Source organism: Mugil cephalus, chromosome 6, assembly GCF_022458985.1.
Source record: "Mugil cephalus isolate CIBA_MC_2020 chromosome 6, CIBA_Mcephalus_1.1, whole genome shotgun sequence".
NCBI classification, from domain to species: Eukaryota; Metazoa; Chordata; class Actinopteri; order Mugiliformes; family Mugilidae; genus Mugil; species Mugil cephalus.
Window position 1 is genome coordinate 23,285,207 of NC_061775.1, and position 142,065 is coordinate 23,427,271.

Genomic DNA, 142,065 nt, shown 5'->3' on the forward strand with positions numbered 1-142,065 from the left:
AATCATTTGCAAATCAAGAAACCCTTTTATGTTTTCAGTGAGGCGGGTCTGAGGGACTGCAAGTAGACACCTGCTGCACCTGTTGTCAATAAGGTGCATTCACACGAACCAGTGCTGAAACAAAAGCCTATGAGTGCATGTGACGTAGCCTCACATCCAATGTGCACTTTCCTTTTTTCCCATTTTTTTTTTTTTTTTTTTAGTCTCCACAGGCTGCAAATATCTGAGATCCATCATCAGTGATGACTTATCTTGTGGAGGCTCACAGGGATCTGGAGCCCAGGTGGTGTTGGGGGCACGTCAGCCTGTCACAAGGCTAAGACAGAGAAACAAATGACTGCTCCCAACTACGACCACTTTAAAGTGACCAATTAACTTAGCAGGCATGTCCATATGAGGAAGCGCTCAGAGAAACTCTTGGCATTAAGACGACATGCAGAACCTTCCTGCAGCACCCAAAATTTCAGCAGCAGTGAAGCATGAAGTCTTAATATACAATCAACTTTCTCCCTCCCTGCAAATACGTTACACAATTACACTTAATCCTGTTTTTACCAAGAATTAACCTGTTGTCAAACATGCACGTAATCCAATAACAGGCATGAAAATCACCTTACGTGGACTTTTAATAACGCATCCAGACTTAAATCTTTATATGGGTGGCCTGTTGGTCTGAGCTGTCATTATCTCAGTGGGTGAGAGCACAAAGCGGATGTGATAGGCCGTTTGATCGAGGTCAAATCTCTTTCGCGCTTCTCCGCGCCAAAGGCATCTCCACGTCCCTCCCGACCTCTCCGCGGGCCGGCCCGGTGTCAGGAGGCTCAGGAGAGAGGTGTGAGGTCAGCGGGGCGGCATCCCTCGGCACAGGGGGAGATAAAGACAGGGGGAGGAGATGAGACGGGATATGGAGTGGTTGTGACAGGTGAGCTAATGACTTCGTGAGAGAAAAGGGTGAAGGGCTCTGATCTCTTTACGCAGCTTACAGAGGGACGACTTATTAAAATGAGGGAACGGATGCGTGGAGTAAGCGAGTTGACCTCAAGCTCCCGGGTCACACACACACACACACTCTCGCATGTGTCGTGGGTGATTGCGTCCTCCCCCACGCTGATTGACAGCCGCTGTCGTGGTCCAATAATGGTTTGGGGATTTTTCCCAGGCACTAAAAAAGGCCCCCTCTCTCCACGGGCCCGAGCGGAGGCTGTTACACGTGGGGGTAGAAGTGTGTCCAGAAATATGGAGCGTTGAACGTTAGCAGATGGGATCGTTGCCGCCTGTTTGACTTCCTTATCTCAACGTTGTCATTAGTGCATAAAAACTGTTTGCAAAACTGCGTTTCGGGCGCAGTATTCCAGTGCGCACACTACGGCTTTATCGCGGGCGAGATTAGATTCAGACTCACGCGGGATCGAGGTTAAACCAAGGTTTTATTTATTTATTAGTTTATTTAAAAGAAACGGAAACAGTTCATTGAGTTCAAGTGTTATAAAGCTACATAATTACATGTCTTATTCATTTCAATACTTCGTGCTTAGACTCCACTTCGGAGACAGCGTGTAATTAAATAATAGCAAGTACAAACAAATATTACACTGAAGGCAGCTGATCTTTATCACTGCTGGTGCATTTTATATTTTGCAAGACTGTCTGATTTTCAGTTTTAATACTTTATTCTTTTATTCTGGGTTGTTTTATGCATTTTATGTTGCTGTGTAAACAATGAGAAACTAAATGGCATAATTTATCTCCTTTACTTACATCAAGTACAGTTTTCTAGTAATACCTGCATCTTCTCTTCTGCATATTTCAGGTTTTTTTCCGGATACAGTGCAGTACTGGTACTGGGTCCTAAACCTTTTTCATTCTGACACAGTCCCATTATTTTATTCATCACCAAACTCAGAAGAAAAATAATACTGTACTTTCACGCTGTCTTACATTTTAAAGACGGTTTGTGTCCTTTTTTTACTCCAGTTTATTGGACAGAAATGTTCTTTTACATGATTTTTTTTACATAAATAATCACAAACTGATCATGGCTACAGATTAAACTGCGCTAGTAGAATACACAGAAGTTAAAATAAGTAAAATGCTGTTTTTATTTAGATACCTGAAGTAAATTTTACTGGTGATAAAAAGGAAATTTAACGCTGGGTTTGTGTGAGAGTTCATCATCCCTTAGATAAAACGTGCAGATATCCACCCGCACCTCTATAGATGCACATTTACTGAGCCATTCATGATAAAAGTCCTCGAGTCACTTCTTTCCACAAGACGTTTCGTCATCACTGTGTCTCCTTGGACTTAAGAGTCAACCAGAGGTTACAACAATCATGTCATCTAAAAAAAAAAATCCTTTGATGAACTCAGAAGCTTAACATAGATCTTAGGGAGAGGCAACACAAAATGGAATGATAATTGTATCATCTGCTCTAATGGCAGCTATTACAACAATAGCGATGGTGACCTGGAGGTATGGAGATATAGGGAAGGGAGGGGGGGCGGCGGCGGAGTTTAGACCTTCTGCGGTGACCTCTGCTCGGAAAAAGGGCAAGCTCAGGCAAGAGTCAGGGCGTTAGGGCTTCGTCACCTCGTCTGACACTCTGACCCCCCCCCCATTCAGAGGCTAACACAACAGCCAGGCATCGCTGTGACCCGGTGGGTGTGACGCTCAACCTTTGCCTTAACCTCCTGACCGCCGGTCACAGCTGCATCTGACCGGCCCGGGGAGGTCAGGGCACAGGGTCAACTGGACGGTGGAGAGGGGGCCGAGATGCCTGAGAGATGGGAATACGGAGGAGGGGGAGGATAATGAAGAGGCCGAGGAAATTGATGAGTGAGGCAGCGATGAAGAGCGAAGGATGGACGGGTGGTGAGGAGGTTTAGAAATCTGGGTCACGTTACGGAAGAAAACATATTTTATCAATCACGCTGCTTGGATCTGTCTCTGTCCATAAAATAATGATACTGGGATATTATTTCCGCTACAATTCTTATTTTATTTTCTTAACATCACATTTATATTCTCGTGTGTGAAACTGTTGTTTAAATCCCCGAAATCTGATAAAAGTCCCCAAGTGATGACTCACGTTTGAGAGATTTAAGGGAGAAGTTAAAATTACATGAAATAAAATACATAATATCCTGGTGACTGTCTATTTGTGCAGTGTTCAACTGGGTGAGGAGCCAGTTTCTTGTCAAGTCTTGTTTGGTGGCTACAAGCCAAGACTTTTCCCGTCTCCTCCTTGCATCACTGCCTTGCTAGGTCAATTTGAATAACATATCCCAACGCTGTTTTCTGTGGTTGTGGTTGCATTTTTTTTTCTTTTGTTGTAGTTTCTTCCAAGTCGCTCCAGCTCTAGATCTTAAATCTCACAAGCATTTTCTGCCGTGTTTGCAGCGCTAAGCCCCAACGCCACCGTCTCCCACTGAGACACGTTAGGTGCTAATAACCGGTCACATGTATTGAATTTCCTCTGTGATGAAGGAGCATGTGTTAGGGATGAAAGCATAAGTCTAAAAGAGCTCCAAAAACTATCTGCACGTTCACTTGAGATAAGTGAGAAAATGTGTTTTGTTTTTAAATTTGGGTGGACTGACCCTTGAACAGAACTCTACAAAGGTGCAAAAGAAGACAAATGAGCTCTCGGTACATTTTGAGAGCACATTGTTCCAGCCCCAACCCCCCCTCTTTTTTTTTTTCTCACAAGAGCACAGCCGGCCAAGAGTGACTTTATGGAGTTGGCTTTTACGGGAAAATGGACATGTGCGCTGTCGAGGTCAGTCCCGAGGTCCTCAGTGGGTTCAGTCCTTGAGTCGGCCTTAGAAATTCATGACTGCGTGACAGCTGTTTCTCCAAAATAAGGAATGTGTCTCGTGACGCGTGAGTCCTGTTAGGTAAGTTAAGAGCTGGATCTTATTCAGGATATTGGTTGAAAGGCAGGCAAGGCAGAATTCAAATAGTTTTTTTCAGAGTTGTACTTCCTTTGTAAGTCAAAGACTGCTGCTGTGGATGAATGAGCTTGTAGATAAATAGACATTTCTCCACAAGGCCAGAAAAATTAACTATATTTAATAGAAAAAAAGCAGATTTTTTTTTTTTTTTTTTTTAAAGAGTTGTCAAAAGTTTAGTCCCTTTCAACGACAGGTAAGTATCTACTTGTTAAGAGTTACTAGTCATGTGACTTTCTGATCGGCAACTCTCACAGATGTGTCTATTTAAACCGTAAGTCTTCAACAAGGGGTCTGCGACCCCTAGGGGTTCTGCATAGATACTGCAGAGGGGTCGCATAATCTTTGGTTGATTAGACATTTTTATATACATATATATATATATATATATATATTTTTCATTTTCACCCACAATTTTCTCCCCAAAATTAAATTTCTTTAAACACACCACGCCACAGTAGTTGAGACCTGTCAACCTAAACCTCCCGTACACAGTAGGCCCCGCCCCTGTCACTGCTCAGCCAATCACAAGGCCGCATATTACACACTGACTCTGTCAGGTTCCCTGCAATTGGCCGAGAGCCTTTCCAAACCCCAGGGGAAATCCCAGATGCATGTTGCAATATTAGCAGAAGAGAAGCTAACAGTGTAGCTTATTCCCATCAGCTACAACTACTGAGGACAAAACGTTGTGGTTACTCACTGTCCCTAATATTTTTCGTTATGTTTAAAGTTAAAACTTTAATCTGCCAATTATCTGTCACTCTACTGTTGTACATTTGAAAAAAAATGAATATTTGAACCTGTGTATTATTTAAATAGCCTGAATGCTAAATGATTATAATGGTGTATATTTTATAAATAGCACTAGGCCAAGTTTAAATAGAACACATATAGTAGATAAGGGGGTCCCTACTTAACCACTCCATCAGTTTGAGGTCCTTGGCCTGAAAAACGTTGAAGACCCCTGATTTAAACCCCAACTCCTCCACCAGTCCTTATATATACAGTATACTATGCCCTGGATGACTGAGAACTTTCACAGATATGTTTGAAAGAGCCACTCATGTCTTATAAAACAGTCTCCTCCCTCCTCCACTCCGTGCCCTCCCCAGCAGCTTTTGTGGCTGCGCTCTGGTTGTGTTGACTCTCCATCATGGCCGCCACTTTCTGCTCCAGCCTCCACACCTGCTCCCGATACTTCCTGCGAATCTGCCGGTACGAACTCAAGGCTTTGCTGAAATGAAAAAGATCCAACTTAGCACGAGGACGTTCGCTCTTTTCACCCCTGATGTAAACCATAAATCTCTGACGCCCTTCACCTGTGGGCTTGCGTGAGCCGAGCTATCTGCTCTCCGTTGTCCCTCCTGTGGGAGCCGCCGTCTGAGAGGGCGGTGTTCAGAGAGTCCTGGACCAAGGCCAGCCTCTTCTTCAGGGCTTGCTCCCTGGAATAAAACAGCGAATGACAATTTTGTCAGACTGGAGCACTGCAGATGTTTATCCACACTGATTATGAAAGATTTATGTAAAGAATTCCTTTTTCATTCCTCGGTCTTAAGAGCGGACGCCACATATTGCGTCAACAGCAGAACTCTGTTTAAAAAGAATCCACAGCTCAAGGTCAGAACAAGGAAAGGATGCACTCTGAAGCACCTTGAGAGGAGAAAGAACTAGAAGTTGCTTTTATCCAAAGTCTTCATTTCTACAGAGAGCGTCTCTAAGCAACAGAGACAAGAGATGCTCGATGCACCTTCAACGTTGAAGACTCAAGTGTGTTCTTTTCTGACGATGATGTACCTTGTTCCCTTTTAGGGTTTAAAATGAAAACACAGCGTACATAAGCAATTAAATAAGCACTTATATAAGGGGCGTTTTTTTCAGGTCAAGGACCCCCAAACTGATGAGAGATTAAGTAGGAACCGCCTACCTACTATATGTGTTGTTATATATTAAACGTGAACTAGTGCCATTTAGAAATATACATTATTATCATTTTACATTCAATATTAAGCTATTCAAATAATACACAATAGTTCAAACAGTAGGGTAGCCATGCAACATAATCATAAACATACCTATAGGCCTATGTATCATGCACTGTTAGCTTCTGCTAACATTGCAACATGTGTCTGTGATGACCCTTTACTAAAATATGTTGGATTCATGTTAATGTTAATGTTAAAGACATTTGAACAGGTAAAAAAAAATCCATTTTAGATGCAATTCCTTCATACAAACAAAAAAACATGAAATGTTTGTTGACCTTGACCTTTCATGACTACACAATGGGTAGGACAATCAAACTGCTGTATGATCTGAATTTCTCCAGTTGGGATCAATATAGTGTTATCGTATCGTATCGTGTCGTGTCGTGTCGTATCGTATCGTATCGTATCGTGTCTTATCGTATCGTATCGTATCGTGTCTTATCGTATCGTATCGTATCGTATCGTATCGTATCGTATCGTATCGTATCTTAACTTACATAAAAAGGAAATCAACCTTTGGACTACAGCACTCAGAGATAGCGTCTCACCTCTGTAGGACAGCCTGCAGCTCTTTCAGAATGGGCCTGGCTCGAGGATCCGTGATTTCCCCATCACAACTGAGCCGTGCCGTAACCTCACAGAGCCTCTGAAACACAACATCGAAAAAGGATTAAAAACCCATCCAAATCAATTCATTTTTATTTATTTATTTAAGATCTGTGGTTCCCAGTGTCTGGTCTCCCCCAGTAATCAGCATTTCAACTTCAACATGTTACAGATCATTTTATTTGAAGCATGGCTGGGATCTCAAACATGTGGCCCACAGGCAAAAATTTGCCCACCAGAGGCTCCAATCTGGGCCGCGGCACGAACATGCAAAGTGTGAAAATTATAAAGACGACATTAACTAGACATTTCGCAATCAAAACAACTGCTACTCCTAATTTGTCCACTGTTTAAGTCAGTTGTAGTGCACTTATTTTTCTTTAGAAATTTCAGGTTATTCATAAAATGATTTGTAGTAGGATATCTCATTAAACGTAAACCTTTTAATCTTTGCACCAACAGAAATGCAAACATTTGTTATTCATAGATTATAATGCTGTTATGTGGCAGGTCTGGACTGTATGTATGTGGCCTTTCAACTAAAATGAGTTTGACACTTCTCCCTGGGTTAAAGTCTCCAATATTTTATGATAAAATAGCAAATATTAACCCTCATACTGACCATCCCCGATCTAAAGGTTTACATTTACATGAGCATAACCCACTTTTGAATTTGGTTTTTATTCCATATAACAACCCGAGACGCCCATGACCTTATGACGTCATGGTCACGGTTCAGTATCAAAATTTCAGAGCTGTGTCCTTCTCTTCTCGGCCTTAAACTTCTTAAAAGGATCCGAGATCTGATCATGACCAGGATGCAAGTGCACATGTAAGCAGAGTCGTAATGCGACTTTAAATTCACAAAACATCTGTAGAAATTAAAGCACGAAAGGAGTCGAGCGGCGACTGCTGAGGAAAACCATGGCAGCTTTAAATCACGAGGTCTGAGGTTCAGTTCTTTGTCATTTGACACTGACAGAGGTGCGTTGCGTGGTGTGAATCTGTGCTGCCGTGACAGTAGAGCCTTGAAGACCTTGTGGAACTAAAATATCCTCCTCGGCCTGGAGGGATTCTGCTTTGGTAGATGTGTGATTTCCCACGAGGGACAGCCAGATTTGAATCGGGCCTGTCGCAGTAGACCAGCGTCCTGCTCCCTCTTGCTCGTTTCACCTTGACTTTGTGTTATTTGCAAATTAAAAAAAAAAAAAAAAAAAAAGGAAGAAGAAGAAGCGAGCAGGAGTCAGGAGCCCTACCTGTTGTTCAGATCTACCGCGACCCTCCGCCTCCTCTCTGAGGTTTTCCGGGACGAAAACTCCCGCTGCTTCCTGAGCCTTCTGGCCCATTAAACTCCACTCCAAACTCCTCAGCTCTTTCTCCTTGAGGCGGATTAGAGCTCGCAGATCTGACATCTCCTCCTAAACAAAAACGATGAAACCATTAACCAGCGTATATACAGACTTAGAGGCAGACACGGCACAAACAGGGGTGTGGTGAATAGTTTCCATCTAAGGAAAAGAATCACAACCACACGGCTTTACCTCCAGAATTTATACATGATTTAATCTGATATTGATACAAAGGCCTTTTTTTAATCTGCTAAAGTTTTTATTAATATACTTCTGTCTAGTTTTGTTGGTGCTGTATAGTATGGTTACTCATTCACTTCTCTGTAATAGAAACTAATCAATACTGAGCATTATATTTATTATGTCATTTCTATTCTTACATCTAATTTTGGACTATTAGCAAAAAGAAGTGGACTGTATGTTTTTCTCTCTACTAGTTTACATTTTCTAAAATAATTCTAAAATATAAATAGTGCACCATGTACGGAATAAACTGAAATGTCACATACAATGTAATAAAATTCAGAACAGTGTAAAATCCTGAAAGGGGAGTGGGTGGTGAAGGGTTCATTCATGGTAATATACACCGATCAGCCACAACATTACGACCGCTGACAGGAAAAGTGAATAACATTGAGCATTTTGTGACAATTCAGTGTTCTGCTGGGCAACTTTTGGACCTGGCATTCATTCATGTGGATGTTACTTAGACATGTAGCACCCACCTAGATCAGACCAGACCAGACCCCCCCACCCCATAGCAATGACACAACAGGCACACACACAAAAAAACAGTTTAGGAACAGCACAAGGTGTCCCGAACTCATCAAGGATCTGTGGGAGGCCCCTCCCCTCAACCCATAGGGACCCAAAGACCCCCCGCTAAGACATCGTGTTACCACAGGACACACATTGAAGGCCCATGTCCACTCTCTGGTGAGTCACAAGAATTTTGGAGGCACAAGGGAGACCTGCACGATATTAGTAAGGTGGTCCTAATGTTATGCCTGATCCTTAGATCTATCACTGACTTCAGAGACGTGTCACCAGTGTGTTGTACACAAACTGTATATACACTCAAAACAATGTGGTTGAAAGGTTTGAGCTGCAAACTCACCCTGACTGAGATGAGTTCATGAAACAGGGAGGCCTTCTCCTTCTTCGTCTCAGGAGGTTTGATGTTATCTTTGGTCACATGTCCCCATCTCGATCCACCCAGATGACCAGCGTCTGGACTCGGTTTAGGGAGGCAAATGGCCGCCCGCTCCCTTTTCAGACGCTCAATTTGCTGCCGGAGAGCTGCCTCCCGGTCCACCGGCTCAGGTGTCCTGCGTGTTCACAGGTGGGGACGACCGGGCAGGTGTAATTTTTGTCATTAACCTTTACGTTGTGAGATTACGCGGCAGCACTTTAAAATGTCACCTCTGCCCCGTGCGACTCGGTGCCTCCGCCTCCCCCGTGTCCCCTGCCGTGGAGAAGGAGGTGGACAGCTCTTCGGTTCCCATTTTCCAGGGCTGAGCCGACGGGCTGTCGGCCTGCTGACTGTCACCGAGTGGCTCTGATGAGAGGAAAAATGTGTGACCCCTGCTGTGCTTGATGTGTGTGCAGATGACATACAGTACATTCCAGCAGTACATGTGAGTGTCTGGGTGTCCTGAGGTGTGAGCTCTATTAAAACTTGGTATTCAAACACCTGCTGGGTCTGTCTGCAGAGGAATGCTTTGCTGTTTCTTGGCTTCGTAAAGCGACAGCAGCTCGCCGTAGGCCTCCTCACACTCCTCGCTGTCAATCACAAAAGACAAGACATTTGACCTCGCTAGAAGAACCCAGATTAATGCTGGAGGACTGCTGACCTGTGCACGTCCGCTGCTCATGTCAAAGCGCTTGGCAACAGTGACGCAGGATGTTCATATGTGTGCAGACAGGCCTGTGTACCGGCGTGTCAGGTGTGTTTAATGTGTACCAGTATCTCAGAGCCTTCTGTAGGGCCGCGCAGTCGCTCTCAAGCCTGTTCACCGTGATACTGATCTGCTCCGACTCTCCCTTCCTTCGCTCCAGAGCTGCAGTCAGACGTTCATTTCTGGCCTTCAGCCTCTCGATGCATCTGGGATAAAGAGGGTGGAGGAAAAAGGGGGAATTAAAAAGTAGAAGAATTTTAAAGAGTTGGAGCGTAATTATAGCAGCATTTCCTGTTTGCTTTTCTTGTTCGGTCAGGACCATTTTTAGCCAAAGAGACTTTATTTTTCATTAATTGTTCTGGGTTGCAGAGCGACAAAGCCAAAGCAGCTTAAATAAGGCACCCGGAATGAGATTTGCCAATGGATGCCTTGGCTGAGCTGTCAGCTGATGTGGGCTGGCTTATAGATTAACTATCTGTAGAAAGGGCTGTGAGCTGAGCTTGACTTCATGGCCTGCCCAACAAGACACTGATTTTCTAGGTATCTTTAGGTTTTTCTACACTTAGAGCAAAGCAAAACAATTTTTTCTATCACTTCCAACAACACTGGAAGGTCACTAGCCATAAATCCTAAATAAGTTGCTGCTTTGTTTTATGTGTTTTCTCACAGGCCCGTCACATTCACCTGTTCAGTCGATCGGTCTCAGACTCCAGGTTGATGGGGCTCGGACAGGGACTGCCTGAGTGAACAGAGCCCAGTGGGGAGCCATCCACTCCCACAGACAGAGGCGTCAAAGCTCTGGCTGTTCTTCTGTGGAGTAAAGGTGAACCGGGGTAGGGAGGGGAGGCCCAGTCCGGACTAAGGGCCCCAGAAGTCGGCCGGTACGAAGGAGAGTGACTGCCGGACCTCCAGGCCTTATGTAGCCCGGCCAGCTAAGACACATATCGGATTGGATTTGTCTCATTCATAAATATATTTACTCTTTTTTCCCTGCGATCTTAAACACAATAGGACATCTCCCACCTTCTTCTCCTCCTCCGCCGGGCTCACGTGGCTTTGCGCTCTCTGCAGCTCCTCCTGGTGACTCTGTAAGGCGTTTCTCAGAGCAGCTGACTCCCGTTTTTCAACATCCACCATGTCGTCCTGGTACTGTTCCTTTGGCAGGCCTAATGGGCACGAAATCCCAAACTCTCTTTCCATCTCATCCAGTATCTGCGACCAGTGAGTCAGAATTACTGAGGGGATTTATGAAGACAGCCCGAACAATGGCAGTGGACAGAAATATAGCAATATTTGAACTCTTAGGGACTTTTTTTGGCATTTTATCAGACAATACTGACTGTAATTTTGACCTTATCTTGGTTTGTTTTGAGAACGATGAGCACATACTTTAATTATCATACTTTTATACCTGAGTGGCTTTAACCCAGTTCTCCTGAGCTGCTCTCAGGTGCTCTTTCTGCCTGTCCTGGTCTGAGGCTGTGATGGGGGCGGCCCAGGTCCTCCGACAGCTGATGGAGTCCTCCACCGAAGACAGCACCTCCTGCAGCTTTGACCAGACGACGCCACCGCCCCCTAGAGGATGAAAAGGAGAGGCACGGGGGAGCGTGTTCATGGGAGAAGCTGTAAGATTCAATTTTCAATTCAGTTTTATGTATATAGCGTCAATAACAGCCTGAAGCAAGAAATCTTCTATGGCCAGACGGGCAGAATCAGAGAAGAAAGAGAAAGAAGAACAGGAGAAACAAGATAAACAAACCTCTGTCATAGATCCATCGTCTGACTAAAGCAAACAGAATCTAATAATAACCTGATAAAGTCATTTAGGAGAAGAAGTTGCAGGTTGGGAGGAAGAACATCACCTACATACAATACAGCATCTGTGCAAATCATCACCACATGGCCTCCAAAAGTTGTTTCATTTAAGGGAAAATAAACCACAGTCTCAGGGGAATATGTGTGTTCAAATCAGCAGGTACGCACTAACTCAAAAATGCAATATATATCAGTGAAAGGAGTAAATCTGTGGAACAGCTGTAGTGAAAACATGGATGTCACCAAGCAAGTTCAAACAAATCTTTACGAACAATATTCTGAACAGACAGAAATGGACACTTTTCTTCTGTTTTGTCACATAATTCACTATAAAACAAACAAAAACAGGGTGGGACTAGATATGTTTTTATTAACTTCATCCTGTAACCCCTACTGAACCAACCTCGGTCCGGCGTTGGAGGTTTAGATATGGCAGTGAAGGCAGCATTGCTCTCAGAGCTGCTTCTGACCACACGGTGAGACAGGAGGTCTGGAACCAGAGGCCTGGACGGACCTGATAGTCTCCTCTCGCCTGGGTCACTGCAACAGCAAAGGGTTTATGTTGAGGTAAGATATAACCTGAATATGTATTATATGTATTAGTGTCCACATTTAACCCTTTAACTTTCAGCTGGGTCGTATGTGGGACAGAAGTAGCTCTTTGAACCAATCAGAGCTCTGCACACGAGTTGTGTTTGAGTAAATGCTGCATGCAATCTGTCATTTCCTTCTGGTTTCATTGATAAAAGTCATTCGACCAACACAAAACAAAACAAAATAAAGCAAACCAATTAACTTCTTATTATTTTAACTCTGATTCTGACTTTTGTTGTAGAAACGGAGCAGAGTCTTGGCTTTCAAACAAGATTAAGACCGTGCACGAGCTCCAAAATGTTCACAAACAGCATTCATTTTACTATTTCCTGAATATCATCATCCACTCTTCTTGCCTCGGTGCCTTTAGTGAACCCATCTTCTTGTTCAGTTCAGCGATGATGCTGAGCAGGGTTCCCACTTCAGCCTCACACTGAGCCAGTTCTGCGGGGGAAGGCTCGAGGTTGACCGCCGGGTCGGAGCCCTCGGCGTCAAAGGTCACATGATCGCTCGGGTTCATCACCTCCCTGTCACAGACTGACAGTGCGTCCAGGCTGTTACATCTGCCCCGCCTGGGATCCTGCAGAGACAATATACTCAGACTCCTTTGTCTAAGTCTTTGTCCATTGACGCTACACATGTGTTCCTGTGGCTTACAATACAATGTTCCTGAAGCAGTCTTCAGCCTGTTTAGCGGCTATTGTTTTGAGCTACGGAAAAGGAGGAAACTAAAACATCCTGAGATCCAACTTCCTGCCCAGCAAATATTTGTGGATCATACCATCTATTGTTTTGCACGGAGAACGCTCAGTAAATGCCTCAAAATCACAACAAAATGTCATATCTTGTATTATCTTGTCAACTAATGTAAGGTCATTTTAACCTACAAGTATTTAAAAATTATTTAATCTTTCAATGACATGGATTTTTGATAAAATATTGTGCAAACCAGAGTCGGCAGCATGCTTTAAATGCCATATAACATCCAACTATTCTTAGTCAGTATCACAGAGAGGCTGTCTCAGCACGGTCTCGGGACTAGGCAGATAAATACCTTAGATAATTTGCCAAAACAAGGCTCACATTTACAATTCTGGGCAGTTTAGTGTCTCAAATTCACTTGAGTGTGTGTGTGCAAACCCAGAAATACCACAGACAAAGTGTCACTTGTCAGAAGTCCTGCTCCTCATTCACACGCTGGTATTTGAATTTTACTACAAAGTGCAACTATCCTTTAAGTTGTAGCTCTTCTCTTGTACATAATTTGAAGCGACACCCGGCATTCAAGATCTAAGTTTTTTTTTTTTTTTAATTCATGTATTTTTTATTTTTTTCTGGAGTGCTGCCTATCTGGTTTCCGCATAGTAAGTAAAACATTTCAGCATAACTTACCATTATTCTTGAGCTTTCTGGCAGCAGCCGCGTCTCAGTTTGTGGCGTGTTTTCCCATATGACAAAAACGAGGAGATGTTTTCTTCAGTCCTGCAAGTTTGTGTAATTATGTTTTCCAGTAGTCAGTCAGTCAGTCGCTGGAACACTCTGCTCTTTGCATGTCTGTCTAACAGTGTTTAGTGTGATGAATAAAGTAGTGGAAAACAGTCAGAAAGTCATCCCCACCCATTCCCCTTCATTGCGTGTCCTTTCCTGTTTTGTCAGCCACTAGCGTCCATGCCTGTTTAAGAGCAGCCTGAGTCGAGTGGTGTGATTTTATGTGATGCAAATTTTCAGTTCTCACCACTTAAAGAACTTTCTTATTTATTTCACAGATGTATTAGATCAAATCAGGTCTGCAAAAATGGTTTAATCTAAAAAAAGATGATGATAATTTAATAATGCATGTAATTTATCTTTATTTTTCATTCTGGAGAAACACTGTAGTTGTGGTGGTTGAAAGAAAAAAACATGGAAGATTTAGTACATTGCTGTAACCTTTTTCAATCCTGTATCACACGTTCTTTTTTATTTATTTATTTTTTTTGTGTAATATATATAATTGTTTTTTATATTACCATTACGATTACCATTTCACATTACTAAGATTAGAAAAAGTGTAAGAGGAGGAGTAAGAAGAAAGTTTACTGCTTTTTTCAACTTCATTACCCACAGTGCCATGCGGCGCGGTAGTTCCGGGTTGTATCATTTCCGGTAAGGAAGTTGTCTGTTCAAAACAGATGATAGCTCGCCTTTAAAAACATTTTTGCAATTATTAATGAGTGTTTACGTTTTGTAAATCGTCGGCGTGTCGTTGTTACAAGTCACGTAAGTTTATTCTTTATTCAAACGTAATACTTTTACACTTCACGAGGGATTTGACGTAAGTTTAGTTAAAGCTAACTAATGCTAACAGCTAAAGTTGCTGCTGCGCTGTCACCAAACATCACCTTCCTCCAGCCTTTACAGCTTAAACTGTTTGTTTGGCACCTGCCAGGCTTTCTGGACGAATTGATCGAAACATTTACTAATGAATAATCTATTAAAACACAGGTGTTATTATTCTAGTCATCTAGAAACTGAAATCTAGGCTTACACGGGTATGATTTTATCTGTCTTTTGCAGCTTTAACTATATCCTTGTGTGCATCGTCTACTGGGATGTGTCTGTAAAATCTCTGAAATAATATAATTCAGCTAATAAAGATAGTTGGGAAGGGGGCTGTCGTAAATCTGAGAGTCATGCACCTTCCTTGTGCATTATACTGTCAGAACAATCCATAAAAAGTATAAACAAACACCTTGTTTAGGATTTTCTTATCATCATTTTCAATTCAAGTTGTTGGCTCAGTTTGAATTTAATCATATTCGCATTTAAATATTAAGGAAATCAAGCTTCCAAACTAATTCCACTTTATTAGCATCCCGTGTATCCATGGAGACGCCAGAGCCTGGTCCAGCAGATGGAGAGGAGCGTCTGGTGGAGCTCCGACCTCGGACCCGATCCAACCCCGAAGGCGCCGAGGACCGTCGGAGCAGCACGGGCAGCCTCGGGGGCAACAGTAACTCCAGCATATCCCAGCCTGCTGTGGGAAGTCGCGTGGAGGGCGAGGGCGAGGCCTCGACCAGCGACAGTCCTCCGAGCTCCACCACCACGACAGTCTCGGCAGCAGCAGCAGCTCAGGTCGTGGCCCCTGTTGCTCCTACGGTTGTGGCGGCCGCAGCCGGGGCCACGGTTCCACTGTCCACTGCTGCTGTGACGGCTAAAGAGAGGCCGAAGCCCACGCAGCAGCAACCCACACTCACAGCCTCCGTCCCTCCACCAGCAGAGTACCAGCTCAAAGTTCCTCGCGTCAACTGCCCAGAGAAAGTGGTAGGTCCACTGACACATGGACATATAATATACGGACTATGCGGATTATATTAATAGTTTTGTATTCATTTTGACAGATTATCTGCTTAGATCTTTCTGAAGAGATGTCTTTGCCAAAGTTGGAGTCTTTTAATGGGTAAGGAAGCTGCACAGTAAACTTTCATTCTCCAGTGATAATGTTTTTTCATCACTGCCCAATTGAACTCCCTTTTCTCACGTTAGATCTAAAACGAATGCTCTGAACATATCCCAGAAGATGATTGAGATGTTTGTCAGAACAAAACACAAGATTGACAAACGGCACGAGTTTGCTCTGGTTGTCGTCAACGACGACGCCCTGTGGGTGAGTACAAGAAGCATTTAAAAAAAGTAAAGTCATACAAGAAACGTGATTGTAATGAAGCTGAAGTTGTGACTTTTTTTTTTTTGTATGAGTTGAATTGACTAAACCAATATAATCTGTGTCTCAGCTGTCAGGCTTCACCTCTGATCCCAGAGAGCTGTGCAGCTGCTTGTACGACCTGGAGACCAACGTGTGCGAGTCTTTCAGTATCTTTTCACTATAAAATGAACCATTGAGCACTTTTTTTTGTGAAAATGGTAAATTCTAGATGTTTTAGACTTTTAACCTTAACTTCCCTTTATTAGACCTGGAAGATCTCCTCAACGTCATGTGAGTACAGATTGACTTTTAACATATTTGTGTTTTGTGAAGTATGTTAAAGGGTCCAAAAATGTTCAGACTGAGGTATTTTCTTTTGTGTCTTCAGTCGTCAGAAGATCGAGCTGCCGTTGATGGAGAACGTTCAGACCATCCCTCCTCCGTATGTGGTTCGGACCGTGCTCATTTACAGCCGACATGCAGGGCAGCTACAGTTCAACCCCTCTGAAGCTGTTAGCGTAAGTACTTCTATAAGTTCCAGTTTAAGGAAAAGCAACTAAAATATAAATTTGATTTGATTGTTATCTGTCTCAAACAAACGCAACCATCAAAACAAACAGTAATGAAGTGACAAAGTGCAGGTTTGAGAAGAGGATGAAGGAAGCCACCGCTTACATTGTCATATAACCTCAAGATCCATGAGATCTAATTAGAACATTCAACTTGAGTATGAAACAGAGCTCTGTTCTGACAAAATAAAATCCTTTCAGAAAAAGTATTTAATTAGCTGTCCAGATCATTTTAACTGACCAAGATTTGTATTTACTTTTTGTAAATATAAAATTGTTTTAATGTAATGCACATAAATTCCCTCAATGTCTTTTCTGTTACAGTGTTTCTAGTCCTCCAGCTTAGAGCTGATTATACATTTAAGTCATTGTCTTGTTTCTTCTCATGTTTTTCCACAGAAAATGTTGCAGTCTCCGTATTTTTTCTTTGACGTGGTCTATTTGCACAACGGAGTGGACGAGCAAGGAGATGAGACCAGCTGGAGGGTGAGTAGCTGATGATGAAGACTGATTCTCCATGACGTATGCATTATTTTGGCTCACTACTACACTTTTTTAGATAACTAAAACAAAAAAAAGTGTTAGTCTTTCCGTCCTACCAAGCATTAGTTCAAATTCCGCTTCAACGTGATGAGATAATAGATTTAGTTTTCCATTCCTACTGTTTGACATGTACCTTTTCTCCAGGACAACTACACGTCGTTCTGTAACCTGGACTCGAAGGGCATGTGCTATCGCTTTGAGGTTTCCCTGAGCGGACCCGCCATCGAGCTGCACAACTGCATGGCCAAACTTCTGGCTCATCCTTTGCAAAGACCTTTCCAGAGTCACGCATCGTACAGCTTATTGGAGGGCGACGACCCCCAGGACATTGAAGCGACTGTCTAGAGCTGGGACAAACTTAAAAGGCCCTGCTTCTCTCACACAAACACACACACACACTCACTAGTTTATCAGGAAATGGAGCCTTTTCACATTATCATTGTTTGTTTTTTTTATTATTTTTCATTAACTACTGTAGAGTAATGATTCAGTGGAATATTTAGCCAGTTTAGTAAAAGAAGAAAAAAAAATGGTTACAGTAAATAATTTAATACCCTTTGTGTCCAAAGAAGAATGAATGACTCGTGAATTGTTCAGGGCTGGGGAAGTAATAAAATGATCCAGTGGATCATTTAGCAGTAAAATTGTTGGACGTCTCTCAGAAAGGGTGACATAATCGTCTCGAGAGTCCAGGAGCAGGACACTAATAGAACAACTGGATAAGGAAAGAATAAAAAAAAAAAAAAAAAAAAGAAGCACCAAACTTTACTGAACTTATCGTACATCTCCTTTTCTTCTTAGTTGGAAACTTCCACCTTGGATGCCTGTGTTGTTATTTTTAATGTGTTTTTTTTTATTATTATTTTATAATCGATTTTAATCCATGTGTCGTGAGGTTTCACAGAGGATTGATGAATGTAGAACTGGACGGTAGATCTGAGCTGGTTTATGGTTTTCTTTTCCTTGACTGTGAGGCCATTTGATTGTAGAAGAGGCTCCTCGTACTCATCATCAGTATCAGTGTAGCTGCACTTGAAACACATTGTACAGATTAGCTTTTTGGGTATTAAAAAAAAAAATAAGAGGCATGTTTTTATTATTATTTTTTTTATTGGTGCCTTTTGCGTTTTTGTCAGGAGATGGCAGCAAACTCCTTCTTAGGAGGCATCGTCTAGGAGCTGATGTCTAAATGGACCAGACCAAGTCCGAATATTGTTGGACAGATGTGTGGTCTGAACGAAGCTTGAGAGAGTTTCCTAATTATAAGTACTGCACCTAATATTCTAGGTGACTTAATTGATGCTTAAGGGTAATTTGCTAATCTTTTCTGCGTAATTTATCAACGTCAGTGTCTATAATCGCCCTGTGACAGCATGATTAAGCAGACGTTGTAAATAACGTCCCTTATCTATCTTTGGCAGAAATATTGCCGAAGCGGTCGAGATATACATTTTCCTGCCGCCCTGAAGATGTGTCGTGTGTTATCTTGAGAGGGTTTTCTACCGCCGCCTTTAAACCGTTCGGTTTCCTGTTTTTGTGCAGAAGTTATCTAACGCCTCTGTCCGGACTCCTCACATTCTGTCACTCTTAGCGTTCATAAATTAGTCGTGTTTTCAGTGAAGAGGGGTTGTCAGGGGAGACAATGGGGAGCAGGAAAACCTCAGGCACAGAGGACCTTTCCCCTTTCACACCCTTCCCCAGCAGACCTGACTGTTCCTCACGTCATCGACGCAGATAGCAGCGGAGGTGGGTGGAGGTGGGTGGGGGTGGAGGGGGGGTCCAGAGCGTCTGTACCACAGGGAGAATTTGTTATTCCCTCATCCCTGAAGAATGACAGGTCCCTATTGTTTTCCATCTTTCACTCCTCCACTGCCATGACTCTTTTCCGTGCTCACTTTGAACAGGATATGCTGGAATTTTTTTTTTGTTTGTTTGGCATTTTCTGCTTTTACTCCCTACATGGTTTGCATTGTGCACCCACCTCCAGAGAAATATGAGTCTTGTGACGGTCTGTAGTGGCTCCACACAAACGAGGCGCTGATGGATTGAACGCTTCCTTCATTTTTTAGTGTCTCACGTAGGCATCGGTGGAAAATAACTAAGACCTTCAGTATTTTTACTCACGAGTCTGTTCACTACATACACTTAAAAGGTCAACGATTTATATTAGGAATATGGTAACTTAAATAGATTATGCATTATTAAAGGATTTGTGCAAAATGTATTTGTTCAGTAGCCTACTTATTATCCCTCTAGTTTCTTTGAGTCACAAACCTGATCCAGTGTGGGCACTCAAACTGAACTGAAAGTATTTCTGATCGCTAAAACCTTTCACTAGAATAATCAGCAGTAAAAAGACACAAAACCCAGTTGATTTTGTTGTAAACATTTGTTCTACCTTGACCAAGTACAACGTTAAAATCTTAATTAATCAGGAACTGAATGCAAAATCAGCGCATTTAGCAATTAGGTGCTTCTACTTAATACTTCTGGTGCAGAACATACTGTGAAAATGGACGCTACAGTGAAGTAGGAGTTTATTTTATTTTCTTGTGTCTGGAAACATGTCTGGCAGAATTTTTAAACTTCAACTACTATCCCGGCTACGTCCTTCAGTTTCATCAATGGAAAAATTGGGATAACTTTGGCAGCGGTGCGACAGGAGGCTGCACTGTGACAGAGGTCGCCCAGGGAGGGGAGGGGAGGGTTAGGGGAGGAGGGGAGGGCCTGGTCAGGATGGAAGTGTGTGCCTCCAGCACCATTTATAAACATGGCCCCTCTCCACACCTAAGGGTCACTGTTTACATCCATCTCTGCCTGTATGTTCCTTCAGTGTGGGCACGGAGACTGAGAAGTAAACGCCTCGCACCGGGTTGGACTTCTCCCACTTCACCTCGACAGGGATCTGCCTGAACGTCTCGGCGCATCTGTTCTGCGGAGAAGATCAGATCAGACAAGGAATCCTTGTGGATTTTTATTTTTTTTTTTTTTTCAATTTTTTTGATCCCAACTCCATTCCTGTGTAGATCTTCCCGAAACCAGCTGCAAACATTTCACCCCCACCAGTCATGTACAACTCCAGCTACTCCCGGGCCAAGCTTGGCCTGGCCTCCAGGGATCCCATGCACAGATCCAAGGGGAAGAGCTGCGGCTACTACATGAGGATCATCTTCTTCTTTTCCTCTCTCATCCAGTCTCTCATCATCGTCAGCCTGGTGCTCTTCCTCATCTATGGTCAGCCAGAGAAGTCTGCGGAGGAGAAGAGGGTCAAGGTCGGTGACTTATTCTAGCCCCACAACTTAAATGAAGAATTAAAAAGAAAAGAAAATGGAAAATCAAACACAAAATATGTAATGAAAATCAACGTGTTTGTGAAAAATATTTCGTGGCTAGGTTTATTTGCGCATTCGGTTGTGTCTGGTGCTGTAAAATGTAGCGATGACGACTGATTGTGATTCTGAAGGATCTGGAGCTGAGCTTCAACAAGCTGAGTGCGAACAACATCCAGCTGAGGAAGGAGAAGGGCGACCTGACAGCACAGCTGGGGGCTCGCACGGCCGAGAAAACGGCTCTGGAGAAAGAGATGGAAAAGCTGAAGAACGAGACCAACGCCACGGAGCAGGCGCTGAAAGTGAAGCTGGTGAGTAGAGGTGGTGAAGGTGTGCAGCGTTGTGTTTGAAGACTGGAACCATGCAGGTTGCATTTTCCCCATTGTAACAAAACGTTAATGGTGTAAATCTTTTCATTTGCAGACTACCTGTGAGAGAATGAGCGTCCTCCGTCGTACCGTTCCAAACATACCATCTCCTGTGGGGTCCAGCACTTGTTGTAGTACGTACCACACTTTTAGAAAGACTGACTCTTACGCTTATGTGTAAAAAATGCATGCTTTATATATAAATCATAAATTATATATAAATGAACTGACAGATTACACACCTTTATAATTTATGATTTATATATGCACACTAGCGGTTGATTGGAGATCGGGTATTTGATTACAAGTCACCAGGAGCTGGACAGATGATTACAAACCAAGATTTATTCGTATGTGTGTCTAAAAGTCAAGTTTTAATAATAGCTGTAATTTTTATTTTCCTCCCATCTCTCCAGATGATTTGAAATCTTTGACGTTCGTCAACTCTCAGCAGGATGCTATGATAAAACTCCTCCACTCAAACTTCACCCAGAAGGTTCAGTACATGAGCCAGGAGCGAGACAGCGCCATTAAAGACAGAGACAAGTTCAACCAGGAGGCCATCGCCCTGCGCCGGGAGAACACCATGGTGAGGGAGCAGCTCGCCGCCAACACCAGGTACCGTCCGTCCGCCTGGTCGCCACGCGTTTACCGCTACTGGAAATATCAAACATACACCCGTTAAAGTCGATTTTCTCTCAATCAGGAAGTGCAAAGAGGACTTTACGCATTCTTTGGACGGGATCCAGGAGGTCACCAAGAGCTTCCTGAACCGGATCAACACCCTGTTTCAACAACAGCCGACGTTTCACCTCACCTGCCAGAGGCAGCAGGAGCAAATGGACAAGATAAGGAACAGCTGTACCAACCTGTCCACAGAGGTGGAGAATAAGTTCCAGCTGTATCTGGACAACGTGGGCAACAAGGTGTGTGCATGCCGAATATTTTGAGTGGCAAAAAAAAAAATACCGCAGTGATGGTAATATAAGCAAAATGTACATAAAGTATTACAAGTAAAAGCTTCCAGAGGTGGTACTGGATAAAGTGGGTAAAGTTTAACTAGTAAAGTAAGTCATTTACTATTTACGGTTATGGGTTTCACCCCAGCCTAAACGAGCCTAATTCAAAAAATTCCTTCAAGACCTTTGGAATATTCCAAAGCTGAGTGGGAAACCAGTTTCTCAAGGGAGGAAGTCCATCCACTGCATCACTCCTGATAAATGAGACTAAAGAAACAGACGTCCTGTGAGGCGAACTCAGGGTCAAAGCAGAGGTGAAGTCTGTGTCTGTGCTGATACAGCAGCACCGCGCAGGGCAACGAAAACACACGACCTCAGCAAATATGTGGCGCTACTCCTAAAAGCAATATTTCATCTCGATAAAGCGCCTCCCCGAGAGGTCAAAAACCATCGTTTGTTTTGCCGCTGGTTCTTATCGTCACTCTGGGCCGTCCGTTATTTTCCTGCAGGCACAAGTCCAACCACAACAGTTCCAGAGAGAAATGAATCAAACTTACCTTTCTGGTCTTAATTGTTTTTTTTTTTTTTTTTTTTTGTTTGTTTTTTTAACACAGATGCAGAAATATCTACTTTGCAATTCTCTCAAGTAGAGGCGTAAACATTGTCACAAATCCAACCCTGAGATTAATCACCAGGTCAATAAGCATGTTAGCATCCTGGTTATTTAAGAATTTAATATTATCGTGAACCGATCCGAGCTCAAAATATTTAGCTCCTTAAGAATACGAGGAAATCTTGACAGGTTTTTATATATAAAAAAGAACTTAAAGAACTCAAAAAGTAACTTATATGGATTTATATTTGAATAGACTTTATTGATCCATAAGGGAAATTGCTTGGTGGCTCAGTTGCAGATTAAAAAAAAAAAAACACAATTAAAAACCATGCTCTTAAAAGAATGCCAAGATTTTCAGGTGAACAAATCTACAAGAAATAGTAATAGAAGTAAATATACACTATATACATAGGAAGGATAAATTATAAGGTGCAGTAATATGGATGGAGGAGCATATGTTAAAAGAAAGACCCTTAGTAGTATAGTGGGTTCTAGTGAGTCTTTTGCAACCTGTAATTCCAAATTCCAAAAGTTAATTTATTACGTGTTATAAGCTTAAAAAAATGGCCAGGGCATATTCCTGATTCAGCCTCAGATCATAGCCCTCAACAGCTGATTGTGCACAAGGAAACTTTTATTCTTCAGTTGAATTCAACCCCCAAAAAGACTTGACAAACGCTGCAGTGAAGCGGTTCACGATAGTCGTCTTGAATTGTAAAGAGCTCCGTCGCTGAGAACGTCGCTGATGGTGTTTGGTGCGCAGCCACGTTCAGAGTAAACCTATGGGAGCGGGTTCGGTAGAGTCCGGTCGTCCACCAGCGGCACAGCACGTTCCCCGGGGTGACGCAGAGGAAAACCAACTCTGACAAACATTGCCATCATTCAGACGGAAATAGACACAGGATAAACAGAAAACAGGTACAGTTACGTAAGGGCACCACATGGGAACACGTTTGGTGCAGTTAAACTTAACCTGGTTCTTCCTGTATCGCTCCGTACTGCTCCAGCGTCTGAGAGGACAAATACATCATGTAGAAGGAAACCCACGGCACAACATTTACACAATTTCACGGAAATATTTTGTCTTTCTTCCAGGTGGCCGAGATCCAATCCCTGTCCAGTCGACTGGAGGTGGAAAAGGCGCATCTGACCTCCGACCTGCAGGAGTGTACGCGCAAAAGCCGCGAGGCGGCCGCCGAGGCTGCCAGAGAGCTACAGGAGAAGCAAAAGACTCACGACGACCAGGTAGATGAGATCTGTGTGGGTGGAAAGCGGGTTTCTCCTCCTGTCTTCTCGATCACACGGTGAAAGGGAATATAACAGCATTCACTTTTATTTATTGATTCGTTTTTTTAGGTGGAGAAATTAATCTTGGAGCAGAACCGACTGAGAGACGAGAAGAAACTACAGGAAGACAGTCTGACCCTGAAAGACGACATTATCGAGGGCCTCAAGCGAACGATCGACGGTGCTAAGGTGAAATAAATAACACACGTTGTGTGAAGAAGTGAATGGTTTCAAAGCTTCTTCCACATCATTGAGACAATGTTGATTATTATATGAAGGATTCGATCTAGTCACCAAATAATGCCAAAAGCCATCTGAGCATAAGAGATCCATCCTCCTCTGATCTTTTAAACCCGTCATCTTGCTGAGGTGAGGTAGACTGGGGACACTGGTAGGAATTTGGGGGCTGCAGTAGCAGGAAGGATGGAAAAGCGAGATAGCGAATGAAAACAACATTTGAGGATGAGTCATTAGTTCACAAATCAACCCGTCCGATCCCGACTCCACAGATACACGGCGTAGGTGTTTCGTGCACAGCCAGAAAAGAAAAAAAAAAGCTCAACGTGCTGTTATGAGTCTGATATAGAATGAATCTGTGTTGCAGGTGCCCCCTGGTCCTCCCAAAGTTCCTGCCGTACAGGGAACGGTGCAGCAGGACAGACAGACGCCACCTAAATGGAGCATCCCCGTGGGAGGAGCTGGCGTCGCCAGAACTCCAACGGTAAACTTTCTCTTAGAGCGTTTGTTTATCTGATTAGTGTTTATAGAAAGGCTGCATATAATCTGTAGAGGGAAAGAGAAAAAAAAAGGAGTTTGAAACTTTGTCTTGACGCTTTTTTTAATGGTTCATGCGTAATAAGCATGCTGATCTCTCTGAGAGGCTTTACCATTGACTGTATATATACCAAACCCACTGGATTCTGAACCTCAAAAATGAAGCGCTGAAGTGGACATAGACCGTGGTCGCCATGTGGGATGAGCTTTACTCTGCCTACTTTCGGATACCACCTGTCACTCAAAGTGGGAATTCCCTTAATTATGCAGAATTTTAAACCTTAATAAAAAAAAAAATAAACTAAAGAGTTAGAGAATAAACTATTGGGACCAAAAATCGTTGTTTGTACCAGGCTGTAAACACGTTTAATAAGGCTGTAAAGTTGGGCTTTTTAACATGGGGGTCTATGGGGATTTGCTCACTTTTGCAGTACAGCCTCAAGTGGCCACTCGATGAACTGCAGTTTGTTGCACTTTAACATGGGCTTCATCGCTCAGACCTGGAGGATGATACCGGGGCTTTACTTTAATGCTAACATCAGCAATGCTAACTCCACTTACTAAACAGTATATGTGTATAAATGTATATAAAAGTCTAATAATATAAAAAAACTATGATATAAACATTGATGCTGGTGTTAAGATGGTACAGTGTTTACAATATTCCTCATCTTAATTGGGATTTGAGTCAAGATTTGCTCAGGCTGATTGTAGCACCACTGTCAAATATACTGCACACAAGAAATGGTGGAAAATTAGTGATAACAAAAGTTACCACGGATTCTTCTGAGAGGTGGCACACTCTCAAATCAGATATTTGCAGAAAAATGCATGCATGTACTTATAATTGTTATTGTTTTGTCTTCCAGGTGAGATGAAATAAACCGTCCACCCGTCAGATTTATCTGTTCATCCTTTGAGAGGAGAGAGTCGACTCCATCTGACACCGTGGTCAACGTGTTGTCATAGATTCTTTGTACATATTCCCAAAGCACGTGAACAAACCCTGTAAATACTCTGTTTCCATGTCACTGACATAAATGTACCTTTGTTTGGCTCCGCTTGTAGCTGAGGATCGATTTGTGTTTCGACTGTGTATGAACGCTTGCTGTGTAAAGTGTCAGTATCTTTATACTGAATTGATGTACAAATTTGTAAATATTTTCCCTCGTGTGTCACTTACTGGAAAGTCTTTTATTTACCATGGAATTGAAATTAAACGGATCAAATGCCGACTTGCATCTTGACGGTGTTGTCCTTAATGTGTTTGCTTGTGACCTGCGTGTTTGCATTCATTTGTGACAGAGCTCCATCTAGTTAAACTCTGAGTGTCAAATATTAGAGAAGAAATGCTGAGCGAGAAACACACAGAGACTCTATTGATTGCCCTTTTTATGGTGCATTTTACAAGGCCAGCAGCTATTACGCACCGTTCTAAAGCTTTTACTGCTTCCTTTTTCCTTTCATGAGCACAAGGTGATGAGCCCACACAGCTCTGTGGATGGAAACAGCTGGTAAGTTATGGATTATTATGGTTCCAGTTTGGTGGCATTTTATTTGCGTGGCGGGATTTAACTGGTTCCAGATGTTTGTTCATATCGTGTGAAATATTCCAGTGTCACAACCACTATTTATTTAAACCTAGTCAAAAAAAGCAACACAAGATCACTTCGCTGTCGTAAGTTATTAAAATATTATTATTATTTTGTGGTGAATTTATCTGTAATCTGTTTATCTGTTAAATCATTTTAATCAATGCTCCTTGCTTTTTCATTAATATATACGCCAATATTCTTACTATTGTGATACTGTTTTTCCTAGAAAATGTAGTAAACAATGAAAAAAGTTGTATGAATTGTCCCAAAAGTTTCCCAGCAAAAGATTGAATTGTCACAAGACGGTCAATGTTATTCACTTCTTCCGTCCGGTCATAATGTTGTGGCTGATCAGTGTATATTTCTCTGTACTTATTATTTGCTGTTTACTTTGCTGTGACTCTTCATTTAATTGTGTTCTAACTTTAACTATTTAAGCCATTTGTTTAAGCTCATAACATATAATACAGTGTCTGAAGACCAGAATCTAAAATTACATAATGTTGGTTGGTTATAATTCCAGAGAACTCTTGTCCTCTTGAAGACACACTTGTGTTATACACTGGAAAAAAAAGACGCCCTTCAGAAGACGTGACGATAACCTCCCAGACTCACACGGTGACTCAGAGTGTTACAGGTGAGTAAGTCTTCACTATGTCCTCAGGAATTCCTGTTTAACGTCAAGTGTTTTGGATCCCATATATAGTCCTGGACACACACGGAGCCCACGTTTCGGGTGGGACTGGCTGTCCCGGAACCACAGGAAAACCACAGGAAACTGGTTCAGGCAAGGGATGAGTAATGAGAGTTAATCTGAGTTTTAGTTTCTTTTGCACTTTGAATTTATTGACTGGTACAAATGGAAGGTCATCCAGGTCATCATCAGTCATGAATCCGTTCTTCAAACCAGTCAGCGCAGAGTCCTCTGTAACTTCATTATATTCTGTTTTATTCCATTTTAACAATCAACAGAAAAGATTCCTACTAACTTTGGCTTTCAACAGGCGTTTCCAGTCAACGTTGTGAGGTTTCTACAGCTACAGCTGTGGTAGGGGTATCCAAGGTTCCTCGAAGGCGTCTTACTTTGGTGATTCTCTGACGTTTTCTCACAAGTGCTCACATACTCGGTAATAAATCTTTTAAATTAATGTGAATGTCAGCATTTTATCTCCGTATGCAATCCACCACATAGATTTTGAGTGGTGCACTGACCAACAAATACTATCAATGCCACTCCCATAACTAAAAACATGTTTATGTTTCTCAAACGATGGTCAGTACTCTGGTCAAAATCCCCAGTGGCTCAGTTAAATCTAGTATCATATGTTCACACTGACAGTGTTATGTTAGCCAAGTTAATTCAGTGTATTAGCAGATTAATATTTCATATTTAACAAAAACACTGATTAAAAAAACAAAAAACAAAGCTACAGTGTACAGCATTATTTGATGGACGTTACCACGGCCTTGATGAGAACCTGCACAGACAGCGAAGTGAGACGGGTGAACTATTAGTTTCACGGGTAACGTGAGGTCTTTGGCAGCAAAATGTTTGGACAGTGTGCGCTTGTTGGGACCCAGAGGGAGTGTGTTGTGAGAAGTGTGTCTGTGCCCGGCTTCGGCACGGACACACTGGGCGGATGGAAACACGCTCCTGGGTTTTGGAGTTTACATCCTTCCCTCAGCGGACACGATCCATGCCACTGTTGCTATGCAATTGACCAAACAATTGGATCATCATGCTAATTCTGCACATATTTTGATTACACTGCTTTCTGTTTTATTTTATTAGATAATTCTTCTTCTTCTTCTTCTTTTATTTTATCTTTCTGTTGACTTTTTTTGTGATTTTCAAGAGTGTTTCTTTTATGTGCAACTAAGCTACTGTGCCCAAATAATTTCCCTTGTGGATTAATTCATTAATACACAGGATAAGATGTTACAATCCCTTGTGCCAAGATCCGGGGCAAAAGACATGTAGAAGCCCAGACCAACTGAAAACTGACCAGCAGGCTAGCAGTCAGCTAGCAGCTAGCAACCAAGACAACAGCTAACTAGCCTAGCCAATGACAGTAGGCAGTATGCAGCACATCATTGGGGTTTTCAAGTGGGCACCTCCCTTCACAGATGTTTCGTTTAATTAGGCCCATGACACCTCGAGAAGTGAGTCCCAGCATCCTGGAGTCACCCCCCTCCATGCTGCCACTGCACAACTGCGTGACTTTCAACCACCGAGAGATTAGCTTAACCCTTTTTACTGCTATTCGCCAAAATACACAATACTGTGTCGGTGGAATGTCCAAGCGACCTGTCTCCCCAGGAGGGAAGGGTGGGGAGAGGATAAAATATTTGACCTAGTGATGCCACAGAGGAAAGGTTTTTGCAACTGATCTCTTAACACAAAGCCAAAATAAACTGGAAAAACTGTTGTTTTCTTGAATTGGTATTTTCAGTGGTGGAGCAACTTCAAGGAACTCAAACAAGTCTTTCCTTTAGCTTTGCTGTTTGTTGCTGGATATGCTCACTTGCCACTTTATCATGTACACCTGCTCACAAATAGCTGATCAGCCAATCACATGGCTGCAATTCAATGCATTTAGGCATGTAGAGGTGATCAAGACAACTTGCTGAAGTTCAAACCGAGCATCAGAATGGGGAAGAAAAGGGATTTAAGTGTCTTTGAATGTGGTATGATTGTTGGTGTTGGGCTGGTCTCAGTTTTTCAGAAACTGCTGATCTACTGGGATTTTCACGCACAACCATCTCTAGGGTTTACAGCAGAATACCATCTCTCAACGCACAACACGTCCAACCTTGAAGAAGATGAGCTACAGCAGCAGAAGACCACACCGGGGGCCACTCCTGTCAGCTAAGAACAGGAAACTGAGACTACAGTTCACACAGACTCACCAACACTGGACAGTAGAAGACTGGAAAAACGTTGCCTGGTCTGACGAGTCTCGATTTCAGCTGCTACATTCAGATGTCAGGGTCAGAATTTGGTGTAAACAAAATGAAAGCATGGATCCATCCTGCCTTGTATCAACGGTTCAGGCTGGTGGTGGTGGTGTGATGGTGTGGGGGATATTTTCTTGTCACACTTTGGGCCCCTTAGTACAAACTGGCATGGTTTAAATGCCACAATCACCTGAGTATTGTTGCTGACCATGTCCATCCCTTTATGACCACAGTGGACCATCTTCTAACGGCTACTTCCAGCAGGATAATGCACCATGTCACAAAGCTCATATCATCTCAAACTGGTTTAAGGAACATGATGATGAGTTCACTGTATTCCAATGGCCTCCACAGTCACCAGATCTCAATACAATAGAGGAACCTTTGGGATGTGGTGAAACGGGAGATTTTCATCGTAGATGTGCAGCCACTGTGTGATGCTATCATGTCAATATGGACCAAAATCTGTGAGTAATGTTTCCTGCACCTTGTTGAAAGTATGACACGAAAAATTAAGGCAATTATGAAGGCAAAATGGGGTCCAACCTTTTACTAGCAAGGTGTACCTAATAAAGTGGCCAGTGAGTGTATATTTTAGCCTGAATTAATGCAGCTCTTCACAATGCAATCCATCCTTTTGGGAAAAACAAAAATCCATCCAGTTTGCTCATCACATGCTTGTTAATTAGATTTTTCTGATTAAGCAACATCATGTTTTTTAAAACATCAGCACAGGCGAAACACAGATATAAATCAATCCTGTACTTGTTTGATTTTCACAGATTGTACTCAACAGCAAAGTCTGAATGATAGAAACAAGTACAGGTTGTGCGTCAAAGACAAATTTACTACCACTAATCTGCATGACAGCAAGTCCCACTTTTGGCTTAAACTTCCCCACGCTGTAATTAATCACGGAGAACATGAAAGAGGACGAGAAGGCTGACAGAGCAGTGCGGAAAGAGGAAAGGTCAGGCTTCACAGCCGGAGAGGAGAGAGACAAAAAAGACAGAGAGGCAGAAGTTAACGCGGGCGTACAGCAAAGCGAATGTCGTCAGAGACTGGGCAAGAAGAAACCAACTAGGGAAGAAGGGTGAGGAGTTCAACAAGGAAACATAAATATTTGATCAAGGCCAGATTGACAGGCGAACAAAGGGCACAATGAACATTGCCTCCAAATACGTCCCTTTCCCACAGAAGGGAGGGAGGGGGTCACTCTGACTTTACTTACATACTGTATGTGCATTAGTTTGCGGCAGGAGCTGAACTTTATTTGTCACAAAACGCAGAATATTCTCCTTTATTTCACATTAGACATCCTTTCCAGGTTCCACATTTTCACAATCAAACGTTCATTTTTGGCAAATTAAATAAATGTGACGTTCAAGTGCGTGTCTGCATGGATCCAGTGGCCACCATCCAACAAAATAACAACAAAATCATTCATTTTCCTGAGGTACAAGTAAACATCCACGCTTTCTGTGGCCGACCTTGCAGACGTCTGCAGGTGGTTCTATTTTAAACGCTCTCGGCTGTTAAGTCGTGACCCAAGAGGCCAATATTCACCTTTGAAAGGCCTTCAACGCTCTTTTTAACTCAAGAACTGCCCAACACTTGTTCAGTATACTGGACCTCTGAGGCACCTGTCATCATACTAAAATTATTTCAGTATTGTAAAAAGCATCAACAAAAACAAACATGTCTTCGTCTTGGGATCAGAGTTATTCTGCAGCCAAGAACATGAATTATATTCTTTCTGCTGTGAATGTGCCTTGAGCCTGGCACTACTCCGAGGCTGTGCCCCTTTTTGTCCCGTGTTTTTAACTGTTACTCTGGGACAAAAACTTTCCTCTCTGAGCTGCCCCGATATTACATGCAATAAATGTTTTCGTTCCTACTTATCTATTTTCCAATGCAAAAGTCTTTGAAGATGATATCCAGGATCTCCTCTGCCCCGACCCGTCCAGTGATCCGGCCCAGGCTGGTGAGAGCCAACCGGACACCCTCTGCTGCCAGAGCGAGGTCAGTGTCGCGGTACCGCTGATACTGAGCCAGAGCCGCCACGCACTGCTGCAGGTGGGCCCTATGGCGAGCCTGGGTCAGGGTGGGGGCGCCAGACAGAGGGTCGCCACACCTAGAGAGGAAGTCAAGAGTACAAAATGAGCCAGAGCAATTAAACATGTATTATTTTGTTCTTTTTATCGGTAGGTGTGTGGAGGTTCTCAGTCATCTTAGGTCCAAAAACTTCAAAGAATGAAGAATGAAGAATGAAAGAATGAAAGGCTACAAATCTTTAAAACAGCAAGTACCACTTTTAACTAAAACTTCTGGGTGGGTAGGTATTGGCAAAGACTTCACGATACGATACGTATCACGATACTTGAGTTACGATACAATACATTATTGCATTATTATGATAATGCGATATATTGCAATATTCTACATAGTTCATTGATAAATTTTAAATACATGTACATAAGATGACAGTGATGATTCAATGGACAAATTCAGTCAAAAAACAACATTAATCCAAATGATTCATTTCCAATTTATTACACTTATTGCAAAAAGTGGTGTGGTGTGGGTGAGGTGTGGAAGTCGTTCATGATCGTCCCAAATCATTACTTTTTTTCTTTTAAAATCGATATTAAGACAGTCAAAATTGATATTGTATCGGAAGAAAAAATATATTGCCATATCGATATTTTTTCCCATCCCTAAAAACTTCCTCATGCTGTAAGTAATCATAAAGAACATGAAACAGGACGAGAAGTCCGACAGAGCTGAGCTGACTTTAAGAAATCTATCTGCAATGTGAAAAACTGCACTTTGTTCTTTTTTTATTTAAAGCTTTAGCTAATTCGTGCATGCTATGCAGTGTAAATAGGATTTTACCTTCCAATTACATTTAATGGAAAATGTAATTGGTTTAATAGACGAGTAATTATTTGTAACAGGTCAAAAGGCTCTGGAAGCCTAAATAACCTAAAACAGGCTCAGATTGTAGCAGATGCTGTTCACACACAGGTGTCAGTAGCATATAGTGCTATTTGAAATCAGCAGAAAGGTGAAAATTAAAATAATTTGAAGACCCAAAACTAATAAGTCTGCAAAATACAAAAATACAAAGTTTGTTGTTACTCTTTCTAGGGCTGGGCAGTATGACAAAAAATCATGGTATTTTATTTTGTTCACAACATTTTATATTGGTTGAGAGAGGAATTAATGCAGTAGACTGACTAAGGATGGACTATTTTACTGTAGTGATGAGTAAATATTGTAGAATAATCCCACACTAGTAGTAAAACGGGTATAAATGGCTGCGTGTTAGCACTGGCCACTGATGTGGAAATCTGGGGACATTTACAGCTGGGACATAAAACAAAAAAAAAGAATTAAACGTTACCAAGATAAAATGAAGAAGCAGGGATAATTACGATTTCATTTATTCTGACATATTTATTTATTTTTAAACATATTTAAATGGCTATGTCTGTGATGTTAATAGCAGCGCAACCGGCTACCGTAATAGTTGTAGTTTGTGTGCAACATTTTTTTTCTCAGTCATAAAAAGCTAAAATCGGGGACAGCTTTAGCCGGGGGACAGGTCATCCCATCCGAGACAGATACGGTCACCAGAAGTCAGGGTCATCTGGTCACCCAAAAGAAAACCCAAACAACCGACACGGCGCCTTTTATTTGGCACAAAATACCGATATTCAGTATGAACCGTTATACCGCTCAGCCCTACTTTATACTGCCTCACCTAACTTCCTAAAGAGTTTCTATCAGAGGGGCACAGCATTAGTAGAATAAGTAGTGTGAAATGTTGTGGGTGCAAATAGGTCATAGCATCTATGCTGTGATTTGGGTTTGTGCTGATGCACCATGTGCCCTCCAGTCAAACAACTTACTGAGACTTTCTGTAACTTACGGTAACAGCAGCAGTGACGTGATAATTTATAGCAACTCACAGAGTCTTGACAGTGGCGTGCAGCACTGTGAGGAAGTCCTCCAGTCCTTCACTGGTCTGACAGGAGATCAGGCAGAGGGGAGCAAGTCCAGAGACCCCTCTCAGCTCACTGTCCAGCTTCTGTCTCTGTTCCTCAGGCAGCAGGTCGGACTTATTCAGCACCAGGAGGCACCTGCCTGCAGAAAGGCAGAGAAAGGCGCTGAGATTTCATTTGACGAATGTCACTTCCCAAGCTGTAATCTCTGACGTGGAGCAAGTGACTGCTGCTGTCAACACGTTGCATTTTTCATTCCTCTTTAAAAGCGGCTGCACAGTGAAACTTCTTCTCTTTGACATCTACAGGCGCCGAGACAGACTAATAAAAGTCAGTATTTTTGTTTATCGTCCCTGAAGTGCCTTTAAAACGCAATTCACTGACAGTGCAGCTGAAGCTGATTTCACACCTTTCTCAGGCTGATCCTGGGACGGCAGCACACTCCTCAGGTGTTCCCGGAGGAAGGCTGCAGCCTGTTGTGCATCAGAGGGGAGATGAGTGGAGTCAACAACCACCAGAGTCAGATCAGCCTGCTCCACCCTGGACAAAAGATAGCAGTCGGACATATCAGACAATCCATCAACCATCAGGGACATCCTACTGATAAGATAAGCAACAAATCACACTCGGCTGTGTTGTTTTTTGTTTCACAAAGGAAGCACGCTGTGTGGCTCAGTTCATTCATTATTATTAATTGTGCACCATTCAATTCATTACTCTAAATAGTATCCACTTGAAATACTGCTTTCTTGTATCCGTCCCGCTGCGAGGTAGCGGCTGCTGGAGCGACAGCGGATGCTTGTACTTACCATGTCCTTCCTGTAGTGACCCAGGTCACGAGCCTCTGTGCTGCTCCCTGCACAGAAAGCTTCCTATAGAACACAAACCGCCCTCCCTTCCTATAGCCACCAGGTCACCCGAATAACTCGGTAAAGGAGCGAGAGAATATTTGCACTGGAAAATCTGTTTGTGTTCTTCGCCAGAGTCTTCTATTAATCACCATGAAACAGTATAAACAATATGATTCACCGCACAAATCTTTTTTTTGAGGCCACGTCCCCCTAAATCATTTTGCTTTTGTTCAGTGTTGCGTTCAGCGAAGTGTCTTCATATCTAATTGTTGTGTCGGATGTTTTCCTCCTGCCAAGTACTTTGGGAAACACTCATCAACATTTATCTTGTTTTGTTATAAAAAAATTGTCATATTTTATACAAATATATCACAATGTACTTCAGTTCTGTCAGTCAGCTGTTAGCAGCATGCAACCGATCCGGCGTAACATTATGACCTCCTTCCTAATATTGTGTGGGTTTCCCATGCGCCGCGAAAAACAGTTGTGACTTGTCAGAATGGACATGGGCCTTCTGAGGGGGTCCTGCAGTGTCTAGCAATGACAGTGACGTTAGTGGGGGGGGTCTTTAGGTCCTATGGGTTGAGGGGGAGGGGCCTCTGTGGATCATCCCACAGATATTTTGAGTTTGGAGTTCTTCATGTTTTTTATTTAGTTGTTCCTAAAGCGTTTGTGTATGTGTGTGTCTGTGTCATTGCTATGGGGTGGGGGTGCCTGGTCTGGTCTATGTGGGTGCTACATGTGTAAGTAACATCCACATGAATGAGTGCCAGGTCCACAAGTTTCCCAGCAGAACACTGAATTGTCACAAAATGGTCAATGTTATTCACTTCTGTCAATGGTTTTAATGTTGTGGCTGATCGGTGTATTTAAAGACTAAAATTCACATAAATATTGGTATTTTTTCCACCGTTTTCCACTATAATTAGATTGTAAACTTGGCCGTCAGTCAGTGAACACGTGATAAAGCACGTCACTGTACGTACAATAGTCTATAATAGTTGATTTAATAGTGATCATGAGCCAGTTCCCATTCTTCTGTCTGTTTGTATATTATAAAGCAGAGCTACAAGTATGGCTATTCTTCCTCGGCGTAAACAGTGGATGCAGCTGTCAGTGAACGGCATCTCTTCGTAGCACGTGAAAAACCTCTTAATGAAGGAAAAGTGGCTCTTCATTATGCAACCTCCTGCCACTGTTTGTCCCGTGTATTTATAACTGTGCTCAGCAATAATGTAAACTCGGGAGGTAACACAGACATTACAAGAAAATATAGCATTTCTGTTGAGGGGGGGAAGAATGACTTATTTCTTCCTTTCTTTGTTTCCAGGAGTTCACTTCACAGGCTGATTTGTTCTGTTAAATCATTCACATGTGAACAATCGCTGAAGCAGCAAAGCAGTGACCTACATATGTTAATGTCGTGTACTTTTATCCAGTTCTCCTGACGTCAAACATCAGTCTTCATTTTTCAAGATGCTTCGTGAACGCCGAATTGCATTTTTTAATTTTTTTTTTTATGTACCTTTCCCGAGCACGGCGAACCCCCTCTCTCTCCACCAGGTCCGAGCTGTCTCTGAGGCCGGCCGTGTCGCTCAGGAGGACGGGGAAGCCGCCGATGTCCAGTGCCGTCTCCACCACGTCTCTGGTGGTCCCAGCAATCGGAGACACGATAGCTGCGGGTCTCTGGCCTGGATTTGAAAAACGGTTAAAGTATAAGGCTGACACTCTGTCTCTGAAAACTTCCTGACTTTTCCACATATTTACTCTAAAGGAAATTCATTCCTAGTGAAGACATAAATCTTGAAAATGTAGTTTCACATCAAAATATTGCTTGTTCTTTGTGCATCTGTTAGGAACAGATTTCAACCATGGAATAATACACATGTGAGTATTTACAACCAAAAAATGGTGTAAATGTACAAAGACATGTTGGAAACAGAGACTAAACTAGTATGTATCAACTTCTTTGGGCAGGACTTTTATTGTATTCTGCAAAATCAAATGTAATCTGATCAAATGATTTTTTTTTAATAGTACGAGAAAAAGAAAAATCTTATTCAATTGCCAATTTTGAGATTTTGTATTATTTGGCTCCCGTAACATGTTCCTGTCAGTGTTGTCACTTTTATGCAAACTAGTATATATCTATTAAAATCATATCTATTTTGCAATTTTAAACACTTAATAAGAAAACTTAATACAAAAATTAATTTATACAAGTGGCATGCTGATAAATGTATATATGCACGGGGCCATTTACTTTTTTCCTGGTATTCTGAGTCAGACATACAGTATTTACTTCAGTAGCACACTCCAGACTTTCTAATTTTACACCTATCATTCATAGTCTGAATTATGTAATATTATATTCTATAAAACATGCTGAAATGTATGGAGTGGAAAAAATATTGATATGGCAATATATCATGATACTCTTTCTTCTTGAAAGAAAAAGAGCAACTTCGGCACCTCAACTACCACCTTTTCTGTTCAAGTTGGGAATGGATCATTTGGATTCATATAGTTTTTGACCCAATTTGTCCAATGAATTATCAAATGTATATATGTATATATATATATATATATATATCATGTACATGATTACAACTTGTATTTTAAGTTGCATTTAAAATTTCTCAGTGAACTATGTCCAAATATGAAGATATTGCAATATATCGCAATAGCAAAATATCGCAATAATGTATCGTGATACATATCGTAAAAAAACATCTCATTGAATTTAATGAGAAGGTGTGTCCAAACTTTTGACTGGTAGTGACTAATGTAAATTGTTGATTTTCTTTGTTGAGCCAAATGTTTTTTTTTTTTTTTTTTAAGGATGATGTTATTTGAATATTAGGAGAGATTGTTCTGTAATAACCCAATAGCACAGCATGAAGCAAAACACATCAGCTGTATCGCATCTATCCGCCTCAGTAATCGTCTAGAAATAACGCTGTCTGCTCATTATTAGTATGTTGTTTAGGGTTGAGCCCCGACCATGAGGAAGACTAATCAGAACAGGAAAGAATAACAAGATTTTATCTGAAGTTTGAAAAATACTCTTATTATTCCGATAGGAAGCTCTGATGAGACCCTTCCAGGCTTCTAGTCGGGAAAGTTTATATAAAGCGAGTCTAAATGACTTCAGGAAACAATAACCCAAATAAACATAACCTTACAACGACGACACAGATTCATTAGTTTGTACAGGACTAGCGCTAACTATTTATTTATATTTACTGACATATGTCTTCATTAGCAGTTCCTTAATTGCAATTTGTGACTCCACAGACACCTGGAACAATGAAATAATAAAGAACAGATTAAAGTGTTTTAAATGTAGATGCTTGGTCGAGTTAAATTGTAAAAACTTTGGAAACAGCAGTTAAAGCCACGCCCTTATGTAGCCTAGCGTTTGGCGCTTTCTGTCATTCAAGACAACATTTAAGGAAACATATTTTGTATTTCCATCCAAGGAGCATGGTATTTGCATTTTAATGAATCGCTAAACACATTCCACTAAATTCCAAATCCACGCCACTTATGTTTTGACGGATGCTGCCTACAAACAGTTGACAGCGTCATGAATCAACGGCAACGGCCTGTATTTACAAGATAGTGAGCACATTTTAATCCCTTCATCGTGTATTTGGGTGAGTGTTGGTTTTTCTTACACAGTGTGTTTAGGAGGCTGCTTTTCCCAGCATTGGTTGCTCCCGCGATGACAACCTGGACTCCGCTGCGAAGCCGCTCGCCTCTCCTCTCGTCCTTTAGGTGGCGCTCCATCTCTGCTTGCAGATCCCTCACTGACCCGTCCACTGCGGGGGGAGGACGGACGGTGAAAGACGACGGAGGCAACAGGATGCGGTCAAGGTCTTGTGTTTAACTTCACTTTCAAGGCATTGTCAAAATAATTTTCTGTCCTTTGAAGGAAAAGCGCCCGTCCTCCGGTGTCTGACACCGTTTGTCTGGATGAAAAATGGGTCATGGATGCGTCTCTTTCCGCACGTGACGAAAGCAGAAAAATTATTTTGACAATGCGAAGCGTCAGCAGTAGATAATTTTTCTTGACGCAAACAACTTTTTGGGAACTGACTCACGCGTTAGTCCATTCAGCTCGTTGACAAGCGATAAAGATTAAGAAACCTTCAGATTTAACTTTCCGTATTTTTGCAGGTGCAAGTGGAAAGTATTTTGCCACATTCGCTATTTTTGGAGGCGAGTCTATAATTGACTGAGGGGTGAGCCGACATTCCCTGCCACCAAAACAAACGGTTCCCAGGCTTTATTGTGTTGAAACTTAACAACATCTGAGGAGCTTGGGCAGTGCCAGACAGCAGGCGACAGTCTCAGGGGGGATGTCACACACACACACACACTTACACACACACACATGTTTGGATAGCTATCTCTGTGAGAACATTCATTTACCTAATGCCTTCACTCTGACCCTCCCAGCTAAGTACCTAACCCTAATCCTAACCATAACCTGAACCTTTCCACTAAAACAGCCTTGTTAAGAAATCAGGACCAACCAGAATGTCCTCACTTTCCATAAATGTCCTTGTTCACACACACACAACCATTACACGTTTGTAGGGCTACCTATATGAGGCCATTCATTGACATAATGGCTTCCCTAGCCCCTCACCCTAACCCTAAATATCAAATGCTTAATCATAAACCTAATTTTAACCTTTTCCCTAAAACAGAGTCTTAACTATCAAACATCCTTGCAAAGAAGTGAGGACCAACCAGAATGTCCTCACTTTGCACAAACGTCCTCACTCGGATGGTGTAAAGCTCCTCAGAGCGGTCCTCAGAAAGATACTGTAGCTATACAAGAACACACACAAATGTTTTACTGACATAATGCTTTCCCAGGCCCCTTACCTTCACCCTAATCACAACCTAATTGTAAGCTTTATTTTAAAACCGAGTCTTAACCCTCAAACAGCCTTGTGCAGAAGTGAGGACAGGCCAAAAATATCCTCGCTCTGCACAAATGTCCTCATTCACTCACAGTCTCACACACACACACATGGGTATGCGAGGCCATTCATTCAGTACAGTTACATGCACGTGAAAAAAAAAAAAAAATTATTGCCTTAATCAGGCTCTAACTGAAGAATTTAAGTGCATGTAAACACGTTACTCCGCTAATTAAAAACGCCATTGGAATTAGTTTTTCTCCGGCATGTATACACTTAATCGGACAACAAACAGGATAATGCTTGTGTGCATGCTCCACAACCGCTGCACTGGCGTGTGACCACAGAACAAAAACATAGAACAAAAACATAGAACAAAAACATGGAAGAACCATCTGAGGGATAATGCGCATCTTATCTTCAGCAGAAATAGCGCGCACATTACGTACGAAATCAAAAAAAAAGTACTGTTGTTTGAAATGCCACATGAACAACTCTTGTTTTTTATATGACATAATAGATCAACTGGAAATTGGGCCGTATTAAGATGGTAATAACCTGCTGAAAAGACACATATCGCCACCTAGTGTGGAGGAGGAGGACATGTTCCCGTCAGTTATTCGATTTTCTCTGCTGCATGTAAACTGGGACAAGGACTATAGTCAGAAAGTCAAATTTTGAACAAAGCTCGATTCTAACCATCTCAAATGCTTAATTATAAACTTCGCTGTAAACTTTTCCCTAAAACCGAGGCTTAACCATCAAACATCCTTGCAAAGAAGGGAGGACCGGCCAAAATGTCCTCGCTTTACATAAATATCCTCACTCCGATGGTGTAAAGCCCAAAGCGGTTCTCAGAAAGATAGCTCTACGAGGACAAACACACACACACCTTTTTGTATGGCTATCTTTGTGAGGACATTCACTGACCTTACATTAACCCTAACCATAACGTAATTGTAACCTTTACCTTAGCAATATGTCTTAACCCTCAAACAGCCTTGTGTAGAAGTGTGAACCGGCCAAAACGTCCTCACTTTGCGAAAAATGTCCTCACTCTGAACCAGTCCTCAGAAAGATGGTTGTACAAAAACACACAAACACACACGCTAACAGAACTATTCCTGTGACTGACAGGACACGTTGCCTTTGAAATGAAGACGAATGCCTCTACTGTCCCTCTGGCCGTCTCTCCACACTTCCTAAGGAAATTGCCTCTTGAGTAGTTTGAAGCCTATGGATTCTCTCTACAATGAGGCAAACTGACCAGTCGAACATGCAAACAGGAAAACCAAGTCGAATCCTCTCCATTTAGAGAGAAACAGAGCCCCCCCAATCCACTCACCTTCCACTAAAGCTCAAGGGACGACTGCCCTGTCGTTGCTGTTGTTGTTGTTGTTATGCAGCACAGAGGTCAAAATGCATACACACCTTGGTTTAAGACGCCATCTTCAATGAGCTCATCCTCACTGAAGTCTATGAAGGCTTCAACGTGGGCCAGACACTGTGATACGCACAAAACAGAGGAGAGAGAAGCGTAGAAGATAAAACAAGCATCTAAAATAAAACTTAACCAACATCATAAATGTGAGCAACATGGCCAAGGAGACTAATGAACAATAAGTCTCGCTCAGGCAACAGCTTCCATCATGGCCAACGTACAGATTCACTCATGTTCTGAGAAAAACAAAAGTTAAGTTTTTCCCCCTGGTGGTGGTTTTGAATTACTGCAGCTTTATTTACCAGGTCCTTCCAGTGTTCAGGCATAAACTCAGACTACAAAGTTTGTTGTTTGAGTCTTGGAGTGGAACTAACTGTAAGTATAGACACACTTGGGTTATTTTAGTTGTTTCATGGCACTGTGGGCTTCAAGGTGGCGTTTGAGGCATCTATTTTAAGTTACAAAACTATGCTAATGTTAATCGCAAAGCTAACTGTTAGCATGAGGCTGGTTAAGATGCTATGGCTAATTTTGTTACTTGTTGAGGTGCATTTGTGTTGTATAGGTTAAATTTACATTTAATTATATTATGAATACCTTCCTGTGGTTGCATTTGTGCGATCACGTTTTGTGTTTACTGGAATGTAATGATATCTTTATGTATCTGTGCTGTAACATGTTGTGTTTCATTTGTATTGCAGTTTTACAAAAAAATTAAATAAATAATAATAATAACAATAATTGAGAAGATTCATTAAAGCAACCTCAGACCAATCTACTGTCATTTTATTGGCTGTCAGTCGGCCAGGACAGAATAACTCATGTGGTGGTTGGGTAGTGTATAAGACAAATGAGAATATTTTCAAAATGCAAATTATTCAAATGAAATGCTAAGATTTTTACGATGTGAGATTTGACTCACTTTTTCATATTTAAGAATCTTAAACGAGCCATTGTTTCAGATCGTATTCAAGTTCATCTTTTCTGTTATGGTCACAGATAAAATTACTACTTTACATTCCTTCCCTTCCTAATCTCAAATCACATGAATTCCAAGTAAACTTGCACCAACGTAACTAGTCTTTCTGTTTTTGACTACAGACTGTGGGGACATTTCCACCAAAACACTGATAAATATCCTGAATGGCATTGTGGAACATAAACACAATAGTAGTATGGCTGCACAAAAACAGGAAGCATCGGATCCCCATACTTTAATCCACTCACAGGCGTCGGAAGACATTGGTTAAAAAAGCAGCATTGTTTGGGTACCAAATGAGGTCTTGGCCCCTGCGATCATAAAGAAGGTATACTTCTGATTAAATGTGTTCTCAGAAATGTGTTTCCAGGAACAATCGTAAGAAGTTAATCGACGAGGAGTTTAACAATGTTTCCCAAGGGAGTATACTTGGACCGGTTAGTCAGCTCTGGAGCCAAAGTATAGAAAGACCATCGCTACAGAGTCGTTCAGCATTTGGCTCGTATCCACTGGGCTGAAGTGTTCATGTGCGATCATTGACCTGCTGGTGAGAACTGCTTCCTCAACATACGAAAGAGAAACCCAACCTCTGTTAGGACAAGGTGAAAATGAGACAAAAGACCAACGACATCTGTTGCAGGAAAACCAGGTGTCATGTTTTTCTTACTAAAATAATTGTACTTAAAGCTACGAGCTGCTTGGGACATTTTAAAGAAAGGTCATGAACCCCTAAAGTGAATTTACAGTTGCACTGATTCATCCCTGTTTCCAAATTTTCTACGGCTTTACGATTGAGTCAACATCCTGACACCTACAGTATACAGGATACATATCAGATAAGAAGAACAATACTCCTGCACAGATTATGTTAATGTCGTTCCCAGGCATATTTCTGACGTGCTTTTTGTAATTCGTCCGTATTCCATTCAACACAATTCAGTTGAAAAACATTAAGCTGCTGTAACTGCTTACCAACAAGCCCATACATGGGCTTTCTGAGGGTGTCCTGTGGTGTCTGGTAACACAAGGTTGTTAGCGGGTGGCCTTTGGGTCCTATGGGTTGAGGGGAGGGGTCTATGTGGGTAATCCCAAAGATACTTGATCAGTTTGGGATCTAATGCATTTGGAAGCCATGTCGACACCTTGTGATGTTCTTATGTTTCTTTTTTCTATTTTGTTTTTAGTTGTTCCTAAAGCGTTTTTGTGTGTGAGCTACCCATGAAGAAATGTCGTTACTATGGGGTGGGGGTACCTCGTCTGGTCTAGGTAGGTGCTACATGTCTAAGTAACACCCACATGAATGAATGCCAAGTAGAAAAAGTTTCCCAGCAGAACACTGAATTGTCACAAGATGGTCATTGTTATTTCATTCTCCTGTCAGTGGTCATAATGTTATGGACCATCATGTGTATTTACATGAGTTTCCCAGCAGCATTGGTAACAGTAGTAGTATTTTGTCCAATTTGTATACCAGTTGATTAGGTTAGTGAGCTAGTCATGAGCTAATCGTATTATTTTTGTTGTTTATATTTTTATTGCAAAGACCTCAATTCAAGTCACGTGTTATTAATTCACTAAATATCCAAAGAGATTTAAGATGGAAATGAAATCCTGTTTTTTTCTCCAACAAATATCTACATGTACAAATGTACCCGATTTGTATTATGAAACTGAACTGGACCTCCACATACTGCAGCAACAGGAAAAACAGGAAGCCTCGGATTCCCATAAGTTAACCCATCAACAGTGTGTTTCAAGAGCAGCTGTGGACATTGCAAAATAACAAAAGCATTGTTTGGGTGTGAAACTTCTGACCAGTGACCTACAACACAGTACAGACAGGTTCTTTCCAAAGCCTCTTCAGGGACAACTCCAGGAATTCAGCTCGTTTCTGCTGTCAAGTTAACTCCTCAAATTAAATGGAACATTGTTTATGGAAGCCCGTTAGTCGGACACCTCAAAGACCACGTGTCGTTGTTTCTGAGTCCCCACCGGATCTTAGAGCAATCAACATCGAGTCACGTTGAAGAACAGAGCAAATCAAGTGGGATTCCAGGTGTGGAACAAGCCGGTTTCTCATATCCTTGCTTTCTGTGTAGAATTTAGACAATTGTGAAAGTGAACTAAGCAGATTAATTTACTACACTCTTGAGGATAAAAATGTCCACTTTCAAAAAACTGCTATAAAACCTGACTGATTCATAATTTTTTTGCTGTTTCTGCATAAATCTTTTTAACCACTTCGGCACTTTACAAAACTTAAAGGATTTTGAGGAATTTAAACGATAGAAAGTCAGCTTGATTACTTAATGTCACTGTTGTATTTAGGGTAAGAAAAAACGCAAAAGATTAGTTATTTAAAATCTAAAACTAAGGTATTCTGAATTTAAAACTGTGTGTAGAGAGAGACTTTGTTACAAAAAAATAACAGCCAAAATGATGGCCAAATGTCCCTAATGACGTCCGAGGGTTAAGAGATTTTACTGCAGAGAAAAAAGACTTTCTTACTTTTTAACTGGAAGTAAGAAAGACTAAGATCTGGCCTGAGCCTGGACAGAAATAATCTAACATTCCTGCAACACATACTTCAACCTCAGAGCTCCAGCCCTGATAAACTTACTTACTTGCCACTTTATTAGGTACACCTGTGCGATTGCTTGTTAACATAAATAGCTAAAGAGCAGCAGCTGTGTAGATGAAAACGCCTTGTTCATGCGAGAGGTCAGAGGAGATTGGGCAGACTGATTGGAGATGACAGAAAGGCAACAGTAACTCAAATAACCACTGGTTCCAACCAAGGAATGTAGAATACCATCTCTGAACGCACAACACGTCCAACCCTGGAGAAGATGGGCTACAGCAGCAGAAGACCACACCGGGGGCCACTCCTGTCAGCTAAGAACAGGAAACTGAGACTACAGTTCACACAGACTCACCAACACTGGACAATAGAAGATTGGAAAAACGTTGCCTGGTCTGATAAGTGATGATTTCAGCTGTGACATTCAGATGTCAGGGTCGGAATTTGGCGTAAACAAAATGAAAGCATGGCTCCATCCTGCCTTGTATCAACGGTTCAGGCTGGTGGTGGTGGTGTAATGGTGTGGGGGATATTTTCTTGTCACACTTTGGGCCCCTTAGTACAAACTGAGCACGGTTTAAATGCCACAGTCTACCTGAGTATTGTTGCTGACCATGTCCATCCCTTTATGACCACAGTGGACCATCTTCTGACGGCTACTTCCAGCAGGATAATGCACCATGTCACAAAGCTCATATCATCTCAAGCTGGTTTCTTGAACATGACAATGAGTTCACTGTACTCCAATGGCCTCCACAGTCACCAGATCTTAATCCAATAGAGGAACCTTTGGGATGTGGTGAAACAAGAGATTCTCATCGTAGATGTGCAGCCGACAAATCTGCAGCAACTGTGTGATGCTATCATGTCAATATGGACCAAAATCTGCGAGTAAAGTTTCCTACCCCTTGTTCAAAGTATGACACCAAGAATTAAGGCAGTTCTGAAGGCAAAAGCGGGTCCAACCTTTTACTAGCAAGGTGTACCTAATAAAGTGGCCAGTGAGTGTATATACACCACCTGTCTCTCTACTATTGGTAAAGTCGTACCCGTTTCAGCCTGTAGCTCCAGTCCTGATAGAGGCGTCCCAGTTCTCCTGACATCTGTCGAAGAGCTTGTCTCCGTTGAGCCTCTGTCTCTGCGTGGATCAGATCCCCGAGCCCCTCCACCTTAAAGAGGAATTACACTAGATATGATAACTACATTTCATGTTTACATATCTGAATTTATACAGGCAGTATCTTGCGCAAATATTTAAATTCTGACTAATGGAATTATTATAACCTTGCCCCTCATTAAGACGGTGAATTGATTTATTAATAGTCGACGCTTGGGGTAAAGTGTAAACTGCTGCTGCGTCTTTATGTCGCTGGTTCTGCAACTAGGACATCCAAGACTAATTACTTTCTGCAACAATAAAATTTATTTTATCTCATAATCACATGCATTGCTATGAGAAATTATTTTTGTCTACTCAGGAGGGTTCATTTGATCTTAATTTGTGTGAATTATGAGAGTTGGGTTGATAATTTTTTATAGAAATGTTATTGAGGAAACACTTTATTTGTGCCTATTCATAAATATTCAGTTTACGGAACATGATATACTGTTATATGGTCTTTATTATAATGTTGAAAGCTGCTTATTTTAAACCAATTTGATACAGAGACTTTGAATTTATGCATGAGACTTTGCCAACCAGAGGAAATATATGCCAAAGGGCAAAATATGTTAATTCTCACTGTCCATATTTCATGCATACATAGCATATAATTCCCTCTCATATCATAAACCATGTAAAATAAACTTCACAGATGTGTTTCATTGTGATTAACACGTTCTTTATGACTTGCCTCTGTTAGACCCAGTTTCCCCGCCTGAAAGGCCCTCCGCGTGAACTCCCCAGCTTCAGCCGGCCTCATGCCAGGCACGCTTCCTGCAAAAACACACGCACACAAACACAAACACAAACATGAAGAAATGTATGAGCCATTATATAGGCACACATTACGCACACACATCCGCAACAGAGAAGGATCAAACGCAAGTGTCACTTGGGGTTCAGCTGGAGTGAAAACAGGCAGGGCTGCAGGTTAAAGAGGTTATGCGTTCATTGTTTTCTTAACCATTTGTCACATCTCATCAGGTCGAGACAATAGTGAGCACAAAACCATTTGGCAAATGGGGGTCATGATCTCTTAACTAGATGTATTTTACACGCAGCTGCCAACAGGTTATGACGCAAATAACACGGACTGTCTTTCTTTTGGTTTCAAAATATAATAATCATTTAAATATAATTCGTAGAGCATTGAAATGTAATGTTATTTAACTATTTGTGATGAGTAATGTATGAACTTAAACGTACATTAACTGGTGGCAAGATTTCATTAACATTACTTCTTTATACAATAGTGCCCTCTAAGTGGCCAATAGGAGAACTGCAGTAAAAAAAACATTCCTCGTCAGTCATGCCTGTCAATGTGAATATTATAAGCATCCTAGAAGTAGGAATGCATGTGTCAGTTCTCTCTTTTAGGTCACAGTGATGGATGGCCACGTGTTGAGAATATTTGTGAGGCTTAGAGCTTTGGAGGCTGAGGCCATGGAGACACCGCGAGACACCATCGAAGTGACGGCGCCACACATGATGTGTGATGTTTGTTGGTTTGTTTGTCTCACTGCATTATATCAAGATGTTTAATATTGTATCGGGCTCATCGTGAAGTCTGTGTGTTACCCAGGGCTTGTAGGACGGCGGTAATGACGGCAGGGCCGCCATGGATGTGGAACTCAACGCTGTCTTCACCCGAGAAACTATGAGGACCTGGTGACAGAAACACAAGACAAAATGTACGACTGTTCTTTAGTCATTTTTTAGGAAAAACTTAATTAAATTTGGATTACACAGATAGAAGTTGAGATATTTGCTACACCAGATCCACCCTCGTGTGTGAGTTGCTCAAATAGCCACAAGCCAAAAAATGCTAAAACCATTTTGAACATGAAAGATGGGATTTAAAAATCAATATTTACCAACCAAACCAGTTTGGTTGCACTGCTTATGTAACACTGTTTGAGAAATGGTTTAAACTCAACTCCTAAAGAAAAAAAAAGTACTCTCTTTTAATTTATTATGCATATTTTAAAGTTTGTATTGTATTTTTTATGCCTGTATGTGTCTGTAGATAAATCCTAAATAAAATAAGGCAACTAAAACCGGGCGAAAAGAAAGACAACTAGGCTTGCATGAGACTTCTTGGAAGACCCAAACATGACCCAGTACTCGCCTGCAATTAGAGTATGTTGTTCAGGTTAAATTGGGTTATAACTAATATAATCATATATGAGGCTGAATACCACCCAGGTTAATCTGAACAACATCCTCTATTTGCAGGTGACTACTGGGTCATGTGAGTTTCGGTTACTTTTATTTTAAATAAGCCACGACCTCAATGATGTCAAATAAAATATGTGTGTTTCCCAGATGGACGCACCTGGGAACCACAGGACGAGCCCACGGTCCAGCACTTCTTCGGTCTGAGGGTCTCTGATGCTGCGTAACAGGGCCGTTCGTGGAGGGGGAAGGCCGTGCGTGAGCCCAGCCATGCGCTTCAGGGCCGTAGCTGAGGCTGGACCACTGACTCGTACCACGGCCACGCCACACCTGCCATGACCTGACGACAACGCAAAGATGGTGTCGGCGTCGGCCAGTCTGGGTCCATTGCAGGATGTCAGGAGTCTGCAGGGTGGATTTCTCCTGGAGAAGCAAACGGTAACCTTTGATTATTCAGATAGATAAAAGCATCATTACATAGAAACTATATATATATCTCAAAAAAATGTATTTATAACACAACAACTAGAAAAAGATCAGAGTAAACAGAAGCAACACATCTGCCTGCGCGCATTTCCAAGCCAGACAGCCCCAGTAATTAATGATAGTTCAAGTACACACACCTGAAATAATTCAATTTTAATGCAGATATGAAAGATATTTAACTTATATAATAATATAGGTGTTATTATATTACACTAGTTAGACTACATATAGTTTAAAATGTTGCTTTTTTTGATAAAGATTTGTTCTTCGTAGCATTAAACTTGTACTTTCTGGAGCATTGTGATGGAAAAAAAGTATTCAAATTAAATTGCACTCTAATAAACTGCATAAACAAATATAAAACTATATTACACATGTTAGACCATAAAGAAAACCATGTAATTTTTTATTTATTTTGTGTTTTTTTCATTTCAACTAACAAGAAAATAAGTAAATTACTGAAGAAAGCAGGAACTGATTTCCTTTTGCCAACGACTGCATTAATTCCTTAATAATCTAATAACATTTAAATGCTTTTTGATGCATTGACTGGACGTATTAAGCATTTTAAAATCAATTTTAATAGCGCGATTTCATTCTCCTTGTGCATGTACCACATGTGTACAAAAACACACGTGGGGTTTTGTGAAATAGCAAAACAAACCTTGTCCTAAGCGTGTAGACAGCGGTTCTCCACAGCCCACGATAAACAGAAGACAGTGGCAGCATATTAACACACTGATATTTTCTTTTATTTGCTTCTTCTGCACAGAGAATGACATTGATGGACTAACATTATCTTCCTCTTCCCGTCACCTAAACTCGTTATGACATGTTAACGCAGTGTTCGCTGGTAAATAATAACAGTCCGTCATTTGAGACTAAAGAATTAAATCCTGTTGAAGCTTATTTTAATGAACTCTTCCCTCTCGTAGATTTAACTTTCCCCACGGTGAGACTGTTTCTGTTCCCCCTGCTGATTACGATTGGTTAATGGTTTCCATAACACCGGCCCATCCTGGTCTGCCATTGGTCCAGCGCCTGTCAATCAAAAGTAAGCCCCGCCCACTGCGCACCGTTAAAGTTTCCTCGTCAAAACAACAGTCAAACATTCACTGGTTCCGAGATCGTAACCGTGACGATCTGTTTTACATTAAATATAGAATAAAGATTGAATATAGAACTGAAAATAAATATCTAAGAAATAATTCTGGCATATCTGTCTTTTAGGATTGTGATTCTATCTATCTATCTATCTATCTATCTATCTATCTATCTATCTATCTATCTATCTATCTATCTATCTATCTATCTATCTATCTATCTATCTATCTATCTATCTATCTATCTATCTATCTATCTACTTTTACTTAATTTGATTGACATGTACAACTTATTAATGCAACACTGAAAATTTCCCCACTTAGAAATAAAGGATTTTATTATCTTATGTTATCTTAAAATACAAATTCCGCTTGTTATTATTACTATTTCTAATTGAACTTATACTCCATAATAAAAAGAAAAAAAAACATGTTCCATAATGAGAAGCTGAAAAATAACTTATTTGCCAGTAAAGGATGTCTGGCATGTTAGTTGATACTGTGTGTCACCCTCTCTGTCTCAACGCATTTGCTTGTGGTCACTCCATTGGGACATAAAGACAAATCCGGTTGTAAAATAGACCAGTTTACCCTTGAATAGTGGCGACAGAGCCCTGTCTGATAATTTTATTACCAAATAAAATTACACAAATTCGGGGAAAACCCTCTGGCACAGCATGAAGTGTTTGCATTTATTGTATGAGGAAAGAGAGTGGAGGTTTTTGACAAACTTTTGCTTAGTGCCGAATTATGCAACAAAGTGCACGACAAACAGTGCATGCATCAAGAAAAACAGAAAATTATTGCACTAGTAGGTCAAAACTGAAGGATGCACCTACAATTTGTTAAATGTTAAATTGTTTTGTTAATTTTTAAGTTTTTTACAGTGTCACAAAGTTAAAATCACTTTTGTGTCATGTACTAAATGTAACAATGCCCTGTAGTTCTTAATGGCCTACATACACAATATGACAGAATGTAAACATAGAGTTAATGTACACTAGTGCGTGTGTGGGTGTGTGTGCTCCACTGCAGCGCCTTGCAGCTGTCATCCTAGAGGGTGGTGAGTAGGCAGAATATTTCTCCCCACATACGAGGTGCTCCTGAACTGAGAGCCATACGAGGGGGGAGGGCTGCCATGCAGCCTGTGTTGCTGCACAGAGAAACATGGCATCCAGGAAGGATGGCCAAGAAGTTGTGTACAAACTAAGGCATGGCTTGAAGTCTGGGAGCAATCTATAACCTGGAATTTCAATAATTTATAGACTGCTCAGTGCGCAAAGCTCGACCAGCTGGCATCTCTGAATTGTTGAGTCCCGTCAATACACAAAACATTACAAACACTAAATATGACGAAATGAACCGTCCCGTCCACTCTCCTTCACTCACCTCACATACAGTTCAACAACCTCCCCGGTGCTTGTACAACTGCACAAAATATTCATTTATAATTGATGACTGAAACACAAATTTTACCTGTAGAGAATCATCTGACTCAGACTGCACCACAAATATTTGTTCTGAAGAATGTGTGTTTGTCTAGGGTGTGGGTTGGTGCTGACGTAGTCTATTGTTTGCTCATCTTTTAAGACATAAAAGTCGGCCGGCACGACAACATAATTAGTGTTTTGCATAGTGATGAAGTGACAGTGGACAGAGCCACATCGCACAGCTGCCGTGCACTGTGTGCTTCACAGTGTTTGTCCAACTGAGAAGCACCTGGACGTGTGCAACACTGAAAATTTAATCTATGAAGACTTTTTTTTTTTTGCATTTATAAATAAACCATTGCTTATTTTATCTTCCAGGACAGGGCACACACAGAAGAGCAACAGTCACCTGCTCCACTGCAGATGTGACCTGCCTTAAAGGATTATTATATGAAGTACAGGCGCGCACATTAAAAACAAAACAAAAACAAAAAAAAACATGCATAATCAGATAAAGACAAAGATATTTAAGTTACCACCACAGTCCAGTTTGTTCCTCACAGGGGGGCTGTGTTGTCCGTGTGCAGGCCATGCTTTTTATTTATTTGAGGTTTGATTTTACCTTCATGTAGTCTTACTGATTTTAAATCAGTATTGCTCAGAGATCACCGCGGTGCGGTAAAAAAAAACACTCTGTTGACTGTGGAGAAGGTGGATGGTCATGCATGCTTAAAATCATTCTTATAATCTTTCAAGTTTCATGTAGGTTGTTGTAGTCTTTGTGTGCCTGGAGAGTGGATTTGTGATAAGAGTAGCCTTAACTGACTTTACACGAGAGGGATCCTAATTTAGCTGCAGACAATAATAATAATTAATAATTCAACTAAGCGAGGCCACTCAGTTATTAGGTTACTACTGTGGAATATTAAAGCAAGGTGCATGTGTGTGTTTGTGTGTGTGTGTCACCCACCCCTCCCCCGCCCTCCCTCTCTTTGTCCCTCCTCTGTAGCCGCTGCTCTCCGTCTAGTAGCCGCTCATCCTGCTCCAGAGGTACCACCAGGATGATCCGCCGCTGCACCGACGCCGACAACCTTCACTTCACTTTCATTTAACCCTTCACTCGGACCCCCGCCGGCCGCCCTGCTACACCCATGCTCTGCCCTCCTCCTGAGATGCGATACCGCTGCACAGTTTCCCGGAGAATACCTTTATCCGTCCATCGCTGATAGAGAGCATGCCCGACGCGGGGACGGCATCGGCGGCCGCTGCAGCCGCGGCGGCCGCCAGCGGCGCGACCTCCGCCGGCGACGGCCCCGAGAGCTCTCGGCACCGACACCGAGCGCAGCAGGGAGACGCGGAGAGGCCGGACCCGGGCGCTGCCCAGCCGCAAGCCTCCTCCGGTGTACTGGGTGAGTGCGGAGCGTCTCTCCAGTGTCTTCTGTATCTCTGTGTGTCTCTGCGTGGAGGATGCGGCTTCGTGTCGGAGGAGAGGGCAGGTGAACGTGAGGATGGGAACCGCACCATCACACAGCTCGCGACACCGTTCTTTTGTCTCCACGAGGGCGTCCCAGAGTTACCAAATGCTCAGGCCTGGAAATAATGGCTCTGACTTGTGTTACATATTCATATAGGCAGATTTATGGATATTTTATCACCTCTTTGGGAATATGACTGCGTTTGGCACATGGTAGTAGTTTGACCTTATCGTCGGTTATTGAGCAGCCTACCTGATCGTCTGGGCTTGTTTTCACAGCAGCTTCAGTGTTTATGAGCAGTTCTTGCCGTAGTTTTTCCCCCACAGCTTCCTTACACGCCACTCAGAGGCTGATATTTCTTTTTATTTAAAGGATTTTCATACACTTTCATATATAGAACCATCCTTCCATATATCTCTTTGTGAGCCGTTTGTTATCCCCCCTCATTGCATAATATTTATTTACTTCAAGATCACCCAGGGATTTCTAAATGATCCTAGTCTGACGTCTGCCACGTTATTCCCTCTGTATTAGTTTCCATTCTAAGGCAGGTGCATGTTTTGTCATTTTAATGAGGGTTAAGCTTTCGGTGTCTGTAATTCCTCACAGTGCGTGCATGTGCATAAACTGTGGCTCTGCTATCCCACTGCAGTTTGCAAAAAATACGGCTCCTACTTTTTTTTTTTTTTTTGTAAAAGGGTAAGCTGAACATTGTTTCTGTTTACAAGCTATGGCACCGCTAGTGGATGTGAATAGGTCATGTCATAGTGGTCTCTTGGAAGGATTTGTGCGTGAGGCTATTTTTGGAGCGGACCACAATATTAGCTGGGGTAGGGAGCCTCAGCTGCCCTGCCCGGCCAGGATTGTTTTCCTTGTCTGCATGCGGGGTGCAGAGACGGCCTCTGTGCTCCCTTACGAGTTCTGCTGCAGAGTGATGCAGTGGAGCAGTGGGCTGTCAGCAGAGGAGCGCTCCTTTCCACACTTGGTGGAGGTAACCCGAGTAGGCAGCTGCTGACTGGAAGAGTGGACTGATGTCATCCCGCTCAGAGGGTGGCACCCGGTCGGGCCCACCTTGGGCGCTCGAATGGGTCACAGGAGTTTTTGGAAGGTCGGCGCGGTTAAGAGCGGTTCGGTTTTTATAGCGAGTTAACTTGCCAGAGGCGGCTCTGGTGCAAATACACCGACTGGATGTCTAAACCTGGGAGGATGGAGGCAGCGAACACAAGACTTGACTGGTATGGAGTCCTCATTAGTGTGGCTCAGATAGCAAACCTTTAGTACTTATTCTGTTGCTGACAGAAATATAACACCATGTACCTAAAGCTGCCGGGTTCTGAATGCTGTCACTGAATGTGTCGTCAGATTCCTAATATTTCCGCAGTGTTTGTTTCCTGATTTGTTGTCATTTGCTGGTTTTGTTTAAGCATCGTTCTTGTTAGTGTTTTTAGACACAAACACACCATTAACTTCTGTTACTAAACAAAAAAAATCATTTGCAGAGCTGGAAGCAGGGCACTGGAAGTACTGATCTGACAATTTTAGATAATGCCCATGTTCCTACTCGAGTTTCGTGGCATTAAGTTTGAGGGACCGTGTTTATTAGCCTGCAGTTTTGGAGAATGCTGCTTACTACAAGTCACACTACTTCCACAAAGTACAAAAATACACATTAGGACTGCTGACATTAGCATTAAATAACATTTAAACCATCTTGTGGCAATGCAGTGTTCTGCTGGGAAACTTTTGGACCTGGCATTTGTGTGGATGTTACTTAGACATGTAGCACCCACCTAGACCAGACCAGGCACCCCCCACCCCATAGTAATGACACTCACTGATGGCAGCGGGATGCAGCCTGACACAGACACACACAAAAACACTGTATCCCCTCAACCCATAGGACCTAAAGGCCCCCACTAACAACAGTGTGTAGCCAGACACCCTAAGAAGGCCCATGTCCATTCTCTGATAAGTTACAACTGTTTTGGAGGGACAAGGAAGACCTACACAATATTAGGAAGGTGGTCATAATGTTATGTTTTACTGCACCCTAGTCTTTCCTAACAACTCACAAACACACTCTCGCGCTTATACACCTGTACTCATTAACTACGTCACAGATAATGTCCCTGAGATTAAAAAAAAACATTGCACGTCAGAAAGGTATCAGATGCACTGGACGTGTATCAAAGTGTTTCTCTCCTACTCCCGCTTGTCTGTATATTTCATTGCATGAGTTATGAGCGAGTGCTTTGGGAATATTAGTGGGATTAGCATAATATCAGATAACTGCCCTCACACGTGTTGGTGTCAGTCAGCGAGCGCAGCGGCAGGTCAGAGCGGCTTCTCCGTGCAGTTCAGATTTTGGTTCCAGTCCGGGAGGATTTTCCTCACTGGTGGAGGCGCCTGGATGCCCGATTGTCTCCTCGCCTCAAATGCATTTTTCCTAATCCCTCCTCAGTAGACTGGGGAATGGCTTTGATCCTCTCAGCCATCTTCCTTTGTAGCTCCAACACCCACGAGCCGGCGTTTCAAGGATTAATTAAGCGCCCGTCGTTACAAAAAGCAACGTAAAAAAGTCGCACCAATTAGTTTGTGTTCCCTCTGAGGCCGGTGTTGATAAGAGCCCGTGTTAGGGAAATCAGGTCATGTAATTTGTGGTTGTCCAATCAGCCGGCACGGTGCTGTAGGATTTAGGACATACGCTGGGATTCATTCTCACTTTGGAAGAAGATGCAATGATAATTGGTTACAGATTGCAAAAGTTGTGTCTCTGCATAGATTCTTGTAAATTTGATCTGATTTAAATTCACATTGTTTCACTTTGGAATTTGCAGTTTTTCTCTCATCAGGACATAATGTATGGGACAGTATGTGGGCATATTGGGTAACAGCTCTAAGATTAGTCCATATTTGGCCGTTGCAAAATATTCATTAGACGTCTTTCAAACTGTGATGCCAGTCTGTATTTTACTCTCTGCGTTCTGTGATGGAAAATATATCATACTTGAAATATAGAAGAGTTGAGCAGCTTTTGCATTTAGAGGTTGGACTAAATCCTTTTTTCACCCCTGTTCTGATCTGAAAGCGCAGGTCTTCTTTCCTGAGGCACCACTGATATGCGAAGTGTCCATTTTCATCCCCGCAAACTTATTTAACTTCATCCCTGATGCTCGGCATTAATAAATGCACTTTATAGTCTACAAAATGCATGAGGAAAATGTATTAGGCCGGCATCGGCACTCGTCCGTGGAGCCTTGGCCAGGGCACCGTTCATTCCGCCTGCATCTCCAACCGAGTTGAATACCTCAGCTTCGCTTCAGACAGATTTAGTCAGGTTCAGTGTCACACAGGTTGCTTTAAATACTTCAGGGCAGCATTAGGAGCAAAAGGCATCACACTGAACTTCCAAAAAGGAGGCAGAAAGACGGACAGACTGACAGACAGACCAAGCTACTGTGCTTCTTCTGTACTTCTTCTTCTTCTTCTTCTTCTGCGCCCTCCCACGGCTTCATAAATGAAGGGGCTGATGAATGTAATGCAGTTTGATATAATGACAGCTCTGTGTTGTGGCTAATGACTCTGAACTTAATGCCGCTCTCTACATCTGCCTCTCTGCTGATCTCACTGTTATTCAGCGCATTCTCCACAGAGATGCATTTCCTGTTCCCTCTTTCTTCCCTCCTTCTAGTGCCAGTGCTGAGCCACACATTAGCTGCATTAGTAGTGGAGGAAAAAAAAAAACACCTCTGTATGTGTGTGTGTGTGTGTGTGTGGGGTGACCTTGCTGCTGTGTTGACTTTATTAGCCCTACCTGATGGTTCAATCACACGGCTGACGGATTACTCTGGTTAACCAGCTTCTGATGGGGGACATTTCATGCTAGAATTAAGCCGAACGTCAGGCTAACTACTGGATGAAATTAAACGGCCCCGCTCTCTACGCTCTTTACACATGATATTTATCAGGAGCAGCTCTCCTTGAAACTGACGTCATTAAAGCCGGACAGATGATGGTAAACAGCTGATGTTGGCGTTTGCGTGGTCGGTACCAGGGCTCCATCTGCTCACGTTGCTACGGCCCAAACTGATCTTTCCGTTGCCGCAAACAATAAAACCATGGAGACGCGAGGGTTTAATACGACGGATCGGTACCAACGTCAATCTGATCTCATTAAGCGTATCATGTGTCGGCTGTAGTATTTTGAATTTTCTCGATTACAGTTATTGTTGTCCAGTCACAGTAGCTCACTAAATCTTTTTTTTTTTGGTAGCAATAGAGACGCTAAGAATATACTAATCCATGGTTTTATATTAACTTAAATAACTCTTGTCTGAATTAACCTCACTCTATCTGACCTTGGTTGAGCACATGGACTTTCATGTATAGTCACTAGGGCTGGATGATGTGACCAATAATGTATATCACTGTATTTTTCAAAATTCCGACAATATCACATGCACAATCACGTGTTCACAGCATTTTCTACTGGTTGAGAGAGGAGTTAATGCAGTAGATTGACTGAGGATGAACTATTTTACTGTGATGATGAGTAAATATTGCAGAATAATCCCACAGTAGTAGTAAAACATGCATGGCCCCATGTTAGCGCTGCCTGCTGATGTAGAAAACTAGGAACGTTTACGGCTCGGAACTCGAAATTAAAGAAAGAATTAAATGTTATCAAGATGAAATGAAGAAACGGGGACAATTACTGGCTGCTGTAAAAACTGTAGTCTGCACGCAACCTTTTTGTTTTTCTCTCATTCATAAAAGGCTTTAATTGGGGACATTTTCGGGGACAGCTTTAGCCAGAGGACAGGTCATCCAAAATGGGGACTGTCCCCAGAAATCGGGAACGTCTAGTCACCCTTAAAAAACCCAAACAAGAGACATCACCTTTTTTTTTTTTAAGTCCTCTCACGTTCTGCTGCTTCATTTTTCAGACCTTTCCACCTTCACCACGGCTCACAGTGACACAGTCGCTCTGTGAGTGTTTAGAAACGCTACATTGAAAATGTTCCGGTCTGAAACTGTGTCCCGAGGCGCAACTTTCCAAACACTGTGTAATTAAATACAGCTGCATGTGTGTATATTGAAAATTAATATCATAACGAGAAAGATACCGGTATTCAGTATGAACCGATGTACTACCCAGCCCTCATAGTCACTTTTCATTGTACAGGCTGGATGACAATCAGCACTGCAGCACCTATTTAAGGCACAGAAAACGTTTGAACCTGGTTGATACACTTAAGACACATGCGCTTAGTCAGTAAACTCAAGGAAGTAAAGACCAAACCATCTAACTGACAGCTCTCTTAGCTCTTTTTAATAAACCTTGCTTTTCCAATCTTCAGGAAACGACATCCCTCTCCAACCGCACAGCTGTGTACATACCTATATCCAAAACCATTAGACGCGGATATGTTTTAAGAAGTTGCCAGAAAACTTCCCTGAGTTGTGATTAACCATCTGTCTTGCCAGTGGTGATTCACTCGCCCTAGATTCTCAACTTTTTTTTTTTTTTTTTAAATGGCTTAATCATATCGCCCGTAATGCCGCTTCGCTTCTAGGCAACTGACTTCCAAATCTCCGTTCATGCCCCGTGGACGTTTACACTCTTTCCATTTATAGCTGTGAAGATTATCAAACTGTACGCGGAGAACGATAATGCACGCTCCGAACGCCGAACGCACTTGAAGCACAGAGAGGAGCGCTGCTGGCGTCGCCTTGTGTGGAAGCAGTGACATGTTGCAGAGACCTTATCTTAGCTTAGGCTCCATCCTCTGTGATCAAGCACCAACCGGCCTCCTCCTGTGTGCACTGATAATTCATTCCTAGAAGGAAAAAGTAGGATTGATGTGGAGTCGGTCACTCAGTCCTTTATCCTCTGGAGCTGCACGGGCTAGACCTGGATTTTTTTTTTTAGTTGCTAAGCAAAGGCAGGAGAAATACAATGACCATGGTGAGGAATGCTGTTTTTAGCCTCGGTCTTAGGGAATTGCTCCACATTAGTTGCCCTGCAGTATTCAAAGAAGGGTAAAGGGCTGCGAAAGTAACAAGCAACACATGAGGGAGGAATGCTCTTCCTCCTGCAGCTCATAACTGGACACAGTGTTTCCCACACAATGTTAATACTACCCAACAGGGTCTAATTTACTCCGCCATGCTCCCATAACAAAATATTTTTGTATGTTTCAAACAGTCAAACAGTTCAACAGTTGTGCTCATGTAGTTTTTCCTGTTTCTCCTGAAAGCATCTCTCCCTCCCTCCCCTCCACAAACATCAGTCACTTACCTTCTCTGTAATTTAACCAGTGATGTTCATTACCACCAATTTCCTTTTTGGATCCGATACTGAGTGATATTCAGGCTGGTATCGGCGATACCGACCCGATAATAGCGATACTTTGTGTAAACAGACCCTAATGTGTCTGGTGAACCTAAAAATCATAGCTTCAGAAATTATACTTATAAGAAGATCAGACTAATTTATGTATTTTAAACTCAGACGTATGTTGAGGTAGTGGCCTCATTTACTATATAGTCGAGTTAATACAACAACAGAAAAACCAAACAGAGACACAGTCACACAAAATATGTGGAAATATGTGAAAATGGTCTTTGCCTCGGATTCTGTGTTGAGGTTTAACCTGAGGTGTTTCACAAGGTTTGTTGTGTTGCCACAACTCAATAGTTTAATTACTTTCCACTGTGTTACTACATTACCTTCAATGACTGAAGTATAGAAAGTATCGATGTTTTGATTTGAGAATCCATTTTAGAGCGTGAAGACCTGGTGTCGGAAGTGTTATGTGTTACGTGTGTTACATTATTAGATTCTACGTGTTTCCTTCCGCTTGATATATGTATCTATGACAGAAGTTTGTTTATCTTGTTTCTCCTGCTCTTCTTTTCAAGGTTTCTTCCTAAAAGGGAGTTTTTTCTTGCCACCTTCGCCCTCAGGTTTGCTCTGGCGGTTTAAGGCCGTTTTTTTTTGTAAAGCGTCTTGAGACAATTTGTATTGTTATTGGCGCTATATAAATAAAACTGAACTGAAGTGTCGGTGTTTCACTATCAGCATCGTCGCTAAATTTAACCCGACAGAGAAAACGTTACTCTCGTGGCATGTGAAGCTGTTTGTGTATTTAAAGAGCGTGAACTAGATTAATTTTAGAAGAGCTAGCTAGAAAAGTCAGGCTGAAAGTCAACAGTTTTCTTAAAATAAGTTTTATTATAATTTATTTAATATTACATACATTTGTCCATTGAATGCCATGTTTCAATACTTTATTTGTAGTCATCTTAATGTAAATGGATTACATAGGCTGCTGCCAGTTTTGGCTAAATCAAATATCTGGTAATTTAATGACAAACTGGTACAAAACGAATGCTATTATGTGATGTGTCATTTACTGTATAGTAGTTTTAGTTGTAATTGGACCATAATTTGGGGCATTTATTAACTCTTTAAGACTTAAACATCTGCCTGTCGATATAAAGAAACTTGTGGTATTTGAATTACTGTCTCTTAACTCATCAATGGACAAAATTCACAAAGTGTGGCTGAACGTTGGTGCGATGGCCGGGGGAGCCCCAGGAAGAGAGAGTTGTTTGGAGGGATTTGTTGGTAAAAAATTAAGTTGTTATACACTTGAGATGTCACGAAGGTCTTCCAGAAAAAAGCACAACTACCCAGTGTTCAGTCACACATTGAATTCTGTCAATGACGCAAAAACCACTGTGAGCTACAGTAATGGATTGCCGACGGTACGTTCAGTTCTGAAGGGTTAAGAGGTCTCAGGGTCTAATGAAATATTGTGGGAAACAGTGCTGGACATATTATCCATGTCAGGGTCAACAGAGACAAAGACACAAGAAGCATGGGAATTTGAACGTTACAATCTGTCCGTAATGTAGGTCCCTGTTTTTCTGCGAATACTCTCCTGAGAGTGTTTAACTACTGCACTTTTGTTTGGTAGTGAGGGAGGAGGGAGGTGTAACGTCATCTTCTCCTCATTACCCCGTGTGGGCAGCCGGAGTTAAATGTTAGCGGAAAGTAGTTCGGGCTTCCACTGATATCATCTCAGGAGTCATTCCTCTGTCACTTTTTCTCTTTTAGCTAATTCTCATCCTGATCGTCCGGCGCGGGTCAGAGTTTTTATCTTGCTAGTGCTACATCCTTCGAGGAGCAGAACCGTCCAGTGAGAGAGAGGGAGAGTAACAAATGTTCAGCTCTGTAATGAGGAAAACAGCACTTTGTGCCTGTATATTAGCATAAATCCCACAGCTGCATATGACAGATATGAGTTTGTCTATGGGTCCCCCTGAGATTCCCTCTGTTAAAGTGTCCTTTTCAGGCTCCTCTTATATAAATTAGTTTTCTTTGTTTGTTTACATAATCGATTTAGCAGAATGGCTTCTCAGACACTGTTCATTCTTTTTCCTCGGCACAAGCAGCGTCTGTCACTAACACACAGAGTTATTTTTATAGGTCCTTGTTCACCTTTCTTTATTGCAAGTGCCATTAACCTTCAGAATCTGCTATGGAGCCAAAGAGCCATAGTCGTAGTTGTAAATCATGTAGTTTGGGGCAAATAAAACCTAAGCAATATACAAAATGTAAAAAACAAAAAAAATAAAAATCCCGGAAAGTCATAGAACAAATGCAAAACAATGTGCTCATACTTAATTTACATACAGGTGATACATGTCAACATGTCATGAGTCTGTTACACTCTAGAGTGGTCCTTTAAAAATACAGTTCTTCTTTTTCCAGGTAAATAAATCCCTCAGTCCATGGTTCTGATCCATCTCATTTTCAAAATTAAATGCTGAAAACAGCAGTTCCTTGAACGGCTTATTGAGGCTGTGTCCAAACAGGTGAATTAAACGTGGAAAATAGCCCTCCATTCTAAAATAAACATGTTTACCACCTGGTACCAAGCTAGCTTTGGTCTCTGTAGATACTGTTCTGGAGGTGATGTTTTTTTATACATATATATATATATATATATATAACTCAACTCATTTTAGTTAGAGAAACTGGTTGGTGCACTGATGTTTCACATCTTTGACTGAGTTTTTAATCAACTGGTAGGTGGAATCAAGTCAATGACAGCTGGAAAACCACTCTAAAAATTCTATTGGTTCTCCCGTTTTTGTCCACATACAGTTCAGTGTGGTTACTGAGTTACATATAGGTGTTACTGGGGGTTTTTGGGTCCTGTGGGTTCAGTGGATCATCCCACAGACACTTGATCAGTTTTGAATATTGTGAATTTAGAGGCCAGGTAAACACCTTGTGCTGTTCTTCATGTTTTTTTGAGTTGTTAACCTGTTTTTGTGTGTGTCCCTGTGTCAGACAGCACCCTGCCCGGGTGGGTTAATGGGGTGGGGGCGCCTGGTCCGGCCTGGGCGGGTGCTACATGTCTAAGTAACATCCACACCAACGGTCACTGTTATTCACTTTTCCCATCGGTGGTCATAATATTGTGGCCGATCGGCGTATTCAAATCCGAGAGAGAGTGAAGATGCTGCTGTGTCATCTCTATAAAAATGTAAATATTCCTGATCTAAAATGTCTCACGCACCATTTTATACAAGGTTTCCGTAATAAACTTCATGCTCCCTCTAGACGTTATAATATAAACCACTGAGAGTTTAACAAATCCAGACAACATTTGAACTCGTTTGAACTAGTTCTCCTCGAGTCTTCAGTTCTTTGTCTGATGACGCAGCCAGACTGTGGCCCACGTCTCTACTAAGAATTTGAATGTGGTTAAAGTCTGTCAACAGCTGAAGGGGACATTCTGATCATGTATTTAATCGTCGTTGGCTTATGAATGTTAAAGTAGAGGCTTTTATTTAACTTCTTTCTAATCTTCCATCCTTGTTGTTTTCCAGTTCTTTTCCACATCACATGTAACCGAACGTGATCTCCGCGTGTCCTCTGCAGGTTTACCGCACTTTGTTTTGTCACACGGTCATAAAATCATGATTGGAGTACTGCAGCTTTTACTCTACTCCGGCTCGTTTCCACTTGGCAAAGCTCTATGAGGAAACCATCGCCTGTCAAAGAAAATTAACCGCATTGCCTCTGCTACAACACCCATATTTGCATTTGAGAGGGAACTTGTCTGTTTTTTCTGTTTTTTTTTTTTTTTAATATTTTCTCCAGATCAGAGTTCATGAAGCATAAGAAGTTAACCTCCTGGTGTTTGAGTGGAAGTCTTTGAGTTTTAACTAAATGAGGATTCACCAAATCAAAGATGCATCTGCAATTTAAAAGAATTCTTAAAATCTCTCTCTCTCTTTATATACACATATATATATTTCTTACCACATTTCCGTTTGGTTACACATTTAAAAGTGACTCTATCCTAACACACACTCCTCTGTAGAAACTGAATGAACCAGGATTAACATATATCTCATTCTCCTTTTATGAAAGGCACAAAAAAAAAGAAAAAAATCAAAGCTGAGTCATTAAATGAGTTCCTCTTTATCTTGTCATTGAGTAGAAAAGGAAATGGGAGGAGCGGTTTAGTAATGTGCAATAACCACTGGTTCCTCTGGGGTATCGATCTGACTTGAAGCCTCCTTCCCATCTTTCCTGTCCAGGAATAGAATATCATACCATCGTACGGATCAGTTAGTCAGACGTCGGACTGACTGACTCAGTGCTGCAGTATTTCTTTTTCTCTAAATTCATTCCATTATCCTCCTCAGTTGCTGTAGTGCTCAGCGTAATATCAGGCGTGCGTAGAAACACCCAGTTTGCCTCGGCGTTTACTGGACGTCTCACTGCACCGGAGTGCCTGATTATCCACTGATTATAATGATTGTAATTCCGAGACTCTGCCACATAACTAGACCCTCTCAGTTTTGGTGAAAGCATTCTCATTCACAGGCCATTTGCAGTAACTCAATCAACGTTCACTAAATAGTCGTGACCACAACTCTCCTGGACGTAAGTCAATTAAATGATTTTGAGCATCGTACAGTCATTCAGAGGTACAGTAACGGGCCTGCATTAGACACTAATGCACGCTGTTAAAGCTTTTTAAAAATGCATGAGTCTGTTTTCTCTCAACGCCTGAGTTGTTAGGTTCCCCATATGGTCCTGTGTGTGCTCTGAATACGGAAAAGTGTTTGTCTTTTTAGCTGTTTTGCCGATGGGCCTCCTCGTTGCCTCTCCCATGTCTGGAGGTAGCACGAAGCGTAAACTGGTTGCAGGGAGAAATTACCCGCGTGACTCTAAAGCTAAATTACTAACAAGACCGCATCATTGATGGAGTGGAGTTTATTAATTGACAGGACCCAGGGTGCAGGGATGAGAAGGGGTCGAAGTCCGGGGACGAGTGAGGTCGAGTGCGGAGCCGGATGATGATATTCAGACCGAACCAGATGTTGTGTGTCAGCGAGATTCGTCTCCTTGTTCCCCTGGTTCCTGCAGTGAAAGAGGGAGTAAAGAAAAGAGAGGGACAGTGGGGAGGCTGGAGAACTGAAACAGATAATTAGAGAACAAGGTAGATACACTGTTACGCACCAATCAGGCATAACATTATGACCACCTTCCTAATATTGTGTGAGTCCCCTTTTTGCAAAACAGTTGTGATTCATCAGAGAATGAACCTAATATGTGGTGTCTGGCTACAGGATGTTGTTATTGGGGGGGGGGGGGGGGGGTCCTTTGGGTCCTCTGGGTTGAGGGGAGGGGCCTCTGTGGATCATCCCACTAATACTTGATCAGTTTAGTGAATGAGTTAGTGAATCTGGAGCCCAGGTCAACACTTTTTTGTTTTTTCTGAGTTGTTCCTAAACCATTTTTGTGCCTGTGTCGGGCGTTTCCATGGGGTGGGGGTGCATGGTCTGGTCTAGATGGTGGGCACATGTCTAAGTAACATCCACGTGAATGTCAGGTCCAAACAGTTTCCCGGCAGAACGTTGAATTGTCACAAGATGGTCGAAGTTATTTACTTCTCCTGTCAGTGGTCATAATGTTGTGGCTCATTTTAAACAGCCGTTCAATTGCGTTGCATGTGGATGCAACAAATAAGGAGCTGGAGAAGAGTCATGAGATCTTAAAGGTCTTCATCCTTTTTTAATAAATGTCTTTGCAAACTCCTATGGTCAGCCATTAAATAATTATGGAGACATCTCAGTCGAGGCCAAAGCGGCGGAAGAACAGGCCGATCTCAAGGATAAAAGCACCTGTATGGTGACGCAAGTTCACATTAGGGTTTCCTTTCAGCAGGCGGAGAGGCAGGAGGTGTCTGTTCCACCTTTGCGACAAATGGGATGAAGATGTCAATGCCCGTGGATGTCACAACTCTGGTTTCCTCATTAACAGTCGCGGGGAGGATAATAGGGACTCGTCCTTGGCTTCGGAATAACAATGATTGCATGTGACACTGGAGCCGCCTGTGGCCGAGAGCCAAGAGGAAGACGAGGAAAGAGCATGTCGGAAGAAAAGGGCCACAGTGCTCACACAGCAGAATAGTTGAAGTATCACTTTTCCCCCCCGTCCCATCTTCTTTCCTTTACATCACTTTGTGTCTCTGCTTTCCCTAAATTGGCCTCCCTCGTTTGCCCGCTCCGTCTCCCTTTCTGCCAAGTAGGCTAATCGCTGGTTTATTCTCGGTGAGCCGCCGCACTCGTTAAAAATCTGAGGTTAAACGAGGAAAAAACAACGTTCTGCGCCGCTCAGTCAGGTAACAAACATGAACGGAAGACAGTGCTGAGTCCCTCTCGTGTCCGGGTCGACGTCGAGTGCTCCCTCATACGACTACAGACCGGTTATCTAACTGGCCGAAGTGAACGTTGTCAAGAGGGGGGATTACGAATTATGAATAAGCGAGTGGCGATGATGAATATAGTCGAGTGAATAGCGGGCTTTGTGCAGAAAACAGACCTCCTTGTTGAGCGGTGGGCGACTGCCAGTGTGGAGGAAGGGCTTTCTGGTGAACACACAGAACAGAGGGACGTGGATTATACCAGGCAACAATGCGGACACACGAAAGAGGTCGTTTCTGTGTTGCATGGAGCCACTTGAGGGTCCCTGCAGCGTGGCGTTTTTTGGCTGGAAAGCTCGTGGTTAATTGTGGTCATTTTGTTTTTGTTCTTGCCTTAAGTTTGATGAGGATTTTTTTTATTTTATTTTTTTGTCAGGCATTTGAATACGAAGCAGCAGCCAGTTATATTTTAACTTAGCATAATGACGGGAAGCCTGTCACTCTTCAAGAGATAATATGTGACTTAATGAAAACCGCGCCTCATGAAACTCCATTTCCCACATTTAAATACACTGATCAGGCATAAAATACATTAATTATAGAAACCCCGTATAAAAATGATGCATAACACATCAGGGATATTTCCATTTTTATCGAAATGGTAGAGCAGCCACTCCACCTTTGGATTTAAATACACAAATCAGCCACAACATTATGACCACTGACAAGAAAAGTGATCATCTTGTGACAATTCAGTGTTCTGCTGGGAAACTTGCACCTGGCATTCATTCATGTGGATGTTTCCTGGACAAGTAGCACCCACCTAGACCAGACCATCCACGCCCCCACCCCATAGCAATGACTCTCCTGGATGGCAGCAGCCAGGCACACACACAAAAACACTTTAGGAGCAACTCAGAAAATATGAAGAACCTGGCTCCCAAATTCACTAAATCCCAAACAAGTATCTGTGGGATGATCTTCAGAGGCCCCTCCCCTCAACCCACAGGACCCAAAGGCCCCCGACTAACAACATTGTGTTGCCAGACACCACAGGACACCACCCTCAGAAGACCCATGTCCATTCTCTGATGAGTCACAACTGATTTAGAGGGAAAATATGAGGTAAGTGGTCATAATGTTATGCCTTATCGAGAAATGTCATGCAACGATTATCAAAGCATGATTTATTGATGGCTAGAAAACTGAGATGGTTAATTAGCATCCTGATTGCAGACTGATTGCAGTGCACGAAAGTGGTTTTGATTGCATTGTGCTTCAGAAACGTAGCTGATATTCAACATAGATGACTGTCACAAAAAACAAACAAAAAATAAAAACCTGATCTTTTTTTTTATTCCTCCTTAGTGATGAAAAATTGTGATTCTGCTCATGGTGAAAAAAAAAAAAGCATTTTGCAGGAAACACACTGTGTTAATACTTGGAGCAGCGAAGTGGAGTTTATTTGTAACACTATGAAGCATCCCTCTCTTTCTTCACACTGCCTAGTCTGAGCACACCATCCATCGTAGCTCTGTGTACACAGTGATGACAAATACCTCTTGAAACTGCCTGGCTGAGAGAGAAGCCAGGGGAGCTGAGAGGGAGAAAGAGATTTACAAAAAAAAAAAAAAAAAAAGGCATGGAGAGAAGGAGGGACTGATAGATTCTGCCCAGAGGGGGCTGAGAGGGAGGATTTGGATGAGAGAAAGAGGCAGGGTTGGTAGTGGTAAATAGATATACGCAGAGAGAGAGAGATGTGGTGCAGGCTGAGGTGAAAGAAACCGTAGCGAGACGGGAGGATCACTCTGCCGCAATGGGAAGAGAGGCTTTCATAACCTCCAAAACATATCTGCACATCTGTGTGTGCAGCTGTCACCGGCAAGGAGGACATGGAATTGGGGGTGATTGTTGATTTTGTATGTATGTAAATGGGTGCACAGTGTGTACCTTTTCACTGGGAGGGTGCTGCGAGGTGGCCACTGCAGGAAGCAGTAAAGTGAGTCAGTGTTTGGAGGTTGGAGAAAACGGGAGGGAAGCAGAAAGGGACAGTTTGCACTTCTCTGCCTCAAGACATGGCTGTGGTTTTCTTTACAAGTGGAATATGGTCATGATTTGATTTGATGACTCAGGATAAAACAGTTGTTGTACATGTTTATACTTTTATTTATTCTATATATGTTACTGTATCCTACTAGATTTGAAAGAGCGCTGCCTATTAGTCTGTGGCATAGACTGTATATAAATATGGACAGTGCATCCCAGCTTCCTTGCACAGGCCGAACTGACACTGTGTTCCCAGAAGTCTGGGCGGCGCAATATTGCGAGTTTGGAGCCAGAATCTACCCTTTTATTAATACTACGCTCTGCTCTATCTCCACCAGTTAAAATGAAACGTTGGATTATACACTGAACTACTTTATTTTTTTACTTTGTCCAACTCTCATGGACCGCTTCATGGAGAGCTGGACATGGCACCTTGTCCTGATTATGATGTCACATCCTCTTTCTGTAGCATCAAATATCTACCTAACACAAAACTTTTCAAAAAATGGACACTTGAATGTGCTTTATTTTAAATTACCTAAAATTACAGAAACTATCCGTATTTATGACCTATACTACGACCAGACACCAGGGGGAGCTCTGCTTGCTACAGTCTGTTAGTCTGGTGTGTGTTGACCTGTCTGTCCAGGATGGCAACACATAGTCAGGGGTAGTATTTTTAGTAAAGGAACCTGTTGGGTGTTTAAACCTGAATATCCTCTGTCCCACCAGCTAAAGTTATGGGGTCATAGTTTAGTTCACTGATCTAGATGTGACAGTGAAAATAGTTGCTGTCTCACTGTTTATTCTCCTCCATCTGTGTCTGTTGGGAGTTCAGTGAGTCTCTTTTCCTTTATTGCATCATGTCTGACTCTCTATTAGATTGGCTGAATAAGGAGCCCAACTTCTGCTGAGAAGATCCTGCACAGGATTTACACCCTGTTGCCAGCCATAATTAACAGTTGGCTTTTTTTTTTTTTTTTGCCTGGGGTGTGTTAGAGTAGTCGAACAGTATGACTCCAAAAATTTCTTCTTCTACTACTACTACTCAACAAAGAAAAGTGAAAAGTTAAACTACTTCCACATTTGCTGTTCTGCATATATATATATCTTTACCCCTTTTATTCTTGTTGGTTTTATCCTAATGTTTTTAGTAACACCCAGTTAAGGTGTTCATCCGGTAAAGTGATCACCTGATCACACCTGTAATCATAGACACCTGGTGGTGACTCAGCAAACAGGATCCTGGTTTTGGGTTGGATCCTTGATAACACAAACACACTGCATGTGTAGTCTGTATCCAAACAGGATATATGTATCTAATAACAATAACATACATGTCATATTCTTTAATATAATATTTTAATCTGCACCGATTAGTCATGAGGTCATGAGTCATGAGTCATGAGTCATGTCTGTTTTGATGGCAGAAGGGAGACCTGCACAATACAAGGAAGGTGGTCATAATGATATGCCTGATCGGTGTACTGTGCGTTATTTTTTTTTTGTCCTTGTTGATACTGAATGTCCCTACAAAAAAAAAGCAATCCTTTCTCGTGTCGACAGTAATCCATTTGACGTCTAATGAAGCAGCTTGTTTGGCACAAGTCAGATGAAGTGAGACGCGTCACCGAGCAGCTTTTATGTAAAACAACAAACCAGTTGTAGTTTATCACTTAAACCGTCACACTTCTTTCCGCTGGGCGTCGTTACGACCCGAAAGAAGGCGACATTAAGCGGAGACAAGAACATACAAAAATATTTATTCTGATCTGTCTCTTCTCAGTCCTCTTATCTAAGCCTCCATCCACACCTTCTCTAGATAATTAATTAATTTAGGATAATTAAGCCCTAAAGTCACCCAAAGACACCTGCCCTGCCACTACAAGGCCAACGGGGGGGTGCAGTGGGAGATAACAAGCACCATGTAGTAAAAGGCTTCTTGTTCCACATCAGGAATGTAATTTGAAATAATGAACTTGAAACGAGACGGATATGAAAGTGTCTACAGATAGGAACAACTCGGAAAATATGAAGAACCTGGCCCCCAAATTCACTAGATCCCAAACCGATTGAGTATCTGTAGGATGATCCTCGGATCCTTTCACAGATGTGAAAGTGTCTACAGATAACCTTTGTATTATGAACTTAAGTAGAAGTTGTGTTTCGCAACTTGCATCTTCCTGAGAACGCTCATTAAGCCTTGTATAGTTAGTTAGTTTCCTGCACCAACATTCATCACAATATTATTATAAAGTTAATAAAGCTCATCTGTTTGGTAATGCTTTGTAGATAGATGCCTTTATATACTTACATTCAACATCTACTGAGAAGAAATAATCTTCCACACTCATTCAGATCTGAATGTGATCGTTGTAATATGAATATATATATTATGAATCCAGACATGTGCAACTCAGGTCTTGTTTCTCTGTAATGTTCACAAAGTTATACACATTACAACTGATAATTTGAACTTTTCTGAATTTGAGTTTCAGGTGGAGCTGAGACCAATTAGCTGGATTATGACAAATATGAGTGATTCATTTTCAGATTCTCATAGATCACCGTTTTAGATTTATTCATTCATTCATTTTGTGTAGCCACTTGTCCTCTGGAGGGTCGGGGGGGTTGTTGGAGTCTATCCCAGCTGTTATTAGGAGAGAGTCCACTCTGGACAAATCTCCAGTCTATCTCAGGGTTAACACAGAGGGGCAGACAACCGTTCACCTTCTTAGGACCTTTCGTAAACCTTTCTTTAGTCCCTACTTGTCAAATCGCTAAGTGCTATTGTTTTCACAGTAGTCCATCAGAAAGAAATGCTTGTAAGTGCATGTTAAGGGCTTAAAGTCCTACAGAGTCAGAACATTTGGCAATTACTATGAGATTAAAATGGGATTTACTATAACGCTCGACTTAAACGATTAAATAGAACTTAGTTTTCTGAAAATTGTTTCTCCAATAAGAGCTGCTTTATCGTATCTATTTATGTGTATTTACTTACTTTAACTTCATAAAAAACAATAATAATGGATGGATGGATGGAAAATATCTACCTACCAGAGTAAAGTATCCAGAGTTGACCCAGATCCTCTTCAGCCTGTCATCCCTTCATCAAACAGACTCACACGGCCTTTGAAGAAGGCAGTGAATGCAACATCAACTTTTTCTTCAAGTGCCTCTGACCTTCATTTAAGTCCTTTCCCCTTTTGTTTTTGACTCACACTCTGTTAATTTGACACATCGTATCTCTGGCTCACACGCACATCCACACGGACAGACAGACACCCATGCGGACGCGGAGCGCACACACACAAACATCCCACAGAAACGCTTCACAGAGCCACTGAGATCACAGAGAGACGCCATGCTTGTTATGCGTGCCTGGCTGCTGTCTGATAAGCACTCGCCCCGGAGCAGTCGTCTCACCGTGAAGGCCGCGAGCGAACGCGGGGTTTCATCTGTGTCGCAGCCGGCGCCAAGTCGACTCACAGACGTGTTTTTATTTTAATCGACGTAAATGAGATTCACATCAGTTTGCTCGTAGTCGCTCGTTTTAAGCAAATATCAAACTGTTTTCTAAGTTAATGTTTGAGTCTCCTTTGAATAAAGCAGACACAGTCAAATGTGTGATATTCGTTGCACGTTTTCTTTATTCATGAAGAGCATTGCTAAGCGACCAATGCTAATTGATTACTCTTCGCTAATTCCAACGAAGAAAAACGGACCGGAAATAATGGCCCCCACTGAAAAGCAATTTAATGATGCCTCAGAGTCACTAGGAATATTTTCTACAGACAAAAAAAAAAAGTCGCAGTCAATTTAAAATGTGAAAATACACCAATCAGCCACAATATTAAAACCACTGACAGAAGAAGTAAATAACGTTGTGACAATTCAACGTTCTGCTGGGAAACTTTTGGACCTGGTGGATGTTACTTAGACATGTAGCACCCACCCAGACCAGACCACGACACCACAGGACACTCTCAGGTCCATGTCCATTCTCTGACGGCCTGATCCGTGTTTACTTTTCGTTTCGACTGCACACAAATGGCACAAAATCAACTACTACTAATCAAATACATATTTGTAATAAAATAAATAAGAAAGCATCATTGCACGTGTTAAATTTGACTGTGTATAAAAGTCTTTGTCACTTCGGTGACAGGGGAGTCGCTTTATATCGTGCAAAAACACAACTCTTCTACACAAACCTGCCACACAAACCTGCCTAGAGGAGCCTTGATGGCCTACGTTCATGTTCAAACACGCAATAAATTCAGAAATTCACACGTCTACACACATATTCAGGACCAAGAAGCATAAATTGAAGCTTTGTGGAAGTGTTGAAACCAATCTGCTGCCTCTCCCAGGAGTGTGTGTGTGTGTGTGTCTGTGTGTGTGTTTGTCTGTGTGTGTGTGTGTTGCCCTTCCGTGATGAATACAGGACTCATTAGAATTGCCGTCATGTTGCAGCGCTGCCTGCAGCGTTTCATCTGAAGCAGAGCGGAGCAGCCGCAGTCAGATTTCAGTGTCTGGGAGAACAACTCCAGATTAAAGGGTCAAAAATACCATCCTGTATTTACTCTTCAGCCTGTTGCCATGTTTGAAAGTGTTCTTCAGAGGGGCAAAGCAGCGTGGAGCCAGATAAAGTTGTCACAACCTCTTTGTGAGTATTCGAGAGAGTCTTTAAATAGTAATGCTATCTGCAAGTGTAATTCTATTGGATACAAGCTCTGAACTGATTTAACTTGACAGAACATCTTTAGTGAGATGTATAAATATATATGTGGCTGAATTTTAAAAAAATCAGGATGAGTCCTGAGAAAGTTTTTTTTTTATTTTACTAACATCTCTGTGTCTCTCATTTATTTATTTTTTGTACTTTATTGTTAGAACAGGTTCAAATGCATTAAAAACTCAAACATGGCAGTTTTACTATACAAAACCAAACAATTCACTCCACATGTTAATTTACTGTTCTGCATGTTTTGTATGTTTTTCCTGTGTGAATAATTTTCTTCGGCTGTCATATCTTTAAACTATAACTGGGCGCTGGTTTGTGAGCCATTTTTGTAGTTTCCGCCACATCTCTAGCAGCTAGTTGACACCAAGATCAACTTTTTTTAACGTTTCACTATTGCATCCTTTCACACAATCGTGCTTCACCCTGTTGTTTACCCACAAAATGGGCACTAATTACCCAGAATGCACTACGGCTTTGCGGCAACAAAGACAAAAACTGATAACTTTTTAAAAAAGACACATAACTCTTTAAAGAGGAGACACGGAGAACACAAATAGAGAGAGGTTGTTAAAATGTGATACACATGATAATAAAATGCAGGTTAACTGATTACAGGTTAAAGTAAAGTAAACATCTGTGTATAAAATGGGGTTTGAACATTTAAAGCTGCATTAAGTTACTTTTTGTAAACAGGAAGAAACTGAAAATGGACAATGTTGGTTATGTTAATAACCCATCTCAGTTTAGCTCTTAAAGACATAATGTAGCTCTTAACCTGCAAAAAGCTTCACAATGTTCATCAGCCAGTCAGTAATGGTGTCTCCTCGCTTTTAGTGCTGGGCAATAGTTGTCTAGTTAGACTCACAACTGTTTTGCAGGCAGGAGGGAGACCTACACAATATTAGGAAGGTGGTCATAATGTTATGCCTGATTGAGTTCTGATGTCCGTGAGAGGTGGAGACTTGTCAGTTTGTGACTGTCTGTGAGGAAGAAGAAAAAAGAAGTGGAACTGTAAATCAGGATGTGTTGAACAATGTTTTGTTACAACAGGAGGAGCAGATCGGGAGCAAAAATGGCAGAGCTTGTAAAAGTACATAATTTGCCTTTGTCAGTTTTTCCTAAAACAAGCTCAGGTTCGATGGTGAGTGCAAAACAGTGAGTTAGTTGACCTCGAACGGAACAGGGATTTAGTTGTGTGCTCGCAAAAGGCAAACATGAAAAGCAAATCCTTCCTCCTTTGTGTGAAGCTTTACTTTGTCGGACTGTTCCAGGAAGCGGAGGGACACCGCATCTGAAAGATGTTTTTTTTTACGTGACGGATGTGTATTGGATCCGCAGACCTCAGAGAGATACGTGTGATTTACAGCATTGTGTTGATAGTCGTGATATCATTGTCCGAGTTATAACCTGCCTTGGAGTTGACTTGTGTGTGTGAAGCTATTTTTTTTTTTTTTTTAACCATGAAAGCGATATTTAAAGAGATGGGATGGACTGTAACCTGGTGTAAAATACGTGATAGTGTTTGTATTTTGGTCTCATTTGCATACACGCCCACACATTCTACTTATTTGAATACATAGAAGAACAAATGTGATATTTCTTGAGCGCTGTCACACTGAATGTGTTTGCATGTGGTCTTCTGATAATGTCCCACTTTCTGGCTCCTCCGACAGCCCACGCCTCGCTGAGTCCTGGCCCGTTGAGGGACGGACATTCTCTCCAGGCTGCTGTCATTATTATTCAGGACCCGGTAAACAGTTTTCCCAAACTTGCCCTCTGACAGCTGAGCGGGGTCTGGGCTTAACACCCCCCCGATCACCGTGGTTACAGCTGGTATTTGTGCTGACAGATGAGAGGGAGTATGAGACTCTGGAGGGTCAAGTGATTGATGAAGCTGGTGGAAGCTTTTTTTTTCCCATGATGTTACAGTGTGAAATATACTGAAAAACATTATGACCACTGACAGGAGAAGTGAACAACATTGACCATTTTGAATGTTCTGCTGGGAAACGTTTGGACCTGGCATTCATGCAGATGCTACATGTAGCACCCACCTAGACCCCCCCCACCCCACCCCATAGCAATGACACTCCTTGATGGTTGGAGGATCAGGAGGAGCAGGATGCAGCCTGACAAAGGCACACACACACACACACACACACACAAACAGTTTAGGAACAACTCAAAAAACATGAACAGCACAAGGTTCAAAAAAGGGATTTTAAACAATCAAACCTGTCTATTGTCTATTGTCACTATTTAAATACACTGCTGCTGTGTTATGTTTTTCTTTTTTATGAATGGTCAGTGGAGTGGTCCCGACTCTGTTAACTCTCCTAAAGAACAGCAGCCTTGTTAATATAAATTACCAGTGTTAATATTTCAAATATACCTTGTAATACTTTTTTTTATTTCACACATTACATTAGGAGCACATTTTGTTTGTGTGTTTTTCTGCAATGTTTGTAGCGTGGTGTCGTTGGCGTCTCTGTACGTCCTGTGGGTCTCTGTTGAATGTTGTAGATGTTGTGGATGGAAATTAGCTTTTTGCTAAATCTGATGCACACGTCTATTCACGTCTTTGACACCGGTTAATGTTTGTGCATATTGTCCTTAAACCTAATAGTATCAGTGGGATGATCCACAGAGGCCCCTCCCCTGAACTCATAGAACCCAGACACCCCCACTGACTAACAACATTGTGTTACTAGACACCACAGGACACACTCAGAAGACCCATGTCCATTCTCTGATGAGTCACAACTGTTTTTGGACGCAATATTAGGAAAGTGGTCATAATGTTATGCCTGATCGGTGTATTATCTTTCAGACTGCTGCACTAAGGTCACATCTCCGTGTGGCTACTGAAGAGCTACTTTTAGCGTGCTGATTTTTTTTGGTCGGGATCTTGACCTATTGTGTTATAAATCTCTAAGAGTAAATACTGAGTGTTAAACTCAGGGCACATTGCACCGGTGAGAAGTAGCAGCAGTGAAATGCGTTGTGTTGACTGAGCTGAGCGTCTGTGTGTGAGCATTCAGAGACCGGAGACAATGTGTGGCCTCTTGCCTTGGCAGGGCAGGATTATTTCTGTCAGCCTCGCGTTGAGAGGGGAAGGGGTGTGACATTTAAATCCGTCCCCTCGAGAAGGACAGTTTTGGTGTATTTTTTTTTTGTATGTGTGTGGTTTGAGAGAGCAGGGGTAAGAGTTTTTTTTTTTTTGTTGTTGTTTGGGGCGAAGGGGGGCAATGTCATTGCTTCTTACACGGTTTCACTTTGAAAAGGTGACTCTCCTACTTTTTCCCTTTCCCCACTCTCTGTCTCTGTCTCTGTCTCTGTCTCTGTCTCTCGCTCTCTTTCTCTTCGTCTCTCAGATAAGTTGTTTGGAAAGCGGCTCCTGCAGGCTGGGAGACACATCATGTCTCATAAGTCTTGGATGAAAACGGTGCCCACAGAGAACTGTGATGTCCTCATGACATTTGCAGGTCAGTCACTCAAACACACCATTTATGCATGTCTGCAACATGTCATTACCCTCAGTAACATGAGTGAATATCTAGGCCTCAACTGTGTGACACAAGACTTTAACTTCCTGCTACTCATTATTCTTGATGCATGTTGAACTTACAGTTAATTAAAATTGCAGAGAGAGAAAGGATCATTTGCTGTGCCTACAAACTTAATGAAACAATTTCATCAGATAAAGCTGCAAATCCTTGTATTTGAGAAGATGGAGGCATGTTTGCTTTAAAAATAATTAAGATTATCAGTAATTAGAGAATAATTTCTCTTAAATCTCCTGAGTTAATTGGCTAATTGATTTAGCGATACTAAAATCTAAGAACAAACATTAAAACTTCCCCATTATCTTCACTATTAGGCTGCAGGAGCACACAGACACATACACTAAACACTTTTTTTAATATTTGCAGTGTGCAGTTAAATGCAAACTTGCCAAATAGTGCACTTTTATGCTCCAGAATTCACTGCAATGCTACAAAGTGTGAAATTTTATCCTAATGCATAGTTTAATTGCAAAATGAACAAGAAAACAATAACATACTATTGACTTTACAGTAACTACTGTGTAATCTGCAGCAGAATGGAGCAGAGAAGAAAAGTGACTCCTTAGTGTTTGGTAGTATGACACATGACCTCCAGCTGCTGCTCAGGAATAAATAGAAGAAGACTGTGGGAGTCCTCGACTGCATACAGCAGTGCGTGGGAACGGTTGAAAAAAATGTGTTTTTTTTTTTTTTATTTCCTTTCACAGACACCACAGATGACCACACGTTACTATGGCTACTGAACCACATCCGGCTGGGAATCCCAGAGCTCATCATCCAGATCCGACATCACAAGCACACACGAGTCTACGCGTTCTTCGTCACCGCTACATACGAAAAGTAAGAACTTATTGACAGTAGAGCTGCAGCTCATGAGAAAATACTGAAAATACTCCCTACATATAAAGGCCTTTAAATGCCTGACACGGACATCGAGCTGCTCAGTTGACTGCAATAAAAAGCAGTGAACGACTTTATTAGCACAGGACCAGTTTTACCTGGGGACCTCTAGTAATTGTTAATAAACGTGGAGGTCGTCTGTGATCTTTATCTTGTGCGAATCAGCCATGTCCATAATTTGTATAGGAAAAATTACATCGCAAGTTAGCTAACACGGAGGTCCAGTCATAAAACTAATTGAGTGCAAATCATCATCTCTGTGATTTGGGTGATGTTTTTATTTTGTTAAGACTTTTTCCTGCCTCTTGCCACTTAAGAATTATGAAGGTTGTGTAAAAGTTTGACCCACTGTTTGAGTAGCAAAGACCCTTCACAGAAAACCAGACCACAAGACAAATGTTTGTTTTATTTGTTTAATTATTATTATTTTATTTTTTACTATTAATTTGAATTTGCAAAGTAACTAAAGCTGTCAGAAAGTGTTGATTTAAGCGAAGCAGAAAGTGGAAGAGACATCATAACCATGGATAGTGAATTTAAATTTAAACAGAGTGTGATTATTATTATTACACACGAAACACAGCTGCAACTTCTAAATAACATGACGTCCCCAAGTAAAAATAATCTATAGTCAATAATATCTGACATTAAAAGTAAAAGTAACCATTTTGTTTACATTAATGCAAAATCACTGAGTCATTTTTGTTAGCTTTTGTTAGCTTAAAATGACCCCTTCATACCAAGTCCACCATTATGTGCCTCCGTGTTTCCTACGGTAGCACAAGAACCAAACACTGGCTCTAAAGAGAAGGCCTTTAACCTTCTCACACCGGTGGGATCACTTGATTATTATTAATTTAACTTTAAAAATCTTTAACATGCCTCTCTAATCTCTTTATAAAAATATCCCATCCTGTACTTATTTTTGTTTTTTTGTTGTAAATTTTTCAGTACACAGTCTATACAGTATGTACTGAATGAAAACCAATCAGGTCACATGGGGAGACTGATAAAAAAAACAATAGTGATAGTTAGTTCTAGTTTGCAACTTCACCACTAGATGCTGCCACATCTTGCGCGCTGGTCCTTTAAAGCACAAATTAAATCAGTCAAAACCAGAATCTGACTGTCAGATGTAATCATATTATTGGCTGTTGTCATGGTTGTGATGTTAAATGTCTTTAGAAAGTTACAAAATATGCTTGTTCCTGCTCTGTTTTGTTGAAAACTGATACAACCTGTTAAATATAAGCTAAATATGAAGAAAATTAGCTTAGCTCTGTCCACAGGCAACAAATTATGCCTCTCAAAATATGGCACTCACTGGTCAACATATTGAGTCTGATTTGTTTAATTTGTACACATGGTGTATGCTAGGTTAAGCTAACACACTTCTGGCTATTACTCTATGTAGTTCATAGCCTAGAAATACTGCAGTATTTCTAGGCTCAAGGAACTTTCAACTAGAAAAGTTTTTTTTTAATTAAAAGTTAATGTTTGTACTGTCAGCTTCAGTATTCCAACCTATGTCAGATCTTCTGTCACAACCAGTATTTACCACTGTTTTAACTATATTTCTGTAAATTAATCACCTCACCGGGCCGAACAAAAAACAATTAACAAGCTGCCTCATGACACATGCACTATAACTCTCGTTCCTCAAGTAATGTGAGAAGTAGTTATTTTTAAATGCTACTACTTGAGTTTGGAGGTAAAAGACAAAAATATCTTTGCTGTTCTGTGTTCGTGTGAAATAGTGTTTTCATTTCTCACGGTTTTATATTTAGCTGCAGCTATAGTAGGCGCAGCAGTTCAACGCATCCACGGTGAATCACCGGTGAATCTGCCTTGAAGCCTGGTGGATCAGCACTGCTCCTCTGCTTACGGCTGCAGTGCTGCAGGTTATTTAAAGTTTTGCATATGGTTCAGAGCCTGGGCTAAACTGTGTGGACTATACACTCAGGTTACACAGCTCTTCTTTTGAAAAATATTCCTCAAGGGGAATGGGGGGATGAGCTCGGGGTCATTTTAATCCCAGCCTTGACTTTGGTGTATAAATACTGAGAAATACAATCCTGACAACCAGGCTGGCAGTCGTACCATACTGCATTTCACCTCTATTTGCTGACTGTGCATTTAACAATGGGCCTCTTGAAAACAGCTTTTACCCCATGAATGGAATAGAAATAGACAGACGGCCAGGAGGAAAGATGAAAGGAGGAGAGGAGGTGATGGAGAAGCAGATAGATGAGGAGAAGGAGGAGTGAGGGAAGGTAGTGTGTGTAGGGAGAGGATGGGTAGAGTGCTTTCTGAAAGTGTGCCAGTGGGTTTTAAAAGGAAATGCCAAAGGAAAATGATTTCTGCGTGACCCAATCGCTCTCTCCTCTCCTTCTCTGTGTCTGCACACAGGCCCATACACACCTGCTCTCAGATAGACTGACCTACATTTCACGTGATAGAAACCCAGAAAGTGCTCCATCCTCAAGATCTCCTCCTTGAATAGTCATTCCCTTTGCATAATGAAATAGTTTTCCTGTTTTATCAGCTGTCTGCAGCTACGTCATCTCCCGCACGCCTGGGTTCAGTGGCGGTTTGTGTTTTATTTTTTTAAAAAGGCTCCATTAATTACTCCGCGTGACATAAATATCCGTGTGCTCTTTTCCTACCTGACAAACCATCCATTACTCATTCCTCAGCCGTGACTGGGCAATTTACATTATGCCGTTCTGTTCTGCTGAGTTTCTCTATCAGGTCTGACGGGTATTTGCTAAATTGCATAAACCTAAACCCGCAGCTCGCTCCCTCTCAGCAGTATTGCGCTCTTTTACAAGGTTAGCTTGGTCCACACTTTGCCATTGTCTGCACCTCCACATTAAGACCTCCTCGTATTTGGGGACCGAGAGTGGAAAAGGTGATAAACCGTTTGATTAAACAAGAGAGGGAGAAACTCATTAAGATTCCTGGCTGCACCCCATCTGAACGGCTCTCCAGTTATTGGCTCAGATTACCGAACCATTGGGTTGAACAGATACAGCTTTGTTTGCTCCTCAGAGCTTTATTGTGACGCCGCTGCGCACTAAGCAGTATTCAGCTGTGATACAGTAGCTTACACCTCACTTTTTTGCTGTAATCTATCACAGCGCCGTCCGCTCTTCACTGTACTGCCCCTGCAAGAGCATGAAGCTGCAGGATGGATGGATGTTGCAGACCCACCAAGACTGCATATAGACTATATATATACGTGCACATGTGAGAGCGAGGTGAGCTGACGGCCTGTTGGGAACGCAGCCTGTAGTGCTGCATTATTATCGCGATTTCAGCGCAAGGCCACTGGGAAGGACAGAAAGAGACAAGAAAAGAGGATGATGGGATAAAGGAGGAGGGTGGAGGGGGTGCGAAGGAGAGGAGAGGACTGTGATAGATGTGACAGGGATGAAGATTGAAGGGGGAGAAAAGCAGGAAAAGGAGGAGGAGGAGGAGGAGGAGGGAGATAAAGATGTGGAGGAGGGGGTTGACGGCAAAGGAGGTGAGGTTAAGACATCAGAGGAGAAGGACGACCTGCTAATTCCGGTGTCTTATGCAGCTAGAAAGCAGCTGAGGATTATTTCTGTTGTTAAACCGTCTGAGCGCAAGGTGATTCACTCATCTGTCCAATGAAAAGTCCCAAATTAGAGGCAAATCCCCATGTTTGAGACCTCATTGTGCCGGACAAACGAAACAATTAAAATTCCACCTGACATCGGTGTTCACCGCATAAGACATGACTCTTAATTGTCAGCAGAATGCAGCGGCCCAAGGGTCACTGTCCGTTGCGTCCTGCGACGTGCAGGCAACCGTTAACAAACAGAGACGCAGTCAGAACGGAGCGATGCAGCGGGTAACGTGTTCGTGTCGTCCCGCAGTTTGTTGCGCGGAGCTGAGGAAATGGGACTGAGGAAAGCGGTGAAGCCCGAGTTTGGCGGAGGAACGCGGAGCTTCTCCTGTGAGGAGGACTACATCTATGAGAACATAGAGAGCGAGCTGTGCTTCTTCACCTCACAGGTCAGTGTCACATACATGTGCTACATGCAGGTAGAAATGCCCTAAAACTGCTTTCTGACGCTGCTTTTTTGCTTGTCTTGTTCACTGCAGGAGAGGCAGAGCATCATTAAATACTGGCTGGACAATCTACGTGCCAAACATGGGGAGGTGCTCCATAATATCACCTTCCTAGAAGGCCAGCCAATCAGTAAGCAGGATTACTTATCAAGTATACATTTATTAAGGTATTATTTGGAAATAATAGGTCTTATTGTTTAACAGAGTTCATAGTCTTGACTTTATCTACAGTATTTGCACTCCTCAGAGTTTTCTACATTTCTGCATAAAGATTTCACAACTTCAAAGAATTTCCAGACAGAACACAAAGACACAAAACAGAAATATTAAACTTTTGCATTTGTTTATATGATTACAAGTTACCCCGACCCGACACCGTAGTTACGGCGATAGCCCAGACCCTAAGCAGACCCTCACAGTGTAGCCTGACTTTCACCTCCCCAGAAATGTAACTATGCGTCGCGGTGACACAGAGCGCAAGAGCTTTGATTGGTCCATCCCTGCAAATCTCAGATTGATTGTTTTGTATTGATACAGATGGGACACAACGAGGAAAGATTAACTGGGGAGGTACAGAGATGAAAACATTTGTATGATGATAAAGGTTTCAGTCGCTGTTGTCGAAAGTGAAGCAGGAAGTAAAAGCAAAAATGAACCCGTCTAGCGATCGGGGGGCGTTTTTACAGAGTAAAGTATAAATGGCTCACACTGACGAAGGTTATACCGTCTATGTCCGTCAGCGCCCTAAAGCAAGCGTTAACAGTCGTCTTAAATCTCCTCCATTTGTCCTCAATCTGTCAGACTCTGTAGAGGTGGTTTAGGGCAACATAAACTCTTTTTTTTCCTGAGGTCCTCAGAAAGCTCCTTTGTCCGTGCCTTCATACACGTTCACACTTCCGTGTGTTGTGAAGATCAAACTGTGACGAATCTCGGGGCATCAAACAACACCTTCCAACACCATCAACTTCCCATTAGTCCCATTAACTCGTGATCCTCAACGTTAACTTGCTTTCTCACAGATATGTAATATTGGCTCGTTTTCCCGTATAAACAAAACATTACCTGAGGGGCGCAAACTCTTTAAAGCAGCACTGTTTGTATTTGTCGCTGATAAATTATTGAGTTCCCTCTGTTTCGTTCTTTGCTCCTCTACAGTCCCAGAGCTGAGTGCGAGAGGTGTGATCCAGCAGGTATTTCCTCTCCATGAGCAGAGGATCCTCAGTCAGCTGATGAAATCTTGGGTTCAGGCTGTTTGTGAGAAACAGCCCTTAGGTCAGTTGATGAAAACACACATAGAGAGTACGGGAAACACTCCAGTGTAATCAGAACAAATATATGCAAAGCACTTTCACGTTGCTCCTGGATGTTTGCAGTTTATGTTTCACACTCTGTTCTATGTTAAATAGATGCAAACTGAATCTGTCCTGACTTATGTAAAATATACAGATGATATCTGTGACTACTTTGGGGTGAAGATCGCCATGTACTTCGCCTGGCTGGGTTTCTACACCACTTCTATGTTATATCCCGCTGTGATCGGCTTCGTGCTTTGGATGCTCACTGAGTCGGATCAGGTGAGCAGACACACACGGTTTGTAGCATAAAACATCATCTAAAAAAATGACATCTTCTGATTTACATCACGACCTTGTGCGTGTCTGCGTTCGGGACGCCTCAGACGAGCCGCGACATCTGCTGCGTGGTGTTTGCACTGTTCAACGTGGTGTGGGCCACTCTGTTTCTGGAGCGGTGGAAGAGGAGAGGGGCTGAGCTGGCGTACAAGTGGGGAACGCTGGACACGCCTGCTGAATCCCTGGAGGAGCCACGGCCTCAGTTCCGGGTGAGGAAACTGAAGCCGCTCGCAAATTTCTATCCTCTCCTCTGCTCCTTTGTGTTGTTTCACGCTTTCTCTTCTCTGTGCATCTGCAGGGAGTCAAGCGATGCAGTCCTATAACAGGATGTGAGGAGTTCTACTATCCTCCGTGGCGGAGGCGTCTATTCAGATGGCTGGTCAGCCTGCCCATCTGTCTCCTCTGTCTCTGTTTTGTCTTCCTGGTCATGCTCATCTGCTTTGAGCTGCAGGTCAGTCAGCTATCAGCATCTGGTTTTATAGCGTAGCAGTAGTAGACTTAATGGTAAATACCTACCCTAGTATGAATCATGCAGGAGCAGGACCTCTTTCCTCTGAACCACTTCCAGACCCTGTTTTTTTTTTTTTTTTTTTTCCTTTTAAATCGACTTGTTAAAAAAAGCTGCATTTTTTGTCTCTGCAGGAGTTTGTGATGAGGATCAAGGAAATGCCTCGGCTAGCTCGCTTCATCCCCAAAATCATGCTAGCTATCACTGTGACTGCATGTGACGAGGTGTACAGGAAAATTGCCTGCTGGCTCAATGACATGGGTGAGAGTCAATCTTCCAGACTGATTGTAAATCTACATTCAGAGCACAGCAGAACACGGCTTCCATTTGTGATTTGACCACTGATCCGGCATAACATTATGACCACCTTTCTAATATTGTGTAGGTCTTAACCTGTGCGTCCAAAAACAGTTGTGACCCATCAGAGAATGGACACGGACCTTCTGTCCTGTGGTGTCTGGAAACAGGATGTTGTTAGTGGGGGGGCTTTGGGTCCTGTAGGCTGAGGGGAGGGGCCTCTGTGGATCATCCCACAGATACTTGATCAGTTTGGGATCTAGTGAATTTGGAGGACAGGTCAACACCTTGTACTGTTCTTCATGTGTTTTTAGTTGTAGCCTGTGTCAGGCTGCATCCTGTTGGGGATGGCTTCTGCCATCAAGGAGTGTCATTGCTATGGGGTGGGGGGTGCCTGGTCTGGTCTAGGTGGGGGCTACATGTCTAAGTAACACCTGCACAACTTCCAGTTCCAAAAGTTTCCCAACATTGAACACAGAATTGAGTCACAAGGTGGTCAATGTTATTTACTTCTCCTGTCAGTGGTTTTAATGTTATGCCGGATCGGTCTATTGTGACCTCCACTGATTAGTAACAACTCTTATTTTTACTTTCTCGGGTGGTTCATTGATTTAAAAATAACAGATTCTTCACTGTATGTTGTGTTTCCGCAGAAAACTATAGACTCCAGAGTGCCTATGAGAAAAATCTCATCATCAAAATGGTTCTTGTAAGTGAATCTCCTCATTTCATCATCGCCTCAGAGTTTTCTGCTTAATGACGCCGTGTTTTTCTCCCTCTTCCAGTTTCAGTTTGTAAATTCTTATCTCAGCCTTTTTTACATTGGATTCTACCTCAAAGACATGGAGCGTCTGAAAGAGGTAAGAGACGGCGCGTTCTCCATCAGTAGTTCTTGCTTCCAACATGCGCCTGTAGCCCCCCCCCCCCCCATCCTCAAATGCTTTGCTCTGTCTGCTCACATTCATTTCCATTCGCCTTTTTATCCACTCATCCATCCGTTTGTCCACATGGAAAGATGCTGCTGGTGTTGCCTCTAACGCGGAGTCTGCAGCGGCAGGTCCAGGTCAATGTGCTGCCTTTCATCTCCCTCAAGATCCGGATGTTTGTGGTGTCTGTTCCCTGGTTCTTCAGGGCTTTACTCAAGTCAAAAGTATGGCCGCTAAGTCCAGTCTGAGTGAAAGACCATCAGTTCATTTCTGACCACCTCTGTCCTCGCTTTGCATGCCACTACAAAACTAACTATCAGCCTGCTTTGCCAAAGACATATCCTGGGTTACCTGTTGATTGCATGAAAGCTAAAAACTCCAGATTCCGTCGATTTCATACTTTTATTTTTAAGAATTTTTCACTTTTGGTTTTCCTACCTCTCCATATTTTGGATCCTTGTGGTCAGAGTCTAATACCTGATTAAATGATGCTGTCATCCTTCCATCTTTGCATATGAACATCATTCTTTGTTTAAAATAGTTTGTTAAACGTTGAGACGTGAAGTCATTGTGCATATCTCTATTGGTTTCTTCCTTTCCTGCCGATTGGATCGCATTGTTTTTCCAGTCGCACCTCCGAAACTCGCCGTCTGTCAGATTCTGTTTCACTCTCGGCCGTATTGCACCTCATTGAGCTTGTCATAATCCGTTAATATAATAGCCCCCCCCTCGCCGTCCGATCACCACCACGTCTTGAGTTTTAGCCTGTGCAGACCAGCTTCTCCAAATATTTGTCAGAGTATATTTACATTTCACTAAGTCCTTCAGTCAACTTGTTAGAGCTGCTGGGCAGAAGATGAAGCAAACATGACCTTGTTTCTTGGTAATTAGAGAGAAACTAATTAAGTTAAAAAACTGCCTGTTGGAAAATCAGCGTTTCAATTAACTCTTAATTCGCTCTTAAGTGACTGAAATGAAGCCATCTGGTGTTGTCAGCTTGATTATGTGTCTGACGCGTGGGCGCCGACTGCTCCAGGTAGCTGTGAAGGAAACACTATCTCCTTCTCTCAGTGGACTGCCATCACTGACCGCTGCTAACGCTGGTTTGTTGTGGTTTTGGATTTGCATTCTGTGTTGTACTTGTCAGTGAAAGTGGAATATGGAATATTGCATGTCGGCATTTTTGGACTTGAAGAAAATTGCTTTTGGATTAAAACGAGTTGTAAGTGATTGTAAGACTTGAGGTGCTTGAGGTGTTCTTGAAATTGCAGAAGTTTTGAACAGGAATCTTCAACGTTTTTCAGTCCAAGGACCCCCAAACTGATGGAGAATTGAAGTAGGGACCCTCCTACCTACTATATATGTTCTATATTAAAATTTAAACATGCAAACATGGGGTGACAGATAAAGAAAAATATTGGCGGATTAACTTTAAACATAGCTAAATGTAGTAGGGACAGTGAATCACCAAAACATTTTGTTCTCAGTAGCTGACTGATGGGAACAAAGTGCATCGTTAGCTTCTCTTCTGCTAATATTGCTGTTTGCGTCTGGATTTCACCTGGGGACTGAATAGGCTCTCGGCCAATTGCGGGGAACCTGACAGAGTCAGTGTGTAATATGCGGCCTTGTGATTGGCTGAACAGCTTTTGGTGTGCTTTCACATTGCCAGCAGTCCCGGGTATGACCTGCTGTGTGACAAAGTCAACATTACACATTTAAGTGCAGGTTACTGCAGGTAAACAATGGTGTATTTTTTTTAACGTTTTCAGTTTGTTGATGACCTGAAGAATGGACTCAGATGCAGAGCAGCTCGCGGATCTCACGGTCTTGCCAGTGCGCTGCCATGATTGATAAAAAAAAAAAGTGTGCCATATTGCTACACAAGCAGTATATAAACACAGTCGCACATGCATTTCCTGATCGGTGCAATTTCCTGAACATGACGTAGGGCATATTCACCAATGAATTGATTAAAAAAAATGGGCAAAAATCTCTGCCCTTGACAGATCGGCCTCTTATGTGAGTTTTTGAGCTGCTTGCAGCCCTGGAGCTTCTACGATGCCACAGTCTGACAGGCGTCCAGTGACAAAATCAAAATGTGACAGGCAGGTACATCAACGTCATCACATAAATAAGCACGTAGACATGGCATTCCTGTTCACATCGAAGCCGAGCCAGTAAAATCCTGCGTCGATGCGGGTTTTTTGTTGTGAAAAGGGCTTTAGATTGTATAATGGTATGCTTTTGAGAAAGCTCCCATATCTCTGAATGAGTGAAGTGTTGAATGAAAGATGACATCTTCATTTATGGATACATGTTCATGTGTATTTAAAGAAATTTAAAATTGTGGGGGAAAATTAAAAAAAAATATATACATAAAAATGTATAATCAACCAATGATGATTTCCCCTGTTGAAAACCTATGGTTTTGAATGTTACAGGACAGTAGGTCAAAGTTGAACCAAAAAGTCAATATGCAAACTCATGGATGTTTACAGCAGACCGTTGCATGATAATTTTTCCTGTTTTGAGAGCCTGGGGGTTTGTTTAAAACCGATTCAAAGGCCTGACAGTTCGTATTTTCCACAAATATCTAGTTCACTACAAGGTTATTACAAATCTGTACTTACTGTGGTAATCTGCATTTGTTCTGCCAAGGAGTGTATCGCTGAAAGGAGCCGTTCTTTTCCTCACCGCTGCAAATGCTCTTAAAATAAGTTTTCATGGATTGCATGAATATTCTCAGTCATCCAGGTCAGAGGAAATAATACAAAGTCATCTGTGGACTTTGAGTCCATGTGAGTTGCAGGTGTGCGCCGCCCTAAAACAAACCCAAACTGCCCACCAATCATTTAGAGAGAGATGAAGCCTCGTGCAGGATGGTGAAACATCTCAAACAGAAACAGCTGCATTCGTTTTAGATGTGCAGCTTAAATCTGTGGCTGCACTGCTCCCTGTTGGCTCTTTGAAACATCTAAAACTTCTGGACGTCACTGACAAATTAAATGTTTAATGCACCGGGAACCGTTCAGCTGCAGTTTTTCTTTGCTGTGTGATTTGGTTGGGGATGTAGTTTTCACTGATTTGATGCATTATTTCTGTGAGGGTGAATCCGGGTCTCCCAGGTTTGTGATTTCACCCTCTCCTCTCTGTCTTCCTTCTGTCTCTATCCACCTTTAACTAACTACTTTTAAAATGCTTTTCTTGGATGTTTTTTTTTTTCTTCTTTTGCTGAGCTCTCTTAGTGTCGTGACTGTCCGACCCTCTGTCTTTGTCAGATGCTGGCCACTCTTCTCATCATACGCCAGTTCCTTCAAAATGTGAAGGAAGTGCTGCAGCCTTACCTGTACGAGCGCCACAAGCTGGGGGATCTCACGCTGAGAGCCGTGTGGGACCTGCTGCTCTCGGTGCTGCAAAAATACGCCCGGCTGGCGGCTGGAAAAGCCCAGGCCTCCCCCACTGACCAGACTGTGCCGGGACCTGGGCTGCGGGGTACCAGGCCTGGAGTGGGGCAGCCGGAGAGAAGGTCATTATTTAAGCTCTAAAACAGTTAGTAAAAATGAGGTTTCATGGAAAAAAACTCACAATGATATCTGCGTGTTTAATTCACACCAACAGACCCACTCAGGTTCAAATAGGAAGCCACTTTATCTTCCTCTGCTGTTGTCTGCACACTGCATGCTCTTCTAATTCATGTCTGCTGGACGTTGAGTACACAGACCGTTGGATTTGCTGACCGCTGACTTTTGTCTCCCTCTTCTCCTCTCAGAGAAAAGAAGTGTTTGAACGGGGGATGTGGAGTGCCTGACGAGGAGGAGGGCGGTGAGAGGGACGAGGCCGACAGCGGGAGGTTCAGTGAAGGAGAGACGGAGGAGGAAAGTTTGATCGACTGCGGCTTGAAGCTGAGGAAAGTCAGCTTCATCGAGAAGGTACATTATGTGGTTATAGTCTGTACAACTTAAATATTTTTTTAAGAAAGCATATATAAACTAAAAATTGTTAGTGCAAATCGTTTGTTGGTGTTGTTCAGGTGGACAGAAGGCCAGTCTGTAGTGGACCCCCCATGGACAACAGTTTCCTGGAGGAGGGGAGTCCCACTATGGTGGAAAAGGGCATGGACCCTGCTTCTATGTTTGAAATGTGTGATGAGGACGATGATAATGGCATCCACGATGTGAAGGACTCGAGTGGGGGCACGACTGAGGCAGTTAATGCTGCTGCTGGTGCCACTGCCGCTGCCGCTGCTGCTGCTGCTGCCGGTAGCTCCGCCCCGCTGCCTTCTGGGTCCGAGAGCAGCACGTCAGTACGTCACAGGAGGAGAGGCCGGAGCGTGGAGAGGGTCGAACCTAAAGCGAAGAGAGAATCGTGGATCGATCCTCCTGCAGAGCGAGAGAGCACCACGCTCACTCAGGCTGAGATGGAGAGCTGCATGCAGACATACGCTGTAAGAACTGCAGACCAGGCTTAACCTCCGCACTCTGCACAGCTGAAATCTGAACGCTCTCAGACACTGTGAGCTTTTAAGTTTCAGCATACACGTATTACACAGTGGTAGTCAAAGAAAACACTGCATAGTCTACATTATCGACTGCCACGTCTCATCTGCTACTACTTCTCTGGACACAATGCAAACAATCAGAATCAGAAAAACTTTATTCATCTTTATTATCACAGAGGGCCAATTAGGAGGGCAGAGAGTGGCACATAAAATTAAAGAGCAACAGAAGAAATACACAAAGGTGGGTGGGAAAAAGCAGCATATTGTGTGCCCTGGCAGGCCCGCTGCCAGTAACAGCATGAGTGGCTGCTGTGGAGGCAATGAGGCAGAAGTATCTATAACGAGTCAAGATGAATGGTAGTAAATATGAAATAAATATGAAAATGTAAAAGAGATAAACTCAAAGTCAGACTCAACTTTAGCATTATTATAAACAAGCTGCAATGACCATCTGAATACATACTGAGCAAGAACAAAAACAGAATAGAATAGAATAGAATAGAATAGAATAGAATAGAATAGAATAGAATAGAATAGAATAGAATAAACCTTTATATGGAGAAATTGCAGTTTGCAACAGAATACATGACAAGAATACAGAGTGGACTGTGTAAAAGATAAATAATAAGATAAAAATAAAGATAACAGAATTCAGTAATAATATGCAAGTATTGACATATATACAAAAAGTATTGGATTGTGTCGTTTTTTTTGCAGAAACAGCCAAAATGTAAAAACTTGACAAATGCATGCAGGTAGACAATTTAATCCTTTAACCTCCTGAGACCCAACTTTTGTTTGGAATGCATTTTAATTTCTTTAAAATAAGATTAAGATTTTATATTGTTTTCATTATTTTAATGCAAAAGCAGAACTTGAAATGATGAAATCCCAACGTCCTCTAACGTGTACTTGTAAATTTGTTAAATTTTCATGTCACATCAAACTAGAAAAGTAAATAAGCATAAATAAATGTGTATTGACCCTTTGCTACCAGGCCATGGCAGAGAAAGTTTCTACTTATGAGAACAACAAGTCTAAATGAATCAGAATAAGCTGCAACAAACCTTTGTCCCCATATGAGGACGTTGGGTCTCAGCAGGTTAAAGGTTTCTATTAATCTAACCAGAGAAGAGTTCTACATATCGTGACCTCTGAGTTGTAGGTGGTTACTTTCAAAGAGAAACAGACAGAAAATAACCACTTCCTTAATATGATGTGACTAACACATTATGTTGCAGAAGGCTATAAATACTATATGACAGATATACAAAGTTAAAAATGCATTTAGTTATCTGTGAACGGAAATACATGTTCCAGCTAACAAACTGCAGACTTCTGTTTGTTCTCACTTTGAGCTGTGGTGTTATTGTCCACCTCGTCCCTCGTAGGACACCTTCCAGGACTACCAAGAGATGTTTGTCCAGTTCGGCTACGTGGTGCTCTTCTCCTCCGCCTTTCCTCTGGCCGCCATGTGTGCACTCATCAACAACATCATCGAGATCCGCAGCGATGCCTTTAAGCTCTGCACCGGCCTGCAGAGACCTTTTGGAATCCGAGTGGAGAGCATCGGCCAGTGGCAGGTGAGAAATACCCTCAGAGCCGACACAGGCTCGTGAATTCATTCGTTCATTCATTCATTCGTTCATTCATTCTGGTGACGTTCTTATTTTTCTCCCTCACAGACTGCGATGGAAGCCATGGGCCTGATTGCCATCATAGTGAACTGCTACCTGCTCGGTCAGTGCGGTCAGCTGCAGCGTCTCTTTCCGTGGCTCAGCCCTGAGATGGCCATCATCTCCATCGTCATCCTCGAGGTAGCGCAGCTCGTTCCTGCTCGTCGGCCTCCAGTTTGCTGAGGAGGCCTTTTCAAATTTTTTTCTCTGGGCTCCAGCATTTTAACAATCACTCTTTTCTTATGAGCCAGCACAAACTGCATGCTAATCAGAAGAGGTGTCCGGTTGTAGGGACAGGGTTTGTGACTTTTCTACCTGCAAAGCCTTGGAGGGGATGTATATACAGATCAGCCACAACATTATGACCACAGACAGGAGAAGTAAATAGCACTGACCATCTTGTGACAATTCAGTGTTCTGCTGGGAAACTTTTGGACCTGGTATTGATTCATGTGGATGTTACTTAGACATGTAGCACCCTCCCATAGGAATGACGCTGCTTAATGGCAGCAGACACCCCCAGCAGGATGCAGCCTGACACAGACACACACAAAAAAGGTTTTAGGAACAACTCAAAAAAAACATGAAGAACATGAATTTCACTAGATCCCAAATCCAAAAGGCATTTAAAAAAGGACTGCAGTTGTAGAGTTCAGTTCTTCAAGTTCTGAGCCCTTAATGGTAATTAGTGGTACCACTTTCTGGTTCAGACTTTCCTATTTAAACCTCAACTTCCCACCAGTCTCTTAGAATTAAAGAAGATGAGCGGCTAAACATCTACTCAAGACCCTGCAAGTCCAGTCCTTTTGTATTACCATGACCCAGATGACTGAGAACTAGATCCCAAACCGATCAAGTATCTGAGGGCTGATCCACAGATGCACCTCTCAATCCCCTCAGAAGGTCCATGTCCCTTCTCCGATGAGTCACAACTGTTTTGAAGGCACAAGGGAAACCTGCACAATATTAAGAAGGTGGTCATAATGTTATGCTTGATAACTGAACACACCAAAATCTCTTCAACAGATGCTTCACGTTATTACACAACTTTTAATTAGCTCATCCTCACAAAACACACTGAAATAAATGAACAAGAGAAAATATTTTAGATGAAGATGTGAAAAATGTGTCTCACAGCATCCTATCGAAAACAGCTTTTTAATACAGACTCGAGTTTCCAACTCGTCAGTCTTTGGAAGGAGCATGAACAGAAGGACCGAAGCTCCCTCTGCTTGTAACATATTTAGACACTACTCCTGTCAGCACCGCGCTCCGTGCCTGTCTATATTCAGAAAGAGGTAAACAGCCCGCAGCCCTGTCTTGGCCTGGTAAAGAAGTCGAGCCTGACTGAAGGATGATTTTACAGGCCAAACGTTGTTGTGCAAGAGTTACTTCACCTAAAACCTATTGTGAAGGAACACTGTGGCCTAATTCAGATTGTCTGATTGCGATTCCACTGTACAAGTAGAAATTCATTTCATAATAGCTTGATTGACTCTTTCTACCTGCCTGTCTGTTTGCAGCACTTTGCCATCTTCCTGAAGTACATCATCCATGTGGCTATTCCTGACATTCCTACGTGGGTCAGTGAAGAGATGGCTAAACTGGATTATCAGCGGCGGGAGGCCTTTAAGGTAAAGGACGTGGCTGCGTGCTGCGCGACAAACAGGAAAGACCGCCTCAGTAACTTTCTGATATAGTGCAGCAATGCAGATTTCTACAGGAGATAAATAAATGTATAACTCCGTTACAGTAATAACAATAAATACTGCACAACGCAGAAAGCTTGTAGTGGCCCCTGCTGATTCCGACTATTAAGGGATTTGTTAGGCGGGTCCCACTGCAGAGTTGTAATAGTTAGCTCCTCTAACGCTGATGCTAGTGAACACACCGTGGGAATGTTTCTCCTCCTCTGCAGAAGCACGAGCGGCAGGCGCAGCAGCATTACCAGCAGCTGCAGAGGAGGAAGAGGGAGGAGGAGGAGAGGCAGAGGCAGGCGGAGCATATGGCCCGCAGAGAGAGGGAGCGGGACGACGGCAAAGGTGACTCATCCGGGGATCACCACCACGACAAAAGTCACGGCAGCAAATCACGTTCCGGGGGAGGAGGCGGGGGAGGAGGGGGAGGAGGAGGAGGCGGAGGAGGAGGAGGGGGCAGCGGGTCGGACAAGCCCAAGAGGCCCAGCTCCCTGTTGGCCAATAACAACGTGATGAAGCTGAAACAGATCATCCCGCTGCAGAGCAAGTTCTCCTCCGGCGGCGCCCGCTCCCCCCAGTCGCCCACCGGCAGCGAGCCGAAGCTGCCCGGCTTCCTGAGCTTCAAATTCCTCAAGTCGCCTGAGAACAAGAAGGAAGGCGCCGCGGCATCCGCAGCTTCCACCGCATCCACCAACACCACATCGACGGCATCCTCATCGTCATCTTCCTCATCATCAGGTAGCAGCTCTCAGGAGCGTTCTCAGTCACCCAGCAAAGCCTTCAACCCTGGGAAACTGTTTAACTTTGGGAAGTCTGAGGGGGGAGCGTGCGTGAACGGGGCCCCGCCGCCCAGGCCCGGGGAGGGATCATCATCACAGGCATCCGAGAGGCAGGCGTCGCGGTCCGACTTGAACGGCGTCCCAGACGAGATCCCCTCTCCCGGAGGGGAAGGGTCCGAGAACGGACATTCAGCGGACTTGGACGGGGGTGGTTCTAAAATCTAGCAGCTCCAGGGAGAAAAGAAAAATGAAAATACAAAAAAAAAACAACCTGTCTTTGGTTACATCTCATCTGAAGAGGTGATGTGATGTCAAAGTACTTGAAGCAGAGAGAGGGAAGCTGATGAGAGATGGCGGTTGTTTTGGTTTGCAATTTTGCCGAGAGACAAAAAAAAAAACAAATAAGCCCCTCTATCATGAACGAATAAAAACACACACTCCCTTACACACACACACACACACACACACACACACACACACACACACACACACACACACGATTCTTCCTTGTCTGCAATACATAAAGAAATGCATGAGCTGCGTTTCTAATATTTTTAAGCCTTTAAAACAGAGAGCTGTGTTTCTTGATTTCTTCTAGTCAGCAACTGTAAGCATCTCGGTGGCCTCGCACGAGGACATGACGACCTGTTGTGGAGGAAATAGATTAAAAAAAAAACTTACACGGTGGTATGAAAGGATTACAGATTGTACATGAGAGTGTTTTTAGCCGTCACAACACAAGTGATCATTAGATATCTGTCTCATTTTTAACTGTGAGGAACTCTTGGGCCCTTCACTTTTGTACTGAAGCGAAAAAAACAGAAAAAGCAATATCAATCAGTGTTTTAATAATTCTTATCAATCATCACATGACGGCCCCCTTAATAACCGTCCCCGGTATATATCACCAGCTTTATTTTCAAAGCAGAGGTGATCTGTCCAGGCTCTGTGCACCCTCCCTCCCTCCCTCCCTCCCATCCCGTGGCTTGAAAAGGCAAGCTCCCAAAAAAATGAAAAATAAAATAAAATAGAAGTAGATGAAGGTGATTTTGAGGAACTGGAGCATGGATGCCTGTTGCGCGCTGTTCTCCATCCAAGCCCGTAGAGCGCCTTGTAAACACAGATGGTGCTTCATTCCGCACACTCAGAGCCAGACTTGGCAAAAACGAGCATGAAGAGTGAAAGAAGTAACATTTGCACTAAACCCTGACGTCCCCGCATAGAAACGCGCCTCCCTCTCTGACACCAGCCTGCCTCATGACATTATGCAAAAGCTGGATTTTTTTTGGATTTTTTTTTTATCCTTTCATTCAGTGCGTGCAATTTTTTATAATAATTTCTTCTTATGCTGTTGATGATGATTTTTATTTTATTTTTTTTTTAACCCAAGATGTGCATACAGTACTGGACAAAACATTACGGCACTTCAGAGGAAGATGCATTTCATAAAAACAAAAATTGCAGTTTGCAGAAATTTTTATTTGGACAAACGCTTTTCTGATGTGGCCTCCCCCAAAAAAAGGAAACAGTTTTTGATGCTCGTGACTCCAGGATGATTTCGAATAACAAATCTGAACATCTAAAAGTGCCTAATACTAAAGTACTGCATTATAGTCTGTATATTCTGTTTTACTTCGAAACTCTCTAGCGCGCTCCTCGAGCACTCGAGCATCCACCATTTACACCACATTTGACACCACATCACATCTGCACGGTCCCCAGAAATATCGTTGAGCTCATTTCTATTCATGACCTGAACACTGGACCCGTAACATCCGTCAGTAGTCGTGGGTTTGCAGCAGAGGCAGCCGGGTTTGAAGTGCGTGGCTGCGGTTTAGGGAAGAGACATGCATTAGGTTAGACTTAGAAAAGTTCCAGAGGCCGTTGCACTGTATTATAGTGAAGAGACAGAAACATTAACTATGCATTAACATGATTTCACCTCTGGCAAGGGTTTTGGCAATAAGAGTTGAAGATCTAATAGCAACCTCCCCGTCCTCTACTGCCTCTTTTTCTTTACGACCCTTCGTTTTTTTGTTTTTTTTTCTTCCTGTCAGCTCGATGACATCTTGAGTCTCAATCCACCCTGACCTGCAGTGAAAACATCAATAACGCCTCCATCCGTCGGCTGTTTTGTGGTTGCAGAATGTGCAGGCATATTTTATTTTATTTTATTTTATTGTTGCTTTTTTTGTTACCTTCCAACAGACAAAAAAAAAAATCACAGACAGGCAAAAAGATCTCACGTCAGACATTAAATGCAATAAGGTATAAAAAAAAAAGACAGGACGTCAATTTGTGTGCACATGGCATCATTTTACTGCCTCAGTTTGTTCTTTTTTTTTTTTTAATATATATATATTTGGAAGTCTGTTCCTTTTAAGGGTAAAATGAGAAGTGCAAGGCTGAGAGAAATGTAATATCAGCTGAGATCAACAACGTAGCCGAGCGTAGTCTCTAGAAACCCTTTTAATCTTGCATTTGGATTTCAGGGATGAATGACTTGATGCAATATAGTCCATTAGTCACCACTGGAAAATGTGAGTAGAGAGGATGAGGCGGAAGACGGCCCTCATTCAAACTAAACTTTATCGAGTAGGAACTGATCACTTCTTTCATCCTTGCACTCGTGGCAGCAGCAGAAATATTTGGCATGCTAAAAAAAACAAAAACTAAAAAAAAAAAAAAGTAGAGGTCTTTGAATAAGCATTAGTAGAAGTAACATATCTCGCACAGCTTTGTGTTTCACTGAAACCATGAAACTGAAACAGCAGCATCACTGTTTTATCGGGCCGAGCGCAGGCATCCCTCGTATTAGGACAGCAGCTCAGACGGCTGAGGCTCATCACACACCTCTAATCCACCACCGGGAAAGAGTTTGGGCTTAACTTGGCTAATTTTAGGAACATGAGTCTGATGTGATGTCAGTGGGAAAAGGACTGATTCAGTAAAAGTTCTGGGTTTAGAAGAGTTTAACGTGAACAGATGAGATTCTCACCTCAGCTACATTAAGACCCGACCCTAACCTCAAAATTAAAAAGACATTTCCATGGAAGCCTCACTTAACAGGACATCATACGCTCTTCCAATGTACCACTGTACAAAAACAAAAAAAAAAGAGAAAAAAAAATCTTTTAAAGAAAAATACTGGGAAATGGGACTATTTATTTCTTTTAATTTATTTTGTCATATTTTTGTAAGACCTGGAAAATAGTTAATAAAAACTATTTCAAATGCATTTCATGAGTTCTGGTGAGTTTATTCTTGACAATCCAACATTTTGCATGTTTTTTTTTCTTCTCACTAATGTTAAAACTCATTCTCTCTCTCTCTCTCTCTCTTTTTATATATATATAAAAATAACCACAGTACCACATCACAATAAAAACCCAGTTTCCATTCCGGTTTTATTTGAGCAAAGCTAAAAAGAACACATCTGACCTAACACACATGAGACGGGGGAGCAAGGCTTCGGGTGTTGAACGTGTAGAACAGTCTATCTGAGCAGAAGCATAAAGTGGTTTTTTACGCTTATAAAACTAAACAAAAACGGTATTTATTTACACAGTTGGTGGGAAGATGACTGACCACACTGTTGACCCACACTGCAGCATCAACTGATAAGGACAGGAGGCTCAGACGTGACTCTGCTGGGCAGTGATAAGAAAGAACGTTTTTTTTTTTTTTTTTTTTTAAAAAAGAAAGTAAAGAAGCTTTATCCAGTGTTGCACAGTATATGACACCAATAAACACTGAACCTTAAGAACAAGGCAGGATGGCGACTGCACTTTGCATGTTAGGGCTGAAAATATAACACCCCTTTTACAACCCCCCCATGTTGTGAGCATGATGACGAACTGTAAGGCCTCTAGGCTAATACCTCCCAACGCCAAAAACCCCTTAAAAGTTTTTATTACTGGTTTCAGGAATATAAAAACCAGCCGCGAAAACAGCAACATGCACGAAAGAGAACGCATCCACTCAGCTCCGGGACTCTTTTACTTTCAAGAGTCATTTTCTATCACATCCATGGACATGTATTATTTTACAAAAAAAAAGGCAGACACAGAGATACTCCATTGGATAAACTAATTCTGGTACTGGTAATTATTTACACACACAACACAATGCATTCTTTTTCCCTTTTCCACACATATATTCTTTTTCTTCACTATATGTGCTGTTTACAAAGTTGTGCAACTGAAAAAATGCTTTCATACGTTTTATATTTCTCCTTCTTATTCTTATTTTTTTTATTTTTTTAAACATCTTTTGGTGAAAAGAAAAACAAAATCTCATTCTCACTCGCCTCATTTAGCCAGAAGGTGGTGCTAGATGTAAAAAAAAAAAAAAAACACTTCTCAGACACGATGTTTACCCTAGAGCACACGTCCCAGAATAGAACGCAGATATGAATATTCATCATAAACATACATCTACGAGGCCGGGGGGGTAGGGTTGGGTGGGGTGGGGGCATCAGGAAGAGTGGTTTCTACTTTGTGCTGTTCTTCACAGTGCATCCTCGGTGTCCGCTGATTCGGAAACCAGGGAGAAATGCTGCATTGCCCCCGTGTGGCTGCAAAGTGGGCAGTGAAACTGAGTGGGTGGGCACTGTGGCTGGCAGGAAGCTCATTGCCATACATATCCAATATTAGTTATAATAATAAAATTAAAACGGTAACAAAACACTCACAGGAATTCAGAACGGGCTTCTCCGGGCGACAGAAGGCTACACAGGGCACGAGTAGTGTCTGACTTTATCTGCCACGTCCGTCTTTCTCTTTTTTTTTTTTCCTATTCATTCACCTCACGCACACACACACACACTCACGGCTCAGCATGCATAAACACACACACACACACACACACTGGCATACTAACACCCACAGGGAATAGCCAGCATAATAAAAACACCAGGATACGGTTCCCTCTCTGACAGCGACTGTGCTCCGTCATCATTTCTATGCACATGATCTTTACAAAATCAATGGCTGCTTTGTTGAGGGGGAATTTCCCTAATTCTCAACAGCGAGTTCCTTGCAAGTAGCTTTATCATAATCACTATGTTCTGTGTTTCAGCTTTAAATTATATATATATATATATATATAAAAATACTGTTTAAGCTTGAATTTCTAGTCTCGGCCACAGTGAATCCAGGTGCCTTTCACTAGATGCCACTCAGACTACATCAACAGTTCCACAGCGGGAAATATGTAGAAGATGCATCAGGGTGATGTGGACTCTGATTCACAGCCAGAGTATTTGTTTAATGCAAATGAAAGAAGAAGAGGAATTCGGTGGAGAGAGCTAGAGGTTGCAGTTGCATTAGAGTTACAAGAGGACGTCTTTGCTCAGAGTTGCCAACAGAAATCAAACGCCACAAATTTTTTCTATGAACGAGACCTTTAAAATCCCAAAGTTATTTATGACATGTACTTTAAGGGCAACAACGTAAAAGCTACAGGCAACGCTCAGATTTTTCCTCAATTGTCTCATTTGGTTCACTGTTTGTTGTTCGTGTCTTCAATGTTTTCTGTTTGTTAAACAATCAACGTAAAGCTATTAACCCTGCCTTTACTTTTTCCACACAGAGCCGCCTTCGTGAGCCGAGGAGGTTTTTTGGAAGGACTTTCTGGATTAAGCATCAGGTGTTCAACAAACACATGTGTATATTTGCGGACAGAGCGATAATGTTGGAGTTCTGCGTCACTGTAACACGCACAGACGAATGTATCGATCGACGCATCGACTGATCGAGCATCCGTAGAAAAAAGTGGCAAAAACGTCCCTGTTCGTGTAGCGCCAGGATTCACAGCGCGCTGCAGAATGAGCCCAAGTCTTAATTCAAGGAGGATTATCCTTTGTTTTTCTTAGGGTTTATGTTGGCTATAACCTGTGTTTGCAAACATACACATTCTCTTTCTCTTTCTCTCTCACACGCACACACACGCACTTATGAGTCCTCATTCATCTCTTGGCTGTCTGTCCTGGCGATCTTCCTCGGGGGCGCTGGGCTGTCCCCCTCACCTTGTTCCTGTTCCCTTTTCTTTGCTGCATTCTGCTTGAAACAAAATATTACACATTAGTCAATTTATTTACAGTCCTGCTGCTGAAACCTTAAAAAAAAATATATATATATATTAACTTGTTCTTACACTGACCTTCTTGTCCCACTGCTGATGGAGGTAACGCAGGAGGATGTTGGTTTTCTCTGTTACAATAACTGTAAGCAAACACACGTATGTTTAAGGTAAGGGAGCTAAATAATTTCAGTTTAACCTCTGGTAATAAACATATAGTGAAACCGTCCGCTATTAAATTGTTTACTTACTCTGTTCAGACGGGTATTCACGTGTTGGAAGGTACACAGAGGGTCTACGGTTCTGCACAACAAGTCAGAAAGAGGTTATAATAAAATTTGTGCCTGCTCCTCTTTGCGCACGCTCTTTCTGTGTAATTGAATTTTACAGAACAGGTCACAGCATTCGTGGGAAGTGTCTGTGTGTCTTACACAGACACATGAGCAAATATTTTAGTCAGCTGTCAAATAATAAATGTTATTACAGGCTACTTACAGATGCTTTACAAACAGAGTCTGCATGAAACCTGCTGAAGTTGCTCTTGTTGTAGACGGGGAGTCCTTTCAAGAAATCAGCCTGAGGGGGAAACAGTGAAGTGAGGATTAGACCCTAAATCTCTGGTTTGTGCTTTTCAATCATCCTGCTATTAACGTGACCCTAAAGGTTGCAAGTGTGGAGTCATCTTTGCTCTTTTACCCACAAAAACCCTCCCTTTAGAACGGAGACTACTGTTTTTTACCACAGACACTGCTGCTCTCCCCGTAACGTCCCCAGTAACCTCCCAAGTGGATGTGATAACAGCAAGTGGTTTCAAATTAGCAATACAGGGCTGGTCAGCTAAGAGTTCAGATCGATGGGCGGCTTGGCCTCGGTAGTAGGGATGTGCACTTCAATCCAGAAATATCGATGTTTTCCAACCCTGGACGTGTGTTATTTTTATCGATACCAAGTCCACTTTTAGTTTTATGAAACCGAATCTGTAATCAATTCAAAAAAAAAAGTAAAAAAGCGTGAAAGATGGCGCACAGGGACAAGTCCCCACACCTGAGACAGACCTACATGATGGATTCCTTTTCAAGAGGCAGGCAACATCCAGGTATATTAAATATATACAATATATAATATACAATATATAAACACAGTTCTAACCTAAAGACCACTATGTCTGGTTCAAAAAGAATTACATCCAAAATCAGAGAGAGACTTAAAAGAAAAAATAATAATAATGTAATTTGCTCAGATCTTCAGATGACTTAAATATGATGTTTGGCACCTTATTTAATCATTATACAGAGGTATAAAATGTTTTTTTCACACTTACATTCATAAATATTGCTTGTAAAAGTCCTAATTTTTCATATACACGTCTAAAAAATATCAAGATCGGTGTTGCTTTGTATTGGATCAAAAGGGGAAAACAACCTCACATCCCTGCTCGGTAGGTGGATACCACCAGCAGAGGCAGGTGTGGCTAGCAGCTAACGAGCGGCTACTCAGAGACGTCATTACCATACGTCCTCTGAGATCGGCTGTGCGGCAGAAACTAAAGCTCGAAGCTCGGTTTGTGAGCAGTACCTTCTCCATGATGGTGGCAAAAACTTCTAACGTCGAAAACGCCGACCGGTGGACTTGACTTGGGAGTCTGTTGTGCTAGTCGTGATGGCCGCTGTAGCTTACAAGCTAGTTAACCGGAACAGCTGCCCTCGCCGGTCCGTTGGGGGTAAACAAACAGCGAAAAACCTTCACAACCAGGCTGATGCTTCCATCCTATTTCCCGGTGTCCGCGAATAAAATGTGAAACTACACTCATCAGAAAATAACCCAGGTTCGCATTGCACGAGTTCACAAAGATGGGTTACCGCAGGACTTTTTCAGCTAGCATGACGGCTGGACGGTAGCGACGCTTCCTTGGTCACGCCCCCTGACAGCACCCGTTGGCTGACACTCGCTCCCACGTGGTAGTCGCTTGGGAAAATAGCCAATCGCTGAGCAGAACAGAATGTAGCCCCTCCCTCCGGAAGTCAGGGGGTCAAACTCATTTAGTTCGGGGGCAACACACTGCCCAGTTAGTTATAACACTAAGATTTGCAAGATAACAGCATAGTAACAACTCCTTATTCTTTCCATTTGTTTTAGTACACAGAAGAACAAGTGCATTATAAGAATGTTTACATTTAATATACTATCCTGCAAATAAAAATGATTATTTTTTAAGAATAAAAAGTGCACTGTGGGCACGTTGCTGTCTGCTGTTGAGTCCCGTGTTGTGTCCTGCCCACTTCTCTGACTAAAAATTCTAGATTCGATCATTTATTGTCATTATGTATGTGCATAAAGACATTTATGTTGTGCATATTTACTATGAACACACAAAAAAAACATATACGTATAAGTAAGTCAGAATGGCGGGGGTGGAAGAGATGTGCATCTGTTTCATGCTGGAGAGTTGAATGTGTGTGTATGTGTGTGTGTGTGTGTGTGTGTATGCAAGGGGGTGATTGAAAAACTGCAGACTTGTATGTAATTTGCACACTTTGCATCTTCATGCTGTGGGCCAGATCAGACCCACAGGCAGCCCACAACACCCAGACTTTAATACAATCTGGGATTTTTAAATATTATTTATTTTATTCCGTGTGTCTTAGCTTTGATTTATATGTATATAAAACTTTAAGCTTGAATTTCTAGGCTCTGCCACTGTAAATCCAAGGGGCTTTTACTAGACTACATTCAAAATATACCAACAGTTGCTAACAAACGCTTCCAACAGCAAAAAATGTAGAAGACACATCAGGAGCTGTGGACGCTGTTAAAGAGACTTCTGGCTGCATGCTGTACGTTTGACACCTGTGCTTTAAGTGTTAAGTGCCTCATGGCTGCATGTTGGTTAAAGTAGGAGATTCAAATAGATGAAAACATGTAATAATAGCTTCACAAGGAAAGAAACAAAAAAACATGTTCAAGTTGATTTGTGGGTATGTGCCTGATGTCCCTAATGTGCAACCTTTACATGCACTACAATACGATGGTATAGTATTATCATTATGAATATATCCTGGTCTAGAAAAATCACAAAATAAACTTTGAATAGATGTAATTTGTTGCAAAAAAAAAAAAAAAAAGAAAAGAAAGAGGGACCCAAACTGTAACCGGCTCAGTGGGTTTGGTAAGTCCTGTGATTTCTGTGTCTTATCTCTTCGCCTCTTTGCAAACTGTTTCATAGCAACAACAGCCATGGCAACAGCCACAGCACCACGCGCCCTCTGATGCTGATATGATGGAGAGTGAATATTTTTTGCTTTTGTGGAATATTTGTTGGCAGTAAGCTGAGGAGATTTGTGTAAACCATTTCAAATATATATCTATATATATATATATATAAAAGAGGGTGTTGTGTAAGTCTTTCAAAATCGGTTTTGCACAATGTTGCACACATTAATGAGTAAACCGTATTACTTCAGGAGAGAAAATATTACAGTAAGAATGAAACTGAGACACGCAACAGTCTTAAAAGGTCAGATAGATAGATATTGATCCAGCTGACGTTGTCTCTTGATATCAGGTTTTCTGTGTAAGAAAAACTCTGACCCTACATGCAAACAGAGAAAAAGACAATGAAATAGATAAGAGCTGATGAGATAGCAGGAACAGGAAAAATCAAGTTGGTCAGATGTGCAACTCTTAGTTTGAACCTTTGTCTTCTTCTTCTTCTAATTATTTTTATATTATTATTAGTTGCATATTATTAATAATAATAATAATTAGGAGCTAGTTCCTTCGCCGTTTTGCCCTACCTTCGAAAATATATCATTAAAATAAATTAATTAAAAAGTATCGTTAGCATTATTATTATTATTATTTTTAATTATGCAAACAAGCCTCTTTCCATTAACGCATCCGCTGTAATCTCACGCCACGCAGCACCAGGGGGCAGCTCCACACACACGCGGACTGATCCAGGAGGCTCAGTCGCACCAACTCTTGATGGATTAAAAACACCCTGACACCCCGGAGGACTCTCCCCCCACTCCTCCCCCCTCCCCAGCTCCGCCAGTCTTCCTCCACCATGGACGTGGAGAGCTGGAGGGCGCAGGTATTTGGATCTACCTCTGACCCAGGTGCAGACTCGCTGTCATCGGGCCGGTGCTGTCCGCCATGTGGAGGCTACACCCGCAGGACGACAAAATCCAGATAAATTAGATTACTGGATTGACTACAACAGATTATAGCTCTCCTACTTCCTCGATGCTTCATAAGAAAACCGCATCAATTCTGATCATACGCGGAGTGTTAGGACATACAGGTAAAGCGTTTTTTTTTTCTTTCTTTGTATCATTTGTAGTGTACTTTTTAGTTTTTCTTGAACTGTAAATGATCGAAATCATAGATGCAGGATACAAGAAGAAGGTCGCTGTAGATGAGCCGCAATTATACAAGACAATCGGGTTGTTTAGTGTAAGATTTTGATATTAAATTGTAATTATTATTATTTTTATTATTTTTATTATTATTCTAACTCGAAAGAGAGAAACAATCTGGCATTTTCCTCTGTTGCTGCAAACAGACGCCAGTGAACAGTCTAGTCAAGTCGATGTTATTGTGTGTAGTGAATAAATGGGGCCAGCAGGTAAAACACTGTTGTTCTCTCACTTTTTGTTGAAGCAGATCTGAGAGTGTTTTATGCATTTGTCTAATTATCCAGTCAGTTTTGCACAAATGCAACAAATGATGCAAAATATGTTTATATTTGAATAAATTGTACAAAATGATGCATCTTTTAATCAAACTATGACTGTGGGTTGTTTCAAATCCCCATCACAGTCTCTTATCTGGGCTCCACTGTTTCTATGTGTTAGACCTGCGTGGACTGTTATATATAACATCCTGCTGCAGCCTCTGATAACAGGAGCCTGGGTACAACCTGCAACAAGAAGCAAATTCACAGATATTTATCACAGCAGAGAATATGCAAATGGGACGAACTGTGGAGGCGAATCTCTGGGATGTTGTTGGAAGAGATAATCATGGTTTACAGACGTGTTTAATTTGTATTTAATTTGTATTTAACTTCACTTCATCTTCATCCTCCAGTGACAGTAATAAAAACAGAGGAGATAAGGTGCCAAATATGATCTAGTTTGTGGTCTAAGGACTAATTACATCATGGCAGATGTGTTAAAAGACAATCTTTGTGTTTGCTCCAACTAAATGAAATGAAAGTGAGTTAAGAGACTCAACACTTTATGCTCAATGTAGAGTCAGTTCAGATTTTATTACCATGTTTAAGAGTCTTTTATTCAGTGTTTTCTCACAAACACTTGGGGAAAAACACAGTTTACACAGAGTTTATTACGATGTTGAGGCATAGAACTCACCAGTGTTTATATTATATATATATATAATTTAAAGTTAATAGATAGATAGATAGATAGATAGATAGATAGATAGATAGATAGATAGATAGATAGATAGATAGATAGATAGATAGATAGAGGCGGATGATATTAAAATGGCCTGCTCCTCCAGTCAGTGCCCATGGCAGCGCAGTTCGGATAGAGGACGTGCAAGTGTAAGCAGAAAGGGTGTGAAAACAGCCGGCCGAGCATCAGCGCTGTGTTACATTGTGTCCATAATCCCCAGATGAAAGCAGTAGCAGATGGGAATGCAAGTTTATTGAAGGATGTGACGAGTTGCGCACAGGATAGAACAGTTTCCGTGCAGTGTGACAGTTTTCGCTGCGATAGGAGGTGGACAGATTGTGCTGCATGGACTTAGACTGAGAGACAGGGTGTATAATCCCCCTCCAGTAGGGAGGGGAGCAGGATAATGCTAACAGCAGACCCTGCTCGGCCGCTCTGCCGTTGCCATGGCTGATAATCAACTGACAACTGATACGCTGCACTTCACTCGTACTGAGTGTGAGACCTGAACTGTCCAGCCACGTCCCTCTTTGTTTACTTTTCTCAAAGTGGAGTTCACAAGGAATCTAGTTTGTGTGTGTGCTGCCTGTATTAGCTTTACCGACATCAACAAACTCTCTTACCCTTCAGTGTTATTGTTATTATTTGAGATGCTGAAAAACTACCTTTAACTATTGACTGGTGGTGTTTTGTCGGCCTGTAGAGCGGTGAGTTGCTGCTGCTGCTGCACAGCGATCACATGGTGGGCAGCTTTAACTCAGGCAGCTATTACCGTCCACGTCTAATAATAACCGCTAAACGCCGCGCCGCGGAAAGATGCTGCAGAGTTACGTCTGACCGACGGTTTAAGTTGTAATTGGATGCTGGATTGTAAAGACACAAGAACTTGTTTACCTCTTTGACTGGTAGACTTAAGTTTCGTGGTTGATTTTGTGAAGGAATTAAAGGATGGAAAAAACGCAGGACCTTGTTTAGTTCTTTGATGCTAGATGTAAGTTCCACAGATACCTGTAGATGCAGATGATTCACAAGCATGAAAGTGATTTTTAGGAAGATGGGTTAGTAAAGATAATGATGTATTGAATAATCTGTCATTTTTAAATAAAGTGCATATGCAAAATCATCTCATCTATGACGAGATTCATAACAAGTTGTGTTATAAAACAGTTGAAAGAAGAGATTATTTTCAACTGAAGTTTCTATCATCTTCTCAGTGTTGCATAAACAGCACACACCGATCAGGCATAACATTATAACCACCTTAGTAATTGTGTGTAATTGTGTAGGTCACTCTTGTGCCTCGAAAACAGTTGTGACTCATCAGAGAATGGACATGGACCTTCTGAGGGTGTCCTGTGGTGTCTGGAAACAGGATGTTGTTAGTGGGGGGGCTCTGAGTCCTATGGGTTGAGGGGAGGGGCCTCTGTGGATCATCCCACAGATACTTGATCAGTTTGAGATTTAGTAAATTTGGAGGCCAGGCCAACACCTCGTGCTGTTCTTCATGTTTTAAAAGTGTTTTTGTGTATGTTCACCTGTCATAAGTCAGGTTGCATCCTGCTGGGGATGGTTGCTGCAATCAAGGAGTGTCATTGCTGTGGGGTGGGGGTGTCTGGTCTGGTCTAGGTGGGTGCTACATGTCTAAGTAACATCCACACATTTATTTTTTCCTGTCTGTGGTCATAGTCTTGTGGCTGATTTCTTCAGGAATAGATAGTGAATAAATGTTCATATATCCTACCCACTTCCCCTCAGACATTCATGTTGATGTGACTCATGTTGGTGTGTGTTTGTGTGCACTGACCCGTCTTGTTTCACTGTGCGCTGGTTTCCAGGTGTTTTTATGTGACTGTGCTCCCTCCAGCCTGGCAGCCATGCTGACCAGCTTCATGGAGGGCCTGCGCTGCTGCCTCACCTCCAAGTCGGTCAACGTCGTGGCTCCCGTGGAAACCTCGGAACCTGCCGACGGCTACGAGTTTGTGGAGGTGAAACCGGGCCGCGTCCTCCGGGTTCGACACATCATCCCCGACCGGCCGGTGGCGGAGGAGCCCAGCGGCCACGGCGGCAGCGTGAGCTGCAAGCGAAAGATCACAGTTTACCGCAACGGACAGCTGTACATTGAGAACTTGGGCGACAGGGCGAGTGCAGAGCTGAAAACCTGCCAGAATGGAGAGATGGAACCAAACAGCACTGTTGAGGTGGAACTCACAGACTGTAACTCCTCATCACCCGTCACCATCCCCGAGGCCAGGTCGGACTCCGTCACGGCCGGAAACAACGGGGCGTCCGAAACAGGAGCGGCGGGAGATGCACCAGCTGCTGGACACACGGATCAGTCACAGCAGCCCAGGAAGCGCAAGAGGAAGCCGAAGCGCATCGTGGTGATCGACTGCGAGAGGAAGATTTCGGCCTGTAAGGAGACACATTCGGACCTGGCTCTGTTCTTCATCCACGGGGTGGGAGGCTCGCTGGATATCTGGGGGAGCCAGCTGGACTTCTTCTCCCGGCTGGGCTACGAGGTGATCGCCCCGGACCTGGCAGGTCACGGAGCGAGCTCGGCACCGCAGATATCCGCGGCGTACACTTTCTACGCCCTGGCCGAGGACATGAGGCTCATCTTTAAGAGATACGCTCGGAAGAGGAATATTCTCATAGGACATTCTTATGGGTAAATTAACATCACAACATTCACTGCACAGTGGGAATGAAATCCAGGAGGGTTCAGGGAGTCTCATCTGCAAAAATACAAATCAGTTTCTCTAAAGCATTTTCAAATTCTTAAACTTAGTCCTTAAGTCTTTATCTCAATTTGGTCTCAATGATAGTAGAAGTATCTCAGTGGTGTAATGTTAGAGTATTAGTATTTACTATTTAAAGACTGTATTGTCAGGGGATGGAGGAGATGACAACAAGAGATGAGGCCGGGGTTCTAAATAAAAGTATTTAGTCAAATAACATAGAGGGAACACAGAAAACCAAGGTGACCAAACACAGGGAGACGAGTTAACAAGACTAAAACAACACGACAGGAAACAAAGCAAAGGCTGGGCTATATATACACAACAGGGCAGAGGGGTGACGAGACACAGGTGAAACAAATCAGGGCAGTCACACCGGGAAGAAACCAAAGAGCAACCGAAGAAGATGACAGGGAGCAGCACAAAACAGGAAACCAAGAAACTGAACAGAATAAAACAGGAAACTCAAACATAATGGAACAAGGCAGACGCAGAACCATGACACCGCACAGTGTAATGACATGACGTGTACATTAATTAAACATTGTTAAAGCGTCACAGCCCTGAAACAAGTAGATGTTTAATCAGTTAGTTACACAGCGAATCATCTGCTTCCGTCGCGTCCTTTATCACACCAGCCACAGCAGAGGAAAAACGTCTTCAGACACCATTTAAATGTTACTCAATTTCAAATAATATTATCATGAATTATTAGTTTTTGTGTTTCAAAAGGCGTGGCTGCATTAGACAGACACAAACAAATACAAATTATATTTATTTCATCTATTGATTACAAGAAAAACTAAATTCTTGACAGTTCTTAAAATCAACATCGATACGTCGGTATCAAAGTCAACAAATAACAGAGAACGTGTTCAAAACTGAACAAGAAATAAATAAACCATCACACAATCAAATTAATATCCAGTACTCAGTAGAGCTCTAATCGGCTGCCATGTTTCCCACGAGCCGCTCACCCTGTTCAGAGGTAATTTTCTCTTCTTGAATTACTACTTTAAATTCTTCTAAATTATTTTACTTGGTTTGTGCTTTGAAACAAACCTTTTAATAATTCACCACAGATTTTAAATGGGGCTCATGTCCTAAGGGTTAAACTCTGTCTCTCATTGATCAGGAGCTTCTTGACAGGACCATTTTTATCTGCACTGGAACCAAAATGACCCAATACTCTACATTTCTTATGTATTTTTATGGATCCAATCAATTTTAAGCTTTTAATGGCTGTTTTCAGATTTGTTTAGTATTATGTCTGTGACTGTACTAAAAGAAATTGCACTTGAAAACCTAAGAGAGACTCTTAATGCAATATTTCACAAAATGCTTGGGGCGTCCACAAACGTTTTTCCACCACTGTAGCTTCAGCCTCATCTCTGGTCTTCTTCTAGACCTCCTCCTCATACCTGGTACCTCAGCATCCTTCCACCAATATAATCACTATCCCTCCTCTGAACAGGAACTTAAAAAACAGTTTAATGTACTTAGTGTATATTTATTTCATCTGCTTGTCAGAAATATACTTAAAATACATTTTCCCTCTTCAGCCTCTCAAATGTTTTGATTTTGAACAATTTCTTAGATCAAATAAGAATTTTTGAGCAAATAGACACTGATAAGCGTCATCTCTTTCCATATTGTGAAAAATAATTAGTCAAGTTAGACCCTGTGAAGCCTAAATATACTCTAATTATATCATAATTCATTACGATTAAAAGAGGACATGATTACCGTGTTTGCTCGCCTAGTGTGTCGTTCTGCACGTTCCTGGCCCACGAGTATCCGGAACAGATTCACAAGATGGTGATGATCAACGGAGGAGGTCCCACGGCTCTGGAGCCCAGTCTCTGCTCCATCTTCAACCTGCCCACCTGCGTGCTCCACTGCCTCTCCCCCCTGCTTGCCTGGAGCTTTCTCAAGTAAGCCTGGAAAAAAAAAAAAATAAAAAAAAGAGAGAAGGGTAAATATAACACAGAGCTGTGACACCTGTGATCTCTGCTCTGTCGCGACTCTGCAGACTGAATCTTAAACTTCTGAAGCTTTAATGAAATTAAACCCAAGCAGATTAATTATTAAACAGTACATGCACCTAATAATGTTTCACATCACCAGATTTTTTTAGTTTTTTTTTTCCAAAGCTGCTTGTAAATCTCCTCCTCCTCCTCCTCCTCCTCCTCCTCCTCCTCCTGCAGGGCCGGCTTTGCTCGGCAGGGTGCCAAAGAGAAGCAGTTGCTGAAAGAGAACAATGCCTTCAACGTGTCGTCGTTCGTGCTGCGCGCCATGATGAGTGGGCAGTACTGGCCTGAGGGGGACGAGGTTTACCACGCTGAGCTCACTGTGCCCATCCTGCTGGTCCACGGCATGCACGACAAGTTTGTCCCTGTGGAAGAGGACCAGCGCATGGCCGAGGTAATATTTAGAGAAGAAAGGACTTGATCTTTCCTGATAGATCGTCTTTTTAGGGACTAAATTTGGTGTTCACATGACATGCTATCATGGAACAAGTGCCAAATTTTTTTGTGGAAGCGAGAAAATACATTTAAAAGCCCTAAAGCATATATGGCTGCAGCCTGTGGTAATAAAGTAACTTAGAGCAGAAATTAACAGCAAGATAATTACCTGTAGAGTTGGAGGTAGAGGCCCAACAGCTGGAAGGAGAGAGAATGGACATTTGATTTGCTGTGAGGCAACGGTGCAGCATCAAAATCACTGCACCCACTTTAAAAATGTTTCTGCTGCACTCAAGTTACCAAATACACGGTAACAGTTAGAGCCACAACATTAAAACCACCGACAGGAGAAGTAAATAACATTCATCATCTTTGTGACAATTCAGCGTTCTGCTGCTGGGAAACTTTTGGACCTGGCATTCATTCATGTGGATGTTACTTAGACATGTAGCACCCACCTAGACCAGATTTGATACCCAAACCCCATAAGACTCAGCACAGATGCACAAAAACAGTTTAGGAACAACAAAAAAGAAAAAAAAAGAAAAGAATGAAGGTGTTGACCTGGCCTCCACTAGACCCCAAACTGATCAAGTATCTGTGGGATGATCCACAGAGGACCTAGAAGCCCAAACTTCTACAACTACAACTACATCCTGTAGTCAGACACTGCAGGACACCCTCAGAAGGCTCATGTCCATTCTCTGAAGAGTCACAACTGTTTTGGAGACCTACACAATATTAAGGTGGTCATAATGTTATGCCTGATCTGAGTAGCTGTCAACATGTCTAACAGGACATCTGTGCAGAATCTATTACACCTTCCAGTGAACTTACCAGCTTGATTCGGGGATCAACTCGCACTGGAACGATAATGGCTCCTCTCGTCATTTCTAATACCATAATACAAATATAAAGCAGCAGATTAATGTTCATGACACTACCTCTTTTTGTCAGATCCTCCTCATGGCGTTCCTGAAGGTCTTGGAGGACGGGAGTCACATGGTCATGATGGAGTGTCCCGAGTCCGTCAACACGCTCCTGCACGAGTTCTTCCTCTGGGAACCGGCCACCCCCGCGCCACCAAAGAAAGATCCCAAAGCGCGTCCGGAGACCGCCAAGGCTCCGGCCGACAACACCAAGGCAGCATGTGAGGCCACCAAGGTCCGGCCGGCAACTGCAAAGCAAGCCTCGTCAAACGGCACCACGGAGGAGACAAAAGACAAAAAATAACTGAAGATCAAAGCAAGTAAATCAAGGTTTTCCATGAGCGGTATGCATCCCGAGGGTTTGTGCTAACATTGATGAGCCAGAACAGACAGTTTATCTGAACTAGTGAAGGTGAAGGACGTCAATTAACTTCAAGACCGAAGGAAGATAAAGACGGTCCACTCCCAGGCCTCGGTCCTGGACACAGAGTACAGTACGTACAGCAGGGAAGAAACGTTTGTGCCTTGAGGTGGTTTGCTGTGAGGATGTTTAACGGCCGAGCAAGGACAAGGAAATGGAAACAGTCACACATGCAGCCACGAGGGGCAAAGGTGAAGATGAACGGATGCCAAGTGGCAGAAGAGATCAACGTCGACTTCTCTTGTTGAATTTTGCACAAAACAGCTGATTGGTTTGAGACACGCTATGAATGAATTATTGTGTTAGCACCCACGAGGTGTAGTATCATATCGTTTGTGGTGTTTTTTGTGGCTGCCATACACAAAATAACCAACCAGAACATGTATATAAGTTAAGAATTAGTATCATTGTTCTGTTCTTTGACGACTCTTAGACATGAACCTGGATTATATTTTGTTGTTGTTTTTGCACAGTGAATTCACTTTTCACAAAATGAGAAGCTGTGTCTCCAGCTCAGAGCGTTTATGGAATTTTAAAATGAAAGTCCAATGGTGCGATTGTGTCAGGAAGAATGAAGAAGTGCCGACCGGGAGGGAAGTGAAAGTAAATATACTTGGAAATGTTATTCAGTCTAAGTGTACGCCGGTAAATTTAGCAATAGCTGGGGATCGGGAATGAATCATAACCTCGTGAGAACAACACAAATTACATGTGCGTGGTGAGAAAAACCAGGAGAAGAAAGCCTGTAGTGTGACGCATCTGGAAACCCACAAGCTGGCACTACAGAGAGCACAAAGAGTTTGAATTATTTTTCAAATGTTGACACATGTAGGATTTTTTTAAAATGAATTTCCTCACATTAATAAACGTGAGTCCTTATTTTGCAAGCACTTGCTTTAATGGTTACTATGCTTAATATAAAACAGGCCGTGTATCTCAATGCTGATGAGTATAAAAACTTTGTAATCCGAGTATTATCTTGACTGAGTCTGTTTGAGGCCCAGAGTTCGTCTTAGTTTCCTTGTGCAGCTCGACGCCTCGATATATCAAATCATTCTGTATCTATCAGACGGTTTATTGTGAACATCAGTGTTGTAAGTCAGCAGACAGCTTTACCAGCTAATAAATCCTCCACGGCTCCTCTTGGATTACTAAAACTCTTTGTGTAAATCTCCACATTCCTGTCAGTGCTTTAATAGCTCAGGTATTTGTAACGTTCACGAACCTTCTTGCAGCTGCTATGTCCGACCACTAGAGGGTGCGAATGAGCACAGAATTTATCGTTTCCTCTCAATTCAATAGTTTCTGATGTTATATTTTATTTATTTTTTCAATATGTAGAATATACTTTTATACGTTTTATTTGTCATGGACGTGTAGAGGTGTAAAAGATGCTGTTTTTGCAGGAAGCTTTCTGAATCAAAAGAAAATGGAGCTTTCAGCAGATAGATTGTCCTGAACTGAAGAGAACTGTCTATTTTATATATTGTGTCTTACATTTTGCATCTGTTTGCCTTTGACAATGACAAGCCGCCGATTTAAACGTGCTCAGTGTATCAGAGTAAACAGTAAAATGTTGGAAAAGTCTCGACAAACGTTTCTTCCTCCTGATTTTTTTCTGCAGTTTTAGCAAAAGTTTTATTCCATTATTGTGGGTTGAACGTGAACAGAAACAGCCTTCTTGACATTCACATAGTTAGATTAGACCACATTTGATCTGATTATGATGCCTCGATCTGCTCTGATTGGTCGAGTGAAAACCACATGCTTCTAAACCTGACTGAGAGGCACGGGGGCACAATTTAAATATTACTAATGCTGCTAATGGTTCCTCGCCCTATAAGTGGTTAAGCTTTCCTGTAAATTGAATGAGCGGAAATATATACATTTTATTATATCTCCATATTATTTGTGGATTGTTATAATAATTAACTGTTTTAAGTTTTGCAGGAACTTAAATTTTGCCTGCAGATCGTCAGCATTTTTCTATGCCAATAAAATTCAAATACTATAGTTACGTCTATGGTTGAGGTTGTTATATTTCCCCATATGAAATTTCCCCATTGCGAGACAAATGCAGGTTTTTCTAATTCTAATTGTAATTATATATACTGGAACTTTAAAGCAGTGGGAAGAGCACTGCAGCATCTCATGTGAAATATTCAATTCTGTGCTAATTTATATATATATTTATAAAAAGAACAGCATGTTTTCTTGCGTCTATAATAAGAGGCTAAGCTAAAAAAAAAAAAGAAAAAGAAAGAAAAAAAGCCTAATAAAGCTGCACAAAATCCAGCTGTTATTGTAAATATCTTTTAATGAAAGCCAAAGTATCACATGCATTTAGAAATGAACAGTATTCATTATTTAGCTGGACCAGATGCAGTACTGTATATATAAATGTAGACAACAGCTTTGGTTTATTTAGCAGGAAATAATAATAAAAAAAAATAACTAATACAAATACGGTAACTCCATCAAAACACATGATACAACCATTTATTTACGTGATATTTAAAATGCTTTGTTTTTGGTTATGTCCTCCTCTCCAGTTTGAAAACAGCTGTAAACCCACTAAAACTATTTATAACTTAGTTTATATTCTATTATAGGCTGCTGATAAATGGTCATAAAATAAAAATGAATCCAATTCAAAGAACTTTAACTAAAACCATACTGTGTTAAAGCTTTACAATGTTTATACATTCAGGAAGTACCATTGAAAAAACGAAAACAAAAAACCAGAAGAATTAAAGGATGCAGACGTAAACCTGCGGCTTCTCTCAGGCCTCCACGGTGACAGTGGGCCCGTTGCTGGTGTCCTCCAGTGGTGTCGTCTCCGTGGGGGCGCTGGACTCCTTCTCAGGCTCCTCTTTCTTGTCCTCCTTGTCTCCGTCGGCCACCAGAGGAGTGCTCTCGGCTGCTTCCGCCGCCTGCTGGTTGGTGTCGGTAGTGCTGGCAGGCTGCTCGGCCTTCTCCTCTGCCGGCTTCTCTGCAGCTTTGGTTTCATCAACTATCTGGACTGAGGCGGCTGTGGCGGCTGTGGCGGCCTGGACGGCTTTCGCTTCCCCGTTCTGGACGGGGAAGGTGCCCTCCAGAGCGCTGTACAAGAACTGGTAGTGCTCCTGTTAGAAACACAGACAGATTTTTCCTAAATTAGCACAAATAGGAGCACCAAAAACATGATAAAATGAACAAGTAATTGTTGACATACTGTCTTACTCCTGTACCACAGGCCTCTATTTAAAACTAGCTTCACTATTTCACTATAAGACATGTCCCCAGCTGATTTAGAACATTATTGAAGTACTTTTAAAAAATGATTTACATCTTCCGTAGAAGCTAATGAACTCTGGACAGGGTGTGGCACTGGGTAAAGACGTCAGAAAGTATTTGAGGGAAGTGCTAAAGCATTTGTTATCATAAGGAGAGCGACTATAATTAATCTTTTTCCCTTTTTGTCATTTCACAACAGTGTCAGCAAAAAACAAAAATTACTACCAGTGATGGGAATTACCCACTATCATAACGCTACCATAATAAAGCTCTACAGTAAGTCCGTGTGGGTTTGCTTCTCTAATTTTAATAGTGCAGCCTCTGCAGAACGTTGTCTGTGACCAGATCGCTCCTACAATAAAGCAGCGAAACCGCGAGTGGAGACTTGTTTTTGCGGTTCCTCTTTCTTACCAGGCTGGAGATCATGGATTGTCTCTCCTTGCGCAGAGTTTTGGTCACTTGGAAGACGTCCACCAGCTTCTCGGTCTCGGCGCTGTCCAGCAGGTTCCACAGCGCACAGAAGATACCCGAGCGGGACGAGCCGTCACTGAGGAGGACGGAGACACACACAAACACATGAAACGAGGCCCTCGACGTGACACAGCGGTGATATAATTTAGTTTCTATGGTTTGAACATTAGCTAACACATTACACTGCTGTGGAGATATTGGAGATATAATTTAATGTTGTTCAGATTAAAAGAAACTTGCAGGAACTGGTGTTGTTCTTATCTTTCAAGGTTTTTTTTTCTTCTTTTTGTTCTTGTGAAGTCGACTTTTGAAAGAACTCTCATGTGTAATTCTTAGAAGTTAAGTGTCTCTAGTTCAGTCCATCCAGACTGAAAACAACACTCTCTTCCCAGAAGGAAATCAAATATGTCCATCGACGCTACAAACAACTGAGTGCGTCTCTTATAAAATATATTTTCTGTAAGATATTCACCCTTAATTTCTACTCTAAATAATGATCTTATTGTCTTTTATTGACTTATTCATGTCAATAAATAGAATTTCTTTCTATTTGCTAAGTTGCTTTGAGTCTGAAGATGTTTGACCTCTTTGAGTCGACATAAAGGGAATAGGAAGCAGGAAGTGGGGTGACTGCGCTCATCTCGACTCACTTGCAGTGGACCACGACTGGCATGCTCCTCTGCAATTTGTGGCTTTTAATGTCCTTGATCATATCTGTGAGATGTTGAGGTTTCTCTGGCAGGTCTGTGCTCCCCCACTTCAGGAACTGGTAATGTTTCACCGGACGACTCTCTTTCCGCTGTTAGAAGAGACAGAAGAGACGTTGGCTCAAAACACCCTCGTGATGTTGAACTCGGCGGTTAAATGTGGAAATAGAGGCGGCTCCGTGTCAGAGACCAAGGGAGGCGGCTGAGGCGTTACCTTGACGTGACGGATCAACATGCTGCGACTGATGAAAGCCGGGGAGGACTCTGTGTTCACCACCTCCACCTCAATCTCCCCGTACGTCTTCTTCTCTTTGTCCCAGTAGACGGCGTCAGAATCCTGTCAGCGAGAAGAGTGGGGAGCACGTTTACCGCATGTGCACCAAAGCCACACGTACAGTAGTGTTACATGTGTGCTGCAGGTACCTTATCACTGGTTTCTGAAAGCATGACCACAGCAGAAGCTTTCTTCTGATGCACCATTGTCCAGAAGTCGCCCATGACGTCTGGCAGAGGTGTCTGGGCTGCGATGAGGGCACGTGGGCCCCAGTAACCCTGTGTAGGAAAGAAAAGGTGTTCACAGTGCAGCACACACACTTTTTGGTGAAGAAGCTGAGAGGCTGCGCTGCTAAACTAACATACATCGATGTGGGAAGCATTGATGTATTTAGTGGACTCTTCATCCTCTTCATCCGATGACTCCTCCTCCTCATCATCTTCGTCTGGGTCGCTATCTTGGCTGCGTCCTTCGTCGAGCTTCAGGAACACTCGGTTGTAGTCGTCTGAGGAATTAAAAGCGCTTAATTTTGCGCGTGGAGACGTGCGTGAACACAGTTTGTGCAGTTTTTTAGCTAACACTCACATGGGATGACAGAAGAACAGCGATTCCTCTTCTTGTTTTCTTCTGTGAGACCCGCGTTGAAGGTCCTCCAGTTTTTAAAGGTGGGGAGTCTCTGAAATATTTATAAAAAGAATCATTATAAAGGTTCATTAAGGTCTGTTTATTTAAGTACAAACACTTATAATGATTATAAACAGTGAAATAAATAACGAGCTGCCTTACATCAAACTCCTCCTCCATTAAGCTGGGCTCACTGCCTTGGTTCTGCTGTTTGAGCGTGCTCAGTGTGCTGTGAAGCTCGGACAGAGGAATCTCCGTCTCCCCAAACTGGTTGTGTTCAAGCAGGGCCTGGTGAATCAGGATGTACTGGGCCTACGGGAGGACAGATATACTTCAAACACAGAAGACAAACTGCTGTTGATGCTGTTGAAATTTAAAAAAAATAAAGATTGCTTTGTTAATGCACTGTGTGAACAATGTGCACCCAGCCAGATTAATACGTTAAATACACACATTATCACATTATACGACATTAGGCCTTGTTTTTGTGGTACCTAACAAAGCGGTTACGCTCAGCGTTCATGCAGAGGTGGACCTTTCAGACCGCATTCGACTTGATAATTAAAACTACGTTGCTCATGCACATGCACACACTGTCCATGTGCTATTTTTGTTTCTCATTTCTGGCTAGAGCTCGAGAGCACGGTAGACCACCACAAATGTTTCCCACACACCACTTGGTATAAGAATAGTCAAACCAGCAGTCTGAGGGCGAAGAGAAAACCTAATTATCTCAAAACAAAATTGTTTCTTCACCTATCCAACATATTATAGGACGATGTAACACGCACAGAATTTATTGCGTAACAGCTGCACATATTTATCTAACGTGGAGACATGTATTCATTCATGACCTGTGACCCACACAGACACAAGGAGAACATCAGCGCAAACCACCACCCCACTCAAACAGACTATTAAAGTTATCAAAGAAATTACCATTCACATTTGTTTATTTCTCTCTACTGGTATATATTCATTATTATTTATACGTACAATCATATTCAACCAGCAAAACTAACTCTCATTATTTTAAGTCATAAACCACAGCCAGACAAAGATGACTTGATACGGTGTTTTACCTCCACTTGAACCATGAGGCATCTCTGTTTGCGCAGCCTGACGACATAACCGTAGATGTCCACTCTGCCCTCGGCCTCCAGACCCTCCATCATGGCATCAATGCCGATGTAGGTGCCCGTCCTTCCGACTCCCGCGCTGCACAAGAGAGAATCACAAATCAGTCATTTAACTTTTAACCTGCGACGCGTAAAGGAGAAATACTGAAGCTGACATCCGGCAAGAAAATTCTAACCAACCAGGAATGATGGAAAAGAAAAGAAAATGATTGAATGTCTAAATGGGGAATTAGGACCCTCACAGAAGTGGAATGGGAGCGTTTACCTGCAATGAACAACGATGGGGCCGCTGAAGAAATTTTTGAAAGTGTTGACCCGCCGCCTCAGCTTCAGGAGGAGGTGCGGCTCTCCCGGGACACCGTGGTCCGGCCAACTCATGAACTGGATGTGGGTCACCTCCCTCTCAGTGTTCTTGTCCTTCTTCTGCACACATTCAAAAGCACACGCAGATAGTCACACAAACATACATAAAATACATTTAATAAGATAAAACTCTGTATCTAGACTCACATTAGTTAGGGTGAGATGGCGAATGGTGTAATCCGGACACAGGTCCTCTGAGGTCAGCTTCACTATGAACTCCTCAAAGATCTCGGTTTCTCTCTCGGGGGACGGCCAGTACTGTGCACACTTGACCTGCAGAAAGAACATGGCAGAGGATTCGGGTCAGTGACGACATAATAAATAAAGTTGATCACTTGTTGTAAATGTTCTAAAGCTCTTCATTCTTCCAGTAAAACAATGGCGATAAGTTTAAAATCCTCACCCTGTTTCCCTCTTCACAGCGCGTCACCATGACGATAATAGAGGACTTCTGCTCCCAGATCATCCTCCAGAAGTCAGCCACGGTTTCTTCCTTGGGTCCTACAACACACGCGGCACATACATGTAGAGTTATGTAAAATAATCCATGTGCACTGATCGAGTAAAGACATCAAAACCTGCTTTTACCTTGAGCTGCAATGTACTTCTTGGGCTCATTGTAACCCTGCAGGAAGCAGAGAGGTGGCGATCAGTTAAGTGTTATAAGCGTTTGATGCTAAATCATGTGACACTCCCTGCAAATGCACATTTGCATGTAGTATAAATAAACCGCTAGGTCTAATTCTCACGGCTGCAGAAGCAGCGGTTACATTCAGCGAGAAATGCAAACTAGACGTACATCAATGAAGCTGGCGTTGATGTAGTCGCAGCCAGCTTCTCCATTTCCTGTTGTCAGAGGGACACGGTTGTAATCGTCTGAACAGAGAGAGAGAGAGAGAAAACATCTTAACAATGAACATTAAGTGTGTGCAATTTCTCTGCAACCTTTAAGGTTCAAAGGGACATAGATAAATCCATAATTGTGCTTCATTTTCATTGCTTTACGCAACTGTGGATTCAGTCTGTTATGTGCCTTTATAGGCGGTTTAGACTCCTGCTCTAAACTGACACAGAACTGACACGAAAATGTGTCTAAGGCTCTTTGAGACTGAACTGCAGTAACTTCTGCACGTAGCCTGCCTCAAACACTAGTCGGCACTCTGTCTCTTTTGCCAGTCGCGTACTTCCTGCTTCACTTTCCACTTCCTGTTTCACTTTCAACAATGGCGGCTGAAACTTTCGCTGAAATTCCGCCGAACACGAGACAACATACAAATGCTTGTATCTCCAAACCTCCTCAGTTACTTTATTGATCGAAACAACTGATTTGGAAATCGCGGAGGTGGAGAAGCAGCTGGAAATACTGTGGAAACACGCCGCTACCTAGTGGATCAGTTACAGCTGTTGTGCTTTGCATCACCATGGCGCATAGTTAAGGCTCTTTCAGAGCCCTGTGCAACCTAGATGCAGTAACATTCGCACGTAGCTGACGCCAACATGAGTCATTTATAGCTGTGCCCTCATCAGTCTGTCTCGTGCTGTAAAAACGCCTCCCAAACACTAGTTGGCGCTGTGTCTTTTTCTTTCCACTTCCTGCTTCACTTGCAAATTCAGGTGAATTTCAGGTGAGTTTCACCCAAACACAAGTCATACAAATGTCTGTATCTCTGAACCACCTCAGTTAACCTTCCCGATACTTTATTAATCCAAAACAATTAATTCGAAAATTGCAGAAATGGAGACGCAACTTGAGATGCTAACGTGGAAACACGCTAACAACTAGTGGACTGATCACAGCTCTTGTGTTCTGCTTTGCTGCAGCGCATAGTTAAGGCTGTTTCTTAGTCCTGCGGGACCTAGACTGAGTGACCTTTGCACGTCGCCAAATGCTAGATGGCACTGTGTCTTATTTGGCTTATTTGTCACTTTCAACAACGGCAACTGAAACTTTTGCAGAAATTTCGGCCAAATTCACAAGAAATTTCACCAAACATGAGTCATACAAATGTTTATATTTCCGATCTCCTCAGTTACCGATACTTTAATCATCTAAAACAATCAATTTGAAAAATTGCGGCGATGGAGAAGCAGCAGGAAAGTCCAAACGACATCTACTTTAAAAGAGCCTTTAGTTTTTATATTTATATTTATTGACCTCTTATATTACTAGTTTAGCATTAAAGTTGTTGCACCATAGATCTTAAAGCAACACAATTTCATTTTGACGTAATAATGTGCTTTGAACTGTGTTTTTCTGTCTTTACTTCTTGTGTGTGTGTGTTGCTGGGCAGACTCACATGGCAGGATGTCCACGTAGCGGTTCTTGATGGAGTTGCAGGCCTTTTTGGCCTCTTTCACCGTGTATCTGGAGAAGATTCTGGGGACGCTCTGGAAGCAGAAGCAAACTGTGTCACACTCGCTCTACTCTGCTAAGCCTGGGACCCTTTCACACAAATAACAAAAGAGAAGTAGAAATAAAAAAAAAAAATAAAAAAAAACGAAGCAGGGAGTTTACCTGAAACTCAGCCAGGAACAGCCTTCCCTCATCAGCCAGCTTCCTCTTGTAGGCTTCCAGGAGGACCTCCGCTCCAATCGGTTCAACTGGCATGAGGCTTTCTTCATCATCTACAGACACAAAAATCACAGAAAATTACTTGAAACATCGATATAAACAGGATGCATGCATAGTTGCACTTGTCTGTATTTTTTATTTTATAATAACGTAACCAAGAACAATAAAATTCAGTTTAAATGTTACTTCTTTAGATTTGCTACTGTTTTATCTAACAAACAAAACAAATTACCTTCAAAATGCAAATCAACAGTGTAAAATGTTGATTAGTGCAAAACACTATGGGACAAATTATAGGATCATCTTATCTTATTTAAACACAGGTTGAATAAAGAACATAAAATTTAACAAAAAAATATTATTTTATGTGTTCTGAAGCCATGTGTGAACGAAGTCATGGAATCTTATGACAAACAGGGTTTGAGGAGGGTTAAAATAATTTGCAGTGTGCCAGTTATTTACTGTTCAGACCTGTTCTGTCCAATATTCAGAGCTGGAAAACATTTGCATTGAAAATAAAATGTCCTAAACATTGAAAATGATCAAAGCCGCAACTAAAAGACAAACTATTCATTAAGGATGAAGGAAAAGCTCCAGCCAGGTTCAAGATTTAACCTGAATTATGGTGCAAAAAAATAAAAAAAAATAAACATGATTTGAATGAGTTAAGTGGACCTGAATAATTGAGAGTAGATTTCAATTTGTGTCAAGCAGTGGGACACAAAATGAAAAAAAAAAAAAGTTATCACAGAGCATTCATGTTACACAAATTTAATGAATAAATGTTTTACTACATATTCAAGCTTTTAATTAAGTTTAATCATCCTAAATTTATTTTTTTTAATTTTTCATAATATAACCTGTAATTTATGTGTGTTTTATGAAGTAAAAATATTTTACTGCTTCCTGCTTAACATGGACACAACAACTAAGAACAACTGGGCTTTTTGAAGGGTGGAGAAATAAACCGTAACCATGCACACTGTGATCAAGTGGCTGCTTTATTTTAGTGGTTTTGCCAAAATATTCATGTTCTCATAATAAAACTGGTCACACTTTTGCCCCTCAGCCTTTCTCATATGTAAGTGACCTCTGTTATGTTGTTCATGGCTGAAATTACATCACATGTTCTGTGTATATGTGGACGTACACAGCAAAAACTTAAAACACAGCCGAATGTTTAACATTAAAATTCACTCACTTCCTGTACTGATGAGCTGCATTTGTTCAGTCAGGTCACTGCAAAGAAAACAACAAAGATGAGTTTGATAACAGCAACGAGATGTTTCTAATAACGTCTGCTTTGTAAATTTGACTTTATCGATAATAAATAAATAAATGAAAAAACAACCCTGCAGGTTTACTCGTGTAATAAATGTATGACAGCAAAGGATTCTTACTGCGACTTCCTGCGTTTCAGAACGTAGATCTTGTAGAGGACCAAGAGCAGAGCCACAGACGTGAGGATGATGAGGAAAACCAGGAACCCAATGACGGCTTTGTCGTTATCTGCACATCAGTGAAAAGTTGTAGAATTTATGTCAAAGCTAAAATGTGTAGGAGTGAATTTAAAAATGAAATGTGAGCTATTTGTGTCACTAATTAAAACTGTACGTACAGAAAGTGGTCACTGTTTTTATTGTGGGATTACTCTCATGGTGTCCATTCCAGACAATCACCTGAAAAGACAGAAAGTTCATTAATAATAAAGGATTGAAATGATCATATTCTAGTGAAACCAAACAGTAATATTACACTAACCTTCACTTCGTAGCTCGTAGAGTAGCTCAGATCTCTGAATTCAAACTCACATTTGTCCTTCTCAGGCATGTCTTGATTATTAAAACGTACTCTGTATATCCTCTTAGGTCCATTCAAAGGACCAGAATATTTACAGGTCACTATAATCACATTATTCTCTGGATGAGACACATCAAGTTGTGGAATAGGTTCTGGTCCTGAAAGAGAATGAAAATGCAAATTAATATGTTAAAACATAAATTTGATATATATTTGCATAATTAATAAATTTCTGTATTTATTGTTATGTGCATCAGTCGTGACACAAATAAAAAGTTTAATAAATAAAAAAGAACCAATGAAAGAAAGTTACATCTGATATTCAACAATGATTCCTTATAAACTCAAACCTTTATAGTTTGGTGCTTTGACTTTATTTATAACCTGTATATTCAGAAATATATTTTTAATTTAATAATCCAATACTTCAAGTATATTTAAAGCATCAGAATAAAATCACTACTGGAAAATGTTTTGTTTTTTAAGAAAATTGTTTATTTTTCTTTGGTAATAGTTTATTGTAATTGTTATTTTACGTATTCTTTTTTCAGTTCATGCTAATTGTCATAATGAACTGAATCAACACCTAAATATCAGTATTTAAGTGTTAGAATTTCAGACTAATAAGATCAATAACATCTGAACCATGACTGACAGAAGTTACCAACTATTAACTCTAAAGATCCATCATTACTGTGATCCTGGTACGTTTTAGAAAGGTTTTAGAAGTGTCATCTATAACATTCATTCTCTCATAAACACTACTGGTATCAATGAATGATATACTCTCTAATTCACTTCATAATGATCAAGACTACAATTATTAGCATTAAATTACCTTAGATAATTACTGAGCTTTTCATTACATTATTATGTTGAGTTGAGGATCCTACTTCAAATCTTTGCTAGAATTTCACAACCATACGTCCTGTACAAGATCTAAAAGAGTTATGGTACTAAACATCACATGTCAGCTGATCACGAACTTTCAAAGCTTTTACATCAATGACATTATCTTAACAGAGAAATCACAAAATATAGATGTTCATAAATAAATGATTTTGATCATGAATTGGTTTTCTAATTTTTCCCCATTACATTTATTTTTTCTTGTTCACTTACTTCCAGGCTCAGTTTTCAGTGTAACATCTTTTTTTCGAGCAACTTCCTTGTTGTTGTAGATGGATTTGATTTCACAGGTATAATCAGTGAATGGTTTTAATCCAGTAGCCGTACATCTCCCTCCATCACGGCCTGGATTTGTGACGACTGTAAATGTCAGAGAAATGTCATCAGTGGTGTCTGATTTAATAACAGCAGCTTGATTTAAAGAGACTTGAAATCACTGAATTTCAACTTAAAGTGTCAGAAATATCCAGTAAATCAGAAATGAAGTCATCAGGTCGTGTTAACACATTAAATGACAAGAACATGACTCATGTGTCACCGCTGCTTTAGAGCTCTGATTCTGGTCCTACAAGCTACAACAAATAATAACAATGACAATAATCTATATTTCTATAGCACTTTCATCACCAACATTACAAAGTGCTTCATAAAAACAGAAACTCTGTAATTTTAAGTTATTAACAATAAAACACTTAAACTTAAATCAAACTCCAGTTTAAAGTCAATTAAATATATTTAATAAATGTATTAAATTAACTTTTATACATACACTACATACTATATGACCTGTAGAGATACTGCCTTTATCACTATTTTTGAAGGAAACACATTTTAGCTTCAAATCACATTTTGCCACCACATCTTCAGTAGAAAAACAGAATCAAACATGATTTCAGTCTCATGTGTATTTTAATAACACAGGAAACTAAAATGTGACTTGTTGGAAATATATAAATAAAATATAAACACAAAGTAGAGTCAATCTAAAACAACTTCACTTACTTTGAGTAGGTTTATGACTGTAAGTTTCATGACAGCTACACACATGAGAAAGCTTCTCAAGTGTGTTGAGGTCAAGTTGACAGTTGTCACTAGTTGTTGTCCAGCTCAGCTCAATGGACGTGTCGGTTCGGTTTTTGCTCACAACGGTTATTTTAAAACCTGTTGGAATATAACAGACATCAGAAACGATGAATTCAGTATCTCTAAACAATCAGAGGATAAAAGTTTTTATTCCATTCATGAGCTAAAGTAAAGATCAACTCACCACAGTCAATATAAACACTAATGGGTGGAGTTGTTTTATCTATGAAGACGTTGTTCTTCTTGATCTGACCAGTACAGCTGTATTCTGTGAAGGGCTCCAGCTCAGACAGTTTCTTGTAGACGTCGACTTTTCCACTTTCTGAAGAGAAACCAGGGTGAGATGATTTCTTCAGTCATGGTTTTTATATCTCAGTGATTATTATGAGCAGTTATCTTTAACTTTAAGTTCAAATTTGGACACATTCAGGATAAATAAATAGATCACAGAGAACAAAAAGCAGGATTGATTTTCATCACTGTTCACAGTTTTACAATAATAAGAACATCTGATCTGTTTCACTGTAAATCTTCTTCTCTCTGCTTCTCTTCTTTACCTGAACAGGTGTAATTAACGGTGAGATTCTGACACTTTGGTGGAAACACTGGTTTAATTTCTGCAGGAAGTTCAGTTGGAGGAGTCTGATTTATGTCACTTGGATCTAAGAAATCTGTGGAGAGAAAGAATTAGAAACATAAAACTTGATAACTTTAGATGTAAAGCACATGAGTTTGAAAATGAAGTTTGATAGTTTGTACAAACCAAGAGAGATGAATGTGGTGCGACTAAAAGGAGGGTTCCCACACGTGAAGGTTGAAGTAAAATTTGAGCAAATGTCCTCGTAACCAGGTTTGACACACCATGTTTTACTTTGTGTTTTCTTGTTGCATTGAATCTTATCTTGTGTTGACAGTGAAGAGCTGATGTTCCAGTCACTTTGGTAACAAACATATCCAGACATGCAGCTGACATCTTTAATGTCGACTTCACCTGAAATACACAAGTGATGAACACATGTCTGTTTTATTCACATTTCTTCAATTAACAGAAACAGAACAGTATTAATTATTTGTACTCACTCAATGTAGATGTCGTAGTCACATCTTGGTCAGAGTCACAGGGTGTTTCATTTCCATCACTGTTAATGAAAGTAACTCTATGCTCATAGTCAGTACAGGGCTTCAGGTGTTTGATTTCACGTGATGAGTTTTCATTGGAGAACTCAGTGTACGTCTTTGTCTCTGATCCGTCTTTTTCAGAAATACTGATGCTGTAGTTTCCAGTGGTGAAGTTCTTTACTGTAATCTTTAAACCAAACTCAATGGGTGTAACAGTGTAAGAACCTGCACAGAAAATCAACAGAATTATTAAACATGTTAAACTGATGTTGAACATGGTTCTGTGTCTGCTGCTGATAAAATATATTCTGTACACTGACTGAAATAGAAATATACTTTCACTGGAGTTAATGTAAAGATAGAAACACAGACGCTGGACATAAATACTACAAGATGAATTATCTTTAAAGTGATACTCACACTTTGGACGTGTTGAGTCTGGAAGACACATTTAAAGGAGATTAAAAAAGAGGAAAACAAACATTAATATCTGATTCTGTGACATGAGTCATTTAAAACACTTTTCTAAACTACAGCAGGTACCTCGTGGTGTGAGCGCCCATTGTCTATACTTCCATGAATAACACAATCTTACCACAATGCCATTAAATCATAGAGAGAACTCCAACCTTTGGTGGCGTTTTTCACCGTGGTGACTGGAGGTGAGGTCTGGTTTTGAGTTCTGTCTGTTAGAGAGGTTGGTTGGAGGGTGGATGGAGTGGTTGTAGGAGGAGTGGTTGTGTTTGAGATGCTTGTAGGAGGAGTGGAGGCTGCAGGATAGAGAGCATGTTGGAGGTCACCTTCAGACAGAAAACCTCTACTGCCAACAGTCTTACCTGACATGACACTAAACTGAGACATCATCATTTCATCATGTTTCTTACAGCATTAAAACTGTAAACAGTCTGGATACGTTACCGGACGGTGCTGTAGTCATGTTAGACTGAAATGAGGAGGTTGAGTTGAGGGATGTAGAGGTGAGTGGAGGTATGGGGGCAGTTGTTGAGATGTCTGAGCCATTGGTAGTAGCTTCTGAATTGTTAATAGGTGCTACCATGGTGCTTGGAGATGTGGGGGTAGGAGTTACGCTGTCTGTGCCACTGGTAGTAGCTTCTGACGTGGTAGCTGCTACCGTGGTGCTTGGAGGTGAGGTGTTAACATTAAGGGTGGTTGCTTGAGATGAAGGAGCAGTTGTGGTGGTGGTGCTTGGAGGCAAGGAGGATGAAACAGCAGCTTTCCAAGAGAAAAAAATCAACACAACGTCACAATGCTAGTCCCTACAAGTGTACATGTAAATCATCCCCTGTAACAAAGATGGCCACCTACCTTAAATCCTGTTTCCTTTTTGATACTTTTATATAATTTACCTCATTTGTTGTTACTGTTCATTTGTTAAAAAGAAACAACAACAACAAAAAAAAAAGCAAAGACAAAAAGAGGCGACACAAAACAACTGTAGCGGTAGAAGTTTTTAGCTTCGGCGGGACCAAAGAGCAAGTGGAAAAAAAAGTCAGAGAGCGTTCCTTGTGAATTCAGAAGTTAAAAATCACATCATAACTATTATTAAACCAGAGCTTAAAGAAAGTATAATGTAGTTTTCCCATATTTAATGTCAAACTTTTATTTCGTACCTATAAACCAGGATCAGTAGAAATTTGACCCATTCTCCAGAAAATACCATTATTTTTTTCCTGTTACAGATGACTTGGTCATTTTATTTTCCGTCTAGAAAAGTATATTTTAAAAAAAAAGAGTGGTTTAAAATTCTACAATTACTAAATAATTAAGTTTTTGAGGCAGAGAATGGGTAAACAAACCCGCTCGCATTTACTGTTTCTAAAAACAAAAAAGAAAATAATTAGAAGACAGAAGTTGATGGACATGGAACAACACACTGCAGAACAACTGAGCCGCATATTTCAGGTGAAAACTGAAGATAACTACATACGACCAGGGGATAGTTAGCTACTAGCTAACATTAACTGATACGTGTGCAGAGATTTCTGCAGATGACAGGCCTTGTTTTGCCGTGTCAAAAACCTGAGTAAATCTAAGGAAATCACAGATAGACCTCATGTTCTTTGGGCTCTGGCCAGAAACACATACGTCCTCATACGTGCTCTTACTTTGAAAACGGCAACTTCCGCTTTCAAAATATGAAAAAAAACGATGCTTTCTTGTTTCTGTTTTCTAATGATTTTATTTTTTATTTTATTTTTAGAAAATGAAAATAGAATTGGTTTTAAAGTTGTGTTTATACACTCTCGACCCTCAATTTTCCTTTTTTTATATTTTTTTTTAATGTCCTTTTCTGGGCAGAAAATCCAATGACCAAAACATACACGGACCATTCATTAACGATGACTTACTTTTCCCTGTGGTGGAAAAAGTGGCATCTGCACCACGCTAAACTCAACGTCACCATTAACTAATCGTGTAACTTATCTCAGCTCGAGCGGGGAGCGTCGCGGGGAGCCGAGATTAAACGCATCTATGGCAAAACAGCACCACAGAAGAAGAAATGTGACTGAGCAGCACAAATTCACTTGGGCAGGCAAATTAAACAAGTATGATCATTATATAATTTGGAAAATACACATACGGTATAGTTTACCTACGTACATCTCTACAATTTAAAGGCATTTTTTTTAGATGTTTATATCATGTTGCTACAGTAAAAGCAGTTTAAATGAATGGGAACGTAGCTGACGGTATAAATAGACCTGAAAATGGCCTTTATCTTCTTTGTGCACTTTGTGAATATCTGACTACTTCCTGTATTAGACTTGCAATGCAAATTAGTGCGGTTTTAGCAAAGCATAATTAGATTCGCATGTCGTGTACATTCACTTCTGGGTCACTTTTGGGAAATAAAACCACTAGTTTGAGACAGAATCTGAAGCTGTTTAATTAAAGTGTGAGCTCTTATTTCTTTCATGGATTAAACATCCATTCTATGGTTTAGAGATTACTCAGTAGACATTTAGAGAAAGAACTGCTGCGGCTGTGAAGAGACAGTGTGCGAGAGGGGACAGTGTGGCACAAAACAGAGCAGAGCTGGAAGGGTTAAACTTTATAGAGTTTATAGAGTTTTAAATACATCACTACTTACTTGATTGACCTGAAATCACAAAAGAGAAACAATGTGTAAGTCATCATCATCATCATCATCATCGTCATCATCCTTGAAAAAACCCCAAAAAACAACGAAACAAACAACAAAAAACAATGACATCAACAAAGTTAATTAAAAAATATATTATATTTTCACTACGTTCCCATCTGATAAATTCAAGAGGGTCAAATCGTGATCAGGCCAAAAGAGGAAAAATGCCCCTCACACCTGAATGCCCCCTGGGATGAGTCAGAGCAGAACGACCTGGCTGCCATGGCAATGTTGCAAAGAGCCACACTTCTATTTCAGAAAGCAAAAAAAAAAAAAAAAAGAAAGAAAAAACCCCACGATTTCCTGCCTCACACTAAAACCGAGAACCAACCCGTACTTGCAAAGATGCTTTCGGTTTGGCCATTTCACGGCCTCGCATGCGAGCTGAAGTTCACTTTAAGTAAAGTGAAATAGTTATAAGTCTATTAATCATTGTGTTATATTCATGCTGCATTTTTTTTTATAGTTTTTTGTTCATATTATAACATTACATTCCTTTACAGAAGTTTGTAAAATTAAATTTTTCTTTTTAAAAAACTATCCACTAATGTCCACTATTTTATATTTCCTGTAAATGCATCTAAACATTTTTCATTTGTTCTTTATAACAATAGTGAATGAATGAACGAATAATTGGAGATGACTGGTAACAAACTATGAGTGTCAGGATGTGGTTTGGCGCGTTCTTGTTTCTCTGTACTGAGCGGAGGTGCATGCTCTCTGCAGTGACATTTCACCACCTTAAACAAGCCCATTGTGTTGGTTATTAGTTCAGTGTTGACTGTTTTCCGAAATGTTGAAAGGTTCGAGAGGTGCTTTCGCGCCCGCGTCTGACGTGAGAAGACTTTATTTGAAGGTGCCGCACTTCAACTGCGCACATTTAGCAAACAAGAGTGATCTGCAGCAGAAAAAATAAAGCGCATTTGGCTCTTTTTATTTTTTTGTGTGAGTATTTGTAGTTTTTCCTTTAATCTCTTTTCGCCAAAGTCTTCAGATTAAAGTGCGAAACAAAGTTGTGATGGTTAAATTAAGGAGTTCAAGGGTCAGAGAAAGAAGCACCAGTAGCGTGAGAGAGACAACTCTTTGCATTTACTTTTTTTGTATTTGTTGTTGCCTAGATCCGTCATTCACGCATCAGTTTCCTCCTTATCACGTTTCTGCATCAGTGTTTCTTTTTCTTTTTAGATTTTGCATTTGTGCAGATCTCCTGCTTTGTGACAAGCATACCGCTCCCTCCTTTCCAAAAACTGCTTTAATCATGCAGCACGGACAACATTTCTGACCTCACTTCTTCATTTTAGGCACTGTCCTTCCTCTTTTCTTTTTTTTTTTCTCTGTGAATTCTCAAGTCATTTACTTGTGCCGTGTCTCACTGTGCGCCTGGACCGCACCACTCGACTCGGCTCTGACAGGAAATGAAGGCAACTCAGAATGGAACACGGAAGTGGTCAACTTTTAGCTCTCACAACTCCGTCCTCCTGCAGCTAAAACTGGCTGCATGTTCAATGGACCAGAGCTCGCCTGTATTTAAGAAGCGTGATCTTTATCTTTCACTTCAACTGAGCTGATCAAAAACTTAACAGCTTTATTATGTATGGAACCCAAATACACACTATTGCCCATGAAGTTGGACTTTTTTCCTCTTTTTATTCCTATTCATACAGATCACAAACATTTTATGAAAATAGGTAAAAAAATATTTTATTCCAAGTAAAACTTTACTGCCAACAGTGTATATAGCGTCAACTACTTTATTTTCCGCTGCATCGCTCTTAAAATGATACTACTCTTTAATTTAAAATCTACGTTTACCTGGTTCAAGATCGGAGAACCAAATAAAGCTGAATGTATGGACAATATTTGCATGTGATTCATATTTACACATTTAATAAGCATTAGCTGCCTCTGGAAATTAAATGTTAAATGTTAAAATAGCATAAAGCTAATGTTATGATGCTGTATACTGGTATGTAGTGGAGTTGCAGTTAAAAAAGTCTCCTAAAGAGAAAGTACATACAAATTTAGTTTAAAATTTAAGAAAAAGTTTTAGTTTTCACAGTTATAGAGCTATATATTTGATAATAATTAGTGTTGCATTTACATTTTAACAGCATTTTAATATAAAAGGTGAATATTCTCACTATTTTGCCATGTTCTCATGTTCTGGGGTAAATTTACAGCTTTTCTCATTGCAGGTTTTTAAATTGTGGAACATTAAAAGCCACGCAGAGCGCTTTACAATGTTTCTCATTCACACACAAGCTGCTCCCCGCCATTAGTTCAGTGTTTTACAGAAGGTCACTTTAACATGTGGAGTGGATGGGCCTGGGATTAAGCAGCCAAAACTGGATTTAGCATAAAATCTGCTCTGCAGCTCCAGCAGCGGTCAACATTTTATGATTTACATCAGTTAAATGTATAAATGTAGAGGAATGAGACAACAAGTATTTCAACCTGACATGTAATCGGTGGTAAGTATGAATATTAAGAGAAGAATTTAGCTGAATTTAAACGCTAAATGCTAAAAGGCTTCACAAAATAATCAATGGAAAAGTGAGGTGGTCTATAAAAATGGCCACAATAGGTCCCCTCACACACATAGCCTGAGTTACACTATCTGTGAGAAAACACCGGCTGACCTCGACTGACAATAAAAATGACAGAGTGAAATAAATAGAATGATATTTCTGATCATGTGCAAAGACGTCTGGCTGAAAATAGAGAGAACACCGTTTGTTGTGTTGAACAGTAGCAGAACTGTCAGTGATGCTCGAGGCGGTAAGGTGAGTGTGGCTTTGCACGCAAACGCGCGCACACACACACACACACACCGTTTCTCGTTTATCGTACACAACGGAGCCACAACTAAACGAAGAAGCTTACAGGGACACACCCCGAACAATTCTCTAATTTCTGACAGACATAACCTCCACACTCTCCACCCACACACACATACACATACAGGCTACGGTACACATTCACACCTACACACAAGCATGCACGCACAAAATGTCAAAGCAGAACAGAAACATGACTGCAAAAATTCCCATTGCCTTTGTACCGAGTGAAGGAACGTGTTAAAAAGGGTGTCTTCTTCTTATTAACGGCGGCCTTTGATTGAACATTAGTGTTTATTCTTTTGCCAAAGGCGGCTCACAAACCTGTCACTTTCCAGCGCATCACAAGTGTGTGCGCTTTACTGTCTGTCTGGTTGTTCTTTGGGTTTGGAAAGTTTCAGAAATGTGAAGTAGCACGAACGCAGACGCAGCAGCTCAAAGGCGTGATATACAGTAGCCTGTCATTTCTGCCCTCTTTTTTTTTAAAAAAATAAAAAAATAAAAAATTATTACATTTTTTCATGGTGCTGTTTCCATTTTTTTAAACAAAAAATAAAATTAAAAAAAGCCTTTTCTGCTGACAGATTTATGTCTCTATCTCACACATGGAAAATAGTTCGTCTTCACTCACAGACACTAACACACACTCAACACCCAGATGCCAGAGCTTCAAAAACAGCTAACTTGTTCTTCTTCTCTGACTTGTTTTGCACCATTTTGTGACTTATTTTGGACTCTTTTGCAGTTGACAGGCGCAAGGAGACATCACACAACACCACTTCCTCCTCCTCACAGTCTCTCTCATAAAGAAAGCCATTGTCATTACAGATGGTTTACTTACAGTTGGCCAAACCGATGATCGCAGCCAAGAGCAGCAACATCTTCACCCCGCTAAGAGCTGCCATATCCCCGAGTTAGGGTGTGTATGGCCACACACCGCACAGTCGAGCCCTAGCGAGTGACCGATGTCAACTTGCCAAACTGAAGCTGTAATTCCAGACCTAAACTAAAACCTAGACTAAGCTAAAGAACCGAGTTCGAACCGTTGCCTTATTTTAAACTACACACATTTCCTGTCTTATCAGTTGATGCAGCTCCCTGGACTTGTTCCCCAAACCCTAAACCTCGCCTCTGGTTTCAAGTCAAGCAAGTGGGAGTGATGTCACACCAATAAAAGTCTGCCTTCACCTTAACGTTTGGTGACAGGAAGCTTCACTGCAGCTACGCCACCAAGAACAGGAAGCCCTCTCTCATCTAATCTGCACTTGGTTTTGCTCAAGTGTGAAAAAAACCCTGTGACTTATGAAAAAGGAGGGTGAAGATTTTCAGTTGAAGGAAGGGTGGCATTTGACATATCGGGCTTTTGAAAACATTTTTTTTTTTTTTGTTTAATAAAAGACTGACTTCAGATCCACTGGTTAACTCTGTATGAACAGACAAGGAAATGGCACAAAAAGTAATTTTGTTGGCAAACACTGAGGCTCAGATTCCTCTGGCTAATTTCTGTTACACTTTTTGTCTTCATGTGAATTTTTACACAAAGACATACAGTATAGTGAAACTTCTTACAGCGCCTCTTCTTTCTCTGACTCCTCCCAGGCCCACGGCCCCCTGTCCTGGTAGTCCAAACACACAAGAAGACGCAGCAAACACTGCAATGTGCAAGAAAATAGATGCAGTCTTTCCTTTCTTAAACTTTGTTCTCTGTTTTCTCCCCCTGCTCTCGCTTTAAAAGAGACAAAAACATGTGGCCATTAGCTCCAGAAGTGAATTTCTTCATTTCGGCCGACTTTTCTGTGTGAAATACATTTATGAGAAATGTTAGATCTCTTCAAAGCTATCGATTGTGCGTGGTGTTTGATCATCACGCTCTGCCTTGGAGCCCTAAAATGCTTTACTTCTGTTTACATACACAAGAAAATGGAGGATAAAAGAGGAAGGAGAGGGGAAGAAAAAAAAAACTCTCCGGGGAGCAAGACTCACGCACCGGGTGGTTAGTTGATGTGAGTGTGGATGAAACACAGTCAGCTATTTTATTCAGCTAAGTGAAATATTACATGGAACACAGAAGACCAGTTTTGCATTTAGACAGTTGGTTCTGAGCTAATAGAGGCTTAATCCTACCATGGTTATACTATATGTATTAGGGAAGGACGTACGTCGTAAGTCACTAGATTAAATGGAACATGGTCATGTGCCATGTTTATTCACAAAGATTCTGTGAAACTGGGGCCCAGTATGAACGTACCATGTTTCCAATAAAGACGTAACATTTTTAGAGTGAAGATCTAAATATGGATTTCCTGGTAGACCAGTGAAACACATGGTATTTGGCTATTTCCACTTCTGACAGTATAGATTTGTGTAATCAGGAAGTGGCTCTTAAGCAAACTGCAGCGTGTTCATGCAACCCGAGCCAAAGAGTAGTCGAAGTTTGTTGTTTGGTTAATGTGTTGGAGGTCTCAGTGATCTTCTGTCTTTTGAATAAAGATGGACAGATGTGAGTTCATTATAGTATGACGCTTGGTAGCTGCACACACATTTAATCAAGAATATCTTAAAGGAGTACAGTACAGCAATCAGACAAAACATTATGACCGCCTTCCTAATATTGTGTAGGACTCTCTTGTGCCAGTAAAACAGTTGTGGCTCTTCAGAGAATGGACATGGGCCTTCTGAGGGTGTCCTGTGGAACAGAATGTTTTTCTGGGGGTCCTATGGGTTGAGGGGAGGGGCCTCTTTGGATAATCCTACTTGATCAGTTTGGGATCTAGTGAATTTGGAGGCCAGGTCAACACCCTCTCTTGTTCTTCGTGTTATTTTTTCCTAAAGCTTTTTTGTCTGTGTCAGACTTCATCCTGCTGCATCAAGGAGTGTCATTGCTACGGGGTGGGGGTGTCTGGTCTGGTCTAGGTGGTGTTACATGTCTAAATAACACCATGGATGAAAGTCAAGTCCACACGTTTCCCTGCAGAACACTGAACTGCCACAAGACGGTCAACGTTATTTACTTCTCACGTCATAATGTTGTCGCTGATCGGTGTACATCTATGAATTTATGACTGCTTCATGGTTGGGATCACTATGATACAACTAAAAAATTAGCAGCAGCTAATGGCTTAAGGCATATGCAATGTATCTGTCAGAAACGAAAGAATGGAATTTTTAACATGGACTCAGAGCAGCATATAAACTGCTTGTGATTGTAGTGTCTGTCTATTTTAATAAGATTTTATCTCGACTACAAATGCAGATACAGTGGCAGGGTTGTCACTGACCACATGGCAAAGTGGTTTTCTTGCACCAGTCTCTCTGATGTTGTGATAGCTCCACAGTTTCCCGTATTAATTTAGTGAAAAACAACCAGGGTCCTCTGACATTTAATGACACGGATCCCGGTTCTTTCTTTTTCACCTGAGTAAAAATCTGAAAGGTTGTTTTGAAATGGGTAAAATCAAATTCACTATGTTATTTTATTCCATTTTTGATATTTTTATGGTTTTATGGGGCGACGGCAGCTCAAGCATAAAGATTTACAGTACAGAATAGACAGAATGTGGTGCATGATTAGTAAGCTCTGGGTCCACAGGGAGCTTCATGGTAGGTGTGTTGCTCTAAGTGTGTTGGTGTCAACAGGTTCATTAATTCACCAAAAATCTGTAAATACAATCACATTATCTTTTGCTCTCAGCTGGTTATGATGTATGATGTTATGATGCACGTAAACTGAATTACTCCCTCACTGAGTCTCAATACTACTCGTGGTTTCACACAAAAACAAGATCAGGACGGTTCAGAAACTGCAGTTGTACTGATCACTAGTGAACTCGAGCTGTACTCTGACGGTTTCTATTGCTCTAAACCGGAAGTATTATGTTTTCAGGTTGTCTCTCCCACCTGTTGTTGTGACGTCTCAGGATCAAGTTTTATTTGTGAAGTGATTAACGCTTGAAGTGTAGAGGTCAAATGCTGTCATAAACGTCGTTCATACGAGTTCATTGTGACAAAAATGACCCGAATGTTGAGTAGGATGAAATGAAAACATGACGAAACAGTCTGGAAACAGACTGTCCTTCAGACGCAAATGATTCAATCTGGCTGGATGGTATATATATATATATGTGTGTGTGTGTGTATATATATGTGTTTGTGTGTGTGTGTGTATATGTATGTATGTATGTGTGTGTGTGCTTCTAGGTAGAGATTGTTACTATATATGGGTACTATCTACCACAATCTACTACTATCCACCATAAGGTGACCGGTGCTGACGCAAATAGTAGACAAAAACCGAAAAGCAATGCAGATTTCAGTGCCATTGAATCTTTAATTAGCGCACCCCTCAGCTTTGTTGTTGTGCCAACGCTACATCTGATGTCATGTCATTTGTTCACCTGCATGGACGGAAGTGAACCTTCAAAATGCAAGGGAGCCTCCCTTACACAATTCGAGGTACCTCAAATTTGATCTTGGAACATCCGACGAAGTATTGCATCTTTTAAAAAGCTGAGAAATGTAGCGTCTTTGATAGCCTGCGTTTAAAGTTGCTAGGTGTTTTTGAAACACTTAAAAATTGAAAGTTGATTGAAAAGTAAAATCTTGTCATTTTATTGGCATGTTCTCTGTGTTCTGCACGTTCTGGATGCTGTTTGTATTATGATAATTATGACAGTTTGTAGCAAATTTTATTTTATATTTTATTTTACATCCCTACTTGTAGAACTGTCTTTATGAGGACCAGGAGTTTTGGACCATCTCAGTGAGGACACTTCATTGTCACAGTTAGAGGACTTGTATTTGGGTTTCGATGAGAGTCAAGGGGCTAGGTAACACAATGCATATCCTCACAAAGATTATCCCATAAGCATGTGTTTGTGTGTTTGTGAAGGCGAGAGGAGTAAAGCAGCAGTGATACATGAGATGTGTCCTTATTGGTGGTATTTCATCCGACTGAGCCAGTGGAATCAGAGGTTTAAGAGTTCCGATCGGCTGTTCAGCTAACCGGGCCTGCGCACATGTTAAAGTAGATGTGATGGAAGGTAAGCAAATTAGAAAGTGAGAAAGAAAGGAACACAAACGACATCCTGTCATTGGAACGTTCTAAGTTAAAACAGGAAAAGTATTTGTTGTTAGTTGTTGTAGGTTGTGTCATCATCACAAGCACGAGTGGTCAGATGAATGAAATTCTTCATTTGCTCTGTATAAAACTCATCTGGATGATGAGGAACCAAATGACTCACCATCAAAGCACACACAGTTAATTTTTAGGTTTCTGTCAGTCTGCATGCAAAGCAAAAGCGAATTCAAAGCAAAAGTCGTGCTGCCCAAAAATGGACTGGACAGAGTCACCACTCCCCCATATGATCGTCCCGCTGAACATTTAGATTTGTGGTTTGAGCTGAAACTCAAGCTTAAACTATGACTGTTTCGCTTTAGGTGCTAAAATTGTACATTATAACAGTGGACAGAGGTACAAAAGAGGATCCAAGGAAAAAAACAGCATGATGCAATCTATTGTGCCCTTTCATCAGCCCCCTCCAACAGAAAACCTGAGTAAAACTAATGCACGTACTTGGCAGCGTTGGTGCAGGGGTATTAATCCAGTGCCTTCCATTCATTATTTTTACACAAAACACAAAAATCATTTCTCACATATTACTCATACTCCATGAAGATATCATTACGGAAGTGTATCTAAAATAACTGCAGCACCAATGTTGTCTACACTTGTATTATATAGATGTTAACATTGGTGTTGTGATGATTTCATTTACAGCAAGTCCTGTGGTTTAAATTGTGGTTTTATACTGTTAGTCACCTTTGATGTTTTTGTTACTCAGTAATGACTACAACCTTCCATGATATTTGAAATACTTGTTTTTGCAACAACTTCCTTGTAACTTTAGTTTTCTTTTGGTTTCTTTTCCAGACCATCTACCTGATCTGGTTTGACTGAGCTATGGACACCAGCTGCATCTGTTCATGACAGTTTTAAGACATATGAGTAACAGCCTCATTGTAAAATTTATATAGTTCTGAAATATATATAGTATCTATCAGGCATAACATTATGACCACCTTAGTAATTTTGTGTAGGTCTCTCTTGTGCCTCGAAAAAGGTTGTGACTCATCAGAGAATGGACATGGACTTTCTGAAAGTGTCTGTGTTGTCTGGAAACACAATGTTGTTCGTGGGGGGACTTTGGGTCCTTTGGGTTGAGGGGACGGACCTCTGTGGATCATCCCACAGATACTTGATCAGTTTGTGATCTAGTGAATTGAGGCCAGGTCAACACCTTGTGCTGTTCTTCATGTTTTTTTGTTTCTTTTTCTTTTTTTAGTTGTTCCTAAAGCTTGAGTGTGTTTGTGTGAGGCTGCTGGCGGTGGCCACTGAGTGTCATTGTTATGGGGTGGGGGTGTCTGGTCTGGTCTGGCCTGGTCTAGGTGTGTGCTACATGTCTAAGTAACATCTACATGAATGAATGCCAGGTCCAAATGTTTCCCAGCAGAACATTTATTTCTCCTGTCAGTGGTTTTAATGTTGTGGCTGATCGGTATGTGTGCATGAGAGATGAACGTGGCTGTAGCTTGGGCTTAATTTACACCATAATGTTCATGTGAGTGATATAATTTGTCCTGTCTTACTCTTGACATTAGAGCAAATCAAACTTATTTAATATTAATGTGTTAGAAGACGTTCACCTTTTTCTCACAACCGGTTGACCTGTGATTCAACTGTTTTATCTTTTGTTACGTTTTATCTCTGACTCGGAGCGTGATCTTTGTCTACTAGTCCTGTCAGACAGCAGAGGCACATGTGGCTCCGACTCAGTGGTGCAATTAACACGAGGCAACTGTCAGCTGTGACTCCGGTCTCAACGACTAAAACAGAAAATGACGCTGGATTATGATGAAAAACCAAACAGTCCCAGAATCATTGAAAACCCACTGTTTTTGTGTTTCTCCATCACTCTTTCGTCTTAATCTTATCTCTCTCTCCTTTCACCAAGGTGGTTAAATGATGATTAAATGCTTGTATTCTGAAAGTCCCTCTTCTATGAGAAAACTGATTGTGCTTGTTGTTATTTGTGTTTGTATGCCTTTTATCTGAATCTTAAACCCATTTTATGTCCCAATGTGAAGCACTTTGGCTTCCCCTGTGGTTTTTAAATGTTCCATATAAATAAAGTTGATTGATTTATTGGTTATTTCACCCAAATGTTTAACTTTCATTGTGTAGAGTTATGTGTGATTTCTCTTCTGACGTAACCACGTGACATGGCAATTTTCTGGAAGCAGGTCGGGGCGTAGTGTGAAACTTACAAAACTGGAAACGTGAAGCCGCTATTACACTTTCCTAGAGAAGAGAATACACCGATCAGCCACAACATTAAAACCACCGACAGGAGAAGTAAATGGCATCGACCATCTTCTGACGATTCAGTGATCTGGTTAAACTTTTAGACCTGGCATTCATTCATGTGGATGTTACTTAGGCTTGTAGCACCCACCTAGACAAAACCAGACACCCCCCACCCAATAGAAATGACACTGCTTGACGGCAGCCTCACACAGACACACACTCACTTTAGGAAACAACTCAGCAAAACTCGAAGAACAGCACAAGGTGTTGACCTGGCCTCCAAAATCACTAGATCCACAATTAGTAGCTGTATCCGTTTGATGATCCACAGAGACCCCTCCCCTCAACCCACAGACCCCCCCACTAACAACATCCTGTTTCCAGACTCTACAGAACACCCTCAGAAGGCCCATGTCCATCCCCTGATGAGTCACTACTGTTTTTAAAGGCACAGGGGAGATCTACAAAATATAAGTAAGGTGGTCATAATGTTACGTGTGATTGGTGGACTCTGCTCCTTTAATGTTAAATTGTTGATTAAATGTGTGTCCATATAGGTCAATACGTACACCTTCATACTAGAAATCTGTCCATCGTCAGTACTGGGAAGGTGGTCGTGATGTTGTGCCTGTACATTATGTTCAGAGAGAAATGAAAGAAGCTAATTGAACAAATTCTTCGTAGTCCGGCTCCCTGTTTCACATCCATCAGACAGAAACCTGCTCCAAGGCGAAGGGAAACCAGACAACGTCTTTCCTCCCCCACAATAGAGCCTCCTTTGGGTTTTTTTGTTTTTTAAGATTTGAGGGGAAAATACTGATCTCGCTATAGATTAGCCACGTTCTTGTTGCCATTCCAATCGCAGAAAATGTCAAACGTTACCTAAAAGTACAAGTGAAACACTGTCTATTATCAGTCAGCTCAAAGCTGCAAGTAGACAGTAAACTGAGCGAGGGCAGAGGACTTTCACTGATTTCCAGCCACTGCGTAATGGGAATGAACATATATGTCTCTTCTGACAGTAAACGTATCTCTGGGCCTCTATTTTAAGATGGGGATGTTTATGTAGGGCTTGAAGAAAGAGGTGTGGTCTGAATGAGAAACTCTGTCGCAGCTTCCCCTAATGTCTTCCCCTTTTCTTCAATTTAAACCATCTAGGGTGTCTCTCAAAAGTTTTACGTAGTTTCCTTCCCCGTCTCCTCTCCTCTCCTCTCCTTTCCTTTCCTCTCCAGTCCTTTCCTCTCCTCTTTATCCTCCCTACTGTAGAAATCTGAAGGCTGCGCACAATGGCAGCGAGGACCTAGCACGAGGGAGGCCACAGACTGTCTTTGAAAATGTGTGCTCTTAGTTCCTCTCAGCCGTCACAGCTGTGACCACAGGGAGGTGAGATAAAAATGGATTGCAAGCGATGCATGTGTATGCTTGTGCATGCGCTACACCCAGATGCGTGCAATTTTTCCTCCTCTCTTTGCAGCGTGCACCTACACTCTGCATGTGGGCTGAAGGTTTCAGGTGCCGTCATTCAGCAATTCACACTTTTAGACATCGTGTTTTTGAATCTTATACATGCAGGACATTATACGATATAAATAGACTAAAATGAATTTCAATCCTTCTGCGTTTCTGTTCATCTTCAATGAACAATAAAGAAATGACTGTTTAGAGCAGTATTTGATATTAAATGCCAAAACAAAGCTGATGGTATCTTAATGGTTTCTATGTGTGACGTTCACTGAATATCCTGTTGTGTTGTTGATTCCAAAAATACTCTAGCACCATTTGAAATGAAGAAGCAGAACTCTAAATAAAGGGCCGCCTTAAAAACACTGCTGACAATTTAAAATGAGAAAGTGGCCTGAATTAAGTAAATGATAATTAAAATTCTCTTAATGATTCGAGCGAAACAGGGACACGTAGCTCCACTTCAGAAGGACTGTTCGGAGTGTTAGAGATTATTGTCAGAACGACATCTTTTACACTTCCCCTTTCTCCTTCCTGTCTGAGCTCATAAGCGCACACTCTCGTTTCACGCTGTAACACTGTTCGGCTTTATTTATGCATCACATCTACACAGTACTCGTTTTCGAACGAAGCCATACCCTTCAGTTTTACGATTATATAACAGTTCGTCCAAATCTCTGATCCACACTGTGAACTAGTACCACTCATGTTACTCATGTTACTTAAGCCAGCCTCCACCTCCAGGGTTTCACAATGCGCCTTTTTCTCTGTGGTAGTGAAGCAACTTTAAACCACTGGAGGGCAGTGTGGCTTCACGTTACGCCACAGCCATTCCTCTTTCCCCGCACAAACACACACACACACACACACACACGTTTCTCTCCTGACTTGTTTTTTGGGGAATAGCCAAGCAGCCGAATGCATCTCATACACACACAAACACGTGTACACACACATACACACTCGCTCGGTGTTACGATTTGGACTCCTTTTGGTTCCTCTCTGCCGATGACTGACAGGTTCTTAACGAGAGCAGCCTAGAGCGTTTGCCCTCCAGGCCTGTACATCAACCATCAGCATACAACGCACGCACTCATGCACATGCTCATGCACGCTCACTCCCATATTTATACGCGCACACACACACACACACACAAATGCATATACCGTTCACACACACACACACACACACATCCCCTCGATTTCTCTGCAAACATTTCTCTGTCCCATTTCTTAGGCTCAATCGGTTTGACCATTGCGGGCGGTGGTGGGGGGGGGTGGATGTTTGACAGTCACTGGGAGACGCTTCAGGTTTAGCAGCATTATTATGTTTCTATGAAGCAGCCTCATCCGGCACAGAAAGAATGTCAGCTCCACCATTGTTCAGTTGGCTTCAATACAAACACATCACAGCGGCGCTAACGGCCGGCAGCAGTGCATGAATGTGTGTGTGTGTGTGTGTGTTTCTGTGTAGTCACCGCGAAGAGCCACAATGATGAGATGGCATAGCTGCAGAGGTGAAGATGGAAACCCAGAGCAGCCTGCCCCCCCCCCCCCCCCCTCACGCACACACACCTCTCTTCATGATTCATCCCTCCTTTCACCCCGGTTAGTTTTTTTTTTTTTTTTTTTTCTGTGGAGGAGTGAAAACCCAATTAAAATACTATGTGGATGGATACGATGAAGAAAGACATACCTCCTCCATGACATTCTCTCTACCCCCCGTGTAGTGACAGATCTGGTGCATTCAAAAGGAGGTGAAAAAATGTGCAGACTCCCGCCCTCCCGCTGCCATTAAATGTTGATGTATAATATCAAATATATATATATTTTTATATATATAGCTAGATAGATAGATGTACGCTGCGTGGGGATGAATGTATAAAACAAAATGTGCTGCAGACTCAAACCACGTACATGCATATATATATATATGTGTGTGTGTGTGTTTCGTATGCGATTCAAAATAACCTGATGCAGCAGGAGGTGGAGGATGCACTATATGTGTACACACACACACACACACACACACACACACACACATGCACAAACAAATTCATGTCTTCCATGTATATCTCTCCTTCCCCTCTTCTTTTCCTCCGCTCTTGTTTTCCTCTCTTCTTGACCCAACATCCGGCCCTCCCAGGAGATCGTGCGCTTTCTGCTGCCAGACTGGGCCAGTATAGCGCGCACACACACACACACACACACACACACACACACACACACACACACACACACACACACACACCGACTGTCTCTCTGTGGATATGTGAACTGCCAGTCAATCCGAGCAGCAGCTCAGCGCAGACCTCACTGCCTCTCTGTTTTGGGGGTCAGGGGCTGCAGATGTGTGCATGTGCAGACAGAAGACGCGCTGGGTCAAGGGGCTGGGGGAGCGTGAGGACTATTCTATTCAGACCCACTAAATACTATATGTTGCTGATATTTACCTTCTTCAATATTGCAACAAACCACAGCAGGATGGTGGGCGTGCATCCCCAGCTGAGGGAGGGTGTGAAAAAAAAAAAAAAAAAAAAACCCCCTCCACAGTTCCTCTACAGCAGAGGTATACAAACATGCCTATTAAACATTTCCCCCCAGTGAAGACATGCTGATGGGACTTGGTTAACTGCAGTAAACAGAGCGCCCTTCAGTGAGAAAGTCCAGAGAGACAAGAGTAACACGGGTCTCTATCACACACACACACACACACACACAAAAATGCAGATCCAGTTCTGGGATTTGAGTGGCCATTTAGAAATCTGGACGGCAGTTCACTGACCCAGCACTAACAAGGCAGCTAGCCCGGCCATTCGAGGAGCAGCGCTTCTTATCTAGTGACCACACAGAGCTGGCTATCTCCTGACCGCGTTTGACCACTGGTTAAACTGATTAGCCCGTCGTCCAGTCACGTTACAGTAAGCAGACACATAACGATGAGCGTGCAACACACATTTTTGGCTCAGCTTGGGATCGTAACATCGTAATGTGAGGTATTTTTTTTTTTTTTTTGTGCGGGGGGTGCTTTGCAGAAGCTTAATGGTGCGTGCTTGCCAGTGTGATATGATAGCCGCGGAGAAATGCCACAGTGGTGTTCAGAGAGACAAACAATAGCACAGCCCTTCCACCACTATCTGTCCAGTTGGATTGGACAAATGGTCTGTGGTGGAGAGATGGCAGAGTGGACATGTGATGGCCCAAGTGTCAGGGACTGGGGA

At 41.7% G+C, this 142,065-nt stretch overlaps 8 protein-coding genes and 1 long non-coding RNA gene across 17 annotated transcripts; 5 read left to right on the forward strand and 4 right to left on the reverse strand.

Annotated features, from left to right (window-relative positions):
* Positions 1-1,408: 1,408 nt before the first annotated feature.
* ushbp1 (Usher syndrome 1C binding protein 1) lies at positions 1,409-14,004 on the reverse strand. Its single transcript, XM_047586764.1, has 14 exons — positions 13,594-14,004; positions 12,558-12,781; positions 12,011-12,147; positions 11,204-11,367; positions 10,816-11,004; positions 10,477-10,724; positions 9,858-9,998; positions 9,588-9,676; positions 9,317-9,452; positions 9,012-9,222; positions 7,802-7,963; positions 6,488-6,585; positions 5,274-5,396; positions 1,409-5,188 (listed from the first exon to the last, which is right to left on the reverse strand). Exons 1-14 carry the CDS (start codon positions 13,594-13,596, stop codon positions 5,023-5,025), a joined length of 2,091 nt encoding a protein of 696 aa, XP_047442720.1. The 5' UTR covers positions 13,597-14,004; the 3' UTR covers positions 1,409-5,022.
* A 303-nt stretch (positions 14,005-14,307) lies between these two features.
* Positions 14,308-19,218, forward strand: babam1 (BRISC and BRCA1 A complex member 1). Of its 2 annotated transcripts, none has more exons than XM_047586767.1 (9): positions 14,308-14,460; positions 15,053-15,504; positions 15,582-15,640; positions 15,727-15,847; positions 15,975-16,053; positions 16,153-16,177; positions 16,275-16,404; positions 16,855-16,941; positions 17,143-19,218. In XM_047586767.1, exons 2-9 carry the CDS (start codon positions 15,067-15,069, stop codon positions 17,341-17,343), a joined length of 1,140 nt encoding a protein of 379 aa, XP_047442723.1. In that variant the 5' UTR covers positions 14,308-14,460; positions 15,053-15,066; the 3' UTR covers positions 17,344-19,218. The 2 variants fall into 2 exon arrangements, with proteins under 2 accessions (XP_047442723.1, XP_047442724.1); XM_047586768.1 differs by having other exon boundaries at positions 14,312-14,346.
* A 487-nt stretch (positions 19,219-19,705) lies between these two features.
* plvapb (plasmalemma vesicle associated protein b) lies at positions 19,706-25,564 on the forward strand. The gene is made up of 9 exons (XM_047586766.1): positions 19,706-20,270; positions 20,462-20,638; positions 20,751-20,829; positions 21,112-21,313; positions 21,402-21,621; positions 23,366-23,515; positions 23,627-23,746; positions 24,162-24,278; positions 25,201-25,564. The coding sequence occupies exons 1-9, from the start codon at positions 20,067-20,069 to the stop codon at positions 25,207-25,209; spliced, it is 1,278 nt and encodes a 425-aa protein (XP_047442722.1). The 5' UTR covers positions 19,706-20,066; the 3' UTR covers positions 25,210-25,564.
* Positions 25,565-29,710: 4,146 nt separating this feature from the next.
* On the reverse strand, positions 29,711-48,487 carry gtpbp3 (GTP binding protein 3, mitochondrial). The gene is made up of 11 exons (XM_047586216.1): positions 48,168-48,487; positions 47,178-47,440; positions 46,421-46,507; positions 45,534-45,616; positions 44,730-44,849; positions 40,111-40,183; positions 37,423-37,566; positions 35,268-35,433; positions 33,301-33,431; positions 32,859-33,033; positions 29,711-31,018 (listed from the first exon to the last, which is right to left on the reverse strand). The coding sequence occupies exons 1-11, from the start codon at positions 48,230-48,232 to the stop codon at positions 30,787-30,789; spliced, it is 1,539 nt and encodes a 512-aa protein (XP_047442172.1). The 5' UTR covers positions 48,233-48,487; the 3' UTR covers positions 29,711-30,786.
* Positions 40,413-43,293, forward strand: LOC125008871. The gene is made up of 3 exons (XR_007112921.1): positions 40,413-40,495; positions 41,222-41,748; positions 42,284-43,293. It is a non-coding gene; the product is annotated as an uncharacterized LOC125008871 (long non-coding RNA).
* A 2,559-nt stretch (positions 48,488-51,046) lies between the features above and the next one.
* On the forward strand, positions 51,047-94,733 carry ano8b (anoctamin 8b). Of its 4 annotated transcripts, none has more exons than XM_047587694.1 (20): positions 51,047-51,445; positions 74,422-74,532; positions 75,321-75,453; positions 79,416-79,554; positions 79,645-79,741; positions 80,767-80,883; positions 81,058-81,185; positions 81,290-81,451; positions 81,541-81,693; positions 81,885-82,011; positions 82,701-82,756; positions 82,833-82,907; positions 83,063-83,197; positions 86,255-86,502; positions 86,746-86,905; positions 87,007-87,420; positions 88,866-89,057; positions 89,160-89,291; positions 90,674-90,784; positions 91,069-94,733. In XM_047587694.1, exons 1-20 carry the CDS (start codon positions 51,271-51,273, stop codon positions 91,849-91,851), a joined length of 3,648 nt encoding a protein of 1,215 aa, XP_047443650.1. In that variant the 5' UTR covers positions 51,047-51,270; the 3' UTR covers positions 91,852-94,733. The 4 variants fall into 4 exon arrangements, with proteins under 4 accessions (XP_047443650.1, XP_047443652.1, XP_047443653.1 ...); XM_047587697.1 differs by lacking the exon at positions 51,047-51,445 and adding an exon at positions 52,484-52,746; XM_047587695.1 differs by lacking the exon at positions 51,047-51,445 and adding an exon at positions 70,888-70,969.
* Positions 94,734-95,008: 275 nt separating this feature from the next.
* dda1 (DET1 and DDB1 associated 1) lies at positions 95,009-99,641 on the reverse strand. 3 transcript variants are annotated; one of them, XR_007112964.1, is made up of 6 exons: positions 99,283-99,641; positions 98,203-98,283; positions 97,959-98,010; positions 97,783-97,850; positions 96,320-97,685; positions 95,009-96,202 (listed from the first exon to the last, which is right to left on the reverse strand). XR_007112964.1 is itself a non-coding variant. In XM_047587700.1 (5 exons), the coding sequence occupies exons 1-5, from the start codon at positions 99,289-99,291 to the stop codon at positions 97,581-97,583; spliced, it is 315 nt and encodes a 104-aa protein (XP_047443656.1). In that variant the 5' UTR covers positions 99,292-99,641; the 3' UTR covers positions 95,009-97,580. The 3 variants fall into 3 exon arrangements, 2 of the variants coding, with proteins under 2 accessions (XP_047443656.1, XP_047443657.1); XM_047587700.1 differs by having other exon boundaries at positions 95,009-97,685; XM_047587701.1 differs by having other exon boundaries at positions 95,009-97,685; positions 97,789-97,850; positions 99,283-99,635.
* Positions 99,642-101,690: 2,049 nt separating this feature from the next.
* Positions 101,691-111,271, forward strand: abhd8b (abhydrolase domain containing 8b). The gene is made up of 5 exons (XM_047587699.1): positions 101,691-102,010; positions 104,963-105,795; positions 107,629-107,799; positions 108,073-108,289; positions 109,288-111,271. The coding sequence occupies exons 2-5, from the start codon at positions 105,002-105,004 to the stop codon at positions 109,561-109,563; spliced, it is 1,458 nt and encodes a 485-aa protein (XP_047443655.1). The 5' UTR covers positions 101,691-102,010; positions 104,963-105,001; the 3' UTR covers positions 109,564-111,271.
* A 706-nt stretch (positions 111,272-111,977) lies between these two features.
* Positions 111,978-131,247, reverse strand: ptprc (protein tyrosine phosphatase receptor type C). Of its 3 annotated transcripts, XM_047587691.1 has the most exons (31): positions 130,862-131,247; positions 127,130-127,138; positions 124,936-125,250; positions 124,647-124,787; positions 124,438-124,455; positions 123,979-124,242; positions 123,662-123,889; positions 123,456-123,569; positions 123,083-123,220; positions 122,818-122,976; positions 122,029-122,175; positions 120,868-121,064; positions 120,725-120,785; positions 120,507-120,615; positions 120,308-120,345; positions 119,050-119,159; positions 118,832-118,922; positions 117,334-117,410; positions 117,123-117,159; positions 116,938-117,035; positions 116,682-116,807; positions 116,437-116,594; positions 116,115-116,250; positions 115,195-115,344; positions 114,994-115,084; positions 114,774-114,913; positions 114,558-114,686; positions 114,349-114,471; positions 114,078-114,226; positions 113,368-113,503; positions 111,978-112,805 (listed from the first exon to the last, which is right to left on the reverse strand). In XM_047587691.1, exons 1-31 carry the CDS (start codon positions 130,923-130,925, stop codon positions 112,464-112,466), a joined length of 4,095 nt encoding a protein of 1,364 aa, XP_047443647.1. In that variant the 5' UTR covers positions 130,926-131,247; the 3' UTR covers positions 111,978-112,463. The 3 variants fall into 3 exon arrangements, with proteins under 3 accessions (XP_047443647.1, XP_047443648.1, XP_047443649.1); XM_047587692.1 differs by lacking the exon at positions 124,936-125,250 and having other exon boundaries at positions 130,862-131,246; XM_047587693.1 differs by lacking the exons at positions 124,647-124,787; positions 124,936-125,250 and having other exon boundaries at positions 130,862-131,245.
* Between the last annotated feature and the right edge of the window lie 10,818 nt (positions 131,248-142,065).

What these genes read in the sequence shown, in the direction of transcription:
- ushbp1 (XM_047586764.1), bottom strand. An exon ending in GCGGTAGATCTGAACAACAG is followed by an intron (nt 6,586 to 7,801) that starts GTAGGGCTCCTG and finishes GTTGTGTTTCAG; the next exon opens with AGGCTCTGTGAGGTTACGGC. An exon ending in CGGCTCACGCAAGCCCACAG is followed by an intron (nt 5,189 to 5,273) that starts GTGAAGGGCGTC and finishes TTTTCATTTCAG; the next exon opens with CAAAGCCTTGAGTTCGTACC.
- babam1 (XM_047586767.1), top strand. Translation starts at nt 15,067, where the DNA reads ATGGAGACGCCAGAGCCTGGTCCAGCAGATGGAGAGGAGCGTCTGGTG. An exon ending in AAGTTGGAGTCTTTTAATGG is followed by an intron (nt 15,641 to 15,726) that starts GTAAGGAAGCTG and finishes TTCTCACGTTAG; the next exon opens with ATCTAAAACGAATGCTCTGA. An exon ending in ACCCCTCTGAAGCTGTTAGC is followed by an intron (nt 16,405 to 16,854) that starts GTAAGTACTTCT and finishes GTTTTTCCACAG; the next exon opens with AAAATGTTGCAGTCTCCGTA.
- plvapb (XM_047586766.1), top strand. Translation starts at nt 20,067, where the DNA reads ATGTACAACTCCAGCTACTCCCGGGCCAAGCTTGGCCTGGCCTCCAGG. An exon ending in CGGAGGAGAAGAGGGTCAAG is followed by an intron (nt 20,271 to 20,461) that starts GTCGGTGACTTA and finishes GTGATTCTGAAG; the next exon opens with GATCTGGAGCTGAGCTTCAA. An exon ending in GAACGATCGACGGTGCTAAG is followed by an intron (nt 23,747 to 24,161) that starts GTGAAATAAATA and finishes TCTGTGTTGCAG; the next exon opens with GTGCCCCCTGGTCCTCCCAA.
- gtpbp3 (XM_047586216.1), bottom strand. Translation starts at nt 48,232, where the DNA reads ATGCTGCCACTGTCTTCTGTTTATCGTGGGCTGTGGAGAACCGCTGTC. An exon ending in GTCTACACGCTTAGGACAAG is followed by an intron (nt 47,441 to 48,167) that starts GTTTGTTTTGCT and finishes TTGCTTCTCCAG; the next exon opens with GAGAAATCCACCCTGCAGAC. An exon ending in CCAGGATCAGCCTGAGAAAG is followed by an intron (nt 33,034 to 33,300) that starts GTGTGAAATCAG and finishes GCCTTTCTGCAG; the next exon opens with GCAGGTGCCTCCTGGTGCTG.
- ano8b (XM_047587694.1), top strand. Translation starts at nt 51,271, where the DNA reads ATGCCCGACGCGGGGACGGCATCGGCGGCCGCTGCAGCCGCGGCGGCC. An exon ending in GGGCTTTACTCAAGTCAAAA is followed by an intron (nt 83,198 to 86,254) that starts GTATGGCCGCTA and finishes TGTCTTTGTCAG; the next exon opens with ATGCTGGCCACTCTTCTCAT. An exon ending in AGAGCATCGGCCAGTGGCAG is followed by an intron (nt 89,058 to 89,159) that starts GTGAGAAATACC and finishes TCTCCCTCACAG; the next exon opens with ACTGCGATGGAAGCCATGGG.
- dda1 (XM_047587700.1), bottom strand. An exon ending in ACTCTGTTTGTAAAGCATCT is followed by an intron (nt 98,011 to 98,202) that starts GTAAGTAGCCTG and finishes CTTGTTGTGCAG; the next exon opens with AACCGTAGACCCTCTGTGTA. An exon ending in AGTGGGACAAGAAGGTCAGT is followed by an intron (nt 97,686 to 97,782) that starts GTAAGAACAAGT and finishes TGTTTCAAGCAG; the next exon opens with AATGCAGCAAAGAAAAGGGA.
- abhd8b (XM_047587699.1), top strand. Translation starts at nt 105,002, where the DNA reads ATGCTGACCAGCTTCATGGAGGGCCTGCGCTGCTGCCTCACCTCCAAG. An exon ending in CTCATAGGACATTCTTATGG is followed by an intron (nt 105,796 to 107,628) that starts GTAAATTAACAT and finishes TTGCTCGCCTAG; the next exon opens with TGTGTCGTTCTGCACGTTCC. An exon ending in AGGACCAGCGCATGGCCGAG is followed by an intron (nt 108,290 to 109,287) that starts GTAATATTTAGA and finishes TCTTTTTGTCAG; the next exon opens with ATCCTCCTCATGGCGTTCCT.
- ptprc (XM_047587691.1), bottom strand. Translation starts at nt 130,925, where the DNA reads ATGGCAGCTCTTAGCGGGGTGAAGATGTTGCTGCTCTTGGCTGCGATC. An exon ending in GAAGTACATTGCAGCTCAAG is followed by an intron (nt 117,036 to 117,122) that starts GTAAAAGCAGGT and finishes CGTGTGTTGTAG; the next exon opens with GACCCAAGGAAGAAACCGTG. An exon ending in CCAGTCGTGGTCCACTGCAA is followed by an intron (nt 113,504 to 114,077) that starts GTGAGTCGAGAT and finishes CGTCCTCCTCAG; the next exon opens with TGACGGCTCGTCCCGCTCGG.